Source organism: Saccostrea cucullata, unplaced genomic scaffold (assembly GCF_032062105.1).
Source record: "Saccostrea cucullata isolate Sc308-1 unplaced genomic scaffold, CSIRO_AGI_Scuc_v1 ctg516, whole genome shotgun sequence".
NCBI classification, from domain to species: Eukaryota; Metazoa; Mollusca; class Bivalvia; order Ostreida; family Ostreidae; genus Saccostrea; species Saccostrea cuccullata.
This window is the reverse complement of record NW_026920603.1, coordinates 21296-124959: the sequence shown is the minus strand read 5'-3', so window position 1 is coordinate 124959 and position 103664 is coordinate 21296. Positions and strand designations below refer to the sequence as shown.

Here is a 103664-nt window from a genome sequence, read left to right as displayed (position 1 = left end):
TTGAGAGTCCTTCAATACTGTTTAAGATGAAAGGTGTCATGCTGAATTGATTGTCCTGTATGTATCACAGGTCACAGGTGCTTGGGGACTGGACACCCCCCCCCCCCCGACATCTGTACCCTGAGGGTTCGTTGATTTTCTTTAAATAAAATATTTTTCTATGACCTATTCACAAGTCAGTATTACAACTTCTTGAGAAATCCAACTAAACCTTTAAACGAGCATTTTATTAAAATTCATACACTCCGATACTAAAACAGAACTTAATATTGAATTATTATTTATTCGTCCGTCTGTCTGACTGTCCGTCAGCGCTTTTGTTATAATGCTATAACCACAGGACTTTAGATCGCTTTGAAAAAATTTGAGGTGTTGAAAAATTTTTTTTTTTACACACAAAATTTATTTTAAGCGATCCAAAGGTCTAATTTTTCTATAAATAGATTATTAATGTGCATGAGAGATATAGAAAATTGCACTCTGCAATTTCTCTAATATTAAAAAATTGAAACTCTATATAAAACACATTTCAAATAAGCTTAAAAAAATCTTTGTTTGCAGTTGCCGACCTATATTTTTAGAGTGGGTCAATTGATAGGTATAATTTTTCTAAAAATAGATTTTATTTATTAAGTTTTTGTTGGTTTACAAATCAAAGAGATTTTCATAGGTTTACTTAATGTAAATAAAGCTCTACATCTTTTATGTCACTTACTGAGAGATTTTGAAACAAAAAATAGAAAATTGCACATGTTAAACAATTTTCAATATCCTAAAAAATTGAAACTCCCCCCCCCAAAAAAAATCTTTTCAAATAATGGCTGAAAAAAAGTTTGAGTCGGGTGTATTTTAGTGGGTCGGTAGGCAACTGCAAAGAAACCATATTTTTTAAATTTTAGGCCTGAAGTGCTTTGTACTGCATTTGATTTTGAACCTTGTTATATGAAATACAGTTCTCACTTTCCAATGACAATTTTTAACCCTCAACAGGACATAATTTCAAAATATCAAAAGGGAGATCCCAATATTGATTAAAACAATAAAACAATTAATCTAGATCCACGTGCCATACTTATAAATTTCATATGCCATCTCAACAGAATTTAACTACGATATTTTATAATACTTCATGTTATACGAAGTCATCGATTTTGTATAACATGAAATTACTAATAACGAAATAAACGTTTTTTATCAACTGATAAGGGTTTGTAAATTATAGAGTTCGCTGTAAAGCAAACATTCAGGTGACGCCGTGACCTTATCCGGCACGCGAGATTTGATAACAGGGAGTAACAGCCTGCTCGGTGTGTGTCTGTCTGTTTACCCAGCTGTCCCAGCGGGGGGACAAACGGGGGCAAATATCTCATAGACTGGATTAAACAAAAATGTTTTACTTGTTGACAGTACTCAATACATGACGGTACAGAGAGAGAGAGAGAGAGAGAGAGAGAGAGAGAGAGAGAGAGAGAGAGAGAGCTACTTTAACGTTGGCAACAGAGAAATGATTTTTTTGTGTGTTTTGTATCGTATCCAATTTATTCATCTTGTATTGTAATTTTTTTTTCATTTTAGGTATTTTTATTTTTAGTGTCTTCTATTAATTTTCCATCTGAAGTTGGGAGGGTTAATTTGTCATGTAATCATTTTCAACTTGAAAATTGATCAGATTGAAAATTAATAAAAGACAATATAGCAATAAATATGGTTTTATTTTTAACTGGGGCTAGAAACAAAATATATATTAGACATTGAATCTAATTAAAAATTAAAGTCTGTTGTTCCAAAACTTGATAACCAGGGTGAAAGGGAGCTAGGGAGGGAGGGGTTCCCGTTTCAACTTTTCACACAACAGTAAAGATACAGTTAAACCTCATGTTTATGCTCCCCCCCCCAACAATACCCCCCCCCCCCCCCCCGTGTGAGGCCAGACAGTGAAGGAGTGACCCCCCCCCGAGGAATGTATGTTAACTCGTATCACCTTACGTTACACATAAGTACATGTCCACCGTCGAACAAGTACTTGTTACGTCACAATAGAAAAACGTCACATCTTAGTAAAATATCAAGTGGTTTGATACAGTTTGGTTCATGTAACTTGGTACTGCTGAGGACTTATTGATAGACGTGCGAGACACTTTTTAACAAATAAAAAAATTAGCATATGGGAAAAAAAAATGGTAAAAGGACATTTAATAAATTATAAAAGCAAAGAACCGATTGAAATGATAAAGTTTTTTCCCTCTATGAAAATATTAATTTCAATTTTATTTTTAATATAAAAAAATCCAGCAAAGAAAAGTTCCTTTTATTTTCATCGCTTTTAAAGAAATGTTTATTATGACGTCACAATGAATAAAAGAAAATCGGCCACCGTCGAACAAGTACTTGTTATGTCACAATAGAAAAACGTCACATCTTAGTAAAATATCAAGTGGTTTGATACAGTTTGGTTTGTGTGTACATGTACATGTATTTGAAGATTTAATCTTTCATATATATAATTTTGAATGAGTAACTTATTATTGACATTAACCCCAGTCATGGGACAAAACAAATCGAAAGTTAAAATACACCGTTAACTGATTTTTTTAAAGTTCCCTTCGAGAATTTTTCACTCATATTGATTCTTTACCGCTTTGCTGGTGGAGGGCTGCAAATTTAGACCTGTACTCGGCTCCTTTGAACATTAATTTTTGGTGCCATAAGCAGCATCTATACTGCGACCTCAGTTTAAATTTTGATTTAAATGGTTTCATCCTCCCTTTCTTGCTGTATCATGCAAACTCTAGATTTGAAAGAAAAAACATATACTGAAAAGTTATATAGAGACCCCAACCCAACCCCGACGAGGTAGGATTCATAATGCCGAATCAGACGGTTTTACAACTCTCTCTTTCAAATATCTTCTCTCTCCTCCTCTCTCTCTCTCTTTTACATATATACTTTTTCTTGTCAACCTGAAGTATATTAAAAATATGCAAAAGGAGTAAATAAACAGAGTTAAAATCTAAAACGTATGTTCACTTATTCTTTTTTTTAAAATACAGATCTACATGAACAAATGGAATACTAGTACACTGTATAAATGTGAGAAACGGACAGAAAAATGTGTAAAACTGACAATTGTATCTGATGTAACTTCGCGGTAAATGTCCCGCTGCCTAATTTGAGATTTGTAGTGATGAGTCCCCGCCACCTCAATGTGTCTGTAAACTTCAGGGGGTGTGAAGTGTCGTGTATAGTACCCAGCCCCGTCCCCTGCGGTGAGGATAATACAAGACGAGTAGAGGTGTCGCGGGAAATGTACACAGATAATTACGCGACTTCTCCCGAGATGTCAGTTACAGATGTGGAAATATGTCATGTACATTTCAATTATTTGTCCGGTAATGCACAGATTATAGATGGCTAAATTAATTGTTCTGTGGAAATTTGTTAATCTTGGTATATTTGCACGAAACTTTTCTGAGGAACTGGGTGTACTTGTGAAGAAAAAGCCTATGACATAAAAAGCAATAACAAACACGAAACTGATCGAGCATCATATTTCAATGCAATATTTAAAACATATATATTTTAGTGTACATATGACCCCTTTTTTTCAACAGATGGGCATGAAAGAAATTAAATTGAATAAAACCACGGAGAATCATTTAAACTTTTTAGTATATGGAATTAAAAAAAAAAAGACCCTTATTTTATTTTGAAAGACAAATTACTGTAGGCCGTAATAAATCAGAAGATTATAAATAATTAATTGACTATACTGTTAGTTAGTCTGATTAAAATTAAAAAAAAAATATTTTGTAGGATGCTGTCCTAATGTATTTTTATATGACACAAAAATTATGCTTGTGACTAGATTAATTAATCTATTATTTTTAAAGATTTTTTTAAAAAGTTTGAAAAAGTTGTAATGTTTAGAACCGGGTATATATTTTAAAATGACTGGGAATTATACCGACTTCTCAAAAACAATACAGAAAACATTTCATGACCAAGTGCTCTTTTGATCTGATGAAAACATGAGCCGCATTACTCAGCATATTAAACAGAAAGCCATAAGAAATAGGTCCCTAAGATCAACAATTCAAAATCAATAACGATTATCTGATTCATGAAAATCATTTTATAATTTCATTTTAAATCATAAAAAAGTATCAGAAAGATTGAAAAAATAAAGGATAATTGCTTATTATTTTAAGGAGCATTACTTTGTTGGGCGCGGAGGGATATGTGTGAAGGGCGAATCACATACGCTGCTCGCGACAAAGGGATAGCGAAACATGTCAATCGTGGGGCTTTTGGGTAAATAAGGTATACACCAAGTAAGCGAAAAAAGTTGATGTTCTAGCGATAAAAGAGGTCTGGAATTTTTCTAGATCTCCAGGCAGTGAGTGGGAAATGTTAAATTCTGGCGGATTAACCGAAAGTAGCGAAGCTTGGCAGCAGAGGCGAGCAAGGTAAGATTTCCAAAACGTGTTCGGGACCTCTGAAGTCGGTCGCCATTTTGGCTGCTCAAAGAGTTGATAGTGTTACCAAAGATAGGTCTAGATAAGGCAATGTCTTTGTGTCATGTCGATCCGTCGCCCTAAAGTTTATCCAAGTCCAAAATTCGTTCTCAAAGCACCAAACAATACACTTAGTTTTCGTAAGATCCACTCTGAAAAACAACTCCATTATTCCAGAAAATTTTTATCACTCCATTGTTGCAGAGTAGAGAGAAAAAAGATAAGGTGCCAGAATTTTGAATCGTGTGTCCTCCTAACTTGGTGAACAGAGTTGTAATGGCTGTCTATAGGTCCTATAGCTTGACAGATGGTCTGGTCACAACTGTTGCTAGCAATACGTGTGTTTTCCCAGACTAGAGCCATCAGACACTAAACTTGGTCACATGAAAATTAACAGATGGAGTCTTCATAATGAAAATCAGTCCAATCTGTTTGCCCCCTTGATAAATCGGTACATGTGTTACGTTACACTATTTGTATATACGCTAAAAACACATGTGTGGAGCACATCTGCATTAGATGTCTGTTTAAAATTACCCCAACATGTGCAAGTTCCCACAATGTTTTTATTCATGCTTTTGCAAAATGTTACCATTCACCGATTTTCATTCAGAGCATCTAGTTTTCTTTTCATACCTGTTGGATGTACGTGGACTGACAGTATAACTAACTTGTACCAAATACCCCTAATGCAACAAAGCCAAAATCTACCTTGACTTGATCACTTCTTTGCAAATTTTCCATGTGCACTATTGAGCTAACATATACATACAGGTGCCTGTTACACAAAATTGTCTTGAACAAATGTGCATGTACTACATTTCACTTTTATTTTCCGATACTAGGTTTATGATTTGGTGATCACTGAAATGACTTAATCACACCTTCTGAAGAAAATTATTCAGCAGCAATGTTGTTGGGGGGGGGGGGGGATTACTGCATTGTTTTGCAGCTAAATATAGGCAGTTCTCTTTGGGAATTGTGTTAATTTTCCTCATAAACTGTCTATATTATTTGTCCCTGCATAGCAAATTTGTTAAGATTTCATTGTCTTCAAATTAAAAATCTTCCAAAAGAAATGAAATATCTGCCTTTGAATATGAAAGACAAGAATTGGAAGCAAAGTTTGTAAGATAACTCCCTGCCCTTTTACAAAGTATGATGTAAGAGTCAACCTATAGTACATATTTGTCAAAACACATGTTCTCCTTATTAACATGATTAAAATTCTGTTTACAGCCAAATAGAGTCAATGTCTCTTCTTTGTTTTCATTTGTTTTGTTGTCTGAATTCTCATGTGTACGAAAAACTTGCAGACAAACATTGTCTATTTCTAATACATAATGTATGTGCACAATAAAACAGTTCATTCTTAGAGATGTGTGATCAGTTTGTTGATGATCTTTTGAGGTCCAAAAAGTAGAAAGTACATTGCAGAGTTAAGTAGTGCTTGATGTGAAACTAGTTCATATGGCTTTGTTAAAATAAGGTTTAAAACAAAAAAATTCATTGTGAATAGCCTCAAATGGGGTGGGTGGGGATGTGTTAACTGCCCCCCCCCCCATGCATAACAAGTCCCATGTATTATATATCCAGTCATGCATGAATAACAAGTGTGGAATGCCTTGCTTCATTGATGTTTATTGTATATATCTAAGGACACTATTTCATATTAAAAAAAATGTCCCATCAACTTTCAAAGTACTGGAAAATTTCATGTATTAAATTTTCACAAGCGTTCAATCTTCAGATAATGTTAAATTCTTAGATCCCCTCCCATATACACCTGGCACATTATTTACAAAACCCCAACAATTCAACACTAATATACACACACCATTTGTGAAATTTCATTTTTTTTTTACAGGGTTCATTAAAATTCATGAAGAGAATTTTTTTTTTCTCTTTCTGAAAAAAATATAAAAGTGTCAACAAAACAATGCCCCTGTATTTACCTGGGGGAAGTCAATATTGTGTGTATTTTCTCTGGGTTATCTTGATCAGTGCAAACTGGACGTGTGAAATATTTGTCAGATAAAGATCTCCAGTAGAACTAGACCCTTAATCTGTGTTGTCATCTCAGTACAATAAATTTGGTGGTAGTAGGAATTTCTAGATTTGTAATCCCACATGCCAAATTCTTTTTTTTTTTGCCCCTCTTTCGCTTTTGTTGTTGTTGAATGTTTGTTTATTTTTTTTAAGTTGCATGTTTTAATGTTGTTGTTGTTGTTTGTTTTTTTTTTGAATCTTTCCTTCTGTTGTGCAGATTATGTTTTTGTTGCATATGTTGTTTATCTAGTTGTGAAATAAAAGTGCAAATTAATTTCATAAATATTGTACATAGTCCTGTGAAAAAAATTATTTACCTTTTTAGGCCAAAAAACCTTTATATATGTTTCTTTCTTTTTGCTTTCAAAATGTCTGACTCATTGTTAATAGGGGCAGGAGGGGGCAAATATAGCTCAACAGATTGATATCTGATGACTGGAAAGGGGACGGTGGGGATGGGTTCGTAGCCCCCCCCCCCCTTTATTTTTGTCTGTCTGTTAATTACACAAGTGCATATTGATGATAGCATACGAGAAACTTGATGCTTCTGTTTCATTTTATGAATGTAAACAAAAGAAAAAATTATTTTACGATGCTATCAAATCCCTTTGTATTAATCAATTCGACATCATTAACATAATATTCTGCAGTAACTGTTAATGAATGGGAAAAAAATGATAATATTTCATCTCATAAAAAAATTGCAGCATATATTTACAAATTAACTATCCTGGCCTGCAGATGGCATGAAAAGTTAGATCAGGGAGACAATTTAAAATTTCCAGCTAGAAAATGTGTTGCTTGTTTTTCCCTTTTTATTTTTCTTTGCATGTTTATTGTAATTTTTCTTTCTTGCATGTTTATAATTTTGATGGTTTATGTTTATATGTACAGTACAATCTGTTTCTATTGACGCCAAGGGCAGATGATAGCAAAATTGACACTTAGATCTAAATAAAAAAGAAACAAAAACAAAACTCATTAATCCAAAAGTATTTGATGACCATGATGACCATGGATATAAATTTTCAGTTTGGAGACAATCTCTTAGATTTTATTTTTCATCCTGGAGCAAAACAGATTATTTGGCCTGACTTTATTTCGATGTTTTTTAAGTTATTGTCGATTTGTCACTGGTGTTGTGAGAAAACACAGAGTCGTACCCCTTTATGAAATACTTTTTCGGCAATGGTTTAGGGTCATTGTAATCCACAAAGAACTTTGAACTGATATCCTGACTTAACTTAAAAGCAGGATGGGTATCGCCAAAAATTTCGTATCGCGATATATCACAATTTTTTCCCACAATATCATGATAATATCATGATATTTTTAAAAGCAGTTTTTAAAATGATTTTATATGAAAAGTCATTATTTTTCTAAAAAATATGCTAGAAAACAAAATTTTACTTTCTTGAAATTTTTATGTACAATATATAAAATCAATTATGTTTGGACCGTAAGATGCCGTTTTTTTCACTTTTTACAACATTTTTTATACTTTCTGTAATTGTAATTTGAAAGATTGAACAAATAAATGAATAATTTCTGGACATTATAGTATGTACCTAAAGACCGGTATTTAGGTCTCCGTATCACGATACGTATCACGCAACAAAAAATCGCGATATACCGGTATACCGATAAAATTGCACATCCCTATTAAAAGCAGGATGTTCTTTATACAGGGTCTTGAAGATACAGGTTGAACTGTATATATGCAAAAATGGTCACCAAAGAAAGAATTCCAAATGTGCCCAATTTTCATTCAGTCCATCATAGCGAAAAGATTATTTCATAAAAAAATAAAATGTAAAGATACTGAACAGAAAATATATATTGGAAAAAAATTCCACCTAAATGTTGCACAAAAAACCCACATATTGGACTGGGAAAATATACTAAACGAAAAAGTTTATTAATAATTTTTAAAATTGGATTTTTTTTTCTTGGTGACACCTATCTCTTTTTAATTTTGTTTTTTCTCTTCTGTTTGCTTTTGTTTTGCATGCCTACTCCTACCTTTTGTTTTCACGTCTGTCGTTTCAGGTATAACCCCAGCGGTGAGGGGATGAATTCCCCGCCCGGTGTCTCGTTTTTCAGGGAGGGACCCCCCAGCATGCTCCCTAACGTTTATACCTCTCCTCCTCGCTCGTCTAATGCAACGTTTTATCAGCATCACCGATTCCCACCGCAGCCACCACAATACGGCTCCCAGCATGGGGGGCCGCGACAAGCACCGCCCAATGTTACTGTTGATACGGTTAGTATAACGTCTTTGTTTGGTCTCTGTTTTACAGGTCGTTTAGCGGCGCCATGAATGACCCCAATACCCCCCATGGAACGTTTGGGGATAGGATGAATATGCATTCGGATAAGGAGCTTTCCGATCTGTTAGATTTCAGTGCGGTAAGTTTGTCGGTGTTGTCAAAATTTCAGGTACTGCGAAGGTAAGACACCGTTACACTGTTACATTCCCAGGAACTTGAGGGTCGTCACAAGAGTTACTAGTTTTTATTATTGAAGATTCCAGTTAACTAGCACCCCCCTCCCCCCTCCACCCCCATCCCCAAACTTCACGAAAGAAAGACTTAAAACTGAAGTTGTGTCATTGTAAGGAATTCAATAGACAACCTTCATCATCCATTTGAAGTATGCATAAGACCTGGGGGTGCCATGGAATCCTGCCCTCACCCCACATAAATTATAATGATGTAATCCCCCAGTTCTTACGATATTGCCTCCTCATCAACCCTCACTAGGGGAAGGAACCCATGGACAAGACACCCAACTTTTCTTAAAATGTCCCCTTCTATTGCAATTCTTATTGTTCTGAACAATCCTGTATCTTACAAAGCTGAAGATGACTTCTGTCATGTACGACCTTAAATTTAACGTTTTATTTATTTATTGCTTATTAATCTACTTCTTACCGATTGGTCAATTCATGTTTATCAAGAATTTTCTTTATTTCAAGACAAGAGGAATTATGTAATCTTGCTCTATTTTTTTTTTGAATAAAAACATTCTAAAATTGTGGGAAATATTACATTGGGGAAAGTATTCTCAAAGACAGGTAAGAGAAAAAAAAAACAAGCAAATGTATTAAGTTTATAATATGTTTTATAAATATTTTTTTCTTTCTCACTGCAAATGCAATCCCTATAAAAATTTTGAAGCTTTATGCAAATGATAACATTTAAAAGTTGGGAGTTTCTAAATATATATATATGCTAATGTGCTAAGTGTAACACAAAATATTATTTCTAAAAAAAAAATTGAGACAAAGAAAAAGCAGGTTAGGTTAAATGCACTAAATTCCCCCATGTTATGTACCAAAAGACTATATTGGTAATAACGAGCTAGAATACTAGGTGTAATATAAGACTATAGGTATGCTAGGAGTGTATTTATGTATGTGCGAGTGTATGTGAATTTAATGAAGTATGCAATAATAAGGCCGCTCAAAGAATGCCCAGAGAGATTGGTATTGAAAGTGGTGTGAACCGATCGCACACTTCAAATAAGATTAGCTTTGTGTGGGTAAAATCAGGCAGAAAAATCAGTCCTACTGTTGATTTTAAGTCTCTCAAGGTGTGATAATCCAGCCAAATCTGTTTTACGCTAAGTACTGTAATTCATTACTGTGTAATCTAGCCGTAATCTCGTTTGATGAAGATTTTTTTATACCCCCTTTTTCTTTTGTCCAATGGCTGGAGAGAATATATTTTTTTTTAAATATTTGACAAAGGGATCATGGGATTTAAGAGTAAATCAGGTTAAAATCGGAAATTTTAAGAAACCCACAAATTAGCTACAGGGAAATTTTTTTTGGAAAGAAAAAAATTGGGGTTGATGGAAGAAGGCTTATAGGAAATTTTGAAAGTAGATTGCATATAAATGAACTGAAGAAAGGGGGTTTAATGACATTCGCTTTTGATGTTCAAATATTTGTAGAATTGAGAAAGAATGATTTTAAAATTGCGGGGTAATTTTCTGTTGTTGTAGGTAGGTCAGTGAATATAAAGGTAGGGTCCCTCATTCTTATGGGAGTTCAGACCGAAGAAATGTTCCACATGCAATTACTTCTGTATTATAAACTCCACTAATTTTATGGCCTTTTTAAGTAGAAATTCATGCCTGAATGAACATCCTAGGCAACAGCTGTTCCCTACTCAGCTTTCATACAAAAAAAAAAAAAGAGTCGGGGGTTACTGACGACAAAGGTCAAACCTAATGTAGTTCCATGTATAGGTAAGAATTTTGAAAAGAAAGAAAAACTGAAAAAAAAATTAAGATAAGTTGTTTTGTTTTTTAGGCTGTCCATGAATTTGTAATTATTAAAAGCAGAAATCATAGAAGATTTTAGAAAAAAAAAAATAGAGATTGAAATGGCAAATTTAAAGGTGCTCTGTGAAAAGTTTACCTGTGTAAAGGTAACACAAGAACTGTCATTTAAAGTCTTGTCAGTGTTTAGGTTGGAGATTAGGGCATGAGATTGTTAAATTTGAGCAGCTGTTAGCCTGAGACATGGGTGCCCCCCTCAGTACACACTGGTGAAAGAAATCTGTTTGGACTGTAGAGATTGTGTTATTATAGGGGGGTCTATTATGCATAAAGGGAAGCGGTGGTTTAAAACAATAGGGCTTTCTTGGAAAATTTCTTGCAAATTAAGGCTGTATAACCCGTGGTTTTTAGGGGTTTTTTTTTTAGGGTAAAATTTTCTTAAAAAAAAAAATTCATAGAAAAAGTGGGAGGGGTGCTTGCTGTGATATTATTGGCAAAATCCTGGATATATTAATATCCTTGATGCCAGACTTTTGTCTAGCATTATTTTTTCCAAGTTGCAAGATTTTGCATATTATTGTGTGTTTGTACATGTTTAGTTTCTTTGAAAAATAGATGTTATAAAGTCATTATAACAGTAGAATACTTAAAACACATTTTAAAAATTAATATGAGCAAAGAAACATTTATTTAAAAATAGATTTTTTTCTCTCTCTGATAGGGATTGGCAATTCTTTTTAAAATTAAAAGCTTTTTTTGGAATGCATAACAAAATAAAATGTAAAAAAAAAAATAATAAAAAGCCTCTTATTCGACTTATATCAAGAATCAAAAATGGGACCATAATGTAGTAAGAGTTGAAACAAGGTCAGGGAAAAAATCATGAATGAAATGGTTGTGTATTGAATAGGAACACATTGCAGCAGTACACATTCCTTAGATATCAATCCAATCAATAATTCCCCCCTCAGTGTGGGAAGCACCTGTTGTCCATAACAACCAGATGGTGGCTCCTGACAGGGCCACCAGGTGGCCTCACCCTCCAAGGTCACGCCAGTGTTTGGCAGACTAGGGCTCAGCCAGTGATAAGTGGGAGCAGATGACAGACTGTGTCAGAATGGTGCTTGTAATCCATCTGTGAAGGGAAAACAGAAGTGAAAACATGAAACAACCTTCAGCATTAGAGAGTTATAGAATGGAGATCTCTTGCTGCAGAGGGAATACTGTGTTATGCTCTCTTTGTGATTAATCCTTTAAGAGTTTATCTAAAATTATGCAAAAGTCACTCAAAATGTGTGCTTCTGTACATGTGGCCTTGACCTTGTAGGGAATTGAAGATGAACTTTTCTCTGTGACAAAGAGATTATTTGACAAACTGATGGTCTTCCAGAAAAGACGCTTCTTCAAAATTAATTGCCAAGAAGAAACTTTAAAGAGATGAAGACTGGTTCTTCTGGAAAAGGAACAACAGATGTATGAACTGATGATTTTTAAAGACAATTTATGTTTTCTAGGTCAGCTCACAAAAATGAGGTTTTAAAGAGATGAAAATATAATGCTACTTATTCAGATCCAAGAAGGAAAAAGTGCAAACTAAGCCAATTAAATTTAAATTAAAAGAATATGCACAAACTTCCCTGATAGAATTTCCATTGATTGAAAGTCAGGAAAAGAAATTGTACAACTCTTGTGCTGAAAGTACTTGATAAAAGAAAGTACTTAAACTTAAATTATGTAATTTCCATTTCTTCTACTTAATCTTTGATCTTGTTGTAAAAAAAATGTACAAGATGAGCAAATTGTTCTTTTTTTTGTTTTGTTCTTTAAATTAAACAGCCTTTTCCTTTTTGGAATCCCATTGATTAAAAATCCGGAAAAAAAGATTAATGCAGCAAGTGCCCTTCTTGATCTGAAAGTGCTGGAGGTATAAAGACTAAGTTCTTTGTTTTCTAATTCCAACTTTATCCTTGAGCCTGCTGCGAAAAGAAAAAAAAAAGGAAAACGAAAAAAAAACCTTAACTGTGAATTAAATATATTGGTTAGCTGCGAGAGCTTGGGGGTAGGAAATCGCATAGCGTCAGGTATAGAGAGTTGATTACGAGAGAAAGTCAGCCACCAGATGAGGACGTGTGTTGATTACGGAGAGGTTGGTGAACTCTCTACATAAAGATTATGATGGAGACCAAGCACTGATTGAAGGGGATCAATGATTCCTATGGCCAAGCTTTAGTGGTGGATCTAGGTTTTTTTGTAAGTAAAGATGATGGACTCAAAACATTGATTGAAGGGATCAATGATTCTCTTTGCCAAGATTGAACAGTAACTTCAGTGGTGGATCTAGGATTTCTTCTTAGTAAGGATGATGGACCAAACACTGATTGAAGGGGATCTGATCAGTGATTCCTATGTCCAAGACTAGAGAATGACGTTAGTGGTGGATGTAGAATTTTTCGGGAATCTCCTGCTACACTTAAGCATTGGTTTGCTAAACCTCTTTGATGACTATTATGGCCAAGATTGTTCAATATCTTTAGTGGCAGATCTAGAATTCTGTTAAGAGAAGGGCCCATCAAGCTTGATACCTAGGGGCTACCCTTTAAGGACCCTCCACCTCAAGTCCATCCCCAGGAGGTCCAGATGAAAGCTCAGGTCAGGGGTTTTGGGGTGTAACACACTTTTATGTTGATCAGTCAAAAGGAATCTTTGAAAAAAAATACCCAATAGATTCTACAGTGTGAAGGGAATTTTAGGCTTTTCCAGGTAGAAAAGTCTAAAAATAAACACAAAATATGATTATTAATATTATGTCGTAAATGGATCTTGATTGAATATTGCATATTATAGGCGTAAAGAAATTAGAAAAGTACTCGCTAAATAGATTAAATTAACTGAAAACCACACCTTAGCCAATTATATATATAGTCTTACATTCAATTACCTCAACTTGTATTAATTTGATAGGTTTAAGATTTTTGTCATTAGACGCTGATATCATTGCTTGATTCGTTGATCAGTCCTTGTTAGGGCGAACATGTTTTGGTGGGTTTTTACGAGAGTCACAGATGAATGGTAGTTAGTACGGACTTATCTCTCAGTGACTGGTTCCCCCTTGACCGTTAATGACCAGTTTATGGTTGAGCTGTCAGTTGTTAGGTTGTTCATCATAGGCAATAAGAACCCACACAGAGTTGTTTTACATGTTGTCAAATTGACTTGGTAATAAAGAAAGTTTGATCACATTTTGACATAAAATGTTAAAAAAAAAAAAATAAAAGGGGTGGGGGTAAATGAATTTACAAATAAAAAACAAAGTGAATTAGTCCAGAAATTACCCTCCTTATAAAACTGTCTGGGTTGTAGAGAAAATTTTGTCATATAATTACAGAAAAATATTTTGTTAATACCAGGGTATATAATGGTAAGTTTAAATTAGATATGATATGTTATACAGTGTAGTATTATTTGGGGGAGGGGTTGGGGGTTGGGGTTGGAGAAAGTATGCAAGAGATTTAGGCTTTTAGCCATGTCAGTTTTCAAATGGTGGCAAATTGTGGAAAAAGAAATTTAACAAGTTGGTTTTTGATGGGTGACAGTATGGATGCATGGGTTACAAGATAAAAGGGAGAGAAATTCTGGGTAAGAATTGGGAAAGAAAATCTTGAAAGAAAACACATCACAGATTAATTTTATTGATAAGTAACTGTAATTACTAGACTTAAGTAATGATCTTTGTTCAATTAGCAACACCTGTCATGTTTTGATTATACTTCAATGGGTGAAAAAAAAAGTGACTTGAAAAATGTGGAAAACATTATTAACTATCAAAGGTTTTTAATTCAGGAGACTTTTCGATGATTTTCATAAATGACTTTAAATTCTGATTTTGAACACTTCAAATACAACATGAAGCTATATAGGGATAAAACATCAAAACTGCTTGATTTCACAATTGAAATTCTGATTTATCATCAAATTAGTGCTTCAAAAGCAAACAGGACCTACATGTATATAACAAAATGCCATGTTTACATGTAAATATTATTGTGCAAGTCATTGAGATTTTGATTGACAGGGACAGCTGAACGTCTTATTATAAATTACATCAAATTGACTATCGTGCTTTATACACATGTATTATTTCCTTTTTCCTATGTTTTATTCATTCTTCATCCTTTTTGCAAATTTGAAACCAAAAAAAATCATTTTTTTCCCCAAGCTAAATCAAAAATTTTGGGCAGGGTTTTAAAATGTTTTCATGGGTAAGTAATATGATTATTTTACAATGAAGCTATATTTATTGCAGTTTACATTGTGCTGTTTTTAGTTATATTATTGAGAATCATTGTGGAATATTGAATTTAAAATTTTTTTTTCTTTGAACAGATGTTTTCACCTCCGGTTGGATCAAATGCTGTGATGAAGAACAACCCCCAACAGAATAACCAAAACATGGAATTCGGATTCAAACCAGGTACCTCTTTCTTTTGTGTCAGTCGGTGTGAAGGTGTACAATTAAGTTGTTCATGTTTCAAAAGAATGAAATTGGGTTCAAATCAGGTACCTCTTTCTTAAGTGTCAGTTGATGTGAAGGTGTTCTAATCAGTTCATGTTCACATCAGCAAATGAAATTGGGAAGTGTTCATGTCATATTGTTTATGTTCAAAATCTTTTGAGTGTGTAGAGGACTTAGTCAATTAGCAATCGGGAGCTGATATCAGTATTTTACTTATACAGAAATCTTGAATCTGTTTAAAAAAGCTGACGTTATTGGATTAAATTCATGAAACTTTTTTGTAAATTAAAAAATCTCGAAAAGTTGAAGAATACGACCCTTATTCCTTCCCTCTTGTGACACCCAAGCTGCATCCACCCCGATGGGATCTTATATGTTAATAATATAGCATCTTCTTTGACCCCTTGATTAATCAGATACAAAATAAAACAGAAAAATTTTACCAAAGATAAAAAAATTCTCTTTATGGATTGAGGAAGCTGGTGGTTTATCACAAAATAATACACTATACACTCTGTGGATTGTAGAAGCCCTGATGCTCATGTATACTTATAGTGAAAAAAAGTCATGCTTTCTGCTGCAGTGGGGAGAGTTTGCTGGTTTCATGTTACAAGCCCCTGTAACTCTGTGCACTGATGTAAGAGAGGGCTCAGTGTTAGGTACATCAATACATTAATTTTGGCTGAATGTGGGAAGGTGCCAAAAATATCGCACTGTGTGTATCGCACTGTGTGACGGTGCACTCTGCAATGCCATAGTTTTAGCTGCTCTTTATTGCACCGAATGTTTTGTGGATTTGTTAAAAATAAAAAATATATGTTTGATGGATATAAATATGTATTGTTGTTGTTCCCAAATATTTTGGACCAGTTAAAGAAGACAAAATGACATTTAAAAATTTCGGAAAAGGCGTTTCAATCTTTATCTGAAGGTCCACTGTAAATATAGATTGTGTTGTGAAAAATTTTGGAATTCGGTTTCAAGTTTCTGCTTTATTTTTTGAAGCAAACACCTCCCTAGAAAACAAAGAACAAAATATGAATCACACTTGATGACTAATAAATTGGTCACAGAAACTTTAAATTTTGAAATTCATGTGGAGGATCCAAAATTTTTTAAATTTTTTTTTCATGGAAATTTCACCCATTACATCCCATTGGGTGGCCTTGAAATGCTTTTAGTGCAGAAAAGTTGCAGTCCAAATGACACAAAAATTAGGATGCATGTTTTGACAAAATTTATGATGATATGTAGTGGTGAGACCAGCGACATTGTTCCAGTAAAATTTTATGAGCATGGAATTGTATTTTGAGACAAAAAAGGGGGGCAGATGTGTTGTAATGATAAATGATAGAGTGTTGACAGCAATAAATTTGTTAGTTGTAAAGGGGCTTATGTAAACGTCATTAATTACAACACAAAATTTCAAGGTGCTGATTTATTGCAACCCATGTTAATGGGCCCACTTTTAAAAGTTGACCCAAATTAAGGATCTACACAAGTATTAGATTTCCTGTATATACATATTTAGCTTAAAAGGATTCAAGTGAAATGTTTAAGTATTCTTGTAAAAAATATATATATATTTAAGGTTAACTTGTAAAGCTCTGTCAGGAATGACCTAATGCTTTATTACAGAGTCTCGTAAAGGTCAAGGGTCAAACTTTGTGTAGTCCGGTGTCCTGGCAGTTTTTATCTCCATTGGCTCTTTCTGTTCATTTAACACCTGTCTAATGTAAACAAACCCTCCCGTATGTGTGTGTACGTGTGAAGTGAGGGCCCTTCTCCTCCTGATAAACGGGGGATCCAGCTACCTGTGTGTGTAAAAGGGAAGGGGGAGGGAGATTTACCTTTTACATGTAGCCTATAGCTTGTATCGAGGTGTCATATATATACATTCCCAAAAACCGTCCCATTATTTGCCAAGCCTATCTTAGTGTATGTATAGAATTAGGGATTAGGGAATGCTCGTAGATCCGTCAAATTCACACCATTGATAATGTCCAGGTAGACCTACTTTACAGAGGTGAAGATTTTGACAGGGCTTTAAATTGATTTTAGAGGTGTGTATGTGTATATTCAGGAGAAAAAAAGGAGCTTTTGATGGAGGGAAAAACTGTGTTAAATAAATATTTACTGGAAGTTGGATTTTTACAATTTGTTCTATTCATTAGGAAAAATCTTGTTTTTTAATAAAAAGTTAATTGATTTTTTTTTTTGAGAAGTTTGAAAATATAATGAATATTTTTATAGACCTCGCATAAGGAGTTAACAAAAAGATTTTCAGTCATCATACATCAAAAAACTCCACTGCTTTAAAAAATGTTTTGAGGTACTGCAGTTTTACTGTAAATATTTTTAATGTAAATTTAAAAAAAGACAACAACAAAATTTTCTCCATGGATTCTCATTCAAGGTCATCAAAAGCCAAAAAATAAGTTAATGAAATATTCTTGAAAATCTAAAATTGATAAGTAATTAATCAAATAATTAACACATTTATCAACTAACAAAAAGCAGCCAATGTCTTGCAGTCTGTTTAGCTTCCTCATCAAGTAGCTGTTTGTAGGAAGCTCCTCAGCTGAGAGAGAGAGAACCGTTTATTGATTCTAATGCGATGTGTGCCTTTTGCAAGGCTATAAAATGGCCTGATTTCCAACCCTGAGGTCAATTAGGACAAACATGGTAATTAGCAGGAGCAACGGCAGATAATACAATCTCTGGTGTTGGGATTTGGGGGTGATTTAATAAAGAATTTGTTTTGGAAGGGGTGAGGAAATTTAGTGTATTGGATCCAAAAATAAAAAAGAGACAAAAGATATAGCACTGCATGAAGTTGTAATTAGCTTTTGAAAGGAACAAGTTGATTTTTTCCCCATAAAATTCCATCTTGTTAGTTGAACAAAACAAAAAAAAAAACAAAAAAAAAACAACAACAACAACAACAAAACAAAAATAAAACAATAATAATCCAAAACCAAAAACAGAAAACCAAAACAAACAAGCATAAAAAAAAAAAATCAGAATGCTTAAAAAAAGATTACGGAGAGAAAAAAATGACATGGACAAACATACATGGATATTCAGAAAAGAGAAAGGACAAAAAAGTTATATATATGAATGAAGAATATTTGTGAAGGATTGACAAGAATTCTAATGAGGTGTCATATTTATCACATAAAGAGCTCTCAGATCTACACTTTCCTGCAGTGAAATGAGGAATAAATAACGCATCGGAGAAGGGGGGCGATGGAATATGTCCCAGATCGGTCAGAACTTTGTAGTAGGTCCAATAATAATTCTCCATTTCTGGTTTATTTATTCTTATATGGTTCAAATAAATCAGGAACCTGTGTTACGCATTCATGGTCAAAATTGGCCAAAATTGTCGGTGACCCTTTGATGTGTATATGGACCTAACACAGAACGCTAATTATGACAGTATAAAGATGTCACACTAAACTTGGAAGAGTGAAGTGAAGGGGGGCTAGCATGAAAGATTTGTGAATGTAGAGGCATTGCGTAGTAGTATTGCTGATTGGAATTCACCTAGTAAATGAACGCACCTCAAGTTTATTTGTGGACTTGTATGTACATTCATAAAAGTGGTGATTCCTTTGTAAAGGGTCTTAGTTTTGTGTTGTTTGTTTGTGTGTTAAGTTGTTGTTTGGAAAATTGAAAAGTTGGAACTTTTTTGGTTCATGGATAGATCTGTTATGTTTGGGGAATATGACTTTGGTATGTTTCTTTAATTCCAATACTAGTAATTAGCTGTAGTAGTAATTTTAACCTTATATTCTTTAGTTTCCTTTTCCATTTAATTTTATTTGAAATGATGATAATCATTTAGTGATTTTCATTAGTGGTAGTTTCGTTAGTGGTAACGAGATTAACGCTTTTGGGAATGTAGCTATGTCAGGAAGATAGCCTCAAAAAATTTTTTTTAAAAAAGTCAACTGCACAGATTTAGCTGATTTTCCATGATTAGTTTGTAGTAACGAGATTAACGTTTTGTGCTTTTTTTGTAGGATTAGATGAAGGCTCGTGGAATTCCAATAACCCTCCAGGCTCCTTTGACAGACAGGTAAGTGTTAACTTACAGACATTTTATATAACTGTTGAAAGACAGTTAACCTTAAATAGCAGGGAATAGTTACATACTAAAGACCCATACAAGCATTAGATATCAGTGTTCAAGATACCTAGGTTCAACTGCTTATGAAATGCAATATAAATTTCCTCAAGAAACTGCCACAAACGAAGGAAAAAAAAGGCTGCTTTTTAAAATGTTGAAAAAATATTGCTGTTTGCTTAAAATTATAATGTCCAAGTACGTTACAACATGTAAACATGATACTTTTTCTGTTTTAGATGTATGACCAAAACTTCAACGGCCAAACTGACAACATGCACCCTTTCTCCAACGAAGTTCCAAACTTAATCAATAGTGAGTACACCTGTATTTCTGATGCCTTTCTTTATTATATAATTTAGAGCCTTTAGTTCCTATGCTTTTCGCTCAACCTGTAGATCACACTTTTGAAACAGTCTGTTTACGAGAGATATAGTTTATTTGGTATTTTCAAGCAAGACAAAATTTTAACAATTTCTGAATCTTTTTTTGTGAACACAGGTATTGCTTTAATGACTTCCTTTTCCTAAGTTTTTATGACTTTTCAGACCCATAGGTTAGTGAGGAATGAGGCAACGTCCAATTCTCAAATTTGTTGTTGTTTTTCAGGCAAGACCCAAGATATGCCTTACAGGACACCTATACCTGGTTCTCAGGTGAGTGTTATTTTCTACTTAAAATAAAATCAATGTTTAGAGTGAATCCATGATTCTTTAATACAGTGTAGTGGTGTACAGAAAATTCAAGTCTCTTGACCATTATAACTGCAAAATCTGACAAGAACCTTTAGTTAGATCTTCATTTTCATTTGAGGTTTTAAAGAAGAAATGTAATTATGGGTGAATTTTTTTTTTTTTAAGAAATCACAGATTTTAGGGACAGTTGAATCCTTTTGACATGAATTGAGAAGACTTTGAAAGTAATAGCTCTAGCTGTTTCTTATGTACTCCCTCCCACCCCAAGTAATATAAATGTAAGGCAAACAAGGTTTTTGAGAACAGAAATGCCTAAAATCTTGGAAGAAAGGCCAAATATTTATTCTTCTTATAAGTAGATAAAGTGATGTCACATCTGGCTTAAAATGGTGATTAGTTCAACATAGCTTTAGTAGCAGAATTTGATTTTTCAGTTATTACATATTTAGCCTGAGTAGGCTTGGTAAGCAGATTCTGCCCTACATAGTCTTTACTCTTTAACGTCCCCCATCACAACAACAAAGATAAGACCACTGTCCTTGGTTACTGCTATAAGGAGGCCAGCTAGGACAATACCTAGCAGCTAGGACCGGTTAATTGATTCGCTGAGATATAACAAGTTTGTATTTGTGAACTCGGCGGGAAGGCTGTGAGATCAGAAATCCCTGTCATGGCCAGACCCCGCTCTTCATTATCTGAAGGAAGAAAAAGTCAATGGCTGAAGATGGTATAGGTTTCTTTTGTTGTATGAAATCAAGTGTTTAATGGTGATTTTGGCCTCAGGGCAGCATCAAGTTCTTTTTTCTTTTCTATTTTGGTAGAAAATCAGAATGGATGTTTTGAGAAAGAAAAAATTATTGTCTGTATGAGGTGAAAGTATGGTTCAATATTCTGCTTCTTTTTCCCTTGAGATATGTAGTAGACGTTTTAGAGTCCAGAAAAAAAGTGTCAAGTGCTGAATTTTAGTCAAGTGCTGAATTTTAAAAAAAATTGTGAGCCCTATACCCTGTGTTTTGGTTGCAATGAATTTTGAATTAGAAATTTTTTTTCTGGATTTCAAATTACAATTTACATATTTGGGTAGTAATGTAAATAACAAATTTTTTTGTTAAAAGTGAAATTTTTCCTTAATCATTAGCTCTCTAAAGCAAGTGAGAAACATCAGTCCTATTTCTCTGTTAACCCTGTATTTTGCCTGGAGGTGATAGCTGTACACAGACTGTGTTTTCCCAAAGACTCTTGGGAATCGGAATGCTAATCAAATTCTCCAATTTTCTCTCCTTTTCTTGTAAGGTTTATCAAACAATAAAGCCCCAGAGGAGAGCGATTTTTTTCTTGCTATCATATAAAAAACTGTGATATTTAGATATTTTCCTAAATGCACCATTGAAGCTTGAGAATATGTTTTAATGAGTATGGTTCATATATGTTGCTATATGCAGTTGAATCAAACCCCCAACCCCCTCCTTCACCTCACAAAGTTGTCTTCCATGACCTGGGTCCAATAGAAAAATCATCTTTTAATTGCGCTTTGTTCTTTAGAATGAGAGCTTTTGTAGTAAAATTAGTAATTCATTTGATTGGATTATTTACATTTAACAAAAACTTTGAGGTTATAGCTTCGTTTTTTGCAAAGAGAGGTAAAGCATTAGTTGAAATTTCTGTCTCCGTAAAAATTTGTTTGGCTGGGGAAAAGAACAGGTGTCCTTTCAATGTATTGTTTTGTGCGGTTCATTGTATCTGCAATCAGATTTTTCATCCAATTCCATTATTAATGAACTCCTAAATCTGGTGATAAGTTTACCCCCCTGGTACACCTATTAGATAAATTTCTTTATGAACAAAAAAATTTGAAAGGAATGGAGACACACAGTAGGCCTATGTGAAGAATTTCTCTTACTGATGTGTTAAGTATTTGGACAAAGATTAGTGTTTTACTACATACAGGCAAAGACTTGGGAACAAAGATATCTTGCTTTATTGCAAGGTCTCAGAAACAATGATATATTTTTGCTTTATTTCAAAGTCTCGGAAACAACTATATATTTTTGCTTTATTGCAAAGTCTCGAAAACAACGATTTTTGCAAAATCTCAGAAATAACGATATATTTTTTCTATATTGCAAAGAGAGAGAGAAAAGGATAATATAATTTGTCCTTTGAAAAAAAAAATAAATAAATAACGGATGAAAATAAAAATAATTAATTAATTTCTATGTCTTGGTTTGCAGGATGGTTAAAGTTTAATGAATAGAACCTTTTAGAGGAAGAAAATAATGAGAAAAATATTTTCTTTTCAAAAATTTCTCTTGATTTATAGAATTTTAAAGAAAAATAATATAAATTAATGAAATCTTTACATCGTAAAGAAAAAAAAGGAATGGAATAAGGCCATAATAAATAAATTGCTAGATTCTCATCGGAATTTTCTAAAAAATCGAGGCGGGCGGGCGGCTTTTATTTTATATTTTTTATTTTTTCAATTTTGCAGATTTTTTATTGACTTGGTCAATCGGTGTAATTTTATCTATAATACCCGAATAAAAGTCATAGTAAAGGTTTAATTATCTCTTACTTCACATCATCACCGATCTTTTTCAACCAATGACCCTTGTTTAAAATATACACGCATGTATTATAGCAATTACCATCTTTTCAGCTGTCAAAATCATGTCGACTTTCGCGGGATTTAAAACGAAAGTTGAGTGGTAATAAAGCAATTAAGACAAAGAAAAACAGAAATAAAAAAAAAATTGAGGCGGGGGTAAAAAAATCGGGGCGGGCGGGGATGAGAATCTAGGAATATCTTTATTATGGCCTAAAGCATTGTATACAATCATGAGAAAAAAACGTCAATTTCTGTAGTGGCTGCTCACTTGGCTGGTGTGAGATTTATTGTAGCATTTGACATGTAGAACAAAACCCATGGCCGAGCTCAGGTGTCGTTACAGGTAAATTAATTAGATGAGGAGATAAGACGCGCACCTGAGCCCACCTGTGATAGGTAGATAAGAGCAGGGGATGGGGAGAGATCGTAAGGGGGGTTCTGGTGCGAGATGATAGAGAGAAGATCATGGCGATTGGAAACGCCAGGGCTTTTCTTTAAATTTATTTTCCGTTTGGTGAATACAAATGTTTAATTGGCATTAATGATGATTGCTCAGGGTAATTAAATATCGGGGCTAAATCATTAAGTGTGTAATGGTTAACGAGTCAATTAAATCACTATATCGTTAGGGCTGTTTCAAAAGAGAAAAAGATGTTTTTGTTTTGGAAAGGTGTTAGATTTTTGTTTGATGAGAAAAAATGGTAATAAGGTTTGGGTGAGATTTTGCATGTTACATGTATATGCAAATTTGTTACCTATTTGTCAACATTGAGGACTGTGGTTGATAAGATTTAAAAGTATGTGGAAGATATTAACTCAGATCAAGTGTTTAATGCATATGTCTAACGTTATTGAAGTTCACCAAGATTTCCAAGAAATTAATGTGATATTGAGTTCAGAAAAGTCAAAGCCAAGAAAAATTACTCTAATACCAAAAATAAAACAATGAAAGGTTAAATGAAAATATGAAAAAAATTGAGATTTTCTATGATGAAAAATAAACTTTTAAAGGAAAAAAATAGAATAATTAGAAAAATGTTAGCCATGGTAATGAGTCAATCTTGCTTTTTTCTGAGTAGGGCATCGCTCTTTGAAAACTTGTTTGTCTTACAATTCAAGGTTCTTCCTGCATTGCCATGAGGTAACGCTGATGTAATAACGATGGAAATCGTATCTTGTAATGCTCTAAGATCAGATTTAATAGCCCTCCTTTTATTGGGATTAGTGAAAAAAAACAAGGTTTCCGCGCGACAAATTTAGCCTGAATTTTTTTTTTTATTTATTCATTGCAAGAGAGTTGAAGGCAGAACAATGTTTATAGGTAATGGAATGGCGATTGTTAAAAGAAAAGCCATCAGTGTTTAAGTTGTTGAAAAACAAAAAAGGGGTTTATAAAATGATTTGTAGTAAAAAGAAAAAGGCAGAAATTTTTCTTTGATAAATCATCAACAAATCGACAAAAAATTTCACATTTTTTCAGCATTATTCATGATCAAATCTGTTTTCAATGGGCAAAAAAAAAAATCAAAACAAATTATTTTTACAAGACGTTGACTAAATGTATGAAACCGTCTGTCCTTTCCTCATAAGATTGATCATTAATTCCAAAAAATTTGTGAAGGCGTTGTCTAGCTAATTTCCTGATTCCGAATGTCACATTTCTGACCATTCATAAGTTACTGATTTGAAGGTGGCACAGTTCTCCGAATTTTTTTTTTTACGACTTTGTATTTCTGCCTCGTTTTGTGTCTTAATTTGACAAGTGCTGGGAGACCTATGCATTTACCTGCATTTGTATTATGCAGATGAAGATGCATAAAATTTAATCTTGAGGGACTAATTTGCATTGTGTCAAGGCATTTTGCTTAGAGTACAGAGTTCTCTGTCAGTATGCTATATGTAGAAAAAAAGGACAGTTTGTATTAAATTTGATATATTCAGTTGATTTATGTATTTTGCTTGGGGAAAGCTGAGTGATATTTTTGTCAGCAGCAAGATTTCTCTTGCACCAGGAAATCAAAATCACTGATTTTCTACTGGGGTTTAATTTCTATGAAGAGACACATCAGTTCATCCACCTCATTAGGATCAACTTAGAGTGCATCATACATAAAAATAATGGAGGGTGCATATGCATTAATAATGGAGAAGAATAATGTCAAACATACCTATCAAAGTTAAAAACAATTTTTAGTGCACTTTGATGACCAGATCACCGTCACCCATATATTGGACATTAAACAACTACCCCACCACCACTACCAAAAATATCTTCAAGGTCTCTATTGCTGAAGCTTATTAAAAGTAGACCTTGAACATTTCAAATACAGAATGACAAAAGGTTAAAAAAAAATATTTATTTAAAGTCATTTTAAAAGTGTTTCAGATGTTCATGGATCCAAAATAGCTCTTCATTATTGGAGGCTGGAATAGCCCATATTATTTAATTTATAGGCCAAGCCACCTTAAATTTGGTAGTCTCTGTAGGTTAGTCATTTTCAAATTGTTTCAGCTGTTCATGGAACTAGTTCTTCATTATTAAAGGCTGAAATAGTCCATTGTTTAATTTATATGTCAAGCCACCTTAAATTTGGTAGTCTCTTTAGAATAAGAAGAACAGTCTAGATATGCTTTGTGCAGTAATAAATGTGATTTTGATTTTGTATTTTGCAGGGAATGATGGGAAACAACGTTCCAATGTCTCCTGACTCCCTCTCTCCTGGTGCAAAATCCCCGTACTTCTACAAGCAGCAGCAAGATATGTCTATAAAAGGTAACATTGGCAACTCCAAATTCCCTTTTCTCTCTCTCCCTCTCAAATCCTTCCTCTCTCCCCTCTCCCCTTTATCCCCCCTCTCTCTCTTTCTACATTTTCTCTCTTATAAACCCCTCTCTTCCCCCTCTCTTCTCTCTGTCCCCCCCCTTCTCTCTCTCTCTCTCTCTCTCTCCAGCATAACCATATTTAAGCAGATTACAACATTGATTTTATAGATCTCAAGTCCTCCCAGAAATCATTAGATTTTGTGATTTCCATTTGAAATGAATTAAAGTTCTATATCAAATTTTTGAGAAAAGAGAAGTCATAGAAATTTGTTCCACTGCAGTTAAACAATTAATATACTAATAAAGATGAAGCAGCTAGACTCAATTTGAAGAATAGTTTATGTGTAATATCCTGAAAATTGAAGCAGTTTTGATATTTTGACAGGTCGTCGTGGTAGTACTCATGGTGCTTCAGGTAAAAGGTCAAAGGTAAGTGGTTATGGTTCATTGAACATCTTTACAGGTCATTGACCAGGTCCCCTTGTGGATCTGTCATTAAAGAGAGAATTGGAGTTTCCAGGACACAATATGAACTGAGTTGTACAGCTCAAAAATCTTGCAAGCTTTTCATTTTTTTTTTTTTTTTCCATAAATGTGGAAGATGTATTATTTTATGAAGTGAATGAAAATGGAAAAGAGATTTTCCAAGGACAATGTCTTAATTGTCAGAGGATTTTCAGCTGCTTAATTACTGACCTACTTCCCAATGTGTCAGAAATCCCAAAGCCATGCACCCTAGCAAGAAGAAAAAAAAGGAGTAGGTCTTTGAGTTCATTTAAATTCAGTTAATTTAAAATATTTCCAAAACTCATCGAGACAATTTGACCCGATTCCTTAAAGTTTCTGATTTTAGAATGGAAACATTTTTTTGTTCTCTGGGCTGAGCATGTTAAGAGTTTGTAAAACCTTCAGTGTTGTTATGTCTGTGTAAGTGTAGGATTACACAGTGGCCCTTTAGGTCGGTATATTGTCGCTCAGTGAAGCGGATCTCTTTTCTTTGGTTTACCTGAAATCGCACGAACACCTGTTGCCATTGTAGAATAGATCGAGAGATCCCAAGATCCTGTATCGACTCTCGGTCACAGATGGCATGTTTGTCAAAACGGTGAAAAAAAATATACACACGACGCTCCTGTATTGGAGGATAGAGGTTTTATTGACTGGCTTGGGATGGGTTGTGGGGGGATTAGTGGTCTTTTATGTGTGCATGCAGATTTTTAATTGGGGGAGAAAATGGAGTGAAGTTAATTATTAATTGACAGTTAAGGAAATTATCTCTTTTTTTTTGCCTTTAGAGAGTGTGGTCACAGTTGTTGAGATGTAATAAAAAAAAAAAATGGAGGGATTTGACAATTTCTTTGCAATAACTATGAGCAAAAATTCACTCAGACTCTTAGTTTCCCTAATTCACATCATTGACAGAACATTAAGTTGAAATGTTAAATTTAAGTTGATAAATTTTTTGTGACCAAATAGAAAAAGAAGAAAGCTTCAAAAAGGTACTAAAATTTGAAAGGCTGTTGACTTTTGTGCCATTGTTAGTACTGGCCAAAGGTAGATAACTCTATGATAATAATGTGGTTAATAAGCGTAGGAGTCTAATCAAAGCTAAGGAACTATGTAATTAACATATAAGTTTTTTTCTGTTAAAGATGTATTGTTTTGATAAGTTTGGTGGCATTAAGAATTGTTGATAATGAGTTAGTCATCTCATTCCAGCAGTTGTAATAGGTTTTTTGTGGTCGTGTGACGAATGGTTTGTGAATCAGGGGCAAAGTTAACAGACTCGTAATAATTTGTTTCAGACAGACGAATTATGCATAATGTTTGATCACAAGAAAGAGGGGAAAGAGACTGATTGATTGGAACAGGAATTTAAACATAAAAAAATTTGATCTCAGCTTTGTTAAATTTTTTTCTTTAAAGATATTTGAAAAAAAATTAAAATTGTAGAAGAAATGATCAAATGTAATGGTTGATTGCAAGCAAGGAAAAAAAAACTTGATTGATTGAAGAAAAAAATTCAACTATAAAAATTTGAACTTTTGTATTTATATTTTTTTTCTCTAAATGTAATTTGGAGAAATTAAAATATAAAAGAAATGAATCTGCTGATTACCAAATTAAGAATTTTTAAAAATAGACTCATAAAAATATAAAATGTTAAATGAAAAGTTTGCACTGACAAATGATTTAGCTCTTTTGTGCTGTAAATGTCCAAGTTCCTTAAGGTTTTTTCATTGTTAATGAGGTAATTATGAGGTTTTTTTTATGCAGGATAAGTGCACAATGGTGATTACCGTGATGATTAGGAGGTTGTTAGGTTCTTTGATGTTAAGGTAAACACACCTGGTTTTACGGCATGGTCGAAAATATATATATAGATAAGTAAACTTGAACAGGTGGGATTTGAAGTGCTAACTTGATGACTTTTTAATTAGTCTAAAAAAAGTGTTCAGACTTATGTAAACTTTCTGATATTTATTGAATATCTTTAAGTAAGCCTTTCCTGTAGAAGTAATAATTGCAATAAAAAGAAAAAAAAATGGATTAAACAAAAAAAAAAGTTTCGCCAGCAAAATAATGAGGTCAAGAAGGAAGCTGGCTCTCACAGATGTGGAGAGTGAGAGAGAAAAAGAAGAGAAAGAGAAAAAAAAAAGTTGGCAGAAGCCGAGATAAAAAGTGCAAAAACTCCATGCTCGGCTGCTAATAGCTACCAGATGTAGGAAATCTGGCTGACGTGGGTTTCACAAGTCTCGTGTATTTACCTTGCGGTAAATCAAGAGCCGAGGTTTTATACACAGGAAGTCCGCATACAAACAAGGGGGATAAAAACGACACTGGGAGAAGATCGGGACGACTGCCTCTGACGTTTTTTGGGCCGAGTGATGGGTTCAAGATGTTTGGGGAGGGTTTTTTTGTATGATGTTCAAAAGCGTTAGGCCAATGTCACTCTGGCTTTTGGAGTTATTTTTGAGAGGGTTGAGAATATATTTACCTCCTAACACTAGAGAGTTATAAAAAAAAAAAAGAATGCATTTATGTATTGAACATTGAAAGAATGGACAGGAAAGATGTTGAGGTCAAATATGTAATTGAAAAACAAAAATGATGTAAATGGATAGATAAATCTTAAGTTGGGAATGGAGAGAGACCATGCTATTTTAATTTTTGGGGTACTTAAAAGTTTTACACTAAATACCCCCTTGTCATTGAAATTTGAAACCAACATAGTTAAATTTTCTAGGTCATGATATATAGCATATATATTTTAAAAAGCATGTTATGCTGTAGTAACATTGAGTATTAAGATCAAAGGAGATAAAAAGTCTATTAAAGATTCAATTTCAGAAGAAACAGCTGAAATGAATACACCATCGTGTGTGTTAAAGAGAATTGTGTGTTGTAAAGAGATCTAAAATGGCCTGAAATATAGCATAGGTATTCCCTTTGTAGTAAAAAGACATGCTTTCTGAAGCTGTAATGTATAGGATTAAAGTTTTTGGAATCGGAGAAGAGGGGGGATTAAGGTCGTGTGTGTATGTTACCTGGATTTGTACCTGTATATACCTGGCAGGTAACGGACTTTTACGGAGCGCGCTCACACCTGGGGGAGGTCTAGAGGGTGTTATGTCACGCAGTTAAACGAGGGCTGCTGCGTGTTGGGGGGTTTTGTTATGTCTGAGCAACGGTAGCTGCATTGCTAGCATGCTTTTCCCTCAAAAGACGTCTGTGCTTGGGTATTTAAAAAATTATGTCTTGAAGTTGTGTGTGTTCATTCTTCTTTCAAATAAAATAAAAAACATGAAAGTATAAGTGATTTATGCTTCATTCCAACTTTGATTTAGACAACTCGGAGGGTGAAATAAAAGATGAAAATGGTTATAAATGTCAATCCAAATTATTTTTGTTGAAGGGTTTTTTTTTGAGGGGCTTTGAAGTTTTTTGTAAGTGGTTTTGCCAAGGAATGGAGGTTAATTAATGGGAAAATATAGATGATAATTATTTGTTGAATTGTTTGGGGAATTTTTTTTATAAGGGAGCACATTTGTACAGATTCAAGTAGATTACTATACTATAAGGTAAATTAACGGGGCATTGTAGATGCTGATTTTGTTTTATTGTTAAGAAAAGTTTTTTTGCATTTGTTCATTACTATACTATAAGGTGAATTAATGGTGAATTGTAGATGATGATTATTTGTTTTATTGTTAAGGGAAGTTTTTATTATTAGGGAGCATATTTGTACAGATCGGAGTAGATAACTATACAAGTTGTAATGATTTGATGAAGTTCATCTGTGCAGTAGGAGCATTTGATGAGACACAGCCATCTTATGCAGCTGTTGTCTGTAGCCCCATCTGGTCTGTTGTCTGGCGGCTGATCCAGGAACAGTAACTCTTACATCACCACACTAAACAGGTGTACAATATTAGTGTGAGAGTGTTTATGAATGGAGAAGTGGGGGCTGTGAATTTTTTTTTCACAACTGAAAAATGATAAGGGAAAAAAGAATTTGTGAAGAAAAATCTTAATATGAGATGTTTTTATCTTCCAAGTATTAATTTGTCAAGTATATTAATAATTTGTTGGTTTGGATGCAATGCGTAAAAAAATATTGATAAGAAATTTATCTCATTGATAACGAGAAGGAGATAATAGAAGAAGCAAGGAGGATGGCATAGACGGAGGAAAAAAAATCTCAAGTGCCGTTTTCAAAAATAAAATAGAGGGAGAAAAAAAATCAGGAATCTACAGGAAAAGATATGATGTTTTTGTCAGTTTACGCAGGGAACATCTGGAACTCATCAGAAGGTGCAGTATACCTCCATCAGGGCGAGGGTCATATCCTGTTACTGAAGCTGGGCCAGTCCATTCTGAAGAGGAGGGGGTGTAGGATTAGTGGATTATCCTGATCCTCCCCTGTATTTTTGAAAAGTTTACACCTTTCTTATACTTAAGAATTACTTTATTTTAAACAGAAATTTTCTGTAGTTTTGAAAGAGGAAAAAAATTGATTTGAAATTTGAGTTTGATGTTTTTAGCTGTTTGTGCGCTTTTCTGTGAGTTTGTGAGCGTAGCTTCGCTAGTCAGTGGAGATAGAAAAAGTGGGACACATACACACACATAACACTCCCAAGCACACAACTTCAGCAGCAGACTCTGTGTATTGGCAAGGAGCAAGGTGTTGGAATTAAGAGAGAAGAGAGAGAGTCATCTGTTCTACTGTGGGCCAGGTTCTTTTTTTTTTGCCGGGAAATCTGTTTCTCTGTTATTTTTGGCAAGGAACACTCATCTTCTTACTGATTTACATTGAACATCTGATTCAAATGAAAGCTTGAAAGGGAGTCTGTGATTAAGTTTGACAGAAACAGGTGAAAATTCTTCACTTCCGTGTTGCCGATATAAATATAAAATTTTTGTTTTTTATACCGTGGCCTTACGAAACACATCTGGTTCTAATCAAGGGGGAAAATCGAGGCCAAACCAATTGCAGCAATAGAAAAAATTACATTTATCTTGATATGTATTCTTTATTGGATTTTGAAGAAAAAAATGTGTTTTTCATGGGTTTCAATGACTGAAGCTGTCGGGGAATGTGTTTGATGAAGAGATTGTAAATGTAACCATGTCCAGCGGAAATTATCCCCCCACCTTCCCCATGTTCTTCTACCCCCGACCCCTCAGGCCTGGGGGTATGGTGAGTATTAACTTCATTGATTGGTAGATCGATTGTTTTGTACCCTTCAGGATTATTTTATATAGAGATAGATGTATGCCACAAATTTTGCTCTATGCAGGACTTAGGGCTTGAATAGTATGGGATCCTCATGAAATGGGACCTAAAGTCTCATCTGGAAGACCCATTCATCTTTGTCATTGTTTTAGCTTAGAAAAAAGGGTGATAATGTTAAAGTAGGCTACAGCCCACAGTCAGCATATCAGGTCTACAGTTTGATTCATGTTTTACACCTAATCATTGAATCTTGTTTTTCAGTATGAAATTGCAAATAAGGCCATACCAATTTCTAATATAGTTCGTCGGATTCGCCGCTTCAATTTTTAACAAATCCAAATTATAATATTAAAAAAATAAATTTCGCGCGCGCGTCCAAAAATATCCGAATACAAATTTTTTTCTCGACTTTTTACACAAAACGTATAAAAGACTTGGAAATTTGTATGACAGAAGCGCGGGACTTAGTGTGTGTTTTTACTTTGTAGCAGAGTCTGTAAAGTTTTGCAAGATGCTCTAGTAATTGTTTGTATATACCAGGGGTGAGCAGTTAGCATATCCAAACAACCGGGGCTACCATTTTTGGGGATCGGGCTAGTTGTTTTCTGCAAGGAGGTAGCCCGTCGGGCTAGTAAAAAACATAACTACACAAGCAATGCAACAAAAAAGAACAATCGGTATTTTCACTTGTATTTGTTATAAAATTCCCAACCAGTTAAAATTTTCCAGACAACATGCTCCTATTGTCAATGGATCTCCATAATCTTATCTGTTTTGTACTTCTATCTGACTTAATTACTTCCAAAAACGATCGTTTTTTCCTAACCCGAATTTCCTCTATTCCTCCATTTATGGTAAATACATGCAGATATCTCATTAAATTATTTACGATTATCCAATGAACTGAAAGATAAGTGTTTTGTGACTCACATAAAATATATTTCAAGTGTATTTAATGATTTATGATGAAAACAAAATGAATTTGATTTTATTCAAATTTAGCTAGTGCAATGATCAAGAAAAAGGGAAGATAATTCATTTAAATTAATTTAATTTTTTTATCATAATAATTTATACATGATTAATATTGATAGTGAGAACTTTTAACTTTAATATTAAAAAGAATGACCCCAGTACCCTGACTTTTTCAGCAATTAATTTCTTCTCCAGATTAGTATTTATTTTAATTTTTGCCCCTCTGTTTGGGTTTGTAACTTTTTACTAGGGGCTATTAACTCAAAAGCTGCCACTAGCCTGTGGGAAAGTACTTGATTTTTTCCTCAATTGCACTCCCATGTGTACTATAGAAGAACTTAGAAATTTTTGGCACTAATATTAATATATTCGCTCGTCTCATAATTTTCAAAAATGAAATAAAAAAAATTAATATTTGTAAAATATTTTCGCTCGCTCGCCTCTCTTTTTATTTTTGAAAATCCGAAGAACTATTTTACAAATTGGTGTGGCCTAATAAACTAATAATTTCCAAATTTTTGTTAAATAGACATTCTAGTCTTGCAAAAATTCATTAAGATTCTTGAGATTAAAATGCTGCATAGGCAATTACAGTCTAATAGAACAAACTTTGAAAACTGAAAGGCGTATTCACAGTAAAGGATGTTGTACATCAGTAAAGTTTATATCTATAATACATTGGGGTAATTAACAAGTTCCCCAGTTTCTACCAGAGCATTAACTAAGAAGACTGGCTAATACCAGTAGGCATTTATTACAGAGAGAAACACTAAAACTTTAAAGCCCTGAGAGTGTAAAGTTAATTTTAACGACTGTGTAGTGTGAAACCTGAGGAAATCTCTCAGGAACCATTACAAATGCATTACAAAAAAAAAAAAAAAAAAAAAAAAAAAAAAAACTTTTTCTCCCAGAGGAAGTGAAAGTTTCAGGCTGTCTTGTGATGGTTCCCAGACATAGGTATTTCATTGAGGGGGAGCCACACCACATGGTGCTCCAGGTCTTAATTAAAAAGTTTGTGTAACAGGATAACGGACCACACAGCTTCAGTCTTTAAGCTGGCATCATTTTCTCTGACTTAGCTGTGATTAAGTAGTTAATTGAGATTAATTAGAAATGGGTCAGTTGGTTTTCGATTGCTGTATTATCTGAGGTCATTTTCTGATGTATTAGCTGTGGTCAGTTTTTGATTTGGCAGATGTATTAGCTTAGGTCAGTTTGTGATTGGTGCATTAACTGAGGTCGGTTTTTGATTGGTTTCTTTAATTTGGGTCATTGTCTGTTGGACTTTTAAGGTTTTCTGATTGGCCTGTTAACTAAGGTCTGTTTCTGATTGGGTCTTTTAACTAACTAAGGTTAGTTTTGATTGGTCTTTTAACTTACTGAGGTTAGTTTTGATTGGTCTTTCAAATTGAGGTCAGTGTCTGATTGGCCTGTAATTCAGGTATTAATTGGTGTATTATTTGAAATCTGTTTACTTATGACAGTTGATATCTTGAACCCTGATATCTCAAATACCACAAATATGTTGTGAACCCCTTCCATGATTTCTTTGTTTTGTTTTGTTTTGTTTTTTTTTGCCAGGATATTTCGTGTCTCTTGATACTTTTTATAGGGGTCCATTAAAAATAATGAGGTTTGACTGTAGTTTGTAACTACAGAGATGAATTAGAATCAGTTCTAGATAGTTTATTGGTTGGCAGTTTTAGTTAGGAATCTCTCTCTTGTCTCTCATCTTGTTCTTCTTTCAGACATCTAATTGTTTGTCTTTTCACACCCTCTAACAAGGTAAGACACTTCTCTCTTTTGTTTGCATTTCCTCACATATCGAATGTTTTTCTCCCGAGTTCTAAGTGCGAAGGCGAGAACATTTCTTTCAAGTAAAAATTCACCCAATGCTTTCCCCTATCTGTGATCAAGTTACAATGACCTGCGCTTCGTGCCAAGTTTATAATAAGTTGGAAGTGCTTATATCTAGCACAAAAAAAACAAAAAACAAAAAACAAAAAAAAAACGCATCTACCAAGAAAAAAAAAAGCTTAATACCAAAGACATCGATAATACACATTCTTTGTAACGGAAATACTTTGTTAAAAATTTGCCCGGCAAGAAGAAACCCCTCACACCCATTAAGATAAACATGATGTAACTTATCTAGTTATAAATCAGGGTTTATAAATATGGAAGGTGTAAGAATACATAGACAAGCTGTTAGGTTTCCCGGTGGTTGGGTAATTCAACTGCAGCTGATGAATCTTCTCAAGGTGCCAAGTCCCGGAGAAGTGCGATATTATCTTTTCCTGCCCCCCCACAGGGGGCGATATATACTACTTAATGATTTGCAGGCTAAGCGAGATTTATGTTGAAGTGATATTGAACCAATGAAAAAAATGTGTTTTTTGATAAATGTGGTCTTTTTTTCTTTCTGAATAGGATTTGAGGGCTGTATGAAAAAAAAGTTTTTTCATGTTTGCTTCTTGAAAAAAAAATTATAGCTAAATTTACCATAAACAATATGCACAATGTACCAGGAAAAAAAAATTGAGATAAATTTTGCCATTTTGAAGAAATTTGTTGAGCACTTTTGACGGTTGACAAAAAAAGCATTTCCATGTGTGTGTGTGTTTATTTTTGAAATGGATATTTTTGTACAAAAATTATTTGCATACCAGAAGATTACTTTAAATCAGGATTTCTGCTAAAGGTTAACATAACATTTTATATTGACTGTTAAACGTAGCTTTTAATTATGCTGATATTTTGAAATTGATCATTTTGACATTTATTGTATTTGTATTAAAAACTCTGAATTATTTCTAAGAGTGTATCAAAGATTAGTTAATTGAAAACAGGATGTTTTGATGTGAACAGGTAGATATAAACATTTAACAGGTAGACATGCATACAAAACAGGTGGATATGTAAAGGTCTACATAAATATAGCAGGTCAATATATATATAGGTATAGACCATGTGTACAAACCCTTCCACTTCTCTAACTGTTTTTCTCCAGAAAACTGTTGAGAATTTTCAATGTCTCTAATCAGCGGCAGATGTTAAAACACACCAGCCTTGTTGAAATAGCTAGTTCCTGGGCCCATACCGCTAAACCATCCGCGGTTTTCCTTCCCATACACTAGAGTTTTCTCTCTCACACCTTGTAACACACAGTGTCTATGGGAATCTTAATCAAAGTTTGATTTCATTGGATGTTATTGACAGTTTGATTTTTTTTTTTGTATATGCATCAACTTGTACGTTTTGTTTTTCTTCGGGTTTGGAATTTTATGGATGGAAAAACGGTTGTGTGTGCAGGAAGGACGAGATAAGGCTATTCATTCTATGCAGTCATACTGGCATTACCAAAAAAAAAAAAAATTCTTTTCATTGGAATTAATTTATTTTTCTGAGGATTTTACTTCTGTATTTGGACTTGTATTAAATTAAACTTTTTCGTGCGCATCAAGGAGTGAAAAATATATGAAGCTGACTTTGAAACAAAGGCTGATTTCAACGGAAAGTTGTCGTAACATCTTGCTTTGGAATAGGGGCAAATGGAAGACGTAATAATTAATCAAAATACCGTAGCTTGACAGGGTATCTCGTGATTTTTTAACTTCATTTCCGCCATTTATAAGCAGCCAATGTGGAAAAAAGGAAAATTAATTAATATCACAGTTTCTCGTCATGCACCTTGTCTCACCTAAAGATATATATATACCTGGAGCTTGTTTGTTTGATTTACAAGGATTTTAATTTTACGAAACCTGAAACATAGAGTGTGCATAAAGAAATCATGATATAATTAAGGGTGAAAAAAATTGAGATTCATACTGTAACAGTAAATTAAAGGACGTAATCCAACAAAGGAAAAATTTGAGTACTCTCAGTACTTTGATTAAAAGGGGCAATAATACAGCCCTTTTATGGTTGAGTTAACAGGATAACTTGTGACGTTAGAATTTTAAAATTTCTGGTTAGTGTGAAGCTGGCACAAACATTCAACCTGGATTCGAGGAGGGACTTTTATCGGCGGATGTATTGTACATACCCCTATCTACCCCCACCCCTGGGGATGTACCTCCCTACTAAAGTGGCGGGGGTGCCGGTAAGTACAAATACACACACACTCCATTGATGTAATAAGTTGGAAATGTTTGGAAAAGATCCTTTCACGATAACTGCGGTACTGTACTCATTTGCATGGCAAAATGATATATTTTTTTGAAATATGGCGTAAAAGCAGTTGTTTAATAAACGGCAATTAATTATCTGTCAACAAGCACTTTGCCTAACGTTTTTAATTTGGCCTGCAAAAGAAGAATAGTACCGTAGTTATCCTGAAAGGGCTAGTTATGGTTGTGCAAGTAAAATGTTTGAGGACAATCAAGCTTTCATTTCTCTGGTGCACAAAATTTGAGTGAATAGGTAATAACTTACATTTTACCAGAATTTGCGTAATTTGGTGATTGACTTTGAATACTGTTTTGTCCGCAATTTCGGTGTTGAAGATCAGAAGGGTCTATATCTTCAATTATGGTTCATTTTGTTGATATTTATTTTGTTGTTTGGAAGTTAAGGTTGACTTGTCAACTCTCTTGGTTTACCTGTAATATATGTATTTTTTTTTTTCCTCTTCAATATGATGTATGATATATATAATATTTGATTTAATGTATGTCCCTCCACTTTCGCGAAAGGCGGGAACAAAACATTTTTAATAATAAAAAGTTTCTCTAAGAATTTTTAAAATGTCATCCAATTTTATTATAAACCTTCATTAGTATTTTGTTTCCTCAACAAAATAAAAAATTATTAAGTTTTAATCATTTTATGCCATCAACTTTGTGGCTTTAAGGCTTTCTATCCTTTTTGTGGTTATTAAATCTTTTTCCCTATTGGATTTCAAGTTCTAGCTTTCCCTTCCACATGAATCCAATTAACGTCCTGTAATAATCCGACTGAAATAGGTGTGAATTCGCTACTAAAAACTTGTCTATTTCTGTTGATACAAATGCTCAGCATTAACCAGTGCCAGCAGCTCAAAGCCTATCTCAGCCTCCCCTAGGCCTGGAGTTTATTATACACTTGCTCAAATTTTGATCCAATTTGAAAACTTCAAAGAATCGGGGCTTTGCTGCTTAGCACAGAAGGTGAAAATCTTGGAAGATCACATGTGGTTTGGATTTTCTCGGGAAAGCTTGCTGTTGATTTTTTGGTAGTTTTCATAATCAAGTTAATTAGGAGATGCCAGGTGTTTTTACACCTTTAAGTGTTTCGGGGTTTTTATGAATTTGTTGTTTGTCTAGCTGTACGATGTTGAACGTATATTTTATTTATTGAAAACAGTTTGTAGGAGATTTTTGAAAATACCAAAATATTTTTTTTTCAAAAACAGGATTGGGTGTGTGTATAAAATCTTTAGTGGCCTGAAGTAAAGATTTTTCTGGAAATAAAGGAATTAAGTGCATACAATTTGTCTTTGTCCTTGATGCCACCGTTTTCTCCTGCATAAATCTTGTTTAAAATCATATTGCACAAATCATACTAAAAAATCTATATTTCCATTTATGACTATTGATTGGCATTTGACTAGGTATCAAGCTGTGCCTGGTTCTTTTGGTTTATATATTCTACAATTACTATGATCATTGTCTTCTTAAAAAAAAAAAATTCTCATGAATAGCTGAGGCCAATGTTAACGAACTGCAATAAACCCTTGTAGATAAGACTTCAAAATTTCATGATGGGAAAAACTCCGGCTCCCAAAATAATAACTTTTTTTCAAGGTCGCTGAATGAGATCTGACGTTTACATGTGTATTTGATAAGTGCTGATCTGTTTTAGTTCCCTGCCAGGGTAAAAATATAGGTAGGCTTCGGTTATCCTGACCAAACCCTAGATAAAACATTACAGGGTCTTTGAGGATGATGGATGTTTAGAGGGTTTGATGAGCTGATAAGGCAAGCAGTTCATTGACAAATACAAGATTTAGGGAAACCATAATGTTATCACACTGTGTTTATTTATCAATGTGATTTCCTACAGACATCACTTTTGTTTAAAAGAATGCTCACTACACTTTAAAAAAATTAAAATAAAAATATATTTCATTGTGTCTACTATACTTGTGTATTTTGTGTTAGAGTTGATCTGTTATATTTTTGTTCCATTACAGATGTACCCCTCTAGTCCCGAGGAGTACAGTGAATCTGGTAATCGATACCACACGTCACCCAACCCAATGTTCTCCAAGGACTCTTATTACATGCCAGGTAAATAAATGTCATATTAACCCCTCCCACCTGAGCCCAGGCCAACACCCCCCACCAACACCCACACACACACAAACAGACAGACAGACAAACACACACATCACCCAACGCAATGTTCTCCAAGGACTCTTACTACATGCCAGGAAAATAAATGATATATTAACCCCCGACCCTACCCCAACCCACAGAAACAGTCAGACAGAGAGACATACCCAACGCAATGTTCTCGAAGGACTCTTACTACATGCGAGGTAAATAAATGTTATATTAACCCCCGACCCTACCCCAACCCATAGAAACAGTCAGACAGACATACACATATCACCCAACCCAACCCAATGTTCTCAAAGGACTCTTACTACATGCCAGGTAAATAAATGTTACTGTAAAAGCACATATTTTCGTGGGTATAAAATTTCGTTGATTTGTCATAAAAAATAGTTTCGTTGGCATTTAATTTCGTTGTTTTGAATGTAATCCTATTCAATATGTAATCATTTAAATTTTCGGACTTGTAATACAAATAAACAAATTTAATCCCCCAAATTTTTGTGCTATATTATATTACCCCCTCCCCAAACAAACAGACACACAAACACACAGACAGATCAACAAAAATCACCCAATTTATTGTTTTGCAAGGACTCTTACTACATGCCAGGTAAATAAGTGTTATATTACCCCCTCCAAAAAACAAGCAGACAAATAAACATACCAACCAAATGTTCTCCAAAGATAAATAAATGCCTATTTTACTATGTCATGATATAATATTCAAATACAAATTCTTTTTTGAGTAATGTTTTTTTTTAAATGCACAAATCCCTTATTGAGCTGTTTTGCGTGTCTTTTACCTACGAGTCAACTGATCTGCACCAATATTTTATCAGTGCAAATTCAGATCAAGAATTGAGACGTCAATAAATATTTAATTTTCATATTCTGTTCTCGTTAAATTCAGTGACATAATTGCATTACTTGATACCTTTTGATGTAGTGCCAAAAATGCAGACTGCAATTTGAATTATAATGGGAGGGTATGCAAAATTTGAATGCAATCTTGTTGCTTTGTTATCACATACAGTGGAATTTAGGTTTGATTTATGAATTTAATGGGTTATTTATTAATAAGTTTCTTGTAATTTTATTGTTTCAAACTTCTACGTAGGTGTTAAAAAACAACAAAAGTGCATTGTATACGATTATAAATTTTCATAATTTTTTTCATGGAAAAAATTTTTCAGGAATACATTACACTCAGTATTGATTTTTTTTAATTATAAGGCTATTTATATGTAGGAATTAAGTCAGTGCAGCAACGCAGATATTAATTTGTGTTGAAGTAAATCATTTTGATATTTCGGGAGAGAGTTTAATTAAAATTAAATTAATAAAAATTTTGTTGTCAATATGTCTGTACTAGCTATACAGTCAATCATTGTTATCTGGGACTTAAAAAAAAACTTTTGCGATATCTAGGTTTTTAAGATATCAAAGTTAAAATATACTCCCAAGAAAACTCCCAAGTCCAATAAGGAATGATTTGTTAGTGATGCTCAATTTTAGTGAACTCAACCTCTTGGTTCAAAAATGCCATAAATTGAATACTTGCTAAAATTTCTACCTATAAAGTATGTTTTTCTATGTTTAATGTTTTTTATGTTTTTTTATGCTAACACTTTGGTTAAAAAAGCCAAAAATTGAATCTTTTGCTAAAATTTCTATTTTTTCAAAGTACTGTATACCTTTTTTTTTTGCGCCATTTGTAATTTTTGCCCTTTCACACTTGAAAACAATTTTGCCCGGTTTTAAATTCACGCAGTCATAGTTTTGTTTCAGAAATTATACCGTATTCTTAGAATTTGTCCCATCTTAAATAAGCCCAAAGGAGGATAGAGCGAAAATAAAACGGGGGCAAAAAATTTCCCTGTATACAATATGTTTTTCTTTATTTAATGAATTTTTGATGCCAACACTTTGGCTAAAAATTCCAAAATTTAATATTTTTCTTTCTTTCTTCTACAGATGGGCCTGGTCACAACACCCCTGACCCATGGTCAGCCACCAACGGACTTCCTCCCTCTTCCACATATCCCTCAATGTTGCCAGGCAACAGTCATCACTCTCAAGCATATCCCAACATGCATCACTCCCACGACATGGTAAGGTCCTCCCCCGCTGGCCCCGGGGGGCCAGAGGTGCGCCACTCCCCCGGGGTGATGGTGGCCCAGTGGTTGGGGAACAGTCCGTCTTCCTCCGCCCCCTCCAGGCACCCCCCTCAACAGGTTGGTACAGCAGTGCGTAGCAATGTGTACTCGGTCACTATCTCACTGTATGCATATATAGTCACATGTATAACAGCTAATTATCTCAGAGGTTTTGATTTTTGAGGTTTGTATGCAGTGTGCAATTAAAACTTAAAGGTTTTCAAAAAATTTTGATTTCCTTAGGCTAGCAATGTTGCAGTTAACAGCTTTTCAAAGAAATTTTGACACAATACAGTGTTAATAGAAAATATATGGAATTTAGTGTAACTTAAGTTTAGATCAAGTGTCGTACGCTTTATGGGGGCATCTTTTCCTAGACATAGTTTTTATGTCTAGTTTAAGATATAGCTTGATTTTAGGTTCTTTATTCAAGGAATATTTAATTTAACTTTAGCTTTCTGAGTTTTAGGGTATAGTTTGTATAGTTCCCTCTTTTTACTGCCTTTTATGAAGTAAAAATAAAATCAGAGACAGTATTCATTAATAGACATTTAGATGGGAAAAACAATTGTTTTCATGCTATAAATATATTTTCTTGCTTTTTGTTTCTGCAGCTAAATCAACATTCTTATTTCATTTTCTCAGAATTATATCTGTAGTACAAAAGTTAAAAAATTATATGAAGGAAATTCTTTTCTTAACTTGTTTTACAATAACATTTTTTTTTTGCACAGTTTAATTAACTTTTTAGTAACTTTAATTAACAGTGGTTTAGTGATAGAAAGTCAGTTTTATATATAACTAATTAAAAAAAAAATTAATATTTTAATGAACTACATATTTTGAGATCTCTCTGAAGCTTTTGAATTGCTGGGATTCAAACGTACATAAGATAAAAGAATAAAAACATACTTAACCTGATTTGAAATAACATTTTCACAGTTTAATTAACTGTTTTGTTTTTTTTTTTTACATTACAACTTTAATTAACAATTTTTTATTGATTGAAAGTCAGTTTTGTGGAACTAATGCAAAAAAAATTGAATATTTTAATTGATGTAATTTATATTTATTAGGAGAGCTTTCTAAGGCTTTTGAATTGTTGGAATTACATAAGATAGCCTTATGAAAAAAAAAAAACAACAACTTGACAACAACATTTTTTTAAGGCACTGAGAAATATTTCAATTAAAAATAAGATAAGCTATAGAAATTTATGATTATAATTATGCCATCATGTGGAATTTCAAATTCTGCTGCCGGTTTCATTATCGATCAACAGTTTTCTTTTTCTATCTTATGCCAGACTTGTTACATAGAGCAATAAGTCAAAAACAAAATGTTAAACGGGGAGGGGGGCAAGGGAAAAAAAAAGCAGATGAAATAAGACTCTATTTTTTGCCTGTTAGTGCTGATTCCAACTTTAAATACTTTCAAGGAAACAACCATCTCTGTGGTTTACATGAAGTCAAATTAAGTAGTTCATTGGAACTTAACTTGATTAAGATATCTTGATTTTGATAATTAAGCATTATTTTTCTTTTACCATGTCATAGTAATTAATGGATTTTTTTATGCTTTGCACTAAATTACATTTGTTTATGGCAGTTCATATAATTCTGTTTGAAGCTGAATTTTTAATGATGATCTGTCAAAGCAAAACATCCAATAGGGGTTCTCTCATTCTGTGTGTTCTAAGACTGTTATGATAGATGAAGGAGGATTTCCGGATCCAAAAGTGCTACTTTTATGAGAATATTGAAGATATATCTTAGTTATATATAAGACCTTGAAAAGTATTCCGACCTAGAAAAACAGAATTGCGTACATAGAATATTGGCAGTTTTGGACAAATCATTGCTATGCATTGCTTTACCAAACTTTTGTCAAATAATTTGTTAATTTTGACCTATATATTTATTTTGAGATTTTCTTTTTTTGGAGTTCTTGATAAAAATTTACCAAGAATTTTATGCAAAGCTATAGACAGTCTTATTTAGTATTCAAACAGGTACTGGAATTTTTAATAATTTTTCCTTTATTTATCAAGGTTGGAATTTATACATTAATTTTGTATATAATTATAGATGTTTCAAGTAAAAATATTTCAGAGAATAAAGATTAAAATGCAGAAACATGCTTTGATTGCAAATTAATAGAAATAGGTAGAAATGTGAATATGAGATTTTAAATGCACTACTTGTATTGACTTTCAATTTCAGAGCTGCAGGCCTCAAGACCATAAAGCTAGAAAAGACTTCAGTTAATATTTCTTTGGAAATCATTCTGATAACCAAAAAAATGCATTTTTTTCATTTGAAATATGACATTAATCTGCAATTTCCGAAACACAAAAAACACAATTAGATAAAAATCAAGATACTCAAAATTAATTAAAATTGACTTAAATCTGTTATCAGTTTATGGTATTCAGGCTTGAAGTAGATTGCATGACGCAAATAATGTTACTATAAAAAAAAATTTAATTGGGATATGATAAATGTGATCTGGGTCTACAAAAATAAATTTAATTGGGAGATTCGTAGTCTTGTCAGGGATTTCTGGTTTTCCGCTTGAGTGAATTTGACAGGGGCTTGCTTTGAATGGGTCGTTCATTTCCATTGACATGTAGCATCCTGTTGCCATGGTTACTCGCTATTTACAATTTTTTATCCCAAGCCCCCGAAACCAGATGGCTTATGACTTCCTTTATTTATTTTTTGCATATGATTTTAAAAAAAGTTCTAAATAAAAAAAATTCTAACTTCCAAATTTTTTTTTTAGCAATAATTGTTTCAGACTGATTCATCGAAAATAAATTTTAGATCAATATGATGCTCTTGAGAAATTCCTTTAAATCTAGGAATTTGTGCAAGACTGCTTTATTGGAAGCAAAATAAAGCTGGTAGTTAAATGAAAACAGTTCCTATGGTAACATTAAATTCTGGATGTGACTCTCCAGGCAGAAAAATCTTTGTGTTTATTTTCTCTGGCAAATTCCCAGTTCACTGATCTAGTGGCCACCAGAAAAAAAATTGAAATCTTTGTGGCTGAAAAAAAAATTATAAAAAGAATGTTATGAGGTAAAATCTTAATTTTAGGACAGGCTTATCATAATTTCAAGAATTTTCTAGCTTGAGAATTGAGTTTTATAATAAACGATTTTAAAAGTATTCCTAAAGTTTTATAGCCTCTCCCAACAGCTACGTATTTAAAGATTCTTTTTCAAGGGCACCTTCATAGGATCAACCCACTGTTATCCCTCACAGCTATTCAAATATTATCCCTTTTTCAGGGTAAACCCCAAAGTACCCCTTACAACTATTCATGAATTTTATGTCCTGTTTCAGGATTACCCCACTGTTCCCCCCTCACAGCTATTTATAGATTTTATGTCATCTTTCAGGGTTACCCCACCGTTCCCCCCTCACAGCAGGATAACCTGGGTCTACCACCCATGTCAACATTCCGGCCAGGCACCACCATCCCGACCACCACATACTCCTCACCCTCACCAACCGTCAACGGCGGCGGCGCCCAGGGGTCCCAGACAGGGGACGCCATCAACAAAGCTCTCGCATCTGTAAGTACGAGGTCCCAAAACGGGGAATTACAAAGACAGGGCTCCTGGATAAAAAAAACATTGTGCTCTTGTTTTAAACGAGATTTCCCCCCAATCTACAAGATGATATTTTCTTCAAAAGTTTGCAATTATCAATTATTAAGAGGAAAAATATTCAACATCAGGACCTATTCATTTTAACCATCATTGTGAGAAAAAATTAGAAAATTTAAAGAGGTTCTCTTTATTTTGGAAGAAGAGTTAAAAACTTTATCTGCTTGCTATTTGGATATTGTGTTTTGTTGATGATGATGTAATGTGTTGAATTTTGTTTTTTCAGATATATTCGCCAACAGATCATACAAATAGTAGCTATGGTTCAAATCCCTCCACACCTGTTTCATCTCCACCCCCAGGTGAGCTCTTTAGATCCACACCCACTGGATCAGTGTGATTCAGGGGGGAAAAAAGTGGATCAAGTTTTACATCATCGTATGAACCTTATCTGCACAAAAAATTACACTTATTTGAAAACATGTTTGAAAAAAAGACTTGATGGAAAACTTGACTGAATAGTTGTAAAATGCAATGTGATTTTAAAAAAGTTCTTACTTTTAAAAAAATGCTAAAATATCATGTATTTTCTTTAAAAAATGCTAAAATATCATGTTTTTTCCAGGGGTCAAATTTTTTAGGAAAAATATTTTATATTTTGTGGAGGACATTATGGGTCTTGTCATACCACAAACAAGACCCCCCCTCCAAAAAAGTAATTTCATTGATTTTTTTTTTATATTTTAATTTATTCCTGTATTGTAGGATCATCAAGCCAGTGGCAGAGGCCTACTACACAATCTTCTACCTCGCCCCACTTTGAAGGGGGGAACCCCCTCCATTCTCTGGTAAGTTCCCAGAATGCACCAGGTCAGGGCATGTTACTTCCTCTTTACAGATACCAGTTGCATGTGTATATATGTTCATATATTTTGTTGTATCTCTAGGTTTTTTTAACACCAGTTTACAATGTTAAGTTTTTTTTCTGGACAGGTACAGACGTTCATTCAATTCCTTTCACAGCTTGAACAATTTTTTTTAAAAAAGAAAAATACTTGTCCATATTTGCCCCTTCTCATGTGTTTAACCCATCTATCATTCATGTGTCTGTTGTAAATATTTTCATCTTAGCAACATTGAAATCATTTTATTTTAGAAACTTAATAAGTCATTCTTACAGTCAATAACATACCATTGTAAGTCTTGGCATGCAATCAAAATTTGAAATTTGAGTGGGGGTTAGAGAGGGAGGAGTGGTGTTGTTGGGATGGGAGTTAAAGGTGTGGGGGTCCTTAATGTTTAAACAATATGTCCCACTGCCCAAACACCAGATGAACCCAATAGTATTGTCATTGAAGGCTTAGCTCAGAAGAGTACAAGACAATAAACTTAGTACTGTAAATCACTTTTTTATTCATGAGAAGTATTTTTTGCCTACAATTATAAAAGACATCTGCTTGCAAAAAAGTATTTTCCTTTGTATTTCTATTATTAGAAGATAATGATAACCAAAGTTGGGAAAAATTGTGCCTTGCTATTACATAACACATGATTTTTGTGTTAAAGCAAGTTGTGACAAAAAATTTTGTGATTTACAGTACTTTGCTTCTCTTTCAATCACTTCCTATCACTTAAACATTGCACATTATCATTAACACTCAACACTTGTCTCTGTCTTTGTTACTGTGCTTGGGTTGAAAAAAATGGGAAGTTTTTCTTAACAATTGCCTTTCTTCAATGCATTTTTTTTATACACTTTAAAATTATTTTCAACAAATTGGGGGGGGGGGGGGTGTTGACTTGAACCAGAGCCAAAAGTGACTTGCTGTTCTCCAGCACTTATCTTGAAGTCTAGATTAGGAGACATTAGTTGTCAATAATGGGAAATTTTATTTTCTTTCATTTAAGTTGAAATAAAAAAAATGCTATTCTTTTAAGGATAAAAAAATTGTTTTTAAAATTTCTTCAACCTTAAAAATGAAAAAAAAAAATTGGTGTCTTGTTGACAAAGAATGTTTTTGTTTAGTTTGGGGTCACGAAAAAGTAAGACAATGCTAAAAATAATTACAAAAGTTAATTTAGTGTATACAGTACTATCTGTAGAACTAAGAGCTATAAATCATTAAGGTGACGAAGTGAAATTAGCATCTGACTGTCATAAAGGTACAAATTTAGAGACTTGTTACTTTTAGTATGCAAAAGGGATGCAGAAATTAAGTTATATTCTTGCATCAGGATCAGGACATAAATGACTTATGGGTGAGACACAGACTAAATCAGGAGCTTTTTGAAGGAATAAAGTTCGTTAAGGTTCTGAAGTGGGGAAAAAACGTCCATGTACTATTGTTATTCAAATTAGCTGAGTTCAGTTTGAGTAAGGGGTGGGGGCATCTCTGAGTGTTCATAATCTTGCATAAAGTGTAGTTCTTGGACAAAATCAAAATGTAAAATAAATATTCAAAAAGAGCGAACAATTTATCTGTCTATTAATTTGCTTCATTTCAACATTTTCAACTAAAGACAATAATAATAAATTTTCTTCTGAAAGATTTCATCAATTCTCTTCATTTTTTCTTTATATTTCTCATCACTCTTTAATCTCTATGTTGTCATGGTGACTTTTGCATGTGACTAACTGGCACTTTTTGAATTAACCAATCACAGCCCAGCAGAATGGAAGAGAGGCTGGATGACGCGATTCACGTTCTGCGTGAGCATGTGGGGAGCGAGGTAGGGCCTGGCTTCACGGTTTTCTTTTTTTTCCCCTAATCATCATAAGGCCGAGGCTTTGTAACACATTTGACATGCATTTTGTTGAAAAAGAGCTTGCTACTTTTGATTTCATTTTTGGGAAAAATTTTTTGTCTTCATTTTGTGCATGGGGGAAATTTGGTGATCTTTGATTTTTATTCCATTTAGTTTATGTGAAAAAATTAAATATACAAACTTCTCCATGAAAGATTATTATTTATTATTCAAGATGTTCACTTATCATGGAAACTGCCAAACCAAAACTTTCCAGGCATTTACTTCGATTTTAGGCCATTTCTCTTGTATTCTTTAGCATTCTTGCTTTAGAGGTCAACAGTTTTGGGTCACATTTTTTACAAGTCATGATATCAATAATCATATATATCATCAAATTCAGATTAATCATTTTTACATTGGGAATCTTAATCTGAATACTGGATTCTAATGGTTTTAATAGCTTTTTCATCACTTTATCATTTTCCTATTAGAATTCATTAGACAGATATTTTGACTTATCATTGTATAATCAGTCTATCAACAATGGAATACCTAATACAAATTGTTCTGAAAATTTTCAAAGAAGTCCCCCAGACAAAGCAAATTCCAGGAATTGGGGAAATTTACATATTAATGTAATTTTAATACATACTTTTACATTCTTTAGATATATTGTTCACCTTGGCCAAAAGTCTGATTTTTGAATCAAAACAAATTCTCAGAATTTTATTCTTACAACAAGGCATGTTATACTCCATGCATGTTTTGAATACATTCATTCCACTAGGCCTAAATATGCTAGTCTTTCTATATTTAACACAGTCTGTTTCCTAATTTTCGATGGTGTAAATTGATTGGCTAAAAGACTGCCCAGAAAGTCTCATGTAGCTATTCCAGTGTGGAGAAGTTTCCTCGATCGGTTATCTGGGTTGACAATTATGTTGCAATACATTTCCAAAAGTGGCCATGGAAAAAGATCATGCTTTGTGTGCCGGCCATTATGTTAATTTTAATTTATCTCTCAATTCTAAGGTCTTTTTGAGTTCAGGAAACGGAATAAGGTTCTTGGAAAATTTTTATATTTATCTGATTCCAAAATAAGAAGCATTTTACTTAAGTCTGTACTATATAACTTGAACTATGACACGATAAATCATATTTTATGTATGGGAGGGAATTTGCTGATTTTATTTTTTTTGTGTGTGTGTAATTAAAAGTTTGCCAGGTGCTTTTGTATAGTATAGCAATACTGATTGTCACAAGAAATTCTGAAAATAGAACTTTAAACAATAACACTGCAAAAAAATTACATTAATCATATTGTGAAATGGAATGGTTATTTTAAAAATGGCCATGTCCTATTTCTTTTTTGTTCCCGGAAAAGTTCTTTTCGCAAAAGTACATGTATGAAATGTAAATACCTTAGATATGATATTAATCTTTTGTGATCACCTGGAATAGGAATTATAGTTTTTTTTTTCAGTTGTAAATGCTCAGATACCTACACGTTAAAATCTTTTGCTGCTTTTAAATTTTACAATTCTTGGACATATTAATGAATAAAAAACTACTTCAGAGAAAAAGATTGTGTTTTGATCAGAATGTAAAACCAAAGCAGTGTTTTCTCCCTTTGAACAAATGTGATTTAAAAAGAAACGGAAACAAAAATAATGAGTTTTCTCTCTTTTAATAGTACAGTAGTGATTTTAAAAAAAATGAGTTTTCTCCCTCTGAAATGTAAGAATGGGTTTTCTCCCTTTGAAATCAAAAAAAAGTTTTCTCCCTTTGAAATCAAAAAAGAAGAGTTTTCTCCCTTTGAAATAAAAAAAAATGAGTTTTCTCCCTTTGATTCAGGTTATTGGAGTTGGACTTTTTCTCTTCCAAAACCTTTCTACAATTTTTTTAAAAAGTTTTTTTTTGAATTTTTGCATTGTATTAGTCTGACAATAATATTCTTTTAATTTCAGCAAAGTCGTATGGAGGAGAGACTGGATGATGCTATTCACGTTTTACGTCACCACGCGGGAGAACCACAGATGGCGGGCCTGGCTGCAGCGGCAGCAGCAGCAGCAGCAGGTGGGGGCCACCAAAACCTGTCCATGATGCACTCTGGTGGTAACCACCCGAATGGCATGAGTGGCATGTCCAGTTACCCAGGGATTGGATTGTCAGGTCATGTGGACCAAATGGTAAGGAAATCCGTTTAGGTGGTAAGCACCGGTCTAGAATTGGCTACCTATTGGCCAAAAAAAATAAAATCATGTTAAATAAACAAAGACAATTTTACTGAAAATCTATTCAAATATAAACAATCTTCATTACTACCAAAGTTCATTCCGTAATTTCTTAATGGGGCCCAGGCCCCAGGATCATAAAACATCTTAAGCTTAAGTCAAAATCTCTATTTGATAATAAAATGTTGTAGAAGTCAAGCAGTCCAAAATAAAAAAAAATTCAATATTATTTCACAGAGGTGTTTTTTTTTCTGCAAATTTAGAAATAGATTCCTTAATTAATAAATATTTTATAGGCAATTGAAAATCTGACTTAAGTCTAAGTTTGTTTCATGATCCTGATGCCAGATTTTACAGAAGAACTTCACGACTTAGTTTAAAATTTTAATTTAGTTCTAAAATTTTCATTACTGTATTAGTGTGTAAGATTATACTGAAAAAAATTTTGTTTACCGATTTTTTTTTATTGCATTATAATCACAATAATATCAACATGAAAAAATTAATTATGAAGATAATTAACTTTTGGTCATAGTCATAAGTTATTTCATAAAATATGGGCCACGACATAGATCTTAAAGAATTTTCTAAGCATGTGTGGACTTGAATTTCTTGATGTTTTGCTGGTGTGGTGAAAAAAAAATTCTAGAATTGTCACATTTTGCTGTTCTAGTGTAGGAAGCCTTCCTGCATTGATAAAAAATACTATAAGTTCAGGAAAAAGTATTTTTTACAGATGTTTTATTTGAAAAAAAAAAGAATTTGACAGTTTGAGGTATTTTAATGAGACTTTGAGGTTTGAAAATGCATAATAAAACATGGAAATATAGGATCAAATGAATCTGTGGTTGAAAATATTAAGGTGTTTGCTTTCCTTAAGTGAACAAAGTACATCTGGTGGAAAGATTCGTTTTATTATTGTGTTAATAATTTATATTTTCTGATTAAAGAAATATTCTCTATGGTTATTACTGAAATAACTACTTTCAAAATGCTTCATAACTTGGCATATACACAAAGGGCAGCCAAAATATCAATTTTTGATTTCGATGTGTTGCCGTGGTTTCTAAAAATAGAAATTTCTCTGAATTGCTTTGAAAATGGTGTTGCCTTAATCATTCAAATATTTTTTCTTTTTTATAAATATTTTATTTCATTGTGTATTTTTTAGATGATGAAAATTATTCCTACTCATTGAAATGTATAAAGCCTTTTTTTTAAAATAGAAATTTCTCTGAACAAATGCTACACCTCCTGCAGTTTTGGTCTGATTTCAGAAAAAAATCATTTAATGCAAATTAAATGTCAAGAGATTTATTGAATAACATTCACATTTGGAAATCCTGAGTGGGTTTTTTAAGTGCACTCTTATTTTTTATTCCTAGCTGGCGACTAAACATTCTCTGTTTGTAATGGAAAAAGACACACTTTAAAATTTATTGCACATCATATGTAAATGAATCTTTGTTCATTTGTATCTGCAGCAAGAAAAAAATTAACAAAATGTTTTAAGAAATTATAATTAACTGTACTTAATTAGAACTAAATCCAGATTAAGAATCTCTGCATTTGACAACAGTGATTAAAAAATGGTGACTGACTAAATGTCATCAAGGCAAACCAAGATCACACTGTCCATGTCATACAGACCCTAACTTTGGAACTGATTCCATTCCATAGAAAAATGTCAGGCGCCAGAATTAAAATACTCTAATAACTCTCTTTGATCCTAGATTGATGGCTCGTTAATTAAGTCTACTTAATTATACCACCCCCGTATCCGCACTTAGTATGAGCGGCCATGTAAAAGCATGCTGGTATATGTTTATAAATTGTATTTGGGAGGAAATAGACCTTTACTGTTTTTTTGCAGTTTGATGACCTTGTTTTTTTGACTCCTGATTTGAATTGAATGTTAATTAATATTAGTGATCCATCAAAACTGTTGGCATGTTTGGTGTATATAGGCTGCTGGCAAACTTTGTTGGGCACTAGTTTCCATTTAGGGAGAGTGTTGCATACAAGTGAGAAGTTGAATTGCAGAATTTTCAATTCATAATGTTGAAGGAAAATCTCTTTGGCATTTCTTCCTGCAATATGTATGGATCTTTGAAGAGAGTTTGGCCATTTGTAAGTTTTGTTTAAAAAAAAAATTATCTGATAATTTAATATTAGTTTTTTAAGGTGCATACATGCACATGTATTCATTCAGGTGCATAAATGTTCAATTTTATTTATAGAATTTAACAGAAATTTTTTTATCAATTGTCAATTTTTGAAAGATTATAAAGGTTAGAGGTTTTTTTTACCTCCATGTATGAAAGAATTGTGTAGATCTGCCAAACAATTTACTCTTGCTGGGAAAGAATGTCATACATATTGTGGAATATGTGTATCTTTGCATTACAAGTTTTAAGAATGCATTCAACAGATAAACAAGAAATGGTTATGTCATCAACTTTGAGGTACAACACATGCTACTATACTTTTCTTACCTCCATTTGCTGGAGAGCTTATCAGTGAAGATGTGTTTCTGCTACATGTGGTATTTTTAAAATGTTAGGCAAGTTTTTTCTCTGATGGAGGGAAGTTTTTTGGTTCTAAATAATGAAACAAGAGAACAAGTGAAGCATGAAGAGTTTGGGAAGGATAAAAAAAAAACCGTGATGTCAAAGATTTCCCAGATGTCGAGTTTGCAGGCATTATGCTGTTTTTCACATCTGTCAGAACAAAACAAATGGCAGAAAAATCACTATCTGAAAACAAGATTTATAACATCAAGAAGTGTGTTTTTTAAAATAAATGGACCAGATTTGTTATTCATAGATAAATGTCAGATATATTCTTACACTGAAAATGTTCAGGTTCCTTAAAATCCTAACATGAAATTTTTTGTAAAATGAATTTTTAGATTTTAATATTTACCATGCTGTTAAAAAAAAAGGCATCAGTAGTGTTGGAGGTATATTTGTGGAAAACAAGTTTATTTAGTTCTGTGTTTTCATTTTTCAGGGGAGTCACCACAGTATGTCTGAGAATTCAGAGCCCAAAAATTTAGATGGTGAGTGTTACGTGTTTTGATTTACATGCATTCCGCTTATCACAAGTTCAGGTTGATTTACTAAGCATATTAAAAAATATTTAATTAAAAAAGTATATCTAAGTCTTGCCAGAGGATTAATTTTTGCAAGATATATGGATGTTTAGGAAGTAATGATTAAAAAGTAAAAATGTCGGATTAATGAAAGCGGTAAACTTGCATAAAATGGTTCTTTGAAAATCCAGATGCCATTTCTTCTGTAGACTAAATTTTATGTCAAGATTTTTGGAGAAAAAAAAAGTTTAGATATCTACTTATAATAGCTATACATATCAACTATATGGACTGGATTCTTTTACTCTGGACAATTTGCTTGGAAACACAAGCTTAAGGAGGCTCATCTCACATGTAAAGGGAGGTAACCATTCTCCATTTTTTTATGCAGGTGCTTCCTCAGAGAAAAATAACTTGGCTCTGAAGGAGGAGAAACTGGACAAGATTGACGGGGACTCAAACAAGGGGGACAGCTCCGGGGAGGGGTCAAAGAGCAACGTGACCTCACCAGGGGGCAGCAATGGGCCCCCCAGTAAGAGATCACGGTAAGTAGAGGAGGGGATCTAAGGATAAAAGTGAAGTAGATATAGACTGGAAAAGAATTTGATATCTATATTGGTCACACACTGCTAGGCAAAGTAGAAAGATTTAAAAAAATGTTTTTAGAAAAATTGTGTGGTGATCTTCTGAAATTTTATAAGTTCCATTTTGTTTTTCAAAACCTCAAGTTGAATATTGATCTTGGATCAATTTAAATGAGCAGTTGGTTAGGAATTATTTGATTTGATGTATAAAATGTCTGTATGTCTTTATACAGTGTATAAAATGTCTGTATGTCTTTATACAGTGTATAAAATGTCTGTATGTCTTTATACAATGTATAAATGTCTATATGTTGTTATAGAAGGAGTGAACCCAACGACGAGGACGAATCACCCGAGACCAAGGCCGAGCGGGAGAAAGTTCGACGTCAAGCCAACAACGCCAGAGAAAGGTAAAACTGGCTTTTCATTATGAATAAATCAACTTTTGTATTAAAAAAAAAACTCTGAGGAAAATTATGAAAGTATGGTGAAAAAACTTTGAAAAAATCAGTATCTTTTAAATTTTCTTTAAAAAAGATTTAGTTTCAAAGGAATGCTAAATTTATGAAATGTTTTTGTCCTGTTTATGTGGGATTGAGAAATAGTTGCATTTTAAAACTTATGTACTTAACTTTGTTGTTTGTACATTTCTGCAAGGGGCTAATTTTATAGACAGCAAAGGCATTTAAGATGATAACATATAATGAAAGATTATTCTATGTGGATACTTTGACCTATGAAGGCTAAAACTTTAAGAAAATAGAATCAGAATCAAGCATTTCAAGGAGGGGGGATGTGTTTTTGAACCCATATGTATAAAAAGATTTTGAGCCTCTGTCTCTCAATAAGCTGCATACAAGAGCCTATTGTATCTGTGTAATTTGTCCATGTAGAGTTCGGGTGCGTGACATTAATGAGGCTTTCAAAGAATTGGGTCAGATGGTGGCGCTACAATCAGGGTCCACCCAGCCCCTGACCAAGGTGATGATACTCCAGCACGCTGTTCATGTCATATCCTCTCTAGAACAGCAGGTCAGAGGTGAGGAGGTCACAGGTCACCTGGCAACCTCAAGGTCAAACATTCACCAGAGCACCAAAGGCAACATCCTTTAACAAAACACCAAGGGCAAAAGCAGTGTTATTCAGACAAGTTCTTTAGTCTTAATTGAAAAGTTTTACAAAATTACTAGAAATTGATAGCAAGATATAGTCTGACAAGTGTTAAAAGGCATAAATTAATATTTGGTGGAAAACGTTGAGGATGGTGGTTTTGGGAAAAATTGGTGAATGCTGAACATTTGGGAAAGCCAGGGGTGAAAGGTTAAGTTTAAGGTGAAAATTGACCAGATTTTCTGATTTTCAGGATCCGTGTACATGACATAAACGAGGCCTTCAAAGAGCTTGGTGAAATGGTGTCCCTGCAATCAGGGTCTAATCAGCCCTTAACCAAGCTAATGATTCTCCAGCATGCAGTAAACATTATAACGAACCTGGAGCAGCAAGTGAGAGGTCGGTACTGGCGCCCCTTACATTCACACAGGATTTTATTTTCAGAGTCAAGGACACGGGGTCAAGGGGGCAATGGGGAACAAACAGCAATGCAGAGTTAACTTCCTTTGTTTGAATTGTACACCCCCTTTAGCACCTTTGATAGAATTTGGGGTAAAAAGATGGGAATAAAAATTTTTAAGTGGGGAAATGGGAGAAATATTTTATAAATTCATTTTGTGCATTGCCCAATTTTTTCCCCATTTCCCTCATGACTGGAGGAGTTAGGGAGAGAAATAGAGAGACTTTGCTGGTTATCAAGGGTGGACAACTCTGTACACAAAAGATTGCATCACTGGCAATAAACCTAATATTAGGCAGTAGGCTGATGCTTCCTGTGTTACGGTTTTTGCAGGATTCGGGTGAGAGATATAAATGACGCGTTCAAAGAACTGGGGCAGATGGTGGCATTGCATTCTGGGACCAGTCAACCATTAACCAAGCTGATGATCTTGCAACATGCCGTAAATGTAATTACCTCCCTTGAGCACCAAGTGAGAGGTTGGTGTCGAACACGTATTACATATTACATTACGTATAACATATTACATTACATATTACATGTCATTCTTCTGCTTTGTATTAGTTGTAATTAGGTGTAATGCTCCATATGCATTAATGATTCATTCACTACGGCCAGCTAGTTATACATATTGCATCATGCACCCGTTTTTCAATGAAAAATCATTAGTTGTCGGTTATGAGAGGGGAATTCATATGCCTAGTTGTCGAGTTGTTTAATCGGTTGATTAATCTGTTGTCTTGAGTGTGGCTGCTTCACATTACAGTAACCAGTACAGTGCACCATATTAACCATACATGTTCCTGCTTTGAAATTTTATGTTATTCTATGCCATTGTTGAATGCTGAAGATGGAGGTGGTGAGTTGGGTTAAGGGGGTGCTTGAGAAGGGAAAGGGGGGGTGGGGATGAGGGGTTGATGAAGCAGTAGGGGGTATTGCTGCTTAATTCGTTTTAAGGGAGTTATCTTCCCTTGATATCGGCTTTCTCTCGTGTGTCCTTGACAAGTTTTATTTTGTATTTCAGAAATGAGGATGTTGCTGATATTGGACATTAATTGCATGAATGCAATCAAAGTGATATTAAAACTTGCATGAAATTCTAACATTTTAAATGATGTTCTAACATTAAATGATATTGAATTGCAAAATTTTTATGACATTGAAAGAAATTTGATAATCATTTAAAATAACATTTTAAGATAATTTTATTTTGCTTGAATAATAGTTATTTGTGATGTCATGTTTTGCCATGCACAGGAAAGCTTTTTGTGTGGCTAATAGATTCAGATTAATTTGAAAATTCATGTCAAACTCTCAAGAAAAGCATATATCACAAAATGCAAATATAAGATAAAAAAAAATTTGCAGATTTCATAGGGAAACACATGGCACACATGACAATTTTATCCTCCGTTTTAAGTTCTTCTTTTTTTGCACTTGAAAATTTTTAAAATCTTGATTCTTTTTCTGTTGTTTAGAGAGGAATCTCAATCCCAAGGCAGCATGTCTAAAACGTAGGGAAGAAGAGAAGACAGAGGAACTTCCAGGAAGTCGAGGGATGACGACCGAAGACCTCGCCGCCCAGCAAGCGGCTCTATCAGGTAAGGTACGCAACTTGTTGCTACCTTATTCCACGGGTCAGTACGGCCAAGAGGAAGGGGATATGGACGACTTCTGCTGATTGTAGTTTTACTAGGTAAAACTTAACACTCGGGACTTTGGCCTCGGTCAATTTTTCCTCTCTCTGGACTTAATGCATGTTTTATATATACTTCCCTTCCTTGGTGGTGGTACTGAACCTATTGGACTTCTGTAAACAAGCTGTATTTTTCTGTTTTTCTCATGAGTAATTTTCAAACTTAGTCTATTTTTTAGTGCAGATTTATGATAACCATTTTGTTCCTGATGTCAAATGCATGTTTAAAATTTTACCCTCTTTGAATGCATTTTCGTGAATACAGCTCATTGTTACTATGTCCTGTTTGTGGTTTTATTTTAGGGTCTGCCTCTTTGAGTCAGATGACATCATGTGGTGGGAGGGTAGGGGGTATATCCATGAACAATAACCCTGCCAGCAGACACAGTGCATTTCCTTACCTGTCTGGGGGTCAGGAAAACAGCCCCTACATGATGGGGGAATCCCACATGAAATATTCTGACAATAAGTGTGCTAAGTCTATGGATTCAGAGATGGGCATGAACAATATGGGACTGACGTCAAGCGGCATGGACCACTGCTCCAATGATATGGGGATGTTGTCCCGAATGTCCTCCGATCAGGGGAACCCCTCGTGTTAACCAGAGGAAGAAAGACCAAAAAAAGCAATAAAAATGTGTGTGCTGCTGTTGAGATTTTAAGAAAGGGAGCTAACTGTTGCTATGTTGGACGGAGTTATCTCCCTTCCTTTTGGGACTAAAATCTGAGGTTACATGAAGACGATAAGTAAATTGTAACTAGATGATTCTGTTTTGGTGACATTTTGTAGAATCTCAACAGAGACGGGGAAGAGAAACTTTTTTTTTGTATATTTTACTGTTGATCAGGAATGCCAGTGACATTTATTTTTAATTATGTTTTTATCTTATATGTATCGGTTGCCATAGAAACAAATTGTTTTTTTGAATGATTCAAAATAGGAGTATGATTTTCCATATGCCTAATCTTTTGTCGGAGGGTGAAAAAATAAAAAAGATTTTTTTGTGAACATTCAAGGTAAATTTTTTTGGTCCTTTTTATTTTGGCTTTTTAAAAAAATTTTGTTCAAGAATTTATTGCTTAATTATGAATGAGCCTGATTCAAGGGTTTTCAAGTCTTCCTCAGTGCTGGTTTTTTAGTAAAAAGGGGAAAAATTTAATGCTAAAATTGTATTTAAGTTGCAGCCTCCTTATATACGGAAGTTGCTTCATTCAGAAAATAAAAAACTAAAAATGGTTGTGAAAAGAATCAGATTCAATATTGATTTTGATCTTGGTTGTGTTTTAAATAAGGTATTTCAGTGAACGTACCGGTAAAACAATGTAGACCTGTACAGTTATTATTTTTTTTGTTCAAGAATATATTTCCTAGCATTAAATTGAGCCAAAACTAATGGTTTTTGATGAGCAATATTTGTCACACGTGCTGTGACGCTGTATGAACCTATTTTTTAACTTGGTGCATTTTGAGTGTTTATAATATTGACATTGTACATAGTTCATTCATTTCCACACACTTTTGCATGAGAAATTCTTCAAGCCAAGTTTTTTTGTTTTAAAAAAAAAACCCAATCTAATTAAATTGACAATGATTATCATGAAAAAAGATGAGTAGTTTTCCAAATTTTGCATTTTAGAATACAAATATGGCCAAATACATTTTGATCGAAATTTTACTTTTTCTTTCTTTTCCTAAATTTTCATTTGGAATCAGTTGTTAGGTTGAAGAGTGGGTATTTATCAGCTGATTGCCATGTTCATGGTCTGATTTATCCCCCTTGTATAAATGTACATAGCACCTTAAGAATTGTTACATATACAAGCCAGTGCCTGTCTTAGCTAGGACAATAAGAGTTACCTCCCTTTTATGAATAAAAAAAAGTAAAATAGCTATGCTGTTGTGTTGGTGAAAGGGAAGGTAAATTGTTTTGGAGTCTCTAGTTATTGCATTATGTATTGAATGATTATTATATAATTAAATATATTTATGTCAAAAAGAATCTTCCATGTTTTCATCCGTGTGCAAGTTGATGACCCATTTTTTAAGAATGATTTTTTTTTTTCTCTTTTCCCTATTTTATGAACATGAATATTTTGTTATAAAGCCAAAGGTTGCTGATAAATGCTTTATATATGTATACAGCCACTTCCAAATATTGAAAATAATAAGTTTTTAGGGAGATGTATGTTACCATTGGATCACCATTGTGGAGTTTCTTTAAGGGTTGATGAATAATTGGTGTTTTTGTCGGAAAATCAATTTTTTTCTACATACCAACCCTTTTGATGTTACCTAGTATCAATTTTGAACAATATCATATATTTTCTCTTGTTTTTCAAATATTGATTGATAAGTTTTTGTAATGATGTTATTTTGGATCTGATTGGTTGATTTTTTAAACAGTCATTGATCTGATTGGCTAAAAATTGTGAAATTTAATTAAAAAATCTGAACAAGGTTGTTTAAATCATGTTGTGTTACCTTACGGTATTTTTTGCTTAGGTGCAATTGACAGATTCTTTAGAGTAAATTAATTAATGAGTGATAAATATTTATTGAAATGCTTTGTCAGTGGCCTTACAGTAAAATGTCTTGCTAGCAAGAATGACATGTATGTATATATATATAAAAAATTATTTTAATAGCTTTTGGGGAGATAATGCCACTATTTGACTTGGTCATTGACAGTTGTCTTAAAAAGACAATTTATTATGTAACAGTCATTGAATTTGTACTCCCAATAATTTTACGATGGAAACACCAAAGTCTACCAAAAAAAAAATCTACATGTATACTTCGAAAAATAAACATAGATTGTATGAACAAAAAATTTTTTTTGTCTCTAATTTTTGTTTATAAAGAATAAAACCATGACTTTTTTCTTGTTAGAATTTTTTTTCATATCATTTTTAGAGATAACATTTATATATATTTAGTATAGACCATCATAATCACAATCAGTTTTTTATATATAAATACAAGATGGTGGTGACATTTTTTTTTCTTCTGTTGGGGAGCGGATTTTGTTGAAATGTTAGATCCGTGCCTGTTGACCTTTCACCCCTATCACTGCCATTAGAATGTAGTATGATTTGATCATTGTGTATGCCAGGTCATTTTCTGTCTTAACTCTGCTGAATGAGAAAGTAATAAATTACAAACTGCAATAAACTCTTGTCTTATTTTTATTGAGGAAAAAAGGGGCATAGCTGGGGAGAGGAGAAGAAAGGTATGGGTGAATGAAGAAAAAGGAATTTAAACAATTAGGGGCAGGTCAGAGTTTTAGGAAAGAGGTGAAGAAAGTTATAGTTTGACAAAAAAATAAAAAGGAAAATCTTTTTTGTTCTCCTGAAGAAGACATCTAAGTATAGGAGCAATTATTTGTCATAGTGATATACATACTCAGGTAGTGCAGATTCAAGTTTTCGTATATTTTGGACACGAAAGGGGGAGGGAGCATCCCTCTCTAAATCCGCCAGTGGACACAAAATGTTCTTGAGTAGAATTTCTTTTTTTTAATAAAGATTTCCACCTATATAGGTCAAAATAAAACTTTGTTTACATGTTGTAACCCTTTTCCTCCCCCTGTGATGCATCCACTGGGCCAATTTTAACCAAACTTGGTACGAAGCATCCTTGGGTGAGGTGGAGTTTAAATTATAAAAACGAAGGGCCAAGTCCCCTTACAAGGGGAAATAATCAAGAAAAGACAAAAGTAGGGTGGGGTCATTAAAAAATCTTTTACTCAAGAACCACTTGGCCAGGAAAGCTGAAACTTATGTGTCAGCATCCTGGGGTAGTGTAGATTTTAAATTTTTAAAATCATGACCCCTGAGGGTAGGACGGGGCCACAATTGGGATATCCATGTTTTACATAGAAATATATAGGAAAAATCTTTAAAAATGTTCTCAAGAACCACTGGGCCAGTGGAGCTGAAACTTGCAAGGAAGCATCTTGGGGTAGTGTAGATTCTGAATTGTTAAAATCATGACCCCCGGGGGGTATAGGGCGGGTCCACAATAGGGAATCCAATTTTTACATAGAAATATGTAGGAAAAATCTTCTTAAGAACCACTGGACTAGAAAAGTTGACACTTATATATGGAAGAATAATGTGGTAGTTTAGATGATAAAGTTTTAAAATCATGACAGGGAAGTGGGGTAGGGGGCCACAATAGTAATAACAAGAGGGGGAATCTGGTAAAGAACTGCACCACCAAAGTTACTCAAGTGAGCAATGTGACCCATGGGCCTCTTGTTAAAATTCCTGAAGAGGAACATCAGTCATGGTTAGTTTATTCCGATATGGAGGCATCCTTTGGCTAGTGAATTTGTGTTCTAAACATTTCCTCCAAACGTAGCAATGGCGCACAAAATGAATTCAAAGTTCTACAATAGAAAAAATGAGAAATTTGCAGAAGATGAACAGTATGTAACTAATGTTCAAAAAGGAAATGAGAACGTTAAGATGGAATGGCCCACTTAAGGTGTAAAGAAAATTACGGGGGATAATCCTATACATCTTTCTAAAAGAAATATTTGATATCGATGCCATTTTTACGTCATTTCATTTTTTTTCACTAGAGGAACCGTTTAAACTGAGGTCCTATGTCGTAGTAAAGGTGCTGGTACGGAAAAGATCCTTCACTGCTCAATGGCCCTGAGTGCCCAACATAGGTCAAAATTTGCAGTTCTCTACCGATAGCGAAATCGCCATATGAGTGAAAAAAGGACGTTAATTTACAGAGATTAGGAGAAAAGAACAGATTCGTACAAAATGGTACTTTAGAACAACTACCTTTTATTTGCAATTCATCGGTTTGAAATCTATTCGTGCCGACTTATATTCGCGAAAAAAATTAAGCACTTGAATAAAAAGCGATTTGTACAGTACGACAACGTGAAGAAAAAGATGCACCTTGGAAAAACATGAATTTTTGATAAGGTTCGGGAGTAAATGATTGTACTGTATATTTTATATACAGTGTAATCGCCATATTTGTTTTATATTATCTATCACAGATATCATAATTATCTATTTTGTGATTAGAGGCCTTACTGTACCTTTCCTTGAACCTCATAGAAATAAAAAAAATTAATTCGTGTCGTAATTTTGTTATGTAATGCGACAGAGTTATTCTTTAAGCATTCATTGTTGTTATGTTTTTGCGACTTTGTTTTAAGGGCAAAACTCTGTAGCTATCAATTGCAATTGTTGGCGTTCTGTCTTGATAAGAAGCCTTACATGTATCATTGACGGTGAACATTCGTGGATTATCACTGAATGAAGTACGAATAATTAATAATTGTGTGAAGAAGACAATTGAAGAAAATGCTGGTATCTCAAAAGAACAGTGCAGAAATCTGCTCCTGACACTATATAGCTACGGGCGTTTAATTCAAAAATAACTTTACAAGACGTGCTCAAAAATGAATTGATTTTACAAAAGACAGTTGATTTCAAAAACTCAGTCCCTGATACAAACAAACGTAATTTTCTTTCTTCTATACATTAGTTGGACCATTAAATGTCTGTTGGACAGTCTACTGCGTATGGACTTATATATTAATTTCCTCTTCACCTCAATCTTTTTTTAAGATCCGCGCGCATAATAATTTACTGAACAAATGCGTTTTGGCTGATTATTCTTGTATACGTGTATTTATCTCACGTTAATTCATAGGCATCGAAATTGTGAAGGGGGGGGGGGGGGGGGGGGGCTTTTTGGTAAAGAGACACACTGAAGTAATTTAGACATTGGAAATCGGACCCGCCCACTTTTTGGTAAAGAGTCATACTAAAGTAATTTAGACATTGGAAATCGGACTTAGCCTTTCAATTGTATTTTTAGTTGCTTTGCTCTCCGCTTATTATCACCCCCCCCCATAAGTCGGCATTTTCAATTATATAACTTTACTTTTAATTGTACTATGGATATTTAAAAAGCCTGTAAATCATGTAGTTTGAACATTGCAGCTTTTGAACACTATTAATGAAAATGAAAAGCTTTCAATTGAATCATATGTGAATTATATGAATTACTTTATATGATTCACATATGATGCTTTTTTATGCTTTTCATATGAAACCAATCAATACCAATGTGGATCATATGTTCTTCAACTTAATCTTTTGTTAGATCCGCGCGCATAATTCATCACTGAACGAATGCGTTGTAAGCAAACAAAGTACACGTCTCCGTATCTTGCTTCGACAGGATTATTACAAAACATCGGATTCATGTAGGATGGAATTCTGGTTAATATTCCTATATATCTATCTAACACTGGTGTCTTCTTCCTTTATCTACAGTTCATCGTATTACATGATATGCTTACATGAATATATACATCTCCCAAAGAATCAACACAGATGCCGCGCGCTATTTCCCCTCCATAGCAAATCATTTTCATTCGTTTTAATTATTTCCTACACTCTCTATAGGTTCAAGTATTTTTATTAGTGTAGCTGCAGCAAAGAGAGATATGTTTTTCTTGCTGTGCAGTTTAAAAAGTTTGCATGCCGTTTAATGAGCAAAAGCTTTGCAGAAGACACGGAAATAGAAAACATACAGATGTCCGGTGGTAAAATTTGACACAGGATGCTGGTAGTGTCAATATGGACGTCTTTTCTCTTATTGCAGTTTTGTGCAACAGGTACGTTAAATTTTATCTCAATGCATTTTAGTCAAGTACTTTTATTTAGCTTACAAGAGTTTTGGATAAGAAAATGAGAATTTTTCATTCCCTTTATCAGAGACACAAATTATGTCTCTCAGACTGATTATCGGTTATTTGCACATACATTAAGTCATCTTGCTTCAAATTTCATCGGCATGCATTGCGCACATGATGAATTCCACATATTAAATCTACAAAAGCAACATATTTACGCAGACGTAACTGGTTTAGAAGATATCATATTACAGTAATCTTCATTCATTGTCTTTTCACATGTTTTCATCTCAGTTTGATTTTATACTCACTTGACTGAATTATCCGACATTGCTTTTATTTACCACGTATTCAATTTGACCAATGATTGCAAATCAAAGAGTTCAAAACTCTTTAAGGAAATTGCCGTATTTTTATGCCCCCGTAAACGAAGTTTCGGGGGTATATAGTTTTTGTCCGTCCGTCTCTCTGTCTGTCTGTCTCCCTGTCTGTCTGTCTGTCTGTCTGTCTCTCTGTCTGTCTGTTTGTCCGCAAAAACTTTAACCTTGCCCATAACTTTTGATTAGGTGGCACCATGACTTTCATATTTCACATGTGTATTCCTTGTGACAAGACCTTTCTTTGGGTACCATCAAATTTGACCTGTTTGACCTTGACCTTGGAGTTTGACCCACTTTTACATGAAAATTTTAAACTTTTACTGTGGCCATATCATTGGAAGAGTAGATACCAGGACATTTATACTTCACATATGCATTTTTTGTTAAAAGACCTTTCATTGGATACCAACAACCTTGACCTTTTGACCTTGACCTTGTAGATTTCCGCACTTGTGAAAAAACTTTAACCTTGGCCATAACTTTTGAATGGAAAGGGATAGGGCTTTCGTACTTCAAATATTTAATCCTTGTGAGAAGACCCTCTATTGGATACCAATCTAGATGTTGACTACAGCAAAAATTGACAGGATTAGGGCTGTTTTCATACTTTACATATTTTTTGTGACAAGACCTTGTTTGATAACAAGAACTAATGGCACTTTAAAAAAATTAGCGACCATACCAGCTCTCTTATAAGTATTCTTTGTGGCAAGACCTTTCATTGTATACCAATTACCTTGTGCGACCTTGGTGATTTTTTTATGTACTACATTGGACATTTCACAATTGTTTTCCAGCCAGTTCTGTGATACAAGTATGGACGAATAATTACCCCCCTGCAAATGAAGTTGGTGGGAATATATTATACATGTAGTAACCTGCACATGAGAAAAAAAATGTCCCCTGCCACCTTAAAAAATAAATTATGATTTCACATATCTGTAAATTGTTGGATAATACACAAAAATTATCAAAAAGTTATCTGTAAAAATATGTTCTGATGAAATCGATGTACCTGACCCTAGCTAACCTGTCTTCTCAAGCACACAAAATAAAAAAAAATCTCGAAAAAGGTCAAAATCAACTGATGTTTTGAACGAAATTAAAAAAAAAAGAATATATGAGAAAATGAATTACTTAATACTTATCTTTGTTATTGAGGTCTGAAGATTTGCATTTCTATAATTGTTTTCTCTGTGATATCTCTTTTAAAGTTAGGTGAGTTGATTTCTTGATTATTCAACCGGAATGTAAATTTCGGCAAGCAAAAGGTCAGGGGCTGTGGAGGCCAAATATAATGTAGATCTTACAACTTGAGTACGTTTGTCTTTGAGTCTGACATCAGTGGGTGGAGACTATTGAAATTGACATGGGTGGCCTCGTGTACTTTAAATTTATTAGACAACAAATTTAAAATCTAAATTGACAATTTTATTTCAAAATAAATGGAAATATAAGTATTTGTTGTGTATAATGTATGCACAACGGACTTCCCAATTTGTCTGTCTGTTTGTCAGCAAAACCTTGCCCATAACATTTGCAATTGCAATTTTACACTTTTTTTTTTTTACAGAAACTTCGACTGATTCCCATAGATCACTAGGAGAATTCACTTCCGGTTTCCTGTCTGGAATGGCTGCCATGTTGTTCCTGTTTGTGACAGTCTGTGGTTCCATGTACTTTGCCAGGTAAGTATTTTAAGGTTTATTACCCTTCTGAAAAGAGAGATAACTCCCAGTTGGAGAAAATATCCTATCTGACACTCTTTGTCCAATGGGAGAAAGGTTGGGATAGTTGTAAGAACTAGAAATTCCAACATTCTCTCATGGGATTACAACTTTTAAGACTCATATCTTTTTTAAAAAAAGAGAAAAGTTAGTGAGTCGAAAATGAGACCCGGTGATACTGCTTAGAAACCTCACCATAAGGTCAAGCCAGAAATAACCAGAAGGACAATTAAGAATACCTAATATACTTTGCTTGATTTTACGTGAAGACTAAATAACATGTATGTACAGACTTTGTTTTAGAATATATACATTATTTTTCGTATGAAATCAAGCACAGAAAGTTACCTGCCCCTGTGTGGCAATTACACAGCGATTCTGTTTTTTTTTTGTTTAAATTTTCATTGAACTTAATAAATTATATCTTCTACAGGAAATACGAGGAAAACAAAGAGCTCAAAAGACTGAGAAAAAGGCAGGAGGTCCTACAGATACAAGGAAATGGCAATAATTAATGATTTCTTAATTAACAACTAATTTGTGATCAGATTGAGTTTTATGAGTTGGAAAGCTAAATTCGATGCTATCAATCATTATTTGTGGTCTTCTTAAATGCGCTTTGTTGTGACCTTCAAGACAAAAATATTTTTTGTAAACTTCCTAGAGTAAATAATTTACGTCTTGTTATTGCAACCTGGGAGAGCGTGCTATGTTGTGAACCAATCGCTACTTATTTAACAAATTCGAACATGTGAAATAATTAGTGATTGGTCAATCATATTATTGTTAATTCTTTGATAGCATATTTTTTGGTGATACACATGTAATAAATTTGATTTACTATGAGAATATGTCTGTATTCTGTTTTCATGTATACTTATCCACAAAACATTTGAGTTGAAATTAAACATGACTTTTAATGATTTTTCTTTAAACTTTATTACGTTAATATTTAATGCTAATTTATGAGAAATGTTTTCATAGCATCTTATTGACGCTGACTTTGGGATTTCTATATACATGTATTATTATAATGATCTATCAAAGAGATCTTTACACAAGCAACAATAGTTGAGAAAATAATGAATATTCCTTGAAAACGTTTCTCTATTAGTTCTCTATGAAAATATATTATTCAGATATATCAAGTAATTAAAATGACACCTTTAGAGGTAGAAAATCAACCTGTGGTCAGCAATTTTACCGCTTGCCATATAAAATTTCTTCTTAGCCAATACATTGACTTTTCTGGTAATTAACAAAAACAACAAAATCAAGTCGCATCTTGCATCATCGACAACTTTTTGGGTTATACATGATGAAAAGTTTGCTTTCACGCCAACGATTTTTCCAAAGAAACAGACTGTATAATAATTGAAATGCAAAAATCTTTAGCACACCGTGTGTATAGCGGATTTTGATAGAAATTATTCAGTTTCGTAAACATTTTATTCAAAAATTGCTAGAAAAGTCGTAAGAGTTATTTCTCTTAGAAGAACAGTTACAGTGAACCTTAAAAAATTAACTACACTACAATAGTTTGGCCATTGAGCAAGTTACTCTTGGCCTTTCACAACGGAATTGGAGGAGATATAGTAACTTGCATGTGTGTAAGTGGAGTTAGTGTGTCCCATTGCAAAACGGAAGTGACGTAACATCCATGGGGATCGATGAAGAATACGAGGGGGCGCTCTGCTTTGCGGTGCCCTTGTTTTAGTTATATCCCTTAATCAAGTTATTCCGCATTAAAAGTGGGTCATTCAGGATAAGTCGGGAATAAATATTTTTTGAAATCTTATTATAAGATGTTTTACATATTAATTGCTAGGTCATTATTTACAAACTAAATTACACGCTTTTACGGATTTCTCCCCTTGCCCCATCATGATAAGGAACACATGGCGGGGCTGGCCCTTCGATATGGGATGCTAACTCCTCCATGACACCTGATCCCCTCCTCTTTGGCACCAAAATAGTCCCAAAAACCATGCACAATTTGCATGAATTTAAATCTGCACTAGAGGATAATGACACATTAATTTGATTTAAGAACTGAATACTCTTACACTTTTCTTTTCAAAATATCGTTCCTTACTCTGACTTACGGATATCACTCCGCTTAATTCCCCTCTGTTGTTAGGGAATCAACCTACACTTTCCTTGGTTTAAGTAAGTTGTCAAAAATTTTCCAGTTATATTGGAGAAGTCAAAATTTTAGAGAGAATCGACCCAAAGGGAAAAAAATCAGAAAAGAAATATCCAAATTAATGAGCAAGAATACATTGTAGTTCCGTTAGTGCAAGAACCATGACCTCATTTTAATAATGCTTTCTGAAAAAGGTTTATACGTTTTCATTTATTTTATTTTTCTCTAAATATTCGTTTGTTTAATAAAGAATTAAATTAATGCACTAAGACACCTTGCAGTTGTTCCAAACCAATGCAAGAGATTTTAGAGCTTTTTGCAAAGACCGTCACCAGGATTTAAAATCCCGAACCCGAGGGTTTTTCTTTGTTGTCAGCCCGATCAGTAAATTTGCACACAGAAGCTTGTGTCAACATAGATAATCAGATAACTCAATCTGTTAAATGTTTCTTCTTTGTGCAGACCATTTGTACAGCCGTGTGTGTTTTAAATCACCACAGTATCTTCAGAGTGGGGTCATCAATTGTCATAGCTATGTCTTTTTTCTCTCCAAAGTGCCAGGTCGACCCCCGTGTCAGTTGTCTGTCATTGTTGGCTGTTGGTATGGAAGCTTTGGCATTTTTCAAATATACAGACTTCCAAGGCTCCTTGGATTCTGTTTTTGATATCAACTAAATAATTTAACTGTCATTTTTGTTTTATAATTTGATTGGGAATGGACAACTGAGGAAAATATGTAAGTGTTTGCTTTTGCTTTTCAAACATTTTTTTTTTAAATATTAGAATATATTTAATTATTTTTTATTAATTTTTTTTATTTATTTATTTTTTACAAATATTCAAGTAAATTATTAGATTTTTGGTATTTTTCATTTTAGGGGTTTTGTAAATAACGTTTTCTGGTTCATATCGTATTTGATAGACCATATCTAATTCGACTGAAACAGAGATAAGGTGTATAATTAATAATAATGATGAGTCCCATAAAACACCTATATAGCATGTATCTCTCGATCAATTAAGATAAAACATTTCCATATTCTTTATTTGGTGAACAGCATTCTGTGTACATAGAACAATTTCAATATAAAGTTATGAATGGATAAGAGAAAGAGAGAAACAGATTGATTTTATAACCATAAATCTAGAATTCACGAGATCCTGGAAAGTCTCCAATTCATGTCGCCCGCGTGGCGCAGTGGTTAGAGCATCTTCTCTATAGAGTTGGGAAATAAGGAGTTGATCCTTACGTCGTGGGTTCGAATCCCACTGTGGGACATGGAGACCGGTCATTCGGATGAGACCGTATAAACCGAGGTCCCCTGTCGCAGTAGGAGCTGGTTTGAAAAAAGATTCCCCATTGTTCAATGGTCCTGAGTGCCGATTATAGGTCTAAATTTGCCACTCTCTTCCGGCAAATGGCGGCGTCTCCATATGAGTGAAAAATTCTCGAAAGCAACTAAAGCCACAAATAACGGTTGAAAAGTTGGCTCCAATAACGCATATAATCTCATTAGTAGCATCTATTTACAAGCTTCCAGGTTGAGTGAAAGAGAAAAAATGAACATTTTGGAAATACATGTATGCTTATTAACTGATGATTGATATAAAAGTTAACGTTCATTGAAATTAAGAATTAAGTACCAAGTGTAATTCAGTCCAGGTCTTTTGGAGCCAAGAAAATAAAAAAGGACGAAAACTGCTGAACATGCTTTTCATGTAACATTTGTGGGATCAAGTTTAAGTTAAAAAAAATCAAGGCCGCGTACTTTTGTACTTGTTGTATGTGGCCCTGTCAAAAACATGAAGTCATCTGATAAGGAGGTGTAAAACGTCTCAATTGATACCAAACAATGGGATGTCGTCTGCCACTGTTAAAAAACATGTCTGCTTTTTGTCGTGTCCCCTACTTTTATGACGCAAATGATCATTATTGTTTAAAATGAACAAAGTTAACTCCACGTACTCCTAAGATGTTTGCATATAGGAAGTCAAATTTTAACCCTTGAATGTTTAAAATCCCTGAGAATCGTATCGTTTTTTTTAACTTTCATTTAATTTAGACATGATCACATTAAAATTATACCCTAAATGACCATCTTAGCGTGTTCATGTCTGAATTTAAAATTGTTTCTGAAGATATTAGCTCAGAGGAGATCGTATAAACTGAGGTGCTGGCACGAAAATATCCCTCAATGCTAAATGGCCCTAGGTGTCAAGCATAGGTAAAAAAAATTTGCAGCTCTCCACCGTCACCTGGTAGTGCCTCCATATGAGTGAAACATTCTCGAGAGGGAAGTCAAACAACAAACAAACAAAAACCCCAAGTAAAAATCATAAGGTCAATATCTGAATACTCCAATAGCTAGGATTAGGAAACATTTAAAGTTTTTACTACATGTATCACAGCTATTTATTATGTAGAATTGTAGATTTAACCAAAAGAATTGATTGAAAAAAGTCTAGAGAAAAACGTGGTAAAAGAGGGACCCTTGTTATAAAAAGTAGAACTCTCTATTTTCAAAATATCTTGATTTTTTAGGTCTAGATACAGGAGCATACGAATTGACATTCACAACAACCTAAAAGACACCGTTGCCAATGGTTACCTCAATAGGTCATACAATGGCGGAAGAAACTATGCAAAATGGAAGACCTACTTCCGCCGGAACTTCTGCAATCTGCCAATTCACGAGGATTGCAACGCCACGCGAGATTTAGCATATCTGGAGAGAAAGGGATATATAAAAGTTGGAGAATACGACGTTCTTGTTGATGTTTTCCGGAAAATTGATGAAAGAGCGATAGAGTACATAGAGAAAAGAACGTCTGATATAAAAGCAGTTGGAAAAGGTAAATTAATCTAACATCAAAAAGGTTAATGTAATTTTTCTATGATATTTTCTCAATTTCCCTTGTTTTGAAAAGGGAGGGGGCAGGTGCCTTGGAGAAGTAACCATCCCCTGTTGAACGTTCGAGTACAAATTCTGCAATGACATATATGTATAATCAATGTTTAATGCTCGATTGCTGTTAGACTCATTGGTTCGTTGTCATAGAACATGTGCCGATTTCAGGGAACCAGATTCGACTTCTGTCTTTTCAATTGCATTTCTCTCCTTTTCTTAATTATATTTAACGGTTTTGTATTGTTTCAGATGTCCGAAAAAAGAAGTGGGCAAGACTGAGAGTTCTGGCGAATCCAGCCATTTTTCTCGAGGAACAGGAGAAAGTCTTCTCTGAACTTTTCCAGGCTATCGCTGACCACATGAAGCATCCGCACTGGAACTCCGATTTCCAAGCAGTGACCCGGATGTCAAACGTCATGGCCGACAAATCAGACATGAACACCCATCTTGCAGATTTCGTAAATGGTTTGGTCAAAACGACGTCACACCTTCGCAACATGACCGATGACGTCATTCATAAATTCGTCATCGAAACTCTTAACTTCGCTACGTCACTTCGAACCGATTTTGGATTCGCCGTTCAGAAAATAAGATCAAAATGTGTGGATTTCTACGGCGAGTTTGCCAAAGATCCAGATCAGCAGATGGAGAATAAACTCCGTGATTTTACCTGCGCTGAAATGTCAACTTTGTTGTCACTAGCTGGTTTCAGTAAGAACCAATTGAACCTGCATATGGATCTACACTACTTTCCTAGGGATATTTACGGTAAAATAATGGAACACTGGGACTTTTATCACCACACCATGCATCTTCAAAGGTCAAAGGACAAGACGTTTATGAGTCAAGATTTCATTCATAGAGGTAAGGATATGTCTGATAAATAAATATGTATTGATTTGATTATTAACCGACTCAATTTTGTTTCCTATACTTTGTGTCAAGTAATTTACCTCAGACGCTATGCATGAAAATACTGAATCAAAAATTTTATTGCGTTATCTTGAAAAATTAAGATTCAGTAGTTCATCTGACAAGCTGACATGTTACTTAACGTTCAGTTTGCATAATCAGCTACTAGTAAATAGACAGAATGGCAGTCAAGATTCTATTCTGAGGAAAAAAACACACTAATAAACCAACAACAAATGATTCATTCACATATAGTCTGAAGTTAGATTTGGTTTTATTTTCTCTTTTTCAGAGAATGAAAAGTTGAGAAGCCAAAATCCAAGCAGAACTTCGTCAAGATTCAAATGAATTACAAGGCTAATTAAACAATAAACAGCCCCCACCTGATAAACCTTGGATCTATTTTTTTCTTACTATCTTACATTGTTATTTTTCTTTCTTTTTCCATTTTTACTTCAGGATGCCTTGCAGAAGAATAACAACGAACTATTTCATGTATTTATATTTAAATAAAATGTACACAGAGTAATATGTTGCTTGTTATAAATTTATGGAATATGAATATGATGAACAGTTTAAATAGTCATTCAGATCAAAAGTCCACTGAAATAAAACGAATGGGGAGCAGAGCAAACATGGGCCTTTTAAAACATCAGAGGTGGGATCAGGTGCCATGAAGGAGTAAGCATCCCTTGTTGCCCGACACATCCGCCGTGTGTTCCTTATGGCCGGGAAAACGTAAAAATCCGTAGACAAATAAGCGTGTAAATAATGACGTAGAACACACCATTTAGCATTCGACTTGATGATAGGTTGCATATGCTGACAAACCCTAACAAAAAAATACTATAGTTAACTATAGTTAATTATAGTTATAACTTTGACACTTTGAAAACTTTGATTTAATATGGTGATAACTTTGACACTTTGAAAAACTTTGATACTTTGAAAAACTTTGGCGAAAACTTTGACACTTTGAAAAACTTTGGCGAAAACTTTGACACTTTGAAAAACTTTGACACTTTGAAAAACTTTGACACTTTGAAAAACTTTGGTGAAAACTTTGACACTTTGAAAAACGTTGACGAAAACTTTGATACTTCTAAAAACTTTGGTGAAAACTTTGACACTTTGAAAAACTTCATCGAAAACATGGATACTTTGAAAAACTTTATCGAAAACATTGATACTTTGAAAAACGTTATCTAATACTTTGATACTTTGAAAAACTTTATCGAAAACTTGGATACGTTAACCTTTAAAAAGTTTATCAAAAACTTTGAAATTTTGAAAAAGTTTATCGAAAACTTTGACACTTTGAAAAACTTTATCGAAAACTTTGACACTTTGAAAAACTTTGTCGAAAACTTTGACACTTTGAAAAACTTTGTCGAAAACTTTGACACTTTGAAAAACTTTGGCGAAAACTTTGACACTTTGAAAAACTTTGGCGAAAACTTTGACACCTTTGACACTTTGAAAAACTTTGTCGAAAACTTTGACACTTTGAAAAACTTTGTCGAAAACTTTGACACTTTGAAAAACTTTGTCGAAAACTTTGACACTTTGAAAAACTTTGAAAAACTTTGGTGAAAACTTTGACACTTTGAAAAACTTTGGCGAAAACTTTGTAACTTTGAAAAACTTTGGCGAAAACTTTGTAACTTTGAAAAACTTTGACGAAAACTTTAACACTTTGAAAAACTTTGACGAAAACTTTGACACTTTGAAAAACTTTGACGAAAACTTTGACACTTTGATTTACTATAGTTAACTATAGTAAACTATAGTTAACTATAGTATTTTTTGTTAGGGAAGTCATAATATCGACCATAGAATCATGAGCTTGTTTGTCAAGTATTTACCTCGTTTTATGCTGTCGTTGTCGGGAGAAGAAAGAGCTATTACTTTTGGTAAGAATCTACTTAATATTGAATTAAATCAACTTTAACCTTCGCACTCGAAAGTATAACAAGAAAGACCTAAAAAAACATATATGAAACTCTTTTGTTTACTTATGTTTACACCATGGAAAACTTCCTACCGTTACAAAATATACTTAATAAAAAAAAAGATTTCTTATGTTGAAGCGCCCTGAAAGCACATGGACATACCATATCAGAAAGATATTCAAATAGGAGTGATCTCTCTTGTCATATTCCATACAGAATTGAAAGAGAATAAATCCAGCTTCCGCATTTTTAACTAAATGTTCCTGAGTACATTTCAAACATTAAACAACACAGAAATACACTCTGTCCCAGAAACTGCACTAAGAAAAATGATTAATCGATAAATATGAAGCGTTTAGAGATAAGGCTAGGTAGTACCAAGAAAGAATGATTTGATATATTGAAACTCAGCCGGGACTAAGTTGGGAAAGAAACAACCGCAATGTAAACAGGTAAACGCAATATATTTTACAGTCATAAATTGTGTTATGTGTGTGTTTTTGTTAAATAAAGTCAGCGATATTGAAATCATCTCTCCCAACCCCACCTCTTCATTTTAAATTACTTGGTTATAAGAATAAAAACGGAGATTTCTAGTATGTAACACATTAATCACTATTGATAAACCATGCAATTATCTGATACAGGATGATAAATCTTGAAACTATTGATTATTTATATCTTTAAAAAATTCTCTGAATAAAGGTTTAATGAGTGGAATACATGTAGATTTTTTCTTTTCTTTTGTCACGTGCATGACATATGACCATATACCTTTTTTTCACATCGATGAATCTTTCCATCAGATTTCCATGCAGTTGTTCTTTGTGCATATTCGATGTTTGATTTTTTTCAAAAAATTTGCCTAGAATCGACATTTTTAAGAATCAGACTTTACAATGTACTTTTGTATGTGTTCCCTCCAATAGGAGCTGTCCCTGAGACGTTAACTTGGGTGGGGAGATAAGATCTCAATGCTATCAGATTATCGGAACGATTTACAACCGCTGGTACCATTTTTAATGTGCACAAAATGATAGAATTAATCCCCTTGCAGCTCTTCCGTGAGAAATACAGATTAAAGCCATATCAGTGTTCTCATTACGTGCTAATAGGTGACAATAAAAAAAATGACAATTCAATGACAATTCAATGAGATCACAGTCTATTATCTAATATAAAATCTATAGACTTAATAATCAAAGTACTGATAGTATTGTAGGGTCCTCCAAACCACACAATAACATTTGGAGATTGTCTATTTTAAAAAGGCAAAATTATTTAAACAAAAATGGCACTTGTATATTATTAAACTCTTAATATGATGAAAATTCAAGTTTGGGCTAGCATAAACAATATAAACAAAGATATTAAAGAATATTTTGTTCAAGTTCTTTTCACCCCTCCTCTCTTCTCTCTGGACCCATGATTAAAAAAAGAGAAAAAACAGCTCTGAGTGATAAATACTCTTTAATTTCATTAATCTTTCAACTTTCAATAAAACTTACAAAACTTGTAAGAAATTTAGACGTTTTTGGTTACAAATTTATATTTCTGTCTCTTTTAAAACAGTAGATACATGTACAGTGTATGTTTATTCTAATACAATTACAACGTGCCATAACCAGTGGCAAAATGAAAGTTTGATCCTAAATATTTGAACACTTATGTGCCGTATCCTCTTTGGACATCTTATAAACACTGATGGTATTCGAACAATCTGAGCCCAGATAGAGATTATGTTCTTCATCTATACATAGGGAGATGACGTCCCTTGTATCCACACCTAATATACTCAAAAGATGGCCATCACGGTTTATAACATAAATGGCGGATGTCCAGTTACATGCTATAATATGCCCATGAGAGTCGGTGCAAAGTCCGTGCGGAGGAATTCTAAGGTGGTAGGTAAATCGGTGTTTTCCCGCCCTATCAACTACCACGATTCCCGCGTTATCAGATGTGCAGACGTCACGATTTACGTTCTCAGTTATATACCTAGGAACACTGTAAAGGTGTTTCATTGAAGAGCTAAATTCTAACGTTTGCATTAACTCCCCAATTTTGTTGAATCGAAGGACTCTACCATGGTCTAAATCTTCGTCTGTCATTCCAACTAAGATGTCGCCATTTTGATGACTGCAGAAAATTGACCACTCCCACCAACCACCGCACGTGATGTCCGATACGAGAGTTTTTGCGCCATGTCCCAAAACATACTTCATCACGCAGCCATGGTCGAGGTACAGAAGCTCACCTTTATTTGTTATGGCGTGTTTTCCACAAGCGTGAGCTTTCGTTTTGAGAGTATCTAGTATTTCTCCGTCATAGTTCACCAGAATCATTGACCCTTCGGAATCACTGACCCAGAACTGGTCAGGCAGAACAAAGGTTATATGACAGATTTCATTTAAATCGTCAACAGCGATTCTCCTCTGTGCCGCTCTCTTCTCCTCAGGGGCTGCAGAAATAATAAACATTTACTCTTAAAACATACTACAGTAATGAAAATTGAAAAATGCATTTATCTAGTAAGTATATTTTATTACTAATTAGTAAACAAAATGATAGGGTCTTATCGAAAAAGTGCTTTTTGTCGGCAGGGGATGCTCACTCCATGGCACCTGATCCCACCTCTGATGTTTTGGAGGCCCTTGTTTGCTCTGCTTCTATTTTGTATTGTTTTATGGACTTTTGATCTTGAATACTATTCGTTATTTCAATACGTTTCATGTAGAATGTTGGCAACTAAAATTGATATACAAGGTGAAGCATGGACAGTTATTTGCTTCTCAAGATGACAAATAAATGTATTATAAAGACAACTGTAATTTAGTTTGAATTTTCGAAACACCCTTTACCAAGTTTTTAAAATTCTAAACTTACACCCCCTGTCGATTTCTGGAGACTTTTTCCTCCCTTCCTTTATCCCGGCTTCTTTCACTTTTACTATGACGTTTCCATACTTCATGTCAACTCCGAGGTATTCATACGCCGTGGCAAAGAGGTCCGTGACGTCACTATTCAGAATTTTTAAATTACTCTCTGCAAGACAACTCTTTAAATCTACAACGGTTGAAAATTCGGCAAGCAGAACAAAACTCCCCTTTGGGCCAATCTTTAATCGCTTAAGGTGGTTCATTTTCCGCAGTTTTTGGTAGAGAAGAAAAATAGATTTAAGGACACCAGTTCCGTTGACATGGTCTTTATCACCAAGTGACTCTTTTTGAATTTTCAGTGTTTTATCTATGAGGTCTTTAAGTTTGGGTTTCTTTCTACTTCCGGCGGAATTACTGTCAAGAATTTCCAGAGCTTCCTCGGTCGAGACGACAGGATCCGGGGAGGACTCAATATAGGAGACAGTGTCATGAATTATTTCCCATAATGCATTTTCGACAGTTTTCTCAACCGGGAGAATAAATGCTTCGATCTTGAGAGTTGCAGACTTTGCCTCTGAAGGTGAAAAACAATGTTAATGACAACAGTTATTAAATGTTCCTATGTTAGCTTCAAATAATTTTATTTACAGAAGACAGTAAGACTCTCCAATGAGCAATCGCTTGATAGTTCTTGTTTTAAAAGCCATAAATAATTTCTTTTTTCAACAATTATCAAAAGGCAAATTACTAACATGTGTGAGAAACTAGAAAGGTGAAAATGAAAGTACAAACCCATTTTCTGCTCGGAGGGTAAATCGGCCATTTCCTTTTTGACCTTGTTAATGAAACTGACTGCTCTGGGGTCAAACTTCTGGAAGATCTTGTTAATGATGCTGTATTGACCCACGGACAAGAGACCCCTCCTTTCCAGATAACTAAAATCTGACTTAAGGCCCTTCTCCTCTTGAGCCGCCATGTTGCAATACCTCTTAAGGTGCGTCTTCCATGCGATGAAATTATGGCCATCTTTTTTGCTTCCGTCGAGGAATCTTTCGATGAGAGTGTTGAGGAGATGGCGATGAAGACTCTCTTTTGTTCGATGATTGTGTGACGTCCTGTGTGACGTCCTGGTGAATGACAAAAATGAAGTAAGAAGGTGTACAAAAACTGTTTACTTAGCTTGGTCTGAGTATTTTAACCTTAAACTGATGCAGTTTGTTAATAGTTGTTTAATAGTTTGAAAAAAGTACGTAAGGGTTGCCCGCAACCCTGTGTCTCGCCTGCTGTCTGATGTGTAGACTGACAAATTATCATGCCACTATAAGTTATAGTTGCTGAGATATGGACCTCCACCATAAATTTATGCAAAGTCACTCATGCGGAAAAATGTAGGTCAAGATGACCTAATTCTGGTACAGGCGTTTGTGGTTACCCATGATGTATCCACTGACAAATTATCATGCCACTATAAGTTATAGTTGCTGAGATATGGACCTCCACCATAAATTTATGCAAAGTCACTCATGCGGAAAAATGTAGGTCAAGATGACCTAATTCTGGTACAGGCGTTTGTGGTTACCCATGATGTATCCACTGACTAACTATCATGCCACTATAAGTTATAGTTGCTGAAATATGAACCTCCATTATGAATTTAACCAAAGTCATTCATGCAGAAAAATGTAGGTCAAAATGACCTAATTCTGGTACTGATGTTGTTGGTTACTTATAACCTGTACAATGACAAATCATCATGCCATTATAAGTTATAGATGCTGAGATATGGACCTCCACCAAAAATTTAACCAAAGTCACTCATGCAGAAAAATGTAGGTCAAGATGACCTAATTCTGGTACTGACGTTTGTGGTTACCCATGATGTATCCACTGACTAATTATCATATCCCTATAACTTATAGTTGCTGGAATATAGGTCTTCACCATAAATTATCATGAAAAAACTAAGTCCAACTTAAGGAAAAAATACGGAAAAATTTGAATTTTTTTTTTCAAAATCATACTTGGGATATAAATTTTTATCCATACTGAATATTGTGTCCAAATTTCAAGAAGACTGAATAAAATTTGAGAAAGTTATTGCAGTTTATAAAACTTTGACATTTGGGTTAACCAAAAGTTGGACGCCGACGACGACGACGACGGAATCTATGGTCGCTATGTCTCGCTTCGCGACATTCGTCGCAGGCGAGACAATTAGCCATCTTGTAAGTTGTTTCTGGGTGCAAGATATGAACTCCCTATTCCTTCGTCTGCTATAATTGAATGTTCACATTTTTGCATAATTATTCATTAATCTTGATAAAAGGCATATTCTAAAGTTTAACTTATCAAGTCTGCAGTTAAAGGTTTTGGCATTGAAGTTTTCGGACCCAACAGACTAATTGATTCCAAATGCCTTTTGTGTTAAGGCAGGAATTAAAAATATCTTTGTTTCCCCTAACCCGACCCTAAATTCTCAAGTTGGGTCGGTAGGTAGGTAAACAATTTTATTTTCTGACAGCAGCTTTGAAACTACATTCTAAAATTTAATGGAAAATTACATTTATAAATAAGAAAAGTACAAAAGAAATTGATTTGTGAACAAAATGCTAAGTATTATACATATGCCGTTTAAAAGTAAAATTCCTGATTAATTAACTCACAACTGTAATTTAGATGAATTTGTGAAATATCTCACACCGGAGAACATTTATATAAATCGAATAAAAAAGACAAGATTCTCAAATACGCAAAGACTGGACATAGACAGTCAATGTACTTTTTTGAGGGCCATGAGATTTGCAGTGATTCTAGAGCATTTTGCTTTGGAGTTAAGAAGTAAGTGGCTAATTTTAAGTCACAGGTTCAAATACCAATGAGGAACGTTGAAAACGGTCCTTCAAAAGGGACCATAAAAACATATGTCCATTGTCGCCGAAGATGCTGTCTTAAAAAAGATCCCCACTGCTTAATGGCAAAAAAGTGCGTAGTATGTCTAAATTTGGAGCAATAGGGAATTGTTCAAATGTCCCAACAAATCTCGAAGGGATAAAAAGCAAAGAAACAACAAATCTTTAAGGGTCTAATTAAAGAAAAATACACTGGACGTCTCAGGAAGCTGAATTATGATTTCAAAACCATTTGGAAAGAGTATTTAAATATTTAAATGAACCAAACCGAATCTACAAATGATAAAAATCCAAGATATAAAACGATATCATAGTCACGAAGTTTAACCCGTAAATAAAGGCATGAAAAAGTACAATTGATTTATATTTATCAGGATGAATAGGCAGACTTATTTACAACAACTTCTACGATTCCATAATGGCATATAGTAAACATAGGAACATAGGTGAATTGTTTATTAGTAAATAAAATGCAGTGAAATTGAATGATGTGTTCAATAGGCGTGCCCCTCATCTGCTCATGAGGCTGGCCTTTCCATGTATTACGTACCTTATATTCAAAGATAGGCTTGTTTGTTTGTTTGTTGTTTACCGCCCCTTTCGAAAATTTATTCACTCACATGGAGACGCCAAGACACGTCCGAAACACTCTTAAATAGTCATGGTAAATTTTATTATCGAATTGTTTTAAAAGTGAAGAATTCCAGTTAGCTAAAAGCATAAGATTGAGACATCGCCGTTGTTTTATGAAGAACTACTTCTGTGTAATCACATCTGGGCACTGTTTTGTTTCCATCAAATGCTTGAAAATCACAGTAGAACAATGTAGGCCGTTCTAATAAAAACTGATTTTGATGAAATTTTATTTTTTAAAACTTGGTTGACAATAAAAAAAAATTTGAATCATTGTATTTAAAAACATCTTTTCAGTCGGCGCAATTTAATTGGGTCGGTCGCGTTAGGGGAAATAAGGGTATTTTTTATTTTGGCCTAATCTGCAGTTGTTGCACTGAATAAACCGTGACTAATAAAACTACAGACATAAGGACTTTATGCTTTTTAAAAAAAAAAAAAAAATTATGAAATAATAATCAACGGGTTTGTTTTATTTTCTACACATACAGCTGCTTTCTCTCTCTGTCTTTTTTAAAAAAAAATCAAAATGGAAATACATTTACGTTTTGGTTTTCATCGATGAGATTTACCTGTATATGATATTAAGGAAGTTGCAAAACTGTATTTTCAAATATAGAATTTCACAGAAGAATTCAAGAAACAAATGAGTTCTCGTAACAGCGATACTAAATCAAAATTTCTTCGAGAATGTGACTGGTCGGCAGGGGATGCTCTTTCCTCCATGGCACCTGATCCCACATCTGATGTTTTGGAGGTCCGTGTCTGCTCTGCTCCTGATTCGTATTGCTTAATGGCTTTTAAAGCTTGAAAACTGTTCGTTATCAGTAATATCCATATATTTTTTCCCACTTGTTTTGGTTTTAAATACACGAGTATGAAAGGAACAGAGTAAAATTAAATTAATTTAATTCCCGACACAATTTTCTACCTCTTTTTTATACTCCAAAACAGGCTTTTTTAGTTTTATAGCACAATCAAACAATCAATCATGATACAAAGAGCACATTTGTCTTTAATCCCTCTATAACCACTAATTATGATTTTTAATTTTGTTTATAATTGTTAATCAATTTTTTAGGCGTTCTTGATTGTTAAAGTTATTGTTTTTAGTACAGAACAGATTGTATATTAAACGAGTCAAGCAAAGATATTTTTTTTACACATAAAGCACGAGCTAATCATGAGTTTGCAAAACTATAGATATATAAAGTTAAATTGTAAATCAAGAATTATGCACAAAATACTTTTATACGTTTAACTACTTACATATTTCAGCAGGTCTAAACTAACACTTTGAAAACTTCGCTACAGAATGATACAAAGATAGAATACACACCCTTCAAATTAATTAAGATAAACAAAAGATGATAAACAAACATTTTGTAAGAATTATCACACCATCTTTCTGCTGAGTATTTGGCAAACAAATAAAAGAATATTTAATTCATCTCTTTTGTTTGCAACCAGGCGTAGTTCCCGGGACGTCTCTTTAATTCAGCCATTTTGTTTTCAATGTCAAGGTTATTTTAAGAAGAAAATATTGCGTTTTCCTATTTTGTATAGCAGGGTTGTTGTACTAAGGATTTACTAAAGAATTATTTGATTAACTGGTAAACAGAAATTGCCTCTTCCTGCCAAATATTCTCAAGCCTTATTAAAATTTGATAAAGAATTTTAAAGAGAGAGAGAGAGAGAGAGAGAGAGAGAGAGAGAGAGAGAGAGAGAGAGAGAGATTACATGACGATGATATTCAAGATAAACCTTAATTGTGTTTTAGCATCTCTTGGTTAGCTTGTTTAAAATAAAAGACATTTTTATTGATATAAACAATATAAATTTGTAAATCTGGGTTACCGTTTTGGCGTCACATTAAAATCAAATCTACTTTAACTGAAAATTATTTCATTTTGGAGCTACACGTAATTAATCACCATTATTAGAAAATGAATATTTGGGTAAAGTTTTTAATATGTTCTATCGTATTCGAGGAAAATAACTTGTATATTTCTGTACACATTTTCTCCTACAAAGCTTACCCCCCCCCCCCCCCCCAAAAAAAAAAAAAACAAAAAAAAAACAAAAAAAACCCGGACCAACCCAATTTAATATATTGTACATGTAACTGCCACTTCAACTCCCACTTCACCTTAAAAACTTCAATAAATCTTTTCTGCACCATTGTTCTCTTTTGTATGAAGTCTACAGTATGGTAATAAATTGTAACGTGTTTGCAAAGAATAAATATCACAAGGGGTTGAGAGTAAGTACTATATTTTTACACGTAACTACAATATAGCAGTTGTGGGGTCAACATCCTATTAGAACAGGCTGCCTATAACTGACAGTTGCTCTTTTGAGCAATAAACCCGGCTTAAAAATGAGAAAATGATCGATGATTTAACATGAGCAATACAACCTTTCTCTCCTTGTTTGATTTTTTACCCTCTTGATAGTATTTTTTATCACATGGCGCAATAAATTACTCTCTGTACACAAAATGAAGCACCATTAAAACAGTTTTTGCTTTACCATTGAAATGTCACGTGGTTGAAAAAATTCGAGCCACTTTTTGACACTTCTACTTGACTTAGTCGAATAAAACTCTTCAAAAAATAATGATCGAAAGGCGAAACAGACATCGCGATCCTAATTTCAGTTAATTCCTAGTTCTTAATTCCAATTATTTCCCAGTTCCTAATTTTGTTCATGTGTAACTCTTACACTGTAAAAAATAACTAGTTAAAGTCACTATAAAAATTAGTAAATTTACTGTCCATACAATCACTACCTTATAAGTAGTTTTACAAGGTATTGGGTACATATAAGCATTGATAATTAACTTTCACTCGGTATCGAAGTATCTATATGATTCCTCTCCACTCCTCACTATTTTAGCCAGTAAACTGAGAGATGACTAATCACGACAAATGCTTTACGAGGCACACTACCTATAAATTCACTAGGTTTTTCTTTCAGTGTATAATTCTAAGGTATTTTGGGTGACCAACTCATGCTGAAAAAATCATACATTCAAATTTTAATTTATGAACTTAAATGATTTATGAGCATAAATTATGAAGAAATGATGAATATTTTCAATTATTCACATCTTTTGTAAGCAAGAAATTATTGTTATATAGCAGAAAGTTTATGGCGCTAGTAACAGTGAAGATAAGATTAAGTAAAGGTTTTGAGATTATCAAAAAGCTATTTTTTTTACTTAAATTAATTCAGATTCTTTAGGATATAGTTGCAACTTTATTTTATTACTTTTATTTCAACCATTTTTAACCTTTTAAACGTCTTTCCTTTCAAGGTCACGAAGGACATTTTTATATAGACAATCGTTTAGTCGGTGAATATAATATTTCATCAGAGATATAAAACTCTATTGTTAGTTTGGTGAGATATCATCGCAGTTTTCTTTTTTTCAACGAAAAAGAAAAAAAGGTAAAGTGTACAGTTTCTTGACAGATCGAAAAGATAGAAAATAAAGTGTTAACTTTTAGACCACATGTGCATTTTCCCACCAAAATATCTATTTTATCACTATTAGCCATTTGACGGATTTGAATAAATAATTTATACTGTAGAAAGAAAATTAGTTCTAAAATTATTGTACAAATTTTTAACATGCGTCTTGAGTGTACTTTTGATGCTAAAATGTGGAATCTATATAAAAAGGAATGAGTGATCAATTTCTTTTAAAGAAAATTCAACCTCGTTGAAAAGGGGCAAGAAATTGTATCAAATATGAAATGTCGAACAAGTTTTACCCCTTTGTTAAATAATAGTTAATAACTGGAAAATTACACCTTTTAAATTAATTTAAGTGTATCTGCTGGGAACCGCCACCTTAAACAAATGTGAATTAATATTTACAAAAACGGGAGTTTAAAGAAGATTTTTTTGAAATTTGGACGACACATTATCAGAGACACCTAAGTCTTCATTTCATAGGAATTACAAAAGTGTAAAAATAATTGAACGAGCGTCGTAAGTTTACACTTGATATACGATATTAAATGATATGACATCAAAAATTTTCGTGGGGATTTAATTTTCGTTGTTTTCGAGGTATGAAGAGCTAGACCCACGAATTCATGTCCACCACGAAATGTTAATGGTTTCATACATAACTACTCAAGAATTCTCCATCTACGAAATCAAATACACACGAACTAATATATTTCCTCAATCACGAAAATTTGCCCCCACGAAAATATGTGATTTTACATACTTATCAAAGTCCATAAAACAATACAAAATAGGATCAGAGCAAACATGGACCTCCAAAACATCAGAAGTGGGATCAGGTGCCATGGAGGAGTGAGCATCCTCTGCCGACCGGTCACACCCGCCATGTACTCCTTGTCATGATCGTGAAATAACGGAAAAATCCGTGGTCAATTCATTGTATGAATAATGGAAGAGACTTTTATTGCTTCTTTTAACCCCTTTCATGGCAAAGATTTTAAGCATTTCTAGACAAATTGATATTAAGATTTCAATCCTTTTTTTTTTTTAGTATTTCTTGTATTTTTTGTACATACCAATATATACATATTCTGAAAGTAGGCATTGAGTAGTTTCTGAAAATGATTATAAAAACATCATTTCAGTTGCCATGGCAACAAAATACACCATAATCATGCTGGATTTTCCATTTATTCCAGAATGAGTTTCATTCTATTTATTTTTTTTTTGCTTAGTTAAATATGTTAGAAATATTTTATTGTTGTGTTGAAAATTATGAGCATGTTGTACATTTTTTTTTACAAACCAGTTTTAAGTATTTTGGGGGGTGGGTGGGGTGGGATTGGGAGGTAATCAAGAGAATTTAGCATTTTGACAAATAACATGTTGCCCCCGCATTGATTTTGATAATGGCAAAATCGCACAAATTGTGCGCAAAGTTTAACTCAAGCTAGCAAAAAACATGGTACATCCAATTAAAAAAATTACTGTATATTGTTTTAATCGTAATTATTTTCTCTTTCCAATGGTGCAAGATTTATTCTGATATTTGCAGTATTAACGAAGTTATGAATGTTTTTTACACTATATTCGTTTTTCAAGTCAGATGCGTAGAAATGCGTATATGCCATGTAAGGGGTTAAATGCTTCAAGTTGTTGATTAAGTGTGAAGTGTGTGCAAAGAACAAATAAAGTAAGGAATTGATCGATTGATTAGCAAGACCAATATCAAGTTTCTCTTCTTTATTTTATATCACATAAAACTATAAATAACTCTCTGTACACAAACCGAAGCACCATTTAAACATTTTTCTCATGTTATGCCATCGCAATGTCATTTGGTTGTAAAAATATCAAGCCACATTTTGACATTGCTAACTGAAAAAGATTTTAAAACTTCAGAATATGAACTCAAAGCAAAACAGGTATGACTTTCATAATTTCATAGTTCCTAAGTTCTTAAATCATAGTATTTGTTCACCTGTGATTCTCGGGTATTTTGGGGCGGAGAAATGATGCTGCTTAACATTTAATAAAGGTTTATCTGATTTATATACTTAAATTAATTACATAGATGAATATTGTTCAAAATATGTCTCTTTTTCCAAAATAAATGATGTTATTAAAACGTAAGGGCTCACGTAACACTGAACTAAGCTAAGAAATTTGTGTTAAAAATTCATAGTCCCTATAATTTCCTAATTCATAATCTCTGTTCATGTGTAAATCTAGATTTTTTGGGGGTATTTAGGGGTAGCTTTCTGATGCTGAATAACCAATTTATCAAATTTTATCTGATTCATCAATTTTAAATTATTTTTTATATATGAATATTGTTCCTTTTTATAAAATGAAATTTTAAAGATGTTTTCATTTTAGATATATTTTAACCTCCTTGAAAAGGTATGTTTTGTATCAAAAGATTTGAAATTTTTTTAATTTGAAATCTTAAACACGTTTTTCTCCCTTTACTAAACAACAGTTTATAACCAGAAAAATAAAACATCATTATGAAATTTGAGTAAACATGTATATACTGTGTAGATATTTCACCAACCGCCATTTAGTGAAAATGATTTAAATGTATGTCAAAACACGAACTGGAAATAGATAGAACATAGAAAGATAGGTGAGATTTGGATTTAAAAGGGTGGGAAAAAATCCCGAGTGTATATATAGAGAAAACATTACATTTATCTAGGAATCAGATAATTCCAGGTATGTGCTTACTTTTCTGCTCAGATGTCAGTGTAAAATTTAACATTAAGCGTTATTTGAGCAAAATTTTAACTGTTAATCCCTTGTTCAGTTCACTGGACATTTATTTTTAAAGTATCAATACTCGATACATTCTACTCCGAAATAGTTCATTCTTGCATAGACAACCGATCAATTAATGCTATAATTTGCAAAATATTTACAACGCTACAGCGCAAAAATAAATTTATAAAGTTATAAATTGATAATTTTAATAGGTTAAGGTAAAGTTAAATAGGTGTGTCCTTTAAATTTGTTTACCTTACTAGAGTAATAATGTAGTATCTTTTTATAACCTTATTAACATTACAATTTACGATGTATCCTTTAATGAAATGAGATCTTAATCATTGAGGTTATGAAATTATTCAATGCTTATAATTTATACCTACAGCATTTCAAAAAAGATATAACGAAAAGAACTTTAATAAGTTAATAAGTTTTCAGTGTAACCAACTTCTTTATCATTTAATTTTTTTGGCAAAGTTCATTATTTCAATTTTTTTGTCTTTCATCGAGGAACAAAAAAAAATCGTACGATTTTTTCTGCATAGAGAATGATGCGCAACGTGGAGTAAATCTGTACACTGGATGTTATATTCATTTATTTTTTGAATATCAAGTTTTATCGTTTTTTGTTTTTTAAAATTTTTTTTCAAAGAGAAGATAATTGTTTTAGTGCACAAATATTTGGGTTAACTTCAATAACAATTCAAGAGAGACAAAAACCTTCCAGTGTTTAATTTCACACTAAAATCTAAGCAGGTAACAAATACATACCGGTATACATTATAGATGATGTCTCTACCAATCAAGCTTACCATCTATAAAATATAAATCAAACGTATACTTATGATGCACGCTCGTTTTTTTTTGCACTTAATTCCAGTCCGCCACTTATTTCAGTCCAAATTTCACAATGGACTTCTTATAATTCCTGTTTTTGTAAACGTAATTAATTGAGATTTGTTAAGGAGGCAGTTGGTCAAATAATGCCCCAGCAAATTCACTTACATTAATTAAAAAAGTATAGTTATCCAGTTATAAACTATTATTTAGTGGGAGAGCGTTCGAGATTTCATATTTGATATTTCTTGCCTCTTTCTACTAGGTTGAACTTCTTAAAAAGACTTGATCAACCATCCTTTTTTAAATATAAATTTCACATTTTAGAATCAAAGGTTGAGTGAAGACGCATGTTTCAAGTTATCTAACAATTACAGTTCTGATTTTTCTTCTGAAATATAAATTATTTATTCGAATCCGTTAAATGGCTTTACTTATTATTTAAATATAAAATGAAATACAGCCATATCCGCCAAAACGAAACATACATTATACTATAAAAGAAAAGGATGTATTAATAATTTATCGCACTTTTCTAGATTTTCTCGCACCTGTTCTTTTTCGTGTTTACTTCTTATTTAATACTGTTTTTTTAAAATTCCAAATCCTTCTATTGGGTATTTTTTTTTTCAAAAAAGACCGTACCAGTGACTTAGCCCGTCTCATCCCATGGCAATAGTAGACTATTATGTAATTGATCCACAAATTCCGACTAATTACAAGGGTTATATCGGTGTATTGTTCATGCAATAAAAGAAACTTGGGTCAAGCGAAATTCTTAGATGGTCAATCAAAAAGAGATAAAGAGGGAGTGTGTGCGTATCTAATTGGAGAACATTGATTTTTTAGCCCTGCAAATCGTTGGTAGAGTGATACGCTTTTGTTAGTATGTCCAACCGGAAACTGACCAAATAGCCATAGAAATAAAAAACTTAGGAGTGTAAAGTTCGTTCTCTTATGCGAAATCGCTAAATTCAGGAAAAGAAAATAACACGAACATTTTTCTAAACAAAGAATCATTAAATGAAATAATTTTCAAATATTTATCTTCTGAAACTCATTAATTCTAATATTTGAGGATAATTAACAGCAGTTTGTATAAAGTGATGAGCATCCGTTTATTTCAATAGATAAGAGATTTATTCGGTCAGACCTATCTTATTTCTGTAAATTTCAAAGCTATATTTTTGATATTTTGTTTATAATTTTACTCTATGTTCTATTCAAATATACATATCCCCGGCCTCCAGACATCAATAGCAATACATTGATAATTTTTTTTTATTTTGCCAAGAATAATGTTTTGTTTTGAACATATTTTATTTACAAAATGTCAAAGGAATTGAACACAAGATACAAAAACTTAGGTAGTTCTCTACCATATGTAAAATCTGAAAAACCACACAACATTTACAAAATTTTACAATAACATATACATTTATTACACACTTAGTAATAAATACAGGTATACAGGTTTTTTGCATATGCAATATGGCTGAAGTCACAATAGCCGTATCAGCCCTGCAGGGCTGGTATGGATTTGCAGGGCTGATAACCTATATCAGCCCCGCAAATCCATATCAGCCCTGCAGGGCTGATACGGCTATTGTGACGTCAAATATCACACCCTTAGTAAATTAAACCACAAAAACAGTACTTGTGATCATACACAATTTTTGGTGGGTTCATATTCTCTTAATTTTAACTTTTTGAAAATAAGGTTAATCTTAATTTACAAATACTTGTAATAGATTAATGTCAAATTACGGATCTAGTGCATTGAAATAGAAGTAGAAACAAACCCAAATCGTATGAGACAATAGACCATGTACGTAAGAAGTCCATGCATGGTTATTTACTTTTTTTCTTCTCAACTTAATGTATGCTGTATTTTATTACTAAGTATGTAATAAACATATTAATACATACCCTTTTCCACATCACATCCTGTATCAGCCCTCGACCAATATCAGCCCTCGGGCCTTCGGCCCTCTGGCTGATATTGGTGTCTCGGGCTGATACAGGATGTGATATGGAAAAGGGTATGTATTATTCTCTATGTACATAGAAGAACAAAGACAATTGTTTTATGAATAAGGAAATAATATCAATTATTAATAATGGTGATAATAAATACAGTGTTGATATTATAAAAATATAATAATTTCAATAGAGATAATACAATTCAGTGTTAATTAAAACGACCTGATTCCTGAATAAATTTTTGAACAATACCGAATATTTTTTCATTTTCCTGCGAAGATAAGGAATCATCTCCCCATAGCAATTTATGCACATTAATCATTTTTACATTATGAGTTACAAGTAGTGCATTCATCATTAAGCGTCTAGGTTCAAAATATTTTCTACAAACAAAGAAAAAATGATGACTATCATCTTTCATACCACAAGAACAATTTGGATTACTTGTGATATTACATCTATACAGATCATTATTTAAAATACAATTGTGTCTCAATTTTGCATGTAAAGTGTTCAGATACCTTCTACATATGAAAAATACTTGGGAGGCTTATCATTATTATTACTCAATTTTCTTTTAAAAATTCCCATTGAGATTATTTCCCTTGTTTCGTTGCTCAGTGAATTCCATTTGCGCACAGTATCGGGGACAAATGATTTGTTGTATAATTCAAGCCTGCATTTAGGTAAAGAATAATCAAATGAATTTCGAGTATTGTAACTTGAAACAGTGTTTCTAACCATCTGTACAATGTTTTTTAAATAATCAGGAGCTAGGTTATTGTGGATTTTTAACATTGTTAAAAGTCTGGCTTTGTCTCTTCTTATTATAAGAGGTTCCCAACCTGTTTCAATATACAGCAAATTTCTTGATGCTAATACTGAAAGACCAGTCACTATTCTTGCGGCTGTCAGTTGAAGCTTTTCAAGTTCATCAATATCTGCCAGCGAACAGCCTGACCAAACTTCAGATGCATACTCAAGTTGTGGTCGAATAAAGGAAGTGTAAAGTTTGGATAACGTATCTCTAGACACTGAAAATTTAAGTTCCTTGAGACGTCCTAGTTTTTTTGTAGCCTTTACTGATAATACTATCAGTGTAATCTGACCAACCTAATTTAGTTGAAAAAACAACACCTAGATGTTTATGTTGTGATACATATTCTAACTGACAGTCTTCAAAAAATAATTCAGGTAACTGGTTTGTATTTTTTAAGCTGAAAAATAATACTTTTGTTTTACTTGGATTAAATTTCAATAACCATTTTTTGGACCATTCATCCAGATTTTTTAAGTCATGATTTAGATGATGTTCAATGAGACGCACGTCACTTGAGCTTTTTTGTAAAGAATTATCGTCTGCAAATAGTCTGCAAAGAGATATGTTTTCGGCTACATCATTCACATATATCAAAAATAAAAGAGGGCCAAGGACAGAGCCCTGGGGTGCCCCAGCATGCACATTTTTCACAGAAGAAAATAAATTTTTATATATAACTTTTTGTTTTCTATTGTACAAGTAACTTTCCAACCATTCTAACATATTACCGGAGATGCCATACATTTTTAATTTATAAATCAAACCCCTATGCCAAACCCTATCAAAAGCTTTTGATAAATCACAAAAAACCATACAACAATATTGCCCTTCATCAATACCTTTTACAATAGTATGATATGTTTCTAAAAGTTGGTACACAGTTGAGTGACCAGGCAGAAAACCTGCCTGATATTTGTAGAACAAATTATTTGTGTGAAAAAAATTATATACATGTTTGAATACAACTCTCTCAAATATTTTACTTACACAACTCAAAAGAGATACAGGTCTATAATTTGAAGTGACTGATGGATCATCTTTTTTAAATAATGGAAGGACATGTGCTAGTTTCCAACTTTCAGTATAAACTTTGAGTCTAAGAGATTTATTAAATAACAGACAAAGTGGCTTAGCTATGGATTCTTTACAAGATTTTAACATTTTGTGGCTGATACAATCAGGGCCCACAGCTTTATTTACGGGCAGGATAGAAATAATATCAATAATCTTACTTAGTTGGATATTTACGTCACAAAATTTTTCTACATTTTTGGACTCAAAATCAGGTAGCTCATATTCCTCATCTTTTATATCAGAGATGGATGTAAAAAAGTTATTAAGTAATTCAATTTTCTCTTTATCGGAAAATGCGTATATAGGATCACCATTCTCATATTCACCTGTTTAATAGGGGGTATTTCGGATGAAGTTTTAATGTGAAAGACATCTTTTAGTAATTTCCAGTACAACTTATTATTTTTATTTGCGTCGTTTAAATGAGAATCAATGTTGTCGTAGTAATTTGCTCTGGCATATTTTTTCATATTATTTACTTTATTTCTAGCTTTCCGAAATTCTTCTTTATCTGATTCTTTCTTCGTTTTCTGTGCTTTGTTTCTTAATCTATTCCTAAGTCGTATATTTGTTCGAAGTAATGAATCCATCCATGGTTTGTCGTTTGGTCTTATTGTAACAGTTTTTTCGGGTATACATTTGCGTATAATTAGCATAAATTGTTGTGTATAAAAGAATAATCTTTCTTTCTTCCTTTTCTCACTCATAGCTCTCAGACGAAAAGATTGGTAGGCAATGATAAATTTTTGAAAAGTAGAAAAAAGCTCCGTTTGAATCTCTTACGACTGCTCAACACCTAACACCGACAACATAATATACTTGCAAGACACGATTTTAACAAAAGGGAATAATTAATATTTCTGAACTTTTACGAAGGACGTTCACCTTTAAACGCTTATTTTTGGCCTTTTATGGAAACACCTTAAATGTCTTAATTAAATACCATTTGTAAATTGGCAAAATTTGTTGAAATTTATTTTACATTATTATGTTCATATTTCTTAATTACTTGTATTTGTCTAAATTTAATCATCATTTTCTTATAAAACATATAAAAATTATTGTGTAGATTTGAAATAAACCGAAGAAAAAAAAAGAGTCTTGTTTCAATGTATTTTCAACAATAATTTAAACAGCTATGCATTAAAATATTTGGAGAGGCGCCTTACATTTATCCTACGTTAGTTTTTCCTTCAAAATATAATTTTGTTGCAACTTGAGTTTCTTCACTACGTGAAAGGTACGTCTCAAATAAACAGGCCCTTACTATAACTTTTGCCTTCCCTGATTTTTGATTTTCACCAAGATATTTTGATATTTGTACGTTAGAAAATGGCGACAGATAATCATCAATTTTTTTTTAATTATCATCATTTACCGTCATTGTGAAATCATCTTTATCAAAGAAGTAGCAACATATAATAAATAAAAAGCAAAACATGAAAAAAGAAACAGCAAATTATGACGAAATAAAAGCATGTAATTAAAAAAAGAAACAGCATATACTGAAGAAATAGAAGCAAATAATGAAAAATAACCAGCATATTAATTTATGACGTAAAAAAGCATATTATGACAAAGAAACCGCATATGATAAAAAAAGCATATATATAATAAAACAAAGCATATAATTAAAAAGAAACAACTTACAATGAAGAAATAAAAGCACATGATTAATTAAGCTGTAACAGCATACATGTATAATGAAAAAGTAACAGCATAAAGTGAAGAAGGAACAGCATACATGAAATATGTGGAGATAAGGAATAGAATTCGAGATCAAAAGTCAATTCAACATTACAAAATTAAAGCAGAGCAAATACGGACCTCCAATACATCAGAGGTGGGATCAGGTGCCATGAAGGAGTAAGCATCCCTGTCGAAAAGTCACACCTGCAGTGTGCTCCTTGTCATGTTCGAGAAAAATGGTAAAATCAAAAGACAATTCAGTGTGTAAATAATACATGCATAATGAAAAAGTTACAGCAAATAAAGAGAAAAGTATCAGCATAAAACTTAGAAGTATTCGTATACAATGAAGTGACAACATACGAAGAAGACTTAACAGAAGAAAATGAAGCATCCTTTACAAATTTAATAATAACCAATGAAGAAGTATCAGCATATATTGAAGATATTTAGTACAAAATGTCAAATTTCTATCATAAAAACAAAAATAGAGAACAGTAAGATAGTATTTATCAATTTGAAGTTGTATCATCGCACAATGAATATTTCTTACATTACGCATGCGCAGTAGATTACTTTCCATCTATCTCCCTTTAATTGTGTACTTGTGTATAAATAACTGCTAGCGTGCAGACCCTTCATTGAAAAAATTGAGCTAAGCATCAGAGAATTAAATTACATTTTTCAGAAAACGTTTTCATTTTACTTGAACAGTGTATTTGCCATTATATTTTAACTCTACCTTTTGTCAAAGTGCATAGAATCACCACGTTTTTAAATCATTGTGATAAAGTCCCGAAAACTTTAATTATTTTATATCAAATATACAGTACTCAACGCATTAATTGACCCCGAGTGATATGAACGTAAACTACATTTATTTTTTAACTGTTTATGACATAATTGATTATTAAAACATTTTAAAGCTGAGGGGGTAAATTATTCGTCTAACGCAAGAACCGTAAAGAGCTGCAAACAGCATTTAAGATTATGCTTGAGGGATAAAAGTATGTGTTTAACGCCCTGGCGAAAAATGTTAATGCAAATCTACATTTGTTAACATCTGATGCCATAATTTTTTTAATGTATATTAAAAATCCTTTCAGATAAATCTTTTCTTCCTTGATAGTATGTTATTCATCACGAAAATTTACTTAATATATTCTCGCATGCTTCTGTATCAGAATGTTTTTTTTTAAAAATCTTTTTTCTTAAAGTGACATCATACTCTCTGACCTCTTTATGATGAAAAATGTGGAGATACAAAAGCAATATTCAGGCGAAAAGCCCATTAAACAATTCAAATTCAGAGCAAAGCTAACACGGACCTCCAAAACATCAGAGGTGAATCCAGGTGCCATGGATATAATTATATATAATAATTATTTTTAAATCATCTGTCCGATAATTTTAGATTAACGAAAACGACCGTTAAATATCGATGACAACGTTGCATACCCTTGACGCAATAAAATCATCTTTTTATCCAAATGGAACAAGAATAAACATTCCGTAAAACAAATGTACCGTTAAATTAGTGCAAATTCGATCCCCATCCCCTAAATTTCAATATTTTAATTACACCAATCAAAAGATTTATTGCTTAACAGCTATGTGCTTCTACATGACCTAGGATGCACCCTCAACACCCTGTTCCGCTCACAGGTAGCGTTTTATTATATAGTGACCTGAAATTGTCACATAATAAAAAAGTAGGCCACACCTATTCAGTTACAATTCAAACTTAATTGTCTGTGTAACCGGTATTTGTACTTTGGGATTTTATTCTCAGTAATCATGAGGTAGGTGGACTCTCTCTTTCTCTCTCCCTCTCCCTCTCTGACAATTCTCATATTCATTTATTTATCTGCTTGCAAAATTGAGCATATGACCGTCTCTTGGTAATTCCTTCTATAATATTGGGGATACTCATCTCTTTAAAACTACTCCTTTTCCACTGTAAAAATTGGATAAAATTTTGACAGAATCTTTATTAAACAGTTGTGTTGTGCATATTTCTTTTTCTGATTGGACAGTTGGACAGTTATTTAGGGTTCACTATTGCAAACTTGGACTTTGGCATCATACTGAACGCAGAAAGAGGGGGGTACCTTTTTGTAAGTTCAGGGCTCACAATATTTCAAGTTTATTTAATGTGTTTAGATACCGAAATGTATGACTAATTTTTAAAATAAACTTTCCTCTTTTTGAATTTAAAGTCAAACTTCTATGACTTTGTCAGCAAAATTTTAATAAAGTAGAGGTACTGTGAGCAATGAGCTCACTAAATGATATCCCCCTGCCTCCCATATGATTATACTGGCAAAGTCCATGTTTTGCTGTGGCCGGGAAACCCAAAATATGTGTCGGATCAAAAAATAAAATAGGAGGTGCACAATGGCAATATGTAATAAAGATTCTGTGAAAGTATCATTAAATTTCACTCAGTTGTATAAGAGTAGTTGCGGATAAGAGATGGGTACCCCAAAGCGTAACAGACAGACGGACGGAAGGACATACCGATTACAGTATACCCTCCCACTTTTCAAGCAGGGGTATAAATATATCATCAAGTCAAATGTTAACTAACGTTTTTCATGTTAGTATTAGGCCATTATTTATACACTGAATTGTCGACGGATTTTTTTTTATTTCCCTATACACGGTAGGCGTGACGGGTGGGCTAGGGATTGTCATTTCTTCATGGCAGCTGATCCCACCAGTGATGTTAGATATAAGCCTTTGCTCTACTTCTGATTTTTATTGTGAAAATGGATTTTTGAGCTTGAATACCGTTCGTTATCTTCAAACATTTTCTCAAAAAGATTAATCCTACTTTACATTTAAATGTTTTCATATTTTTCACAAGTCTCAATGAATGGTGACTATTTTAAATTTATCTGTTCATTTTTTTCACATTAACAGAAATTTTTTAAAGCTATTTTAGTCAACAAATTAAAGCTTAATGATTTATTAATAAAAAGAAATCTACAATATATTGAATATAGTGAATTAAAAACATTTGATGGTAAGAGCTTTATTACATTGTGAAAGATGAAATACATAAATTCCCAGTAAATTTTTGGCATACATTTCTTTTACATTTAGAACTCATTTTGATGTAAACCCTTTTGAATATTTGCTCTTGATTAACTTGATAAGAATTAAAAAGCGAGTTGCCTTTGTTTTTTAAAAAAAAATCCTAAAGAAAAATGACATTAAAAGGGAAAAACAGTTCTGCTTATTAAAGAATAAAACGAAAGGTCCATTTGTCATTATGTTCTTAAACAAGCATAAATTATTTGTATCCTCATGCAGAAATCAGAACAAAACAACGATATTAAGGGTAACAGCCCGCAACACCTACGCATTCAATAAATAAATAATTTCCCAACAATTATTAAAATTGGAAAATAAAGCAATATAAAACTGTTTGAGGTTTTATAAGGGGGTGTATTGAGAATGAAATAGAAAAAACCCCACATTCATGTATTGTCAGATAAAAACTCGCTTAAAATCATTACCCACTAACCAGACATACAGAGATTTCTCACTCACACATTTATCTTATTTACATGTAAACGTTTAATTTAGGGGTAATAATGATTATGTTAACCTCCTAGAGATGAAATATTTATTGGTGTACAGTTGTGGGTCGAGACCTAAAATGCCCCTACTAGATTGTGTACTCCCTGACGTATAACTGTTTTATCATCCTAGGCTGATACATAAATAAAAAGTGAACCAGAAATCACACATATCTATTTACATTTAAAATATAATTCGTGTGAGACAGATTGGCGGATTTCCGATTTTATTCTCAGTAAAAATATGGTAGGTCGACTCCTCTCTCTCTCTCTCTCTTTATCTTGTGAAATTTGCTCTAAATTGTCTTTTTTATGGGCTTATATCCTATTTCTGAAACTATAACAAGTATGACTACATGCAAAAGATTTATAAGAGCACACGGCGGGTGTGACCGGTCGGCGGGGGATGCTCACTCCTCCATGGCACCTGATCCCACCTTGATGTTTCGGAAGTCCATGTTTGCCCTGCTCCTATTTTGCATTGTTTGGATTTGGACTTTTGAGCTTGAATAGTGTTCGTTATCTACATATGTTTCATCTCGTATTATAACGCAGTTTCAAAAACGAGTATGTACGTCTTCTTCATACATTTTTTAAAGATATCCATTTTTTAAAGATTTATCTAGAAAGTTTTAGCATAAAAATATTTTTTGGTCAATAAAACATTGAGCAAAAAACAGCTTTACCTTTACAATATACCTTAACGACAAAAAATTCTCATCTTTCCGAGAAGTCCATTTAGTCAAGGGATATATATGTAGCGGTATCACAATCAGGATTTTTATTGCTATATATAGGGTTAAAACCTCATGAATACTGCTTTATTTTTTTTTTTTTGATAATATTTTTTTTTGCTGAAAATAATTCCTCAGAAAGCTTTCCTTGTCATAATGTCACATCATCAATTACAATAATGATATCTATTTTAAATTCTTAATTCACAACATTATTACGATTTAATTTTTATTTATCTTTAGCTACATGATTGTATAGACATTCCGCACGCCTTCTTCGCCCATCTTCTTATATTTATTGATGTACATATTTAACTCATTTTGATGTAAAACCTTTTGAGAGCTATATTTGATTAACTTGATAAAAAATTTTGTTCTTTGCATAAATTGCTACTTTACATATTTCAGCAGATCTAAACTAACAACTGAAACGAAACTTCTCTACAGAATGATACAAATCTAGAATACACACCCTTCAAATTAATCAAGATAAACAAAAGATGATAAACAAACATTTTGTAAGAATCATCAAACATATCAAAATGTTTTTTTTTGGCAAACACATGTATAAAATTATATATTTAATTGCATCTGGACTTTTTTTTACTTCAAATAAAATTTATATGCTTCAAGCACTTGTTAATATGAAATTTAATTACTGATAAATTATGCTCCCTTCTCAGTCTAATGATGTATTTACATGTTTGCCAGCTGCAAATATGCATGAGCGTACTATGCATGATTCTAATACTGCACACATTGAAATTCAATGAATTTCAAAGTGTGCAGTTTTCCTATTTTTAATAGCAGGTTTGTTGTACCAAGGTCCTTATTATTTGATTAAATGGTAAACAGAAATTGTCTCTTCTTGCCAAATAGTCCAAAGCCTGATAATAAGTAAATCAAAGTACTGAAAGTACTGAAAAGCGGTTAGCGTGCTTTCATCCAAACTTGCCACAAAAGCATCCTTGATGATATTTAATTCAAGTTTGTTCAATGTCAAGGGAAAAAAAACAGACCACTGTTTTTTAATACTTTACTTAATAGTAAAATTATGAATTCCAGTGAAAAATTATTGCATTTTTAAAAAATCTTCTTACTGCTTCTCAAACATCTACAACACTGGGGTCAGGAAAGAGTGAATCTTTGTTAGCCAAAGAAAATGGTTCCTCAGGTATTGTTATAGTTCAGATGGATTTGTTGTTTTCATGACCCCCGGGGGTACCAAAACACCCGATCAAAGTTTTAAATAGGAATATATAGGAAAAATCTTTAAAAAGCTTCTTCTCAAGAACCACTGAGCTAGGAAAGATTGAAACTCATGTGGAATTATTCACGTAGTGTAGATTCAAGTTTGTTGAAATTTACCCCAAAATTACTTTAATTCAACGTAAAAGTTTTACATAGAAATATATAGGAAAATTCTTGAAAAATCTTCTTCTCAAGAATAACAAAGCCATAATTCATCATGTTTATATGGAAGCATCCCCAGGTAATGTAGATAATCAAAGTTTGTTCAAATGTGACCCCTGGGATGTTTGAGAAGCGGTAGCGGAAATGGAACATTTAAATAAATTTTTACATTGAAATATATGTTTCAAAATTTAAACAAGATTTCTTCAGTTTGAATAGCAAAGCCATTTTTAAAAGTTCTCTCTATGGTGGCATCCCCAGGTTCTCTGGATGAAAACAATTATGTTGATGTTGAAAATTTAATTGTCTTTCATGCTCTGTTGGGCCAAATTAAGTAATAGTAAAGTTTTACATAGAAATATATAAAAAAATTCATATGTTAAATTCTTCTTAATGGATTTGAAATACAAAGCCATGACTAGTCATAGAATAAAAGGATGGCTGAGCAGAGACTTTGTAAATGAAGTTTGATATCAGAGAGCTCCAGATGTGTAGGCTCACTGCGGGTGTAACCTGTCAATGAGGGATGCAAAGTTTTACATAGAAATATATCTTGAAACTTCTTTAAAAATCATCTTCTTCAAGAATAGTAAAGCCATGATTGGTCATTCTGTATTTTGATTAAAACTTTTCAATAATAAACCAATTTTCTAATATTTGAACTACACTTCTACAGGAAGACTGGCCCAGTAAACAAGATTATCAAGCTTTATGAAATGTACTTTATTGACTTTTCAAACAAGTAAATGTTCAAAATTAAATGTGTATATGAGAATCATTTAAATGAAGTCTTGCACAAAATGTCTAAAGTCACATATAATGTGTATTTGCCATATACTCTTCATGCAAATTGTTCTCAAAAAAAAAACATGTGAAATTTAGGAAAGTTGTCTAATCAATCAATACTAGTATTTAAAAATTCAAATGTACACTAAAAGTCAGTGTAACTAAAGAAGTTATCAGTGTTTCCACTTTCTTCAATATGTCGGTTAAACAATTACACTGATTTGTTTTCTATCAATGTGCCTCTAAACACCTGTATTTTAGTTTAATTTATCTCAAACGCTCAAAATAATAATCAAAAATTTAAAAAGTATTTTCACAGCTAATAATACGTTCCCCCCCCCCCCTAATTGATTTTTCAAAATATATATTATAATATATTATATATATTTTAAATTTTTGCTAATTGCCAAGATTAAGAAAAATTGTAAAACTTACAGATGTATTCGGTGTTTTTATAAAAGCGTTTTTCAGGTATTACTTAACTTAATAAATGATGTTTCATACTTTGGCAAGGAAAATCAAACTTATAGAGATTTGCTGATGTTTTTGCAGTCTGTAATAACCTTCAACCTGCTGTATAATTAACCGTATCGTTCAACTTTCAAAAATAAACTAACAGTTGCTATAAATCGCGATCGCATGATGTACATGTAATAAGGACCAAATTCTCAGTTCTTTGAAGTTAGTGTTCTAAGTATTGTCACTGCTCTGGTAAATACACACCCTAAAATTCAATATAATCGTTATAATAGCAAAAGATCATACACAAACATTTTGTCAGAATCTCTCACCAGGGGGCTATTACGCCAACAGTATACAAACAAATAAAAGAATATTTAATCCTTCTGTGTTGTTAGCGCCTTGTGGAAGTTTCCGGTTTTGGTCTGCTTTAAGGTTCAGCCATTTTGTTTTCAAGGTTAAGGTTGATATCTCGCGAAATATTTCAGAAAGAAAATATTACGTTTTCCTATTTTTAATAGCAGGTTTGTTGTACCAAGGTCCTTATTATTTGATTAAATGGTAAACAGAAATTGTCTCTTCTTGAGAGAGAGAGAGAGAGAGAGAGAGAGAGAGAGAGAGAGAGAGAGAGAGAGAGAGAGAGAGAGAGAGAGAGAGAGAGAGAGAGAGAGAGAGATTTTATATGATGATAATATTCAAGATAAAACTTAATTGTGTTGGTTAAATTGTGATATATAGAGGACATTTTTACTGAAATATAAATAAATAACACGTATACATTACATCAATACTTTTTGCGGGTTCATAATATAACTCTTTTATGTTAACTCGTATAAACAATTTTTCAAGAATGGGCGGTTGAACATGGATTTTAGCAGCATAGAAATAAAATTTGTGAATTACAATTACCATTCTCACATTAAAATAAAATACTTTTACCAAGAATTATTACATTTTTGCAGGTACATGTACTTAATAAAATATCATTAGAAAAACAGTTAAAGAATATATAAAGTAAAGTTTTAAATGTGCACTTAAAATTGATTTTTAAACATTTTTGAGCATTTTCTCCTTCAAGAAGTTTACAAGAATATGACGGGGTGCCTTAATTGCATATAACTGCCACTTCAACAAAACAACTTCCATAAATCTTTTCTGCACCGATTTTCTCTCTTGCAAATAAAGACTGTAGTTTGATAAGAACTTGTAACGTTTATGCATAGAGTAAATATCAAAAGTAATTTGAAAATAGTAAGAACTATATTTTATGTGTTACTATTTGGTGGCTGTGAGATCAGCATCCTGTTTGAACAGTCTATAGCGGCAATAACTCTTTGAGCCTTATTAAAAAGTGATCGATGATTTTGACATACCAATGTTACCATTATCGTCTTGTTTTCTTGTTTGCTTTCTATCATCTTGATTGTCATATGACACATGAATAATTCTCTGTACACAAAATGAAGCACCACTTAAACAGTTTTTGTCATGTAATACCATCGAAATGTCAACTGGATGTAAACAAAAAAATCGAGCCACTTTATCGCACTGCTACCTGACCTAGTCTAAAGCTCCTCAAAAATAATGTTCGAAAAGCGAAAGAGAAATGTTGTTGCAAGTATAAGTAAATTCCTAGTTCTCATAATTTCTGTTATTAATGTGCAATTCTTATGATTCTAAAGTATATATTGATTGTCTGACTGATGCTGCATAATCAATAATTCAAATTGAAGGGGGCCGACTATAGTTTTACTGTGTGAAAACTACAATAGAGAAATTCTTCATTTTTATACCATATATAACTTACATTGAGTTCTGTGTACATGCAAAGTTTGGGGGAAATCTACCGTCCAGGTATTTTTGAGGGACCGTCTCAAAATACAGGTACATTTACTATAGGATTATATAGGAAAATGCCAATTTCTAGCACTTTAAAGCAAATTATACAAATACTACAATAGACACTTCGTTCAAACTATAATATTTGATGAGTAGTACTATATTATAAAATATATGTAAAAACACGAAATTCTACCGTCTTGTTACCAGAGGGTGCATCTCAAAATGCAAAAAAATTAGCAAATTTTACTACTTTTATAGAGTATTACAAAATATGACGTACACAATGGATTCACATGAAAAACATAATAAAAATATTGGGAGATATTCTCAAATTTCTATGTTTAAATTTCAAGAGCGTATGTTTATTACTTTTTCTTTAATAATATTTTTATTACCCCTTTCTTTAAGAGCTACAGATTATCATAACGTCAAAAACACACCTCAACGACGTCAACCTACCTATCAATTGCAAAATCGGTTAAAAAATCAGTTATATCAAATTACATTTTTATACCTATAATTTCTTAATTTTGTTTAATTTTAATAATTAAGCGAAAAAAGTTAAAACAGTACATACGCTTCATTTTACTATGATGCGCAAAATATTGCGCAATGGAAACTATAGTCGGCCCCCTTAATTTAAGAACTTAAATTTATGATTGGTGAATTACTAGTACATTACTTGAAATGATGAACATTTTCAATTTTATACATCTTTTACAAACAACAACAACAACAAAAACTATTAATAATGTTATATAGCAATTTACTATTGAAGTTAACATTAAGTAAAGGCTGGAAGATTTTTTAAAAAGCGTTACTTTTACTTTAATTAATTCAGATTGTTCAGGATGTAGTTGCAACTCTATCTTTTTTACTTTTTCCAACGTTTTAACTTTCAGGGTCATGAAAGGCATTTTAATCTAGACAATCGTTTAATAGGTGAATATAATACTTCATTAGATACTGTTTGTTTGGTGAAATATCCTCGTAGTTTTCTTTTCTCAGTGAAAAAGAAAAAAAAAATCAAAGTGTGCTGTTTCTTGACAGTTGAAAAGAACAGATATGTGTAAACTTGTAGACCATATGTACTTTTCCCCACCAAAATATCCATTTTATCACTAAAACCCATTTGCCGGATTTGAATTGATAATTAATTTGGACTGAACATACACACCTGTATCTGGATTTAAAAGATGTAAAAAAAAAAAAAAAAACCAACTAGAGGTACTTTGAGCAATGAGCTCACTAAATGATACCTCCGCCTCCAATTTGAATAAAATGGCTGAAAATCCAAATATCATCATTCAGTGGTATGAGAGGAGTTGCGGATAAGAGGTGGGCACACCAAAGCGTAACAGACGGACGGACGGACATACCGATTACTATATACCCTCCCGGGGGGTATAAAAGTTAAACGAGTGTCATAGGAATTACTAAGTATTACTATATACATGTATACATTACATCGATAGCTTGATTGGTACAAGCATTGAAAGGTACGTGTATGTGTAATTTGTGTTTTCTGTTCAGATTTTAGTATGGAATTAAACACTGTTTTTTTCTATCGCATTTTTATGCATTTTAAGTTGTTGATGAAGTGTGATGTGTGTGCAGATCTAGAGAATAAACTAGAGGTACTGTGAGCAATGACTGATACACCTCCCTCTTGCATATAATGGCAGTGTCCATGTTTGGCTATGGAAAACCCAATATATGTCTCAGATCAAAAAGTAAAATAGGAGGTGCACAATGGCAATATGTAATAAAGATTCTGTGAAAGTTTCATCAAATTTCATTCATTGGTATGAGAGGAGTTGGGGATAAGAGATGGGTACCCCAAAGCGTAACAGACGGACGGACGGACATAACGATTACTATATACCCTCCCGCTTTTCAAGCCGGGGGGGGGGGGGGGGGGGGTTAATTATAAAGTACAAAATTGATCTATTGATTAACACGACCAATGTCACCTTACATCTCTCTTTTTTATTATATATCATATTTAAGCATTAAATTCATATTTTTGGCTGTCTTCGGTCCTATAACACACCTGGCCGTGCCGACAAATTGAATACCGCGCGTTAGCGCGGTATGATAAATTTGTCGGCACGGCCAGGTGTGTTATAGGACCGAAGACAGCCAAAAATATGAATTCAATCTTATATTTACATTCTCTACTTTTCCTTCTTCATAATTGCTTATTTCGTTAATCTTTAATGTGAATTTAACGCCCTTCAAACTGACGCAGTTAATAGACGTAAGAGCCGTTTGTGACGTCAGATGACGTTGCAAAGTTAAACTAGAGGTACTGTGAGCAATGAGCTCACTAAATGATACCCCCCGCCTCCCATAATGTCGATGTGTTGCTTCATATTGTTTTACGGTAATAACTCGTCCTATCAAATATTATCCAGAAGCTTCTGTTATGTGACGTCATAGGTAAACAAAAAATAGCAATGTCCATATTTTGCTCTGGGAAACCTAAAATACGTGTTGAATAAAAAAGTAAAATAGGAGGTGCACAATGGCAATATGTGATAAAGATGCTGTGAAAGTTTCATTAAATTTCACTCAGTAGTATAAGAGGAGTTGCGGATGAGAAAAAGCGTAACAGACGTGGATTTACGTACAGCTGTACATTTCATAGGTAAACAAAAAATAGCAATGTCCATATTTTGCTAAACCTAAAATACGTGTTGAATAAAAAAGTAAA

At 33.2% G+C, this 103664-nt stretch overlaps 4 protein-coding genes across 13 annotated transcripts; 3 read left to right on the top strand and 1 right to left on the bottom strand.

Moving 5' to 3' along the window:
• Nucleotides 1-4264: 4264 nt before the first annotated feature.
• LOC134252901 (transcription factor 4-like) lies at nt 4265-59526 on the top strand. Of its 10 annotated transcripts, none has more exons than XM_062735474.1 (20): nt 4265-4466; nt 8864-8972; nt 15234-15321; nt 19392-19447; nt 19735-19810; nt 20105-20151; nt 25472-25571; nt 26007-26050; nt 38509-38605; nt 40631-40890; nt 44219-44395; nt 44715-44790; nt 45194-45276; nt 49144-49365; nt 52423-52471; nt 52896-53049; nt 53409-53498; nt 53982-54127; nt 56137-56259; nt 56658-59526. In XM_062735474.1, exons 1-20 carry the CDS (start codon nt 4408-4410, stop codon nt 56954-56956), a joined length of 2355 nt encoding a protein of 784 aa, XP_062591458.1. In that variant the 5' UTR covers nt 4265-4407; the 3' UTR covers nt 56957-59526. The 10 variants fall into 10 exon arrangements, with proteins under 10 accessions (XP_062591458.1, XP_062591464.1, XP_062591453.1 ...); XM_062735480.1 differs by lacking the exon at nt 8864-8972 and adding an exon at nt 8613-8826 and having other exon boundaries at nt 40631-40767; XM_062735469.1 differs by lacking the exons at nt 8864-8972; nt 53982-54127 and adding exons at nt 8613-8826; nt 54992-55137 and having other exon boundaries at nt 53412-53498.
• A 3258-nt stretch (nt 59527-62784) lies between these two features.
• On the top strand, nt 62785-65987 carry LOC134252883 (uncharacterized). The gene is made up of 3 exons (XM_062735430.1): nt 62785-63013; nt 64985-65099; nt 65572-65987. Exons 1-3 carry the CDS (start codon nt 62959-62961, stop codon nt 65651-65653), a joined length of 252 nt encoding a protein of 83 aa, XP_062591414.1. The 5' UTR covers nt 62785-62958; the 3' UTR covers nt 65654-65987.
• A 1766-nt stretch (nt 65988-67753) lies between these two features.
• LOC134252874 (uncharacterized) lies at nt 67754-71636 on the top strand. Its single transcript, XM_062735420.1, has 4 exons — nt 67754-68020; nt 69827-70137; nt 70443-71057; nt 71398-71636. Coding segments are annotated over exons 1-4 (984 nt in total). The 5' UTR covers nt 67754-68018; the 3' UTR covers nt 71454-71636.
• Nucleotides 71637-74602: 2966 nt separating this feature from the next.
• On the bottom strand, nt 74603-80815 carry LOC134252863 (uncharacterized). Its single transcript, XM_062735409.1, has 4 exons — nt 80748-80815; nt 76729-77051; nt 75944-76510; nt 74603-75518 (listed from the first exon to the last, which is right to left on the bottom strand). Coding segments are annotated over exons 1-4 (1704 nt in total). The 5' UTR covers nt 80750-80815; the 3' UTR covers nt 74603-74706.
• Between the last annotated feature and the right edge of the window lie 22849 nt (nt 80816-103664).

Bases quoted from the DNA above. Each gene is read 5' to 3' on its own strand.
- LOC134252901 (XM_062735457.1), top strand. From the start codon at position 4,408: ATGTTAAATTCTGGCGGATTAACCGAAAGTAGCGAAGCTTGGCAGCAG. The intron at 19,811-20,104 runs GTGAGTACACCT...GTTGTTTTTCAG, and splicing joins AGTTCCAAACTTAATCAATA to GCAAGACCCAAGATATGCCT. The intron at 53,050-53,408 runs GTAAGTAGAGGA...ATGTTGTTATAG, and splicing joins CCCCCCAGTAAGAGATCACG to AAGGAGTGAACCCAACGACG.
- LOC134252883 (XM_062735430.1), top strand. From the start codon at position 62,959: ATGCTGGTAGTGTCAATATGGACGTCTTTTCTCTTATTGCAGTTTTGT. The intron at 63,014-64,984 runs GTACGTTAAATT...TTTTTTTTACAG, and splicing joins ATTGCAGTTTTGTGCAACAG to AAACTTCGACTGATTCCCAT. The intron at 65,100-65,571 runs GTAAGTATTTTA...TATCTTCTACAG, and splicing joins GGTTCCATGTACTTTGCCAG to GAAATACGAGGAAAACAAAG.
- LOC134252874 (XM_062735420.1), top strand. The intron at 70,138-70,442 runs GTAAATTAATCT...GTATTGTTTCAG, and splicing joins TATAAAAGCAGTTGGAAAAG to ATGTCCGAAAAAAGAAGTGG. The intron at 71,058-71,397 runs GTAAGGATATGT...TCTCTTTTTCAG, and splicing joins TCAAGATTTCATTCATAGAG to AGAATGAAAAGTTGAGAAGC.
- LOC134252863 (XM_062735409.1), bottom strand. The intron at 76,511-76,728 runs GTTTGTACTTTC...TTTCACCTTCAG, and splicing joins ACCCTCCGAGCAGAAAATGG to AGGCAAAGTCTGCAACTCTC. The intron at 75,519-75,943 runs GTAAGTTTAGAA...TTATTTCTGCAG, and splicing joins TCCAGAAATCGACAGGGGGT to CCCCTGAGGAGAAGAGAGCG.